Source organism: Nothobranchius furzeri, chromosome 8, assembly GCF_043380555.1.
Source record: "Nothobranchius furzeri strain GRZ-AD chromosome 8, NfurGRZ-RIMD1, whole genome shotgun sequence".
NCBI classification, from domain to species: domain Eukaryota; kingdom Metazoa; phylum Chordata; class Actinopteri; order Cyprinodontiformes; family Nothobranchiidae; genus Nothobranchius; species Nothobranchius furzeri.
This window is the reverse complement of record NC_091748.1, coordinates 46,605,943-46,738,406: the sequence shown is the minus strand read 5'-3', so window position 1 is coordinate 46,738,406 and position 132,464 is coordinate 46,605,943. Positions and strand designations below refer to the sequence as shown.

At 43.2% G+C, this 132,464-nt stretch overlaps 5 protein-coding genes and 1 long non-coding RNA gene across 9 annotated transcripts; 5 read left to right on the top strand and 1 right to left on the bottom strand.

Moving 5' to 3' along the window:
• Window positions 1-31,166: 31,166 nt before the first annotated feature.
• On the top strand, window positions 31,167-41,960 carry si:dkey-239i20.4. The gene is given in 12 exon segments (XM_015976995.3): window positions 31,167-31,312; window positions 31,502-31,638; window positions 36,788-36,976; window positions 37,066-37,231; window positions 37,321-37,463; window positions 37,582-37,781; window positions 39,066-39,299; window positions 39,895-40,016; window positions 40,100-40,172; window positions 40,243-40,312; window positions 40,388-40,642; window positions 40,644-41,960. Coding segments are annotated over 12 exon segments (1,758 nt in total). The 5' UTR covers window positions 31,167-31,248; the 3' UTR covers window positions 40,749-41,960.
• A 1,138-nt stretch (window positions 41,961-43,098) lies between these two features.
• LOC107397097 (flavin-containing monooxygenase 5) lies at window positions 43,099-92,568 on the top strand. Of its 4 annotated transcripts, XM_015976993.3 has the most exons (11): window positions 82,171-82,748; window positions 82,829-82,917; window positions 83,161-83,299; window positions 83,376-83,564; window positions 83,976-84,141; window positions 89,387-89,529; window positions 89,686-89,882; window positions 90,901-91,048; window positions 91,136-91,343; window positions 91,417-91,489; window positions 91,586-92,568. In XM_015976993.3, exons 3-11 carry the CDS (start codon window positions 83,168-83,170, stop codon window positions 92,010-92,012), a joined length of 1,683 nt encoding a protein of 560 aa, XP_015832479.3. In that variant the 5' UTR covers window positions 82,171-82,748; window positions 82,829-82,917; window positions 83,161-83,167; the 3' UTR covers window positions 92,013-92,568. The 4 variants fall into 4 exon arrangements, with proteins under 4 accessions (XP_070410165.1, XP_015832480.3, XP_015832479.3 ...); XM_070554064.1 differs by lacking the exons at window positions 82,171-82,748; window positions 82,829-82,917; window positions 83,161-83,299; ... (3 more) ...; window positions 89,686-89,882; window positions 90,901-91,048 and adding exons at window positions 43,099-43,389; window positions 43,768-43,908; window positions 43,985-44,173; ... (2 more) ...; window positions 45,096-45,292; window positions 48,013-48,160; XM_015976994.3 differs by lacking the exons at window positions 82,171-82,748; window positions 82,829-82,917; window positions 83,161-83,299; ... (6 more) ...; window positions 91,417-91,489; window positions 91,586-92,568 and adding exons at window positions 43,099-43,389; window positions 43,768-43,908; window positions 43,985-44,173; ... (5 more) ...; window positions 48,560-48,632; window positions 48,729-49,566.
• LOC107397091 (flavin-containing monooxygenase 5) lies at window positions 51,176-82,748 on the top strand. Its single transcript, XM_054736294.2, has 10 exons — window positions 51,176-51,787; window positions 52,110-52,248; window positions 52,325-52,513; window positions 57,830-57,995; window positions 58,239-58,381; window positions 60,927-61,117; window positions 62,388-62,535; window positions 75,875-76,082; window positions 76,156-76,228; window positions 76,325-82,748. The coding sequence occupies exons 2-10, from the start codon at window positions 52,117-52,119 to the stop codon at window positions 76,734-76,736; spliced, it is 1,662 nt and encodes a 553-aa protein (XP_054592269.2). The 5' UTR covers window positions 51,176-51,787; window positions 52,110-52,116; the 3' UTR covers window positions 76,737-82,748.
• LOC139071528 (uncharacterized) lies at window positions 66,786-72,362 on the top strand. The gene is made up of 2 exons (XR_011521385.1): window positions 66,786-66,915; window positions 67,033-72,362. It is a non-coding gene; the product is annotated as an uncharacterized lncRNA (long non-coding RNA).
• A 3,294-nt stretch (window positions 92,569-95,862) lies between the features above and the next one.
• On the top strand, window positions 95,863-131,612 carry prrc2c (proline-rich coiled-coil 2C). The gene is made up of 34 exons (XM_015976992.3): window positions 95,863-96,364; window positions 105,509-105,678; window positions 108,045-108,219; window positions 113,609-113,715; window positions 114,206-114,331; window positions 116,648-116,946; window positions 117,049-117,128; window positions 117,289-117,425; window positions 117,510-117,597; window positions 119,245-119,428; window positions 119,519-120,164; window positions 120,241-120,413; window positions 120,611-120,857; window positions 120,943-121,153; window positions 121,248-123,659; window positions 124,468-124,625; window positions 124,724-124,878; window positions 124,951-125,353; window positions 125,461-125,546; window positions 125,637-125,831; window positions 125,910-126,167; window positions 126,261-126,353; window positions 126,443-126,544; window positions 126,640-126,808; window positions 126,874-127,092; window positions 127,207-127,328; window positions 127,406-127,560; window positions 127,631-127,862; window positions 127,933-128,043; window positions 128,129-128,323; window positions 128,409-128,509; window positions 129,065-129,191; window positions 129,306-129,545; window positions 130,601-131,612. The coding sequence occupies exons 2-34, from the start codon at window positions 105,564-105,566 to the stop codon at window positions 130,859-130,861; spliced, it is 8,382 nt and encodes a 2,793-aa protein (XP_015832478.3). The 5' UTR covers window positions 95,863-96,364; window positions 105,509-105,563; the 3' UTR covers window positions 130,862-131,612.
• Window positions 98,198-104,726, bottom strand: LOC129157117 (E3 SUMO-protein ligase ZBED1-like). The gene is made up of 5 exons (XM_070553864.1): window positions 104,685-104,726; window positions 104,320-104,433; window positions 100,248-100,346; window positions 99,470-100,205; window positions 98,198-99,198 (listed from the first exon to the last, which is right to left on the bottom strand). Exons 1-5 carry the CDS (start codon window positions 104,724-104,726, stop codon window positions 98,198-98,200), a joined length of 1,992 nt encoding a protein of 663 aa, XP_070409965.1.
• Window positions 131,613-132,464: the final 852 nt, after the last annotated feature.

Here is a 132,464-nt window from a genome sequence, read left to right as displayed (position 1 = left end):
ACCTCCCTCTGTGTTTATAAGCCTTGTCTTGTCACTCTGTGGTTGTTGGTTCATTGTCTTGGTCAGCGTTGTTTTGTCTCCACTCTCCACTCTCCACTCTCCACTCTCCACTCTCCACTCTCCACTCTCAGTCTTTAGGTCTCTGCTCAGAAAGTGAGCTTTTGGATTTTGGTCTCAGTTTAGTTATTGGGTTTTTGCCTTCGCCCCTTGGATTTTAGGTTCTCCTCCTAAATAAAGGATTTTTACTTTTCAACCGCTCCTGCCTGTGTGTTCTGGATTTCCTGCACCTTGGGTCCAAGCCTCCTGCTCGCAGAATCCCCAGGTCAAACCCTGCAGTTCAGATCAGGTCAGCCAGGAACTGAAATATGAAAGCATCATAAAACATCTGAAAACTTTCAAAATAAAAGTCACATGTAGATTTCCAGGCTGCTTAAAAACGTAGAAAATGTACATCTTTTCCTGTGAAACTTCCAGAGCTGAGGTAAACAGAACTGAAAATAAAATAGAGGTCTTTTTTGATACCTGCAGCTGCCTTTCTTATTGATCTAGACTGGCTTTAAATGATAAATATGATAAATGACCTGCACTTGTATAGCACCTTTCAGAGTCAGAGGACACTAAGGCGCTTTACACTACAGTGTATTATTCATTCTTTCACACACCGATGGCGATGAGCTATGATGTAGCCACACTGATGGAGGTGAGGTTGCCGAGCGCAGGTGCTGCTGGTCCCTCTGACCACCTACAGCAGGCAAGGTGGGTGAAGTGTCTTGCCCAAGGACACAACAGCAGAATTTTTTGTCCAGAGCCAGGATTGAACCTGCAACCTCCCAATTGCTAGGCAAGCTGCTCAACCTCCTGAGCTACTGCTGCCCCTTTAAAGTCCATACTACTAGTTTGATTGACAGCCTTCAATCTGCTTTGAATACACAATTAGTGTATAAATGTCAGATTTACCACAAAGCAGGAGTCTGTCAATAATACAGGACCATTTCTCAATATGCAGAATGTGTGAATAATGGATGTGAAGGACTGTTGAAGACGGACATCTGGCCACACCAGGTGTGGATCCTCCAACTTGCTCTTGATTAACTCTGGCATGAAAGATGGTGGAAGATATGCATTCATTCAATGGGGTCCTTTCCTTACCTAAAAGCTGGACTCATTCTATTTGCCACATCATTTTGATGGCAAACATTATCTGTTATCATACTCCCCTTTGCGTCTGGTTAATAATTTCTTTCCAAGGAGAGTCAGCTGTTATGTTTAACTTATTAACCAACACCTGGGAGAGAGATATAAGGACCCTCCTTTCGTCAAACTTTTTGACAGGTCTATTGTTCTTTGACCTCATGACCTTGGCCCCCCTTCCCTAGCCTAAATCAAATTGACTCACGCTGTAAGTTACAAACTCTGCACAAAAGAAACTTCGTTCTCTTTGTGTCCAGCCCGTTGGAGAAACACTTGTGCGGAGAAACAACGGAGAAGCGTAAATCACATCTGACCAGCGAACACAAGAGAGGTTTTGCTCCTGCAAGTTTTATTTCATTTAAACTTTTATCTTTCCCGTTCTTCTAGACCAAAATAAGCGATCGCCGCGGCTCGTTTAAAAGTAGCTTCGTGTTTTTCTCTATCTCCGGACCAAAACGGCACCCGGATTACCGTGAAGTAAGGTCGTTTCTTTTATTAATGTCTATGTGTTGAAAGCTGTGGCCACAGCTTTTAACAGATCATTAGATATTGCCTAGGAGTGACCTTTTGTTGTTTGTTAACTTTTGAAGTGTTTAAGTTAAGTTTTACTGTGATTTTAAGCCACTAAGTGTTCGGGAAAGTTGAAAAACTTTACACATCCAGGTCTCCTGTAGAATGCGAGAGGGAGGGGGAGGTCCCCCTCTCACACTCTCAAGCCCTTTTCAGATAGACATTCTGGAACATTTGTGGACAATTCAATCCAGTTTTTAACCAGAACTGTGTTTTCAGAAACACCACTTTTGTACCGGAACTTGTCCTTTCGGCTGCGTTCACACAGCAGGGAAAAGTTCCAGATGTCTGACGGCGGCGGAGGGGTGGTGGGGGGAGAGAGAATCTGACTCATGTTAAGAAGAAGAAGAAGAAGAAAATATCATTTCTATAGCGCCTCTCAAGATAAAAATCACAAGGCGCTTAAGCATAATTCTGCGCACACGAAGACGCATAAGAGACCTGAATGATGAAGCTCAATGGTTAAAGGAATCACTGAAGCGGTGTGAAGCGCTCCGTCGCGCGTCTAGACGGTACCGTAGGAGGCGAGCTGCCGTGGTTTGCCGCATGCTACAGCAGCAGGCTATCTAGGTGCGCACAGCGTCCCCCGGTCCCCTCCTCCTCCCCCTCCCCCTTGTCCGGAACTTTACCTCACCAGTCTGCAGCAGCCACCCTGTCCGTAACAAGTCCGGACCTGTTACTAGGGGCTTCGTCCGGATAAATTCCGGAACACGTTATCCGGATGTTTGTATTCAGACACAAAGGTCTTACGGACAGAGTCCGGAACATTTCCGTTTTTCATGGCCTGTCTGAAGGGGGCTTCACACACACACCCGCGCGCACCTACCCATTCAACACACACACACACACACACACACACACACACACACACACACACACACACACACACACACACACACACACACACACACACACACACACACACACACACACACACATGTTTTTAGTGTTTGGGGGGGACTCAAGCTAAAGACACATATTGGGTCAAATTGTTTCACACGGTTATTATTCATTTATTTCATTGTTTATTCATTTGACAGATTGTTTAATTAAATGTTATAAAATTCAGAATTTTGATTCCAGTTGACTTTGTTTGTGTTGTTGTGAAGTCTCTGCTCCTAGAACTTTACGAATTTCAGACAGACTGATAAGATTTTGGATTAAATTAATTTCCCCTTTCTAATCAGAACGGGGTGGTGCCCCGAAGATATCTAAGAATATCTTAATTAATTAATAAATCAGTAAATATTCCCATATTTACAGAATTTATTGAAGAATCCAAAACGTAAGTAAAAGCTTACAAATTATTCGCTACCTAATAACCCCAACTACCTTTTTATTATTTTTGAGTGTTTTCGTGTGTAATGTGACTTTGTTGCTGACTTATGACCGAGAGGCTCTTCTAGAACTTCGATCGGCTGCTGGCCTGGTGAAACCGGGTGCTTGGATGGGCTGGAGGAGTTCTGGTTTTTCGTCCTCCTGCCAGTGCCGCTCGGCACCACCGCTTGTGCCTCGACGGCTCCTGGATCGGGCTAACTGGAGGAAGCGTCGTAGGGGTCGTGGAAGGCGTGGCGGACGGCGGGTGAGACTACGGTCCAAGCTGTCACGGTCCCGTAGGGAGCTTGCTGAGCTGACGGGTATCAACTGTCATCTTGTGGCGCCGTCACGCCTGTTGGAGCCGGCCCCGTCCTGCCTCGTGCCGTTGGTGGGATTTGAAGAGGAGACTGTGCACCCGCGCTTTCGTCCAGTGTCTCGGTGCTGATGGAGGGGAGTCAACCCAGCGAATCTCCACCCGGTGACCTGTACGGGGGTAGCATCCACGTCCCTGGGCTTAAATAGCGCTGAGCCGACTCCACATCTCACACGGCTAGGTCTGTCATGTCCCTGAGCAGAGGTGAGTTCCACCATCTCCTCTCATCAGAATCTGACTTCATTCTCCGCAGGTGGGGAGCAGAGGGAACTACAGCTGCAGACGATTCTCTAATCAGGAACGCGGGTTTAAAAGGAGGACGGAGACACTTCATTTCGCCGGATGATTGTACCAGTTCAGGTAGCACCAGCCACTCGCCTTGAAATTTGATAACTCGTGTTTTGACTCGCCTTCGACTTTGGATTATTGGCCTTGGATTGTATTTTCGGTTTTGGATTTGGATTATCCCTTACACCTGTTTGTCTCGCTCAGGATCACTTCGACATCTCCTCACCCTCACTGTCTTCACTTCTGGATCATTCAACACGTCTCGTCCTCCTCCGCCATTCCTGCTCGGATTTCCCTCTGCTGCCTCACTCCTACGAAATCTCTCACCCTCTGCTCAGCATCCTTCCCGGCTTCCCTTCCCCTCATCATTCTACCTGAACCCCTCAAAGACTCGAGCCGTCTTGGCTCCTCAGCACAGGACTTCCCTGTTGCAGTTTTCAGTTACCGTTTATAATAAAGACATTTTTACTTTACTACTTTGGACTTGTGTGATGATTCTGCATGTCTTGGGTTAGGCACTTACCTCGAGCCATGACAAGGTCTGGTCAACGCCAGGTCGGTAATGAATAAAACTTTCATTTTGAAAGACTTCTTTGTTGCACAGGGGTTGGAACTCCTATGCATATGTGAGAGCTGGCTGCCTATGGGAGATTCGAGTGCTTTACTGGAACTACTACCAGTGGGTTGTAGCTGTTTCAATGTCCCGAGGTCTTCTGGCAGAGGCGGTGGACTGGTTGTCGTGTATAAATCTCACTTCAACTGTAAACAGCTTATTCCATCAAATCCTCCTTCCAGCTTTGAAATGTGCCTGTTTGAACTTGGCCCACCTCCTCTGTTGCTCGTGCGTTGATATATTGTCCTCCTAAATTTGATGTGGACTTTTTAAAGGATTTTTCTGACCTCCTGTCTGTAAACATGCTAAAGTATGATCATGTTTTGATTCTTGGTGATTTTAATATTCATGTGTGTTGTCCTGATAAGCCATTGGCCAAAGACTTTTTACATCTGTTGGGCTCCCTTAATCTGTCACAGTGGGTCCTGGGACCTACTCATGCGCAGGGACACACCTTGGATTTAGTGATCTCTATTGGTCTCTCTGTTGCTGGTGTAGAGATACTGAGCCCGGTTTTTTCTGATCACTCGCCCATTTTATGTGATTTTAACTTACCCTGCGTGCCTGCTGTGGCTTCCTCTCAGGTGAGATTTCGTCGTGTTTTAAATGCAGCAAAGATTACTGAGTTTGGTGAGCTCCTATGTGCAGAAGGAAGTGAGCTACACACAATGTCACTTAATACAGAGGAGCTTACACTCCAATTTGACATTTTGGATAAAATTGCACCTCTTAGGATTAGAAAGATGAGGCCTAGGCATGAACCATGGCTCTCTGATGATGTTCGGGCCTGCAGGCAATCCTGTAGGAGGGCAGAAAGGAAATGGAAGAAAGACAGACTCCAAGTCTCTCGTGAGATATTCAGAGAATCTTTGTTTAACTATCAGCAAACTCTTAAGGAAGCAAGGGTGAAGTTCTTTGCTGATATCGTGGAAAAAAATTCTCACGATCCACGCACTCTTTTTTCTGTTGTAAATTCGCTACTTGAGTTCTCTGATTCTAGCTCTTTGCCTCCCACCGTTGAAACTTGTAATGACTTTCTTCATTTTTTTGTTAAGGTTACAGCTATTCGAGCTGCCATTACAAACTCACCACCGGACTCCCTACTCCCAGAGCTGCTCCAGGCTACACTGGAAACATTTGAGACTGTATCCTTATCCAGGGTATATACAGCAATCCTTAAGTAAAATTTACTACTTTTTAATACTTTTTTTTACTACCTTCAGAATTTTTTTAAAACCATCACAACACTAAATTGCAAGTGTTAATCAGCGACCTATTTACACATATTTTAACATATATAACATACAAAAAGAATAGACTTAGAGACTCACTGATGTTGACAACGTATTTCACATATTTATTTTACTTAGAAAATAAGCCAGGCACTTCTGTTCAGCGGTTCAGACAGTTGACCACGAGGCCTGAAATGATGTGGAACGACCACTGAATATGACGTCATCATTATGTGACCGGATATGCTAAAGTAGGGCTGCTCGATTATGGCAAAAACAATAATCACGATTATTATGACTGAAATTGAGATCGATTATTTAAGACGATTTTTCAATTTATGTAGATTTGTTTATTTAGTCACAAAATTGCTCAGGGCACAATCAGGACAAAAATAAATAGGAAACAAGATGATCACTAAAATAACTCCTGGTTCCAAGTATAAAAAGACTAATATACTTATAGCTCATAGTCTATGACCCATGGGCTATAGACCTTGGTTTAACTCATTTAAGTCTAACCAGTACAGACCCAAATACCAATATCTTGCAAATACTGACAGCAAGAATTATACAGTGGCATTTATAACAAATACATGCAAATAAATTGATGTTCACAAAATGTTGCATAGCATTTATTTAGTCGTGACAAGGTGCTGTAGGAGAGTGCACTAGCACCATGTCCTCAGAGAGATTATTTATCAACGTGAGGAACTTATTTCTACCTTATTTATAAACTATTTATTTACAAGTCGATCAGTTAATGTAATAATTGTCTCAACCACAGCTGCACCCCCCACCCCCCAAACCGGTCTCATAGCAATCAGGGGCAAACTGCACGTGTGTTTAGCGCGCCGCACGCGCACATTTAGCCGTTTTTATCAGCTCAGGTACGGTGTGTGTCACTCACTCTGGTTACTCCAACAGGGAGCCGGCTCCGAGAGCCGTTTCTTTAGCGACCGACACATCACTGCATCATTCCCTTTCCTAATGTCCTGAAGAACGGTCCGGAGTGCAGGCGGAGTGTTTAGCTAACCTGCAGGAAATGTCAACGACAGTTATCCAGAAAGTAGCTAAGGGTTACCAGAGATGTTTCTGAGGTGTTCGCTAGGTACTTTTAGATTTAAAAAGTCAAGAAGGGGGTCTGAGAAGCTGTTGGAAATAGCGTCAAAGTCGCCAAGTTGGCAACGCTGTGGGAGGAGCGCTTCATTTGCAACTCAGGGCAGCGCAAGCGGGAGGAGCAAATAATCGGCTTGTTTTGTTTTTATAATCGTTCAAAACATTTCATTCGGAATATATTTCTATGTCGATGTTCAGAATACGACACCTGATAGTCTGAAAAAAATAATACCTAATTTGGAAAAAATAATACCTCTGAGACCAAATTTAACACTTTTAATGGCCTTAAATTTGACTATTTGTATTTGTCACTTTTTAATACTTTTTAAAACCCCGCGGACACCCTGTTATCAGACTTGGAAAAACTGGTCGCTCAGCTTAAACCTTCTGGCTCTCCTTGTGATGTGCTGTCCCCTAGAATTTATAAAGAACTCTTTCCAGTGATAGGCCCTCTGCTGTTGGCAATCATAAATGGCAGGCTTACTTCTACTATGGTTCCGTCCTCGTTTAAGAAGGCTGTTATTCATCCTATGTTAAAAAAGCCGGAGCTGGATGTGACAACCTTAGCTAATTACAGGCCCATCTCAAAACTCCCTTTTCTTTCCAAACTGCTGGAGAAGGTCATGTATTCACAGTTGGTTGCCTTTATGGACACAAATGATTTATGGGAGACCTTTCAGTCAGGGTTCAGGGCAGGTCACAGCACTGAATCTGCTCTTTTAATGGTTTTTAATGACACGTTTTTAGCCTGTGACATGGACAACAATGTTGTCCTGCTATTGCTTGACTTATCTGCAGCTTTCGATACAGTCGACCACAAAGTCCTTTTGGACCGACTACAGCATTGGGTGGGGATAACTTGGCAGGCCCTCAAATGGCTTCGCTCTTATCTTCAAGACAGGACATTTTGTGTTCAGATGGGTGAGGTAACGTCACCCAGCGTGAAACTTCGTTGGGGTGTGCCACAGGGCTCTGTCCTTGGTCCTCTCCTATTTGCAGTGTATTTGCTTCCTCTTGGAGTCCTCCTTCGTCAGCATAATGTGAAATTTCATTTTTTTTTTTTGCTGTTGACAGCCAGATCTATCTCCCTCTTTGACGTGGGGAGGATAGATCTGTTTCTCCTTTACTGGATTGTTTGAAGGACATAAAATGTTGGATGGCTTCTAATTTTTTGCACCTAAATGAGAGCAAAACGGAAGTCATAATACTTAGTCCTGGCAGAAGAAATGGCTCTGGTGCTGACATTGACCTTGGCCCATTGACACCCTATGAAAAGAAAATGGTCAGTAATTTGGGGATTAAAATGGACTCCTCACTTAATCTTGACTCTCATGTAAATACGGTGGTGAGGTCCTGTTTCTTTAATCTGAAAAGACTATCCAGGATCAGGCCTCTGCTGTCCAGAGCTCATCTGGAGTCTGTGTTGCATGCCTTCGTCCTGTCCCGGCTGGACTACTGCAACGCTTTGTATGCTGGTCTGGCCCAGTGCACGGTTGCACAGCTCCAGTTAGTGCAGAACTCTGTGGCTAGGTTCCTGACAGGCACTAGATGTCGAGAGCACATTACCCCAGTGCTGCTGCTCTGCACTGGCTCCCGGTAAAATATCGAGCTAAGTTTAAAATCTTAACTCTCATTTATAAGGCCCTCCAGGGCAGTGCCCCCTCGTACATTACTGCGCTTTTGCACAGGTATGCTCCATCTCGGTCTCTTCGCTCAGCCGAGCAGGAACTTCTGGTGGTCCCCCGGTCGAAATATCGATCGAGGGGTTGTCGTGCTTTTTCTGTTTTGGCTCCAACTCTGTGGAATGAATTGCCACTGAGCATTAGGCAGGCACCATCCCTTCAAGTCTTTAAGTCTCGTTTAAATACTCATTTTTATTTGATTGCGTTTTAGCGCTAGGGTTCTTTGAATTGCCCTGACATTATGGTTTTAATTCTTCTTCTTTTTAACCCAGACGCTTGATTTTATTTTGTCCATCATTTGTTTTTTATCGATTAGTCTTATTCCGTTATCTCTTTATCTGTATATTGTTTGCTTGATATTTTATGATTTTATGTTTTTATCCTGCTTTTATGCCCATGTACTGGGAATGTTTTTCTTATAATGATGTTGTTCAGCACCTTGGGCTTCCGATAACGTTGTAGAAGGTGCTCTACAAATAAAATTTGATTGATTGATTGATTGATTGATTGATTGATTGATTGATTGATTGAATAATAAGCTGGCCGAAGGAAGGAATTCAGATCAGATGTTAAGACATGAAAGTTCCTAACCATGCATGGAGGGTTCCATCCCAAGTCCAGCACCCTGACACTGTACACTAGGAAGGAGGCCAAGAACTAGAAAGTGTGAGAGCCACTGTCCAGGATGAGAAATCTAAGATATAAGTACATCAAGTAGTCCATCAAGGATGGCCCCAACAGATGATGGTGTCAGTCAATGTGTCAGATAATGACGAACAGAGTAGGAGGCACTTGAAATACCGTCTTGTGAGGAAAAACCCTACACTGACAGATAACTGAAGTGGTTGATGAATAAATCATACTAATGGCTAGAAAGAGCTGGTCTGAATTACAGTACGAAGGCACTTATCATGGCTGCACAGCAGCAGGCCCTGAACACCAGAGATGCCAAGACCTACCACACCATACAAGACTCAAGGTGTAGGCTATGCAAAGAGGCCCATGAGACAATCCAGCAAATAACTGCAGGGTTTAGGATGCTGGCAGGGAAAGCATACATGGAACAACACAGCCAATTGTACAGGAACAAACTTTGGAAACTGAAATTCACTAAAATAGATTTCATCAGTTGGTCACTCAACGCGATTGATAAAATTTTTTGAACAATGGGAATGGGAGAAGGGGCTCCCGGACGTCCCTCCGGGATAGACCCAGTTGGACACATCATGGACTCCTGGAAACAGTGGAACTTGATTTGTTTATCTCAGCTGTCTGTGGAGGACTCTGAAGACGTGTGGATATTTGTGGTGTACACGTAGCGTTTCCATAGTTTTATTTTGCAGTTTGGGGGGGCGGTGGCTATGGCTTTTTGTTCCAGGTCTTCCATGAAAAACTCGCACAGGGTGGCTGATAACGGGTTACCCATGGCGAAGCGAGTTTTTCATGGAAGACCTGGAACAAAAAGCCATAGCCACCGCCCCCCCAAACTGCAAAATAAAACTATGGAAACGCTACGTGGATGACATACTAGAAATCATACCAAAAGGTCAAACAGAAACACTAACACAACACTTAAACAATATTGACGACACGGGCAACATAAAATTCACTTATGAGTTAGAAACAGAAGGCAGCATAGCATTTATGGACATGAAAATCACCAGACAGACCGACGGGACCCTAAACATAAACACATACAGGAAACCAACACACACAGACCAATATCTATTATGGACATCAGAACACCCCACCATACACAAAATGTCAGTAATCAGAACATTATATCACCGAGCAAACATAATAACACAAGAGAGAGACCGTAAACAAGAGGACAAACACATACAACACGCTTTAAAGACCTGCGCATACCCGACATGGGCAATAAACAAAGGAAAACAACAAACAAAAACAGAAAGCAAAGAACAACCCAAAAAAAGAACCAGAAACCCAGAAAGACAAGAACCAAAACCAGTGATAACCCTACCATACATCAGAGGCATAACGGAAAAAATAAGAGCAACAATGAAAAAACACAACATAAACACACCAACAAAACCATACACAACAGTTAGAAACAGACTAGTACACCCAAAAGACAAAATATCAGCTGGACAAAAATGTGGAGTCATCTACGAAATCCCATGCAAAATATGCAATAAAACATACATAGGAGAAACCGGACGCCAACTCAATACACGGACAATAGAACACAGAAAGGAGTGCGAGAAAGAGGCAAATCGTAAACACACAAGAGCAGCAAAAGAAGAAGCAGAAAGTACAATAAAAAAGTCAGCCGTAACAGATCATTGCTTAAGAGAAAACCATATAATGGACTGGGACAACACACGGATCATAACCACCGAACAACAAAAATACAAAAGATGGATCAAGGAAGCAATCGAGATAAGGAGACGTGGATGTGGGACCATGAACAGGGATGACGGAGTTTACACGCTGGACCACGCATGGGACTGCATCGTCGGAGAGGGGAGAGCGGGCAGTAGAGGGCGACAACGTCCTCTGCTGCCCGCAGATAAACGGAGAAGGAAGTGACGCGCCACCATCAGCGTCAGCCTGAAGAAGCCGGAAGCCGTCGGCGAAACTGTAGCAACAAACAGGTAAACAAAACTGTTTCTGTGTTTAAAAAAGAACGAAAGCATGCATATTCTAGCTACTCACACACACATCTATGGATGCACTAAGGTTTGTCTCATGGAACGTACATGGAGCTGGCTCCAGAGAGAAGAGAATGAAGGTTTTTGATCAGTTAAAAAGAGTGCAAGCAGATGTAATATTATTACAAGAGGCCCATAAATCTGCCACATCTGCAGATGAACTTAAACACCAGCATGTTCTCTGCCTGCTATAACTCTAGGCAAAGAGGTACAGCTATTTTAATACACAGAAACATCAATTTCAAAGTACTGGACACAGTTTCAGATCCAGAGGGTAGATTTATAATGCTGAAAATATCTATACAGAACCAAAGCTTATGTATCATCGGCATATACTGTCCAAATATTGATGACTCTTCATTCTTTCATAATATTTTCTATGTACTCTCCGAACACTTGGACTGTCCACTTATACTTGGAGGCGATTTTAATTTTAGGATGGATACTTTAACAGACAGGCTCAGTACAGCTGGGACTCCGTGCAATTGGCAATACACTAGCATAGTTTGTCATGCCACCACTCCAGCCAGGCCCGGTTTCCCCAGCAACCACAACCAGCTCATCATCTACCTGATTCAAACCACCTGTCTCACATTAACTCAGCAGCTCCACCTGCAACCACCTCTATATAACATCAGGAAAAACATCAAGCCAGTGCCAGATTTTTGAAAGCATTTTGCTAGTAGATTCTCCAGCATTCTAAAACCCTGCCTAAACCTCAAGTTCCTGACCTTGCTTCTGAACCTCGACCTTGCCACCTGCCTGCTCCCTGACTGGATTATCTCATAGTTTCTGATCTTCTGGACTCCTGACCTTGGATCTGTTACATGGACTCTGCCTCTGGATTTCCCCTCCTGACCAAGCCTTCTGCTTCTGCCCTTCCTACAGACTGGTAACACTCCCCTGTGTGTTCTCAAATAAAAACTTTAAAGTGTCTTACTGTGTCTGGTGCTTTCACGGGTCCTCCAGCCCTGGTTGTTACAGAAAAATCTGGCCACTATGGACCCAGCACCGACTCAGGAATGGCAGCTTGGTGTGGAACGCTCCATTTCTGGTCTGGAAGACAAAGTAAACAAACTCCCAGATCTGCTCCGAACCGGTGACTCATATCGTCATGTGACCGACATCCCGAGGGCTTCCGCATCCCCGGTCCAGTTCCGGGTCTCCCCTGTCCACGAACCTCGACTTGTTCCACCGGAAGTTTTTAAAGGTGAGCCCAAACAATGCCGCCCCTTCCTCACCCAATGCGAGATTCACTTTGAACTACAGCCTTCATCATTTCCAACCGAATGCTCCCGCGTGGCTTATGTGATCTCGTTATTGTCGGACCAAGCCAAGGTTTGCGGCAGCGCTGAATGGGCTAAGGACTCTCCCATCTGTTTTAATTACCGTGCTTTCTCAAATGAACTCATTCGGATTTTTAACCCTGTTTTACCAAGCAGGGAGGCTACCCGAGGATTATTGACTTTGGAACAAGGAACCCGGAGGGTTAACGACTATATCATCGACTTCCATGCTGTGAATGCAGGGAGCGACTGGAATGAGGCAGCCCTCATGGACATGTTCTATCAGGGTCTCTCGGACTGGATCAAGTATGAATTGGCAACTCGAGCCTGGAGGACCTAGAGAATCTTGCCACCCGCATCGATCTCCGACTGTTGGAGAGGCGGAGAGACAGGTCCAGGAGACCCATTCCACCTGTCAGCCCCCGCTCTGCACCCATAGGTCCGGCAACTTCACCTGGACACACAACTGTGAGTAACTACAACACACCACAATCCTCCCATGAGGAACCCATGCAAATCGGGAAGACCAAGCTCACAGAAAAAGAGAGATCTAGACGTCGGTTACTCAACCTATGTTTTTATATTGGGGGCTCAGATCACAGTGTACGTAACTGCACGTTAAAAGGGCATGCTCCATAGAGAAGGGGAGGGCTCTATTGGGTCGTTTGGTTCCAAAAACCCCCGTACGACCTTTTGCCTCTGCTACGTTTTTTTATGCCAAACAGGAGCACAGCTGTCCTGTGTTTATTGACTCTGGAGCTGACACAAACTTTATGGACATTTCTTTTGCTGAGTCTATTGGCCTGCCTCTGCACCCCATCGCCCGGACTCAAGAAGTGCAGGCTATTGATGGACACATCATTTACCAAGCCACCCATGAAACTGACCCAATCACCATGAGGCTCGGGGGGAACCATGTCGAAACCCTTAGTTTCCTGGCCATCCCCTCTCCTAACATCTCTGTCATCTTGGGGATCACATGGTTGCGCACTCACAATCCACAGCTGGATTGGCTGAAGGGGGAGATTTTGGGATGGTCTGACCAGTGTATGTCCCAATGTTTGACTAATGCCTCTCCTAGTCTCCTACGTACACCTGACTCATCAGAAACCTACCCGGACCTCTCAAAAGTCCCTATTGAGTACCATAACCTCAAGGAGGCTTTTAACAAGCATCGTGCTACCAGGTTACCTCCTCATCGCCTCTATGATTGTGCCATTGATTTATTGCCCGGGACTTCACCCCCTAGAGGGCGTCTGTTTTCCCTTTCTCTTACAGAGCAAGAAGCCATGAGGAAATACATCCACGAGTCCCTACAATCAGGAATCATCCGCCCCTCCTCTTCTCCGGCTGGTGCTGGATTTTTCTTCGTAGGAAAGAAGGATGGTTCTTTACGACCCTGTATCGACTACAGAGGACTTAACAACATTACGGTAAAGAACCGCTATCCTCTCCCTCTTATCAACTCTGCTTTCAACTCCCTTCGAGGTTCCCAGATTTTTACCAAGCTTGATTTGCGCAACGCTTACCATCTGGTGCGCATTCGAGAAGGGGATGAGTGGAAGACCGCTTTTAACACCCCAAATGGACATTATGAATACCTGGTCATGCCCTTTGGCCTCACCAACGCCCCTGCTGTTTTCCAGGCCCTCGTCAATGATGTTTTACGTGACATGGTGGGGAGATTTGTGTTCGTTTACCTAGATGATGTCCTTGTGTTCTCTCCCGATCTGAACACCCACAGAAGACACGTCAGAGCAGTCATTCTCAGGTTGCTGCAAAACAACCTCTTTATAAAAGCAGAAAAATGTGAGTTTCACAAGGCATCCATGTCCTTCCTCGGATTCATACTCTCCCCCAATCAGATCTCCATGGACCCCACCAAGGTGACCGCAGTGGTTGACTGGCCCCCTCCGACAGACAGAAAGCAGCTCCAACGCTTCCTGGGGTTTGCTAATTTCTACAGGCGATTCATCAAAGGTTACAGCAGGATCGCTGCACCTCTCCATGCCCTCACCTCTAACAAGGTCAGTTATGTGTGGACTGATTATGCTAACCAGGCATTTTTCAAACTCAAAGAACTGTTTACAACCGCTCCAGTTCTCCACTCCCCGGATCCTGCACGCCAGTTCATTGTAGAGGTGGATGCCTCAGCTGTTGGTGTAGGTGCCGTTTTGAGCCAGCGCAGCTCTGATAACAAGGTTCACCCATGTGCTTTCTTTTCTAAGACCCTATCTCCAGCTGAACGAAACTACGACGTGGGCGACCGGGAACTGTTGGCGGTTAAGCTTGCCCTGGAGGAGTGGAGGCATTGGCTTGAGGGGGCTATCACACCTTTTCTGGTCTGGACTGACCATAAAAACCTGGAGTATCTACAGACAGCCAAGCGTCTCAACCCCCGTCAAGCCAGGTGGGCCTTGTTCTTTAGCCGTTTCAACTTCCACTTGTCTTACAGACCTGGCACCAAGAATACCAAGCCCGATGCTCTATCCCGGATCATGGAACACCAGGTACCTGAACCCAACGCCTCCACGGACTCCACAGTCCTTCCCAAGGGGGTCCTGCTGGGCGTCTCCCGCCTAGCTCTGGAGAACAAACTCAAGGAGACAGAACATCTCTACCCAGCACCTCCTCAGTGCCCTCCTGGTCGGATCTACGTTCCTGACCACCTACGAACAGAGGTATTGTTATTCTGTCACAGTTCTCGCCTTTTTTGTCACCCAGGCATTACCAGGACTATCATCGTGGTCAGAAGCAGATTCTGGTGGCCGGCGTTGGCCAAGGACTCCCGGGAGTTTGTCAGGGCCTGCCCCGACTGCGCCAAAGCAAAGGCCTCTCGTAGACCCCTGCCGGGCTTCTACGACCTTTGCCCATCCCACACCGGCCCTGGTCTCATCAAAGCATGGATTTCGTCACAGGCTTACCTCCATCTAACTCCTTCAGAGCTATCCTCACAGTCGTGGACCGTTTTTCCAAGATGGTCCATCTGGTCCCCCTCAAGAAACTCCCCACCGCATCTGACATGGCCGATATCATGGCACGTGAGGTCTTCCGCCTCCATGGTCTTCCACAAGCCATCGTCTCGGACAGAGGACCCCAGTTCGTGTCCAAGTTCTGGAAAGCTTTTTGTGCCCGGTTGGGGATTCAGGTGAGCCTCTCCTCTGGGTTTCATCCACAGACCGATGGACAAACGGAGAGACACAACCAAGAAATGGAAACCAAGCTACGCCTCTTGTGCCAGGACGACGCCACAACCTGGTCCCAGAACCTGCCTTGGGTGGAACACGCTATGAACTCTCTACCCACGACTGCGACAGGTGTGTCTCCCTTTTTCACCGTTTTTGGTTATCAACCCCCTGTGTTTTCCATTCAGGAGTCCCTGGCCTACACTCCCTCTGCCTATGCTGCCGCCCTCAGATGTCGCCGTGCCTGGTGGTCCGCTAGGCGCCGTCTCCTCCAAGCCTCTGCGGTATATACCCGCTCGGCAAACAGGCGGCGCATTCCGGCTCCCACGTATAGGGCAGGTCAGAAGGTCTGGCTGTCGACGGCCGATATCCCGCTCAGGGTGGACTGCAGGAAGTTGGCTCCCCGTTTCATTGGTCCCTTCCCCATTTCCAAGGTCATCAACCCTGCTGCTGTTCGCCTCCGCCTTCCCAGGGCCCTTAGGGTCCACCCCTCTTTCCATGTGTCAAAGGTGAAACCTGTGGTGTCCTCGTCTCTCGTGCCCTCCTCCGGGCCCCCTCCGCCCGCCCGGCTCCTTCCTGGTGGTCCGGTCTGGGCTGTGCGGCAGGTCCTCCGTTCCCGGCGCCGGGGCCGTGGGCTTCAGTACCTGGTGGACTGGGATGGTTTTGGACCTGAGGAGCGGTCCTGGGTCCCCGCCAGCCGCTTCGTTGACCTCTCTCTCCTCCGGGACTTCCGCTGCTCCCGTCCTGGCCGGCCGGGTGGGCCGTCCGGTGCCGGCCCTTGTGGGGGGGATTCTGTCATGCCACCGCTCCAGCCAGGCCCGGTTTCCCCAGCAATCTCAACCAGCTCATCATCTACCTGATTCAAACCACCTGTCTCACATTAACTCATCAGCTCCACCTGCAACCACCTCTATATAACATCAGGAAAAACACCAAGCCAGTGCCAGATTTTTGACAGCATTTTGCTAGTAGATTCTCCAGCATTCTAAAACCCTGCCTAAACCTCAAGTTCCTGACCTTGCTTCTGAACCTCGACCTTGCCACCTGCCTGCTCCCTGACTGGATTATCTCATAGTTTCTGATCTTCTGGACTTCTGACCTTGGATCTGTTACATGGACTCAGCCTCTGGATTTCCCCTCCTGACCAAGCCTTCTGCTTCTGCCCTTCCTACAGACTGGAAACACTCCCCTGTGTGTTCTCAAATAAAAACTTTAAAGTGTCTTACTGTGTCTGGTGCTTTCACGGGTCTTCCAGCCCTGGTTGTTACATAGTTAAACAGTACATGCGTGATTATGGGCTTTGTGATGCATGGCGATCTGTTCATCCTAACCGTAGAGAGTATACTTTTTTTCTTTTCTCACTTGTCCATCGCTCTTATTCATGTTTGGATTATTTTCTAGTCAACAGCTCATTGTTGGCTGACATTTCAGACACTGAGATACACCCTATAGCTGTCAGTGACCATGATCCTGTTTCTTTAACTCTGGTAAATAAGAAGATGATCCCACTGAGCAAAAACTGGAAGTTTAAGACATCACTGCTTAAAGACAAAGGTTTTATAGATTTTTTTAAAAAGGAGTGGGCTTTATAACATAATGACCTGCCTGGAACATCAGCATCTGTTCTCTGGGAGGCATGAAAGGCAGTGATGAGAGGTAAAATAATCTCTTTCTCATCACATAAGAAAAAAACAAAAAACAAAAGTATTCAGGGGTTAGACAAAATTATTAAGTCTTTAGAGGCATCCACAGAAGAAGAGTTCCAGAGCAAACTGCGTAAATCTAAACTAGAACTTAATGGAAATATTGACAAAAAGACAATTTTTAGCACAAAGATTATGAAAAGAAAACTTTGAACATGGTAATAAATCAGGTAAATTTTAGCTAAGCAGTTAAAAATAAATAAATAAATAAATAAAGAGAAAACTACCATATCTGCTGTTAAAGACTCATCCGGGAATGTAGTATACGATCCTGAAAGAATAAACAACATTTTCAGAGACTTTTACCAAACTTTGTACTCACCACAGATAAACCCATCAGATAACAAAATCAATGAGTTCTCTGACAGGATAACACTCCCTAAATTATCAGATAGTCAAGCTATAGTCCTTGATTTGCCACTAACATCAGCTGAGCTCCAGAAAGCCCTTAAATCCATGCCAACCAGGAAGGCTCCAGGTCCAGATGGGTTCCCAGCAGAATTCTACAAAGAATTCTGGCTCCAATATTCTTCAGAATGGTGAGGGAAATCTAAGAGAATGGCAGATTCCAGCCAAACATGAATTCAGCCAACATTAGTCTCCTGTTAAAACCAGTCAAAAGCCCAATTTCTCTTATTAATGTTGATCTCAAAATAATTTGTAAAGCCCTGGCAAAAAGATTAAAGAATGTAACCCCTTTCATAATGCATCCTGACCAAACTAGTTTCATTAAGGGGAGACAGTTGTAACGTCACAAAATGGCCTGATTTTGACATGACCCACAGGTCATGTGCACAGCCAGGTCAACTTACCCTGGCTATCAAACACCCTACGTATATTTTCCCCTGACAGGAGTCTGGGAGTCTACACGTAGGCCCTTTAATCAAAGCCTGCTTCCTCACACCAGCTGGACTGCAGAGATAATAAAGAAATAAACGATAATAATTTTCTCCTCCAAGGTCCATCACAGGAACTCTCTCAAATACACTCCATTATTCCCAGATGAAGAAGAAAAGAAGATTTTTACAATTAAAAAAGAATCTTTGAATGAACTTTTGTTATCGCTATTTATAATTATAAATAATGAAATGTTTCATTAATCTGTGCTCAATGATTGCTTTAGTATGTTTACTTGATGAGGTCATAACATTTGCACTCAGAGTAAGGTTAAGTTAACGCATGACACATAAGGTAACCTTTTGCCCACATTCAGAGTCTCCATCACGAGGGTGTGTTTCTGAGATGCTTGGTAATACCCTCAAATGTGCCAACCTGTGGTTGGCTAGTCAATCGTAATATCCTCAGACTTGTCAACTCTTGGTTGGCTAACCAAGATAACATTAGTTGCTAAAAACCAGATCACTTTGGTTTTCCAGCAGTTCAAACAGTCAACAGTTTGTGGGTTCTAGAGCAAGCTTTAGACCGGCCATCTTTAGCAGACCTCTTTAACCAAGGATTTTGACACGTTGTCAAAACCTTAAACCTTTGTCGCACCTGCAAAGCAGAAACAACAACATAGTTTCCTGCAGAACAAAGCTGACTCAAAACTCCTTCAGTGTTATTTTTAAGATGCTCGGTTCCATCCAACTGTTGTTACCTGGAGCACGATCCTGGACTGACCTGGTCGTACTAGGAGTTAGTCTACGGACCCTGGTACCGGGGCCTCCGACCCCCTCCTGATATCTCGGATCTGAAGGGCGTTTCCACTTGGGTATGTAGAACACAGTGAGATAGCGTCTGTATGTGGTTTTGATAACAATAACTTTATAGCTTATTTACAAACCAAATCCTTTCCATCCAGAACTCAGCTTTCTCATGATTCTGACTCTGACACTATATTCACGCCTAGGTTCCAGACACCCATCTCTTAGTTCGCATCCACTCATAGTAAATAATAGTTTAAACAATCTGTCAAGGCTTAATTGTTTGTAAAATAAATTCTTATTTTGCTTATAAACCTGCCTGTTTCTTGAATCAAAGCGAAGTGTGTACAGTCCCTGAATAAACAAAGAATCCTAGAATCTTCTGCCTAATCATCTTAAGACCAAGCTGGGGATAATTTATATTTATATAGATTATCACAGCTATTGGTCCCAAGTAGTGTTAATAATAATAAATAGCTTTAAATCTATTTATTTAATCCAATTTCCCTCTATTATCATTACACAGTCATCCACAAACTCATGTAGATTACTTAATTTGATAGATTTCTCTTGCAGTAGAAATATAGAAACTAGTATATTATCTCTGGATGCAGAAAAGGCTTTTGATAGAGTTAACTGGAAGCTCTTATTTGCGACTTTACATTCAATTCAATTCAAGTTTATTTATATAGCGCCAAATCACGACAAGAGTCGTCTCAAGGCACTTCACATAATAAACATTCCAATTCACAGTTCATTAAGCCAATCAGAAATAATGTTTCCTATATAAGGAACCCAGCAAATTGCATCAAGTCACTGACTAGTGTCAGTGACTATACAGCAATCCTCATACTAAGCAAGCATGCAGCGACAGTGGAGAGGAAAACTCCCTTTTAACAGGAAGAAACCTCCAGAGAATCCTGGCTCAGTATAAGCAGCCATCCTCCACGACTCACTGGGGATCGAGAAGACAGAGCAGACACACACACACACACACACACACACACACACACACACACACACACACACACACACACACACACACACACACACACACTAAGACAAGTAATGTGTCTACAGTTATATTGTGATGTCTTAGTAAATATTGTATTTAGTGAAAGATAAACTTTATTGTATTTATCCTAGTGGATCTATAATTAAACGGATAAACTAGTATTAGCACATCAAAAGTCAATGAAAACAAAAAGCTATTATCAGGAGAGAGAGAATGTATTAGTGGTTAGCAGCAGTGTGCTAGTCGATTGCCCCCTACATGAGGCCACCACAGCTCAGCAGAACGTCATAGTAGCTTCTTATGGGGAGAAAAACACTTACAGAGAAAATAAAGTTAACAGCTGAAATTGCACAAAATAGTACAGTTAAAGAGCAGACTGTAGAAGAAAGCAGTAGAGTGTGAAAAGTGGTCAGTGTATCCTCCAGCAGTCTAAGCCTATAGCAGCATAACTACAGAGATAACTCTGGATAATCTATCCTATTTAGATGTAGGCATGTTGGAGGCAGGGCAAGGGAGAGCCGTCTTTACCGACTGTACACTCCACCTCCCTGTACTCCCCCACTTGTCCAGATTTAGGCTAACATCAGATTTTAACCATAGGCCCTATCAAATAAAAATGTTTTAAGCCTATTCTTAAAAGTAGACAAAGTGTCTGCCTCACGGACTAAAGCTGGGAGCTGGTTCCACAGGAGAGGAGCCTGATAGCTAAAAGATCTGCCTCCCATCCTAAGTTTAGATATTCTTGGAACCACCAGTAGACCTGCAGTCTGAGAGCGAAGTGCTCGGTTAGGAACATATGGAACAATCAGATTACTGATGTATGATGGAGCTTGATTATTAAGAGCTTTATATGTGAGAAGAAGGATCTTAAAATCTATTCTGAATTTAACAGGTAGCCAATGTAGGGAAGCTAAGACAGGAGAGATATGATCTCTCTTTTTAATTCTCATCAGAACTCTAGCTGCAGCATTTTGGACAAGCTGAAGACTTTTAACTACATTCTGTGGACTTCCTGAGAGTAATGAATTACAGTAATCCAGTCTTGATGTAATAAATGCATGAACTAGTTTTTCCAGCATCACTCCTGGAAAGGATGCTTCTAATCTTAGCAATATTCCGAAGGTGGAAAAAGGAAATCCGACAAACTTGTGAAACCTGGGATTTGAATGACATGTCCTGGTCAAAGATAACTCCAAGGTTCCTTACTTTGTTCTCGGAGATTAATGTAATGCCATTCAGGTCAGGCGATTGGCTAAGCAATTTCCTTTTCTGGATTTCTGGTCCAAAGATGAGAACTTCCGTCTTGTCTTGATTTAAAATCAAAAAGTTTAGAGTCATCCAATTTTTTATGTCCTCAAGACAAGCCTGTAATCTACCCAACCGATTAGGTTCATCAGGGTTAATGGATAAATATAACTGAGTATCGTCGGCATAACAGTGGAAGTTTATCCCATGCTGTCTAATGATTTTACCAATTGGGAGCATATATATAGTAAAAAGAATTGGTCCAAGCACTGAACCCTGTGGTACTCTGCAAGTAACCCTGGAGTATGAAGACGATTTGTCATGTACATTTGCAAAATGAAATCTGTCAGACAGGTAGGACCTAAACCAGCCTAACGCTGTTCCTTTGATCCCTACAACATGTTCAAGTCTTTCTAAAAGAACATTGTGATCAACCGTGTCAAAGGCAGCATTGAGATCTAACAAGACTAGAACAGACACAAGATTCTTATCTGAGGCCATGAGAATATCATTTGTAACTCTCACTAATGCAGTTTCAGTGCTGTGATACTCTCTAAAACCAGACTGAAATTCCTCAAACAGAGCATTAGTGTTTAAATGCTGACATACTTGGATGGCCACTATTTTCTCCAGGACTTTGGATAAAAATGGAAGGTTAGATATTGGTCTATAATTCATTGGGTCATCTGGATCCAGAGAAGGCTTCTTAAGTGAAGGTTTGATTACAGCAACCTTAAAATCTTGTGGTACATACCCATTTACTAAGGATAGATTGATTATATCTAGAATGGGGGCAGTAACCAAAGGAAATGCATCTTTAAATAATTTGGTTGGGATTGGATCCAAAATGCAAGTTGAAGGTGTAGATGAAGCTAATATTTTTGATAACTCTGAAAGCTCAACTGGATCAAAACGGTTGAAGCACAGATGAGGTTCTACTGTCACCTCTGAAGCTGCCTCACTTACTGAGGAAGAAGAAATCGCATTAGGGAGGATGTTAAAGATTTTGTTTCTAATAGAATTAATTTTACTTGTAAAAAATCCCATGAAGTCATTGCTGCTGAGGGCTAAGGGAATAGATGGCTCAGAGCTATGATTCTGTGTAAGTTTAGCAACTGTACTGAAAAGAAATTTAGGATTATGCTTATTCTCCTCAATTAATGCTGAAAAATAAGCAGTTCTAGTTTGTTGAAGCTTATTTTTATAAAGCACAAGACTATTTTTCCAGGATAGGTAGGCCTTCTCATGGTGCATAGAGTGCCATGTTCTCTCCAATTGCCTAGAGTTTTGTTTTAAGGCTCGTAGATGAGAGTTAAACCAGGGAGCCAACTTCCTGTCCCTAATTACCTTCTTTTTTAAAGGGGCAACATCATCTAATGCCACACGTAAAGAGGAATTAACATGATGAACTAAGGCATCAATTTGTGAGGGGCTAGAACTGAAAATATTGCCCTCTGCTACATGCCTCTGAGATGCTAAGGACAGTAAAGATGGAACAGTTGATTTAAAAGACGCAACTGCGTTGTCAGATAGAGACCGACTACATGAAATTTACTTTCATGTCTCAAGAACTCAGTTATAAAAAACTCAAAGGTTATCAGAAAGTGGTCCGAGAGGACTGGATTATGTGGAAAGATTGTTATTTCCTCACACTCAATGCCATAAGTCAGAACAAGGTCCAATGTATGATGGCAGGAGTGGGTGGAGCTATGTATTCTTTGAGTAAAATCAATTGAGTCTAAGATATTACTAAAGGCTACATTGAGGCAATCATTTTCGATGTCCACATGAATGTTGAAATCCCCCACTACAATGACCTTATCAGTATTTAGCAACAAATCAGATAAAAAATCAGAGATCTGATCCAAAAACTCAGAGTAAGGGCCTGGTGGACGATATAAAACTACAAACAAGAGTGGTTTTACAGTTTTGCAATCTGGATTAGGAAAACTAAGAATAAGATGTTCAAACGAACTGTAACTATTAATCTGTAAGGGACTGATTAATAAGTCAGAATGAAAAATGGTTGCCGCTCCTCCTCCTCGCTCTGTACTTCGAGCAATATGATGATTTAAATAATTTGAAGGAGTCGACTCGTTTAAGCTAACATAGTCCTCTTGCTGCAGCCAGGATTCTGTGAGAGAGAGCAAAGAGATCTGATTATCACAAATCAACTCATTAACTAACAAAGTTTTAGAAAAAATGGATCTAATGTTCAACAACCCACATTTAATTTTTCTAGTTTTCTGCTCAGTTGAATTTGTTCTAATATTTATGAGATTTCCATGATTTGCTTTATTAAGCCTGATATTTAATCTGTGTGATTTTGGCCGTGGGCAGGACACTGTCTCTATGGGGTAGTGGGTGGGTAACAGTACAGAAGCTGCAGAGGGGTGGGTTAAACTATGACTCTGCTTCCTGGTCTGGACCCTGGGTTGTCATGGAGGACTAATAAAACTGGCCATATTCCTAGAAAGAAGAGCTGCACCATCCAAAGAGGGATGGATGCCATCTCTCCGCATCAGACCAGGTTTTCCCCAAAAAGTTTTCCAATTATCAATGTAGCCCACGTTGTTTTCAGGACACCACCTAGACAACCAGCGGTTGAAGGACAGCATGCTGCTAAACATGTCGTCACTGGTCCGATCAGGCAGGGGGCCAGAGAAAATTACAGAGTCCGACATTGTTTTGGCAAACTTACACACCGAAGCAACATTAATTTTAGTGACCTCCGATTGGCGTAACCGGGTGTCGTTACCGCCAGCGTGAATAACAATCTTACTGTATTTACGCTTATCCTTAGCCAGCAGTTTCAGATAAGATTTAATGTCGCCCGCTCTGGCCCCAGGTAAACATTTAACTATGGTTGCTGGTGTCTCTAATGCCACGTTTCTGACTATGGAGCTGCCAATGATCAGAGTCGGCTTATCAGTGGGTGCGTCACTGAGCGGGGAAAATCTATTAGAAACGTGGACGGGTTGGTGGTGGCCCACAGGCTGGGTTCTATGCTTCCTGCGTACCGTCACCCAGCCGGCCTGAGGTCCCAGCTGCTCGGGTTCCACTGGAGGGTCGCTACGTGGTTGTTCTGAGCTAGTTAGCTCCGCGCTAGCTAAGTAACTACGGCTGTTTACAGGTTTTTCAACAGCGCGGAGCCGGGACTCCAATTCCGACACCCTCGCCTCCAAAGCTACAAAAATGCTACATTTATTACACGTACAATTATCACTAAAGGAGGCAGAGGAGTAACTAAACATCTGACACAGAGAGCAAGAGATAGGAGACGGAGAAGCAGAGACAGAAGTAGCCATAGCCGTGCTGAGGCTAAGCTAACTGGACGAGCAAACTGTTCAGTACCAAATAAACTGCGTGCAAACTCAAATGGTTCCCTAAAAGCTAGGTGGAACAACAGAAAATGTGTGTTTTAGCGTGCTTTTGTGCTACAATAACTCAGAGATATCCAAGTACAGAGAAATTAAATCAGCTTTAGCGAGCCACAAACACCAAACAGCTACACGGAGTGCAACACTGAAAACAGGAAACAGGAAACGCCTTACCGCCAGGTGCAGCATAAATTTGGTTTTTGGGAACTTCTTCATAAACTGGCTACAAACATTATACAGTTCACCAACAGCACGTGTCAGGACAAATGACCAAACATCAGCTAGCTTCTGTCTTCAGAGGGGGACCAGGCAGGGATGCCCACTCTCCCCCTCACTGTTTGCTATCTTTATCGAACCACTTGCAGCAGCATTCAGGCAAACAACAGGTATTAAAGGCATAAAGTGTAAGAACATTGTAGTGTCCAAAAGGGTCAATTTTCTCCTATATATTGATCAACATAATAACCTTTCATCTACAGAAATAAATCCACTTTCTATGAGACCTTCTAAATCCAGAAGGTTCTGCTCAGCGCGTGTTGACATTCCATGAAGACAAAACATTTAAACATTCATTCTCACCCAAGGTTCTTGCACTCACTGTGTGCACGCCAGATGTCAACATTCTGCACTCTAAGTGAAGACTCCACGATGTTATAGTTATAAGTTAAATAATCATATGCGATGAATGAACAAGATGTTTAAATAAATTGTCTGAATAACCTGTGCTTAAATTAATGAATTTGAAATGAATATTGTTCTTACAATGATCCATTTATATCACAAATCACTATGTGTTTGATTTAACAAGTTAATCATTGTTTTACGCTCATTACAATAGGATACATATTAAGGTTAAAAACATTTTTGTATCTGAAGGAAGGCGTGGCTTTCTGAGGGATGTTGGGAAATACTCAGAAACGTGTCAAATTCTGATTTGCCAAACTTGGCTAGAAATCATAACAAAGTAGTTTAATAAAACAAGAATTACTTCCCGAGTAATTCAGTTTCCAGCTGACCCTGATTCGGCCAAATAGAAACCTCTTTTGAAACAAACGTCTTTGACCTTAAGTCAAAACCTTTCTGTGACGCTGCAAGTGATTACAGACACAACAGCTCTTTTCAAAGCTACTTCAACTCAGACATCCACCTTGGACACCTAATCTGCAGACCCTGGGTTGCATCTTATGGCCAGGGAAGCTGAACTCAAAGGAAGCTACTAATCTCTGAGTATTGTGGGGTGGGGTCAGGTGGGGTCTTAGACTCCTCCCCTCTCCTGAGACTTCTTGTGCTGCTATCTTCGCATGCCCTCACCCTGCCACATTTGGTGCGGAGTGTGGTGCCTTGGTCTGCCTGAGTGTTCGCAGTTTCCGTGGCAGGGGTGTTAAGATTTTTGGTGTCTGTCTGATTCATCCTGGTGGCTGCCTGGAGGGATCTGAGTCCCTGGGCTCTGTTGGGTCCCCAGCGGGGCTGGTTTCCCCTGGGTGCTGGGTTGCTGGGTTTCAGTCTCGGCTGGCTTGGGGGTGGGAGGCTGCAGGCGGGCCTGTGGGCTTGCCACTGATATCTCCCGGGACTCTGCTGCTGGTTGTGGCCTCCCGGGGCAATCCTCTGCACCTCTCAAGAGGGGGCTGGGGCTTTTCTAGTTACAGTCACCCTGGGGTCCCAGCGACCTGGGGCAACTTCTGGATCTCTGGGGCAGGGGCGTCGGACTGGGGGGGGGGGGGGGGGTACCGTTTACCCAGGGCCCACTGCAGGGAGGAGCCCTGAGACAGCTTTGAATAAGAATGTTTTATTGTTGTTGTTTTTTCCCCCCAACTTACTTAATGTCTTAATAAACTTCCCTTTACCTGGATAAAGAGGTTACGAAACAGAATTTTGCCTTAAAAATAATAACTGAATAATCTCTGAGGCATCTATCACCCCTTAAAAATGTGCAAAGTGGTTTAGTCCACACCAGCGGCCAGGGGCTGCACGGCCGCATGTACAGCTATGAGACATCGCAGATGCCGACAGCCAGAGCTGGAGGCAGGAGAGTCAGTCATGTCTTTTCCCAAGAAAGGGAAATCTGGCTTCCAGAAAAGAAAAGAAAAGAAAAAAAGGAGAAGGAGAAAAAGTTAATTGAATAGAAGCAAGTATTGACTAGGTTATTCAAGAAGGAAGGTGAGCAGCAGAACACAGTTTTAGCTGATATTAGCTAGCTCTCAGAAGCTGCATTCATGTTGTTCAGTGTTAAACACCTTTAGCTTCACCATCAAGATCAAATATAAATTAATTAGTGTTATCAGTGAAAACACTAATTAATTTATATATATATTAATCAGAATTATTATCGCGGGCGGCCACCGCCAATTAATTCGCGGACCTCGCAGTAAAAACAGGTTCACTCTGTGTGGATATTTCAGCTCCTTCCCAGTCATGGACCAGGACAAACTTGGTATCGATGGATTCGTGGTAATCTCAGGAATGAGAAGCTGCCACTGTTTTTCGTATAGCATGATGACACTGGTGTTAGAGGATTGTTATTGACTTGGTTAGATATTTTAAGCCTATTTTAAATTTCTTTATATTTGATCTTGAAAACGGACAATCTTATAATTTGGCTGATAATGCAGGGATTATAAAATTTAGAGTACATTACATTCACAGAGAGAACCTGGTTTATTTCATGTCATATGTATTTAATATATCAATATATATCAGTATTAGCAAAGCTTAACATCATGAACCACATGGCCCTTTAGACGCAGTAGCAGCAGCAGCAGCAGGGCCCTCATTGTCTCCAGAAAGCACTGAGGAGATGAGACAAGGTGAGCTCACTATACAATTAAGTTATTCAATTTACAAGCAATCATTAGCAGCAGATTTATCTGAAAGGACATGTTAGGTTATATTTTGGTGACCTAATTCATGATCTATTGAAAGCCAATTAGTCAAAGGATTGGACTTTAAAGATCTCATAAATGATTTTGCTAACATGAAGACCCATCAGTGGGCCTTTACTGGAAAATAAATTCCAGGATTTTTGTTTGAACACATTGTTTGTAATTATATGTGAAGCCTGGGCATTTCACTTTTATTATGCTGGCATTTGTATTTGCTCAATATAGAGGTTAAACTAAGATCATATTTATTATCTTGTCTTATAGCATGACAAAAAATGTGTAAGAGAGATATTAAACAGTTGAGCATGGGGGCCCACCTAGAAGACTTGTACCTAGGGCCCAGAATTTGGTGCTACGCCCCTGCTCTGGGGCTTGGAGCTCCCTCCATCATCTACACATCTTTGGGGGCAGATATGTGGCCCCTCACACTCAACATTGGACGCTCCTATATAGAAACCTCACGTATACACGCGCGTGTACGCACACAGGTGCTCACATGGTGCTCTCATAAGTAAGGACTTGGGCATTTTCAACACGTCTTAAAGCTGTGGTTGGCACTAAATGCACTGTGAGTTACTATTGTGTGATTGCTCAGTAAACCAATGTTGATTTCATATTTTCTCATTAGGCTGCCGCAGTGATAGTTTGCTCTTGTATCGTTGTGTCCCCCCCCCCCCCCCTTTTTTTTTCTTTCTGCAGCTCTAGATGCAGACTCTTGTTCATCATTGATTGTTTATTTTCGTGGACTTTTCCACTAAAATCAACATCCCATTGGGGAAAAAAATCCAAACTTTTTTGATATTATTTCTTTCTTTCTTTCTTTTTGATTTTAAAAACTAACAAAAACAAAATGGTGGTTTAGCAAAAATGACAACCATTCTCTTACAGTAGATATTTAGGGGAGAGAAAAAAATCACTGACTTTGAACACTGACAAAAGAAAACATTTAAACTTAATGTTCTGACTTTTTTTCTCAGATGTCTCAGAATAAATAATCAAGGATTTAATTAAATTATTTCAACTCTTCTTTCATGTTGGTCAAAAAGGTTTGGCTGTGAAACAACACAAACACCTTGCCTGTGTTAGAATCTTCATTTTGGGCTTCTTTAGCACCAACGTGTCTGATTATGAGGAACCTGAGCAGCATGATGACAGAGAAATGACTGAACCATCACAGAGTAACTCGGAACAGCTTTAACCCTGGAGTAAAAGCCTTCACTCTTTATTTAAACTACGTTTCTCCACCGTGCGCATCTTCCATGAGTCCATGATCACTGTCGTTTCTTTTTGGTTTGAAGCATTGGCTGTTTTAAACAGGGGCCCACAGGGGCCTAGGCCCCTATAGAACCGGCCCTGGGCTCCTATAGAACCGGCCCTGGCCCCTGTAATGGCCCCTGTGCTGAAGAGATCGGATTTTTTTCCCCCCGCGCTGCCTCGGAGACGGGAACTAATGCGCTGCAGCGTTTCACAAGGAGCCTTTAGAGCGCAGCACAGTCTGTGGACAGTTTACCCGGTGGATTTTTGAATAAAAGATTAAAAATTGTTTAAATGGGACCCGAAGAAATTCTTGAGGACGACTAACGGAAAAGACGCTAAGAGACGAAGATAAGCAATACAGTTTATTTTCCTGACATCAATGTTCTGATCGCGCGTTTCTGTCATTTACTTTTAAGTTCCTAACTGAGTCTATCCACAGTTAACACTGATTTGTTGTTCCTTTGTAACATTAACTGTAAAATAAAAATGAAGTTGCTGCATTTTAAGCCTAGACACGTTGAGATTGGATCACAATATTCATTTATCTATGACTTTCTCGCAGCACTGACTGGAAGCATCAGCGGCCATGAAAAGAAAAAGCGACATTTTGTCCTTTTTTACCGCTGTTAATAAAGAACAGCATAAACAGAGAGAGGATGAAAGTCACGAGGGAGCTGAGAAGCAGGATGAAAGAGAGAAGGAGAAGTTGGTTGGAGAGGAACCAGAGAGGTCAGAGGCTGTCCACCCTGAGAGTGAGGAGGAAGATGTAGACTGTGAGGAAGAGAGTGAGGAGCAAAAAGAGGGACATCTTCTGTCATGTGCACCGTGTACACTACCGTCAGGTTTGTGGGTGTTGAACAACCCCTCTGTGATTGCAGCTCATACTGTGTGTAAAATGCATTTGAGGCATGCTGACTCTGGACCAAAATTTCTGTTGTTTATATTTAATAAATAGATAAAATAAGACTCTGAATGAACTAATTATGCCTTTTATCCTCATTCTAACATTTATTTTCCTTCAGATATCAGCAAGTGCAAGGATGACCCACCTACTCAGCCTCGTTTGAGGCATGGACGTAATTTTTGGGGGGGACAGGGGGGACATGTCCCCCCCACTTTTTCCAAAGTCAAGTTTTGACCCCTGCAATTTTTACCATCCAAAAACAATAGTATGCTATATTAAATTGACACTGGTTGAGCTCTAGGACCAAGCAGAAAACAACCGTTTGTGTTGAAGCCGGTTTCCCATCAGAGCATACTGTCAAGATCCCCCCCCCCCCCCCCCCCGTGTCCCCCCTACTTCTAAAGTGAAAATTACGTCCTTGGTTTGAGGACATTTCCAGTTACATTAATAGGAGACAGAAGACGCAGCTTTCAGCCAAGCTGGTATGAAAGTCATCCTTGGGTTGAATATTCTGTTACTATGGACTCTACTTATTGCAATGCATGCAGACATTTTAGCCCACCAAGTAGCGCAGGAAGTGTGTTTGACTCACCATGTGGATTTAGGAACTGGATAAAAGTAACTGAGAGAGGAGGGGTTTTTGGTACATGCAAAGTCTAAAAGGCAAAAATTGAAATTGTCTGAAAATTGTCTGAAATTGTATTGTGCACATATTTAATTTGTTTGAATGTTTATTTTTCATATGTACAGTACATGTAATCTTCAAATAAAGTCACAAACTATAATTTACAACTAGAATTATTTTTTACTCAAGTCTCATGTTATCCGAATACCATAAAAACATGCCAGTTTTACTTTCACAAGTAAACCATTACTGCATTCGCTGTAATAGTTTACTTGTTCATTGTGTTTACTTATGAATTTATTTGAATCTTATTTTAGTAAAATACAACTGTAAAAGATCATAGATGAAAAAAGTAAAGGAAATTTTTTGATAAATTTGATCCCCAAAATATAGTATAGATATGAAAACGAAGAGAACAAAAAAGTGAGTAGTTTCACAGTACTAGGAATTTCCATTGGCAAAATTGTGCACAAGCACAAAATTAGTCATAGGGCAGAGACAAAAAAGAATTTTGATATCGCCCTAATTTTCCCCTTTTTTTGTCTTGCGCCCCCATGAAAAAATACTGGCCCCACTGTGGCCCCCCTGAAAAATTTGGTCTAGAACCGCCCCTGGAGGTTCGTGAGCGGCGCGCGCTGCGTCGAATCCCGCCTTCTAGCTTGATTGACAGCTGCTTTTTCGTCTCACAGTCAGTTTATGCAAGCTTCAAAGACGAAATGGGTGACGGTCAAAAATGCCGGACGGCGTCTCAATTAGCAGGACCTGCGAAAAATAATGTAAATTCAAGACTGTCCCACAGAAAGCAGGATTGGTCACCCTAACAGCAGCCACTCAGGAAGTCTCAGATCCAAAAGGTGAGCAGGATCAAACCATTTTTGAGACAGGGGAGATTTGCTGTATTTTGTTTTTTAAAATACAATATTTTGACCTATTGTATGGTTTTAATATATTACTAATGTGTTTAAAAAATAACCACAAACGGTAAAAATAAATAGATAATTTAAAAAATGTCAAACTGGGGTTGAATTTAAACGGGCTAGAAACGCCTACACAACAGTTTAGTCTGTGCATGTTTACAGCCTGTTTGACAAGCGAGTCCTACTGCAGAATGTTTCATCAACTTAAAGAGGAAGGTGAGAACGACCGACAGCAGCTGGTGTTTCTCCTAAAGTCAGACATTTAAAATATTTTTGTAAAATTATGAATGGAAAAAGCACTATATTTGTTTCTGTAGTCCAGGGAATGAGAACATTATGTCTGTGGACAAGAGAGGTTATTACTTTTGCTGCCATGTGTGAACATTTCTGCTTTCATTTACTTAGCAACAATGGTTCAGCGTGTTGCTGTGGTTGGAGCAGGTGTTTCAGGTTTGGCCTGTATCAAAATCTGTGTGGATGAGGGTTTGGAGCCTGTCTGCTTTGAAAGCAGTGATGACATTGGTGGTCTGTGGAACTTTAAGGTAATTTCATATTTGTTAAATATTTTGTAAAAGGTGTATATTGCATGCGCAGATTTCATAAAGTGTCTTAATCATGGAAAATCCTCTTTTTGGAGCTTTTGACCATGTTATAGGCCCTATTGTTACTTCCTCATGCCCCCAATGCATATTCACATACATTTTCCTCTTTTAGCAGCTTTATCTTTTTAGCTCAAAAGCCTGATTTATAGTCACGCCAATCTGCTTCCGGACCAAAAAAATGAATGCTAAAAACGCTATTTCTAATACTGTATAATATGTGCCATGACTTTCACTTATGATGTCTGTGAATTTTAAAGGCAGTGTGATCTTTTTACCAGTTTACTATCAAATCCTGTGTTTCCAGTTCACAAACTTGTCCTTTTTCACTAATATTTCTCACCAACATCAATTCTAAATATTCCTCTCAACTTGAAATTATACATTTTTATATATATAAACTGTGGTCGAGGCTCCATGGTCATCCACCATCTAAAATACAGTAGCTGTTTAGGGACATACAGCTCCAGTTACCCGTTTGGACTATGACTGTAACCTGAAAGAACCAGCAGAGGGCAGCAGTGCGCCCTGAGTCTGCTAATTCATCTAAGAAATGGAAAAGAATAGCTACGCTGTTGCTTTACTTGTTAGTTTGAATAAAAAACTTTTCAATCAAAAGACACAACACAAGAAATCTGCATATGTTCAGACCCCCGCCCGCTATTATCTGGACACCAGCCTCTGATTTGTGTCTCTACTCCCAAACGGGCGGATGAAGAAGATCCGGGGCTTAACACACACACACACACACACACACACACACATGCGCACACACACGTGACACGCACTAGTCAACATCATATATATTTGTCTTGTACCACATAATTTTTAATCGGAAGCTACATATTAAGCATTTTCAGGGCAGAGTATTGTTCCTATTGTGTTTAGTGTGAGATGATAGTAAATATTCCCTTTCTTTCTCCAACAACTTTACCTGATAAGCTAACTTTAGGCAAACCAGCAGCACAACAAATATTTTCAAATAAGACTCACAAACCTGAGTCAACACCAGTATCATCAAAGCTGGGGTTCTGTCGCCGTACTTTTTGATTAAAAAACGTCCTTATGTCCATCTTCACTCGTGTTTCAGGCAGAGACTGTAGAAGAAGCCGGTGTCGGTACAAGATCTGCTCGGGTGCAAGATCGGCTCGGGTCCGTCGACTGCCGATGACGGCTAAGTAGTTGATTGGCTGAACATGAACCTTACGGAATTACGTAATCACGTAACGTTGTTATCACGTGACGTTGGTCCAGGCAAATTTTTTCTATTGGAAAGATGGACAACTTTTACAAAGAAATCCATCATTACCTCTTTGAAAATACACTTTTAGCATAGAGCTGCATGTATATTAGGGCTGAACGATTAACTGCATGTGCAATTAAATTGCGATGTGACAAAAGGAGATTTTCTAATGGCAAAGGCTGCAATTTGGCAGTGAGTGGTTAGCGCAATGCTAATATACATGGAAAAACCCATAGGAATGCTAATGCTAATATCGCCGATTACATTATTACAAATTATGAATTAGAAACGTGCCAAATGATTACATTTGGAGTCTAATAGAAAGTAAAACTACCATCAATCAAATAAGTACAGACAGATATTTTGGTAAAGCCAGAAAACCTTTAACTCCAGAGCTTTGGCTAGCAGCTATGAGCGTAACTGAACTACGCATGGACAAGACGTCAAAAACTCAACACAAATACTTCAATAAACGGGACACACTTCTTTCCTGCAAATACAATTTCACAGGTGTTGCTAATACCTATGATCCTTCAAGGGATGTGCTCAAAGAGGAGTTCAACATGAATCAAATATAGTGTTTTATTTTACAAATACTATTATAAACACAAACTTACGTCTTAAGAAACATTATTTTAATAACGAAACTGCTAAATTCTTTCCAACAGTATAGATGTGTAGTGTATTTTGTCCGAGTGGGTTTGCCGTAGTTTGACGTCATCGGCAGTCGAAGGACCCCGAGCCGATCTTGCACCCGAGCAGATACTGTACCGACACCGGCTGCTGAAGGGCTTCTTCTTCAGTGGTGGAGGCTCAGGCAGGCTGTATACAAACTACTGCCAGCTGCTCCCTCTCTGTTGGACTTTGGTACTGCATGTTACTTCCACGATTTAGTTCCGGGGCTTTTCATAAAACATCTGGGGCTTGAGCTCAAGTTGCCAGGCCTAACGCCGCCCCTGCTCCCAAACTCACCTCAAGTTGTTCATCCGTCTTTTCCTAGTACCAGAACTCTCGATCCGGTCCCAACGTGTCAGTACCAGAACTCCCGATCCGGTCCCAACGTGTCTGTTCCAAAGTACTTCTACTCAAGTCTCCTCTCTTCCCGCAACCTGCCGTCTTGCCCAACATGCTCATGTGCTAGCCAGTGGCTAAATCAGCATTGTTTAGTTTATCTCCACAACACTTTACTAACGGCGATGTAGTTCTCCACGCGTTACTGAGACGCACAGAGGGCTTCTTCTCATACGTTACCTTTAGACTTTGTTCTCCTTTTGCTGGTAATCCATGGGAGTTTATACACAGCGTTTCCTCTAGCCATGGCTAACTAGTAGCTCTGTAGCTCGTGACACTACCATGAGATTACATCTTTTTACATAACTTTCAAAAATGCTAAATAAGCTTGCTGCAAAAGAGTGAACAAAAATGCTTTTACTGTATCTTTTTTATTGTTTTTAGGAGGAATTACAGATAAAACAACCACAAGCATAACATTATTACATTTCATTACATCATTTTCCCATAAAAGTTTATCACAAATGTTGTGAAAATAGCCTGAAGTGCGATCTCCCGACACGGGGGGACAGAATATTTCAGAGGAACACAATTCCTCACAACACCTGACTTCCTGGCTGACGTCACCCCTCCTCCATGTGTGAATCGTGACAGCTTCAAGATCTAACACAACTAGCTTGCTTCCTTCTGACCTGGAAGGCTGATAAAACAGTCATAATTATAAATGCTTTCTTAAAGAGGTCAAGTAGCTTGTTTTAAGCTTTGTGTGGGTTAAGCTACACAGGTTAGAAATTGATTATACAGTCAAACTCATGAGAGAGCCACCATAGCTGCAATACTTTCTCTAAACTGCATGGTGCTAAAGAGTTGCATTTTTTCATCATGATTTCAATGGATTTCACACATGGGGCCTTTAAAGACAAATTCTGATGCCAAGAAAGTACTTATTTTCAAACGGGAGAAACTTTATTTTAGGTTTTGTGTGAAAATACATCCAGGAATACAAATGTGCATCACTAAAATCAGTTTTTTTATGTTTGATTATTTATGCTATGCCTTTTATGCATTTTAGATAATTCCGCAGTTTTCTGCTGTTTCCACTAATGTATCTGAGCCTCTTTTTGTACAGCAATTTGGTTATTTGCCATGCTATTTTTAAACTGATATGAAACCAGACACGGAGAAAAGCAGAGTAAAAATGTCTGTAAATTCAGCGAATTTCAAATCCTTCTTTCAGGAGGGAAGAACCACCATAAATCTGGCCATGTAGTAAGTAGCAGCTACACTAGGGGAGAAGAGATTCTGTGGTGATGTCATAAATGCGACGTACTAACGTCTGATTTGTAGTCGTGCTAATTACAAATCATTTACAAACTGATAAATCTCAAAGTACGTGACAGGCGTGGTCAAAACACAGTGACACATTATTACATTTCATTTAAATTGAAGTACAACATATGTGTGATTCAGGGCATAAGGCAAAGTGGATTAGAAAATAACGTTTTTAGCCCCGTTAGCTTGCTTTATTTTATCCCCCCCCCCCCCCCCCCTTTTCCAGGGACCCATGAGCCGAATGGAAAGAGAGGAGTCTTATGGGTTTTCACATCTGGATCAGTGCGGTCAGGTTCGGGACCGGATTATGGGTTCACACCTTGGGCAGATATGCGTTCCCATTCTGAGGTGTGTGTGTGTGGCTTGCAGAAGCGAAAGACAGTGTTATGAGGACATGCACAGCAGTATCGATGAGAAAACAGGGAGCAAATTAATAAACTAATGCGGTTCAGATTCACCAAAAGCTAGGCTCTCTATACTTCTCTGTCAGCTTGAAGGTGGAGTCGCACACATGCATTAATGATGTTTTCCCTTCATACTTATCACCCGTCACCTGGGGAGTGTCACAAAGCAATTCCCTGCCAGGACAACAGAGGCCGTAGCATTTTTCTGGAGGTATCATGCTACTATTGCAGATGTGTATCAGGTCCACAAAAGTGCATTCACTATTGTATTTATGTATTTCAGAGACTTTTTAGCATGAACAAATTTGTCCCTCATTCTCCTTCACCTCTTCACGTGGTCGCCACATCCAAACCCATATTTCCAGTTATTTCCTTTCACGAAGAAAATACTTTCTATGTATTTTTGTACTACCTCAGTCATGGGGGAATAAACATTTACATATTCTGACTTTTTCCACAAGGTGTCTGCTCTGTTTGCCATTATATATCTTCAGCAATCTTTATTTTTTTTAGGGAGGAATGGCGGTGCTGTCGGCGAATTTAAAGGAAGCAGCGTCCTGACCAATCACAAGCTTACAGTCTCCGTCACTTTCGATGGATAGTTAAAAATTTTGGCATGTCTCCATTATCCACTGCAGGCCTGTTGCATAGCCCTTGTGCCGATTCATAATGGCGTTGGGTGACTCAGTACCCACGCAGACAAAGAACTATTATTTAGGGTTAAACTGTTGGAAAAGCCTGGATGGGGCTGATTCCTGCTCCTCTGCACCCAAGTAGTCTCAAATCCAGATTTACTCAGCAATCACTGGGTGGAACACATTGACCTCCAGGAAATAAGGTTACAGTATGAAATGGGTAGAATTTATATGGATAGTGGCAGGATTTCATCGAATCCAAGAGTCTTATTTCTGGGTAAAAGTAATGGCTTACGAAAACTTACATTTCCAGAAAAAAACTGTGAAAATTTGTGCCAATGAAAATATTTTATCATATATTGTGCCTGTCGTTTCTCTGGAAGGCATGAAATGGTGTGATACAACCCCTTTCGCAAATCTTTAACATCATTTCTATTAACTAAAACTTAATTTTCCTTTGTATTCAGGATTCTCCTGAACCACAGCGATCCAGCATCTATCGCTCTCTGGTGGCTAATACCTCCAAAGAGATGATGTGCTTCAGTGATTTCCCTATGCCTGATGATTATCCAAACTATACACACAACTCCCTTCTGATGAAGTACTACAGACTCTATGCTGAGCATTTTCACCTTCTCAGATTCATCAACTTCCTGGTCATTCCTTTTTTATCATTATCTTTTCTGTAAAAGCCAAAATTCTGTGGATTAGTTTGTTTTTGTAATTTTTGGTGCAACTTCTTCAGATGAAAGTGACGAGTGTCACACAAAGCCCAGACTTCTCTCAGTCTGGTCAGTGGGAAGTGGTGACGATTAACAAGAATGGTGATGAGGAGAGGCACATCTTTGATGCAGTTCTAGTGTGTTCAGGTCACTTCACCCAACCAGTCTTACCTCTGTCTGACTTTAAAGGTAATCTAATTGATGCCTTATCACCATTTAGCCTTCAATTATGCCTGAAGTCTCTGTTTTTAACATTGGCACCATCTGTTTTCTTGCAGGACACGAGACATTTTGTGGAACATTTCTTCACAGTTGGGATTACAAAAATCCTGATGCCTACAGAGGAAAGAAAGTGGTGATTGTTGGAATTGGTAACTCTGGAGGAGATCTTGCTGTAGAGATCAGCAGATCAGCAGAGAAGGTAGGAATAGAACCAAAACAGGAAAGCTAAAATATTTGAAGAGAATATTTTTTTAACAGAATATCTTGTTTTTGTACTTTTGTAAAATTACAGCTTCTCTTCTTCTCATCCCTGCCAGACTTTTCTCAGTACACGTGAGGGGGCCTGGGTGATTGGTAGAAAGTCTCGTAATGGCCTTCCTTTGGACATGGTAGGGATCACCAGGTTCAACAACCTTCTGATAAAGCATTTTCCTGGGACTTTGGTCAACTGGGTGGTAGAGGGAGCACTGAACAACAAATGTGACCACAAACTGTATGGCTTGAAACCAAAACACAGGTAATGAGTTGATGATGACACATTTTCAAGTTCAAGTTTATTTTTAAAGCTCCTTCTTGCCCACAATCAAGGGGTCCAAGGTACTTAACATAGTATAAGGAACAACTAAAATACAATAAAACAGTTACATAGTGAAATACAGAAATACAACATTCAAAGGCAATAAAAGTTAAAAACAATAAAACAACAATGATGATCAAAACATTAAAACATGAGTAGAAAAAATAAGAAATCGATCTAAAATCAAACTTAAGCCTATAGCTTTAAAAGTGGGCAGCGATGTGGACTGTTTTATTTCTAGTGGCAGTTGGTTTCAAAGCCGAGGACCTGAAAAGGCACGATCAGCCCTGGACTTGCACTTCGCCCGCAGAACCACCAGGAGGTCACTCTGACCTAAACGTAACAATTTTGCAGGGACATAACAGGTCAGCAGTGAGGCTAAATACGGTGGGGCAGATCTTGACAGATACAAAAACTAAGATCAGGATCTTGAAAAGCATACAACATGAGTTTGTATGTGGGAGGTCCCACGTCGGGTGCCACTTTAGCAGCTACCAGTCTGTTCACACAAGGACACATGTTGCATCTCCGACTCCAACACATCTTTAATCACCCTGACACACATACAGGTGCAGTGTAACCGCCACGTTCACAGTAGACGGAAGCAAACCCAGCTCCCCACATCTGCACTCCCCTGTCTTTTGTGGCATCTTCCTTTATAATCATCCAGCGGCTAATTGCCGCCCATTGTGCACCAGCAGGCTACCAGCAGCCCCTCCCCTTGTGCACACTGCCACAGATTCAAATATAAAGACAGCGGCAGAGCTGATGGTGATTAGCGGAATCTGGAGGCAGTAGAGATGAGGCTGCCATTATAAACCCTGCCTAGCAGTGGGGGTAACCTGGGAACAGCAGCCGTTGCGTGTGAGATTTTCAACTGACACGTCAAGGAGATTTTTTTCACATGCTCTTGCCAACTTGGAAAAGGACATGTCAGAGTTTACATAGCAGATGAGGCATTAACTAAGAAATTGTCAAAAAAAATAAAAAATAAAACCGTACATTCAGTGGTTGCAGAAGCAAAACCTCAGGCATGAGGAGAAATTTAAAGACACCATGAAGGACTTTCTACAAACCTGAAAGAGACTAGTAAACTATTCAGTTTATGATGAGAAACAAAGCCCTTCCCAAGCTGTTGGTCAGATAAACAAATCCTAAAATGATGGCTATATCGATGTGAAATTTGAAAACATAATTTAATAAATGTACTTTTCTTTTTCACAGAGCTTTGGACAAAAGACTATTAATAAATGATGATCTTCCAGATCGAATACTTCAAGGGGGTTTAGTCATGAAGCCCAACATCAGAGAATTCAAAACATCAGGAGTTGTATTTGAAGATGGCACAACTGAGGAGGACATTGATGCTATAGTCTTCTGCACAGGTTATAGTGCAACGATCCCATTCCTGCCCTCGGCTCTGTCTGAGGGAGCCTACGGTGAACTGATTCTGTACAAGTAAGTTAATTAGTTTGATATTTAAATACTAATATGCAATTTAGTAACTTACTATTTTATGTAATCACTTACTTTTAAATAAATTAGGAATCAATAGTGTGCATTACTGATTGTTAAATCACCTTAACTTACATTTTAAAAGTCAAAGCTGTGATTTAAAAAAAGTTACATAACCAGCACCCATTGATAAATAAATAGGCCTATACGTCTAACATGTTCATCTGTCTAAATTAAAACAGTTGTTCCCAAACATTTTTACTCCCAACTCCTGCACCTACCTGAACCTTAACCAGACACACACACATAGTTATAACTCTATATGGAGTTTTGATTACACATGTGAGTAACTGTGACTTTATAAATCTTTTTTTTTAAATACAATCTTGGTAACCATACTACCTAAGCACAAACAAATTTGTGGGGATCCCCTGCAATCTTGTGGTGACACGCTTATGGGTGTCACAGACCCCAGGTTGGGAAACCACTGATCTAAAAAATGTAGTTTATTACATGTATTTACACTTAAAACATTATAAAATTAGAAATATTCACATTAGAAACAATAAAAATATTTATATTTTCTTCATAAATGTAGAAAACTGTTTCCTCCCACTCTGCAACACCCCACACTGGCCATTGTGGGTATTTTGCAAGCAAAAGGACCAATCATGCCCATCGTGGAGATGCAGGCGCGCTGGGCTGTTAAGGTGTTTTCAGGTGTGTTTGTGCGCCGTTGGGGGTGGAGTGAGCAGGGACACAGAGGAAAAAAACTGTTTGAGTTTGTGTATTTCATCTTTTAGGTTTAAGCCGACTTCCATCCAAGGAGAAAATGCTGGGAGTCATTGAGGCAGAGAGAAAGTCAAACATGCAGAGGTAGAATTAATCCTACAACTGAAAGCGGAGCTTTGAACCAAAATTATTACTTTTTTAAACATGATTTCAGCTATCCATGCCCAAGACAGGCTGCTGTACAGGTGGATTACGTCTCATACATGGATTTCATGGCTAAAGAGGTTAGTTCCTACCAATACTGTTAAATGTTGGACACATCTGTAGATCAAATTTTCTTGATGAACCTTTAATCACAGGTGGGGGCTAAACCCAGGCTCCTGAGACTTCTTCTGACGGATCCTGTACTCTGGACCAAGGTCGTTTTTGGGCCCTGCACACCGTACCAGTATCGTCTCACTGGGTCGGGACAGTGGGCAGGTGCTAGACGGGCCATCCTCACACAGTGGGGTCGAGTTTACAAGCCTTTCAGAACCAGAATGGTGGCAGAACCAGCTGCCACAAAGCCTATCTTGTTTTCACCCTGGTTCATTACATTTGGGGCAACTATGGTTTTTTATTTTGCTTTTGTCACAAAACAACACTGTCCCAATATGTCAACATTTCTCTCAGATTCTGGACATCAGTAAGGTTTTCCTCAGCAATCTTTGGTTTAAGTAAATGTGAAATAAAAATTTCCAAAATCAATCAAACCTAACATTTTTCTCAATGAGGTAGGGCTGGGCGATATGGCCTAAAATTAGTATCACGATATATTGAGGATTTCACCCCGATAAAGATAAATGGATGATAACTACAGGTATGTGCAGAAACAAAAGTTGTCCACTAGATGGCGCTATCACATGTATTACATTGAATCACATTTAGGTGGTACAGCTTCTTAAAGGGACACTAACACTGCCAACCTACACACATCTTTTCATTTTTTTTATCAAATGTATTGACAAGGGGGAAAATTACCACGACAAGAGTCCGAAATTTCGATAACGATACATTTTGGATTTATTGCCCAGCCCTACAATGAGGTTTAGACACAACAGCTTACTGGCTGCAAAATAGTTCAATGGTCTCCAGCTGAGCCTGTCATTGCTTTATTGTTCACATGTGACTTGAAGACTGTTGAATTATTCTAATATAAACCTTTTAGTCAAAATTTTAAATTTAAAAACAAAATTATCCACTTAATAAGTTAAGAGTGGAATTCTACAGCTATTACACAAAAGCTTTCAAATTGTTTAAACGAGAATCACCTGCTGATTGAAATCGAAGCAGGTTTAAAACTACATCCTGCTGGATACCAGCCCTCCAGGACCAGGATTGGGCACACCTGATCTATATGGTCTCTTAACATTCGGGTATTATTTTGAGGGGAGAATCCGAGAGTGCTGTTGATGCGCTCCAGGCAGCTGTGTCCTGCACACGGCCACTGTAATATTCTCAAAGTGGCGCAACCAAAAGAATATAATTGACACACGGTCATTCATATCCACTCATATTCTCTGGTACTTTATGTCTTTTACTTGTGCCTGACACTCTTTGCTGCTGCTGCTCCTCCGGAAGGTGTAACCATTTTGGTTACGTTAATGATGACAGCAGAAAAAAGCTAGCCTACGCTACCAATAAGGCTAGCCTAAGTATATTGTTACCCTATTTAGTCATTAATTTGTTAGGTTTTTTTTTTCTTTTGCTGAACCCTGAAACGTTTTTTTTACATTCGTGTTGAAACGTGTGGCCAGGTAATGGCAGCAGAGGACCAAGAATTAAAACCCCAGACTTTTGTTTGTTGGCAGATGAAACAACATTAACTACTTTTTTTTTAAAGAAAGCAAGAGACATTTCTTGAATAAAATAAATGTGCATAATGATCAAGAACTGTGTGTGTCTGTTTCTGAGGGCATTCATTTCTCTGCTGCTGTGAGTTGTGCTTAGGTTCAAATTTGAAAAATGTACAAAGGTTCTTAATTCAGGTCTGCTATAAAGGCAGTTTGATCATTATACAGCCATTAGTGAGGCCTTTACTGGTTAACTAAACACTTGGATGTGTGTGTGATCAAGCAGTGCCCTGCAGAGTGATTAGGCCTTATTGAAAGTCTTGATGTGACTGTTTCTAGCAGAGGTATCAGAAAAATACAAAGGGTGTGGGAGTTAATTGTCCAACAATAACAAATGAGTGAATCAGTCAAAAGTGAAAGATTCAGCTACTATTAAACTCCTACACTGCCAAAAGCTGTTCGGTCTACAAGATTAGATCAACCACCTCATTTGGGGTATTGTTTATGATGCAATTTCTTGCAAAAGAAATATTACCATAAAAATGTTACACTCAATTTCTGTTCAAAATAACTTAATTTATAGTTTAAAAACTACTTAACATGAGAATGTTTGGTTATTTATTAACAGGTGAACCAAGCCTTGACTCAGGCAAAATATAAAGTCCAAAATCCATAGTTCACCCTGCACACAAATGAAACAGCCAATCAGACAGCAAAATAAAATGGAAAAATACTGCAGATTAAGAGGCAAATAAAACACAAAACAAATACCTGGCACCAGAAACGCAGGAAAACAAGTGTGTGTGTGTGTGTGTGTGTGTGTGTGTGTGTGTGTGTGTGTGTGTGTGTGTGTGTGTGTGTGTGTTGGGGGGAGGGGATAAAGACAGGTTGTGAGTTGAGCACGCGTTTGCGGTGCTGCAGAGAAAATTAAGTATGACATTATTTGTTTTGAATTTGTCTAAAAAGTGTGACAATACTTTAAAATTAGATGATTTATGATCTTGGGAAGAGAACAGCTAACAACACTTTACTACCGATTGTAGGAAATTACAGGTTAAACTCTTATTTTAGACTATAGCGTAAAACCTGTTAATATTTAATAGTAAAATATTACAAATAGGGTTTATTCTAAAATGTTGCAGACTGCAAACGTAAGTTGACCCCAAAATAAATTAAATAACTAAAAACACGTTATGTATCAGAATTGTGTGTTTGCCCTCTGGGCGTGGTGATAATTGAGAAACAAAAGGCAATAAAACGTTTTTATCCTGTAAAAGTCATTTGGTCATCATCGTAGATAGCATGCTTTCTAAAAGTCGGTGATTCCCCCCCCCTGCTAGTTTCAAGCGATTATTTAATGAAGCGTGCGTTTTTGTTCCACAGCAGAAGTCTTGTTGTTTACGTTCCCTCTTCTGCGAAAAAAAGAAAAACTCTCCGCCCACCGCAGAGCTGATCCCACAACAGGAACTGTTTTCGTCTCCAGACCGAGGAGGAAGTAAACGCTAGAACTCTACGCATTTTTGTGACATGTGAGCGCACTTTTACATGAAAAGTTTAGTTCTCAGACTGATAAAAATGGTCTTTAACGCACCAGCTGTTATGAGCGTCGTGCTTTCGCCTCGCGTTGCGTTCAATGTTGCTCCGTTTTCCAGTTTAATTTGACCATTTAATGTTGCTAATGTTCTACATGTGTGTGACAAACCTAGGCTTTCTGGGCTCAGATCAAACGTTCTTTTATCGATGTCGCGGTCGAGAAGGCTTTAAAATAAAAAGACCTGGTTATTAACACAAAATCACCGAGAGTGAACTGCACAAAGTAATTTTTGTGGCGTGCTTGCAGTGTCTGTTGCATGTTTGCCTGATCGTTGCTGGCAGCTGAATCCCTTTTGAACTGACTTGTTCCCCAGAGCTGCAGCATGACTCGTCGTGTGGCCATAGTAGGAGGAGGGAGTTCAGGTCTGGCCTGTATTAAATGCTGCCTGGATGAAGGGCTGGAGCCCATCTGCTATGAAAGCAGCAATGACATTGGAGGTCTCTGGAGGTTTAAGGTGGGTGATGATGGTGCATGCTGGAGGAGGAGATGAAGTTCTGCTTCCTCTGAGCCTCTGGTTGTGTCATTTGCAGGAGAATCCAGAACCAGACCGGGCCAGCATCTACCACTCAGTCATCATCAACACCTCCAAGGAGATGATGTGTTTCAGTGACTTCCCCATTCCTGCAGAATTCCCAAACTTCATGCACAACTCCCTCATCATGGACTACTTTCGGATGTATGCTGACCACTTCCAGCTCACCAAGCACATACGCTTTAATGTGAGAAAGAACTTTGATTACGTTTCCTGAAAACAACCAACCATTCACTCAGTTGATTAAATAAACACTGTTCTGATACGAGCCAGTTGTTTCTGTTTTTGTGTGTCCAGACCAAAGTCTTGCAGATCAAACGGAGATCAGATTTCTCCCGATCAGGCCAGTGGGACGTTGAAACCGAGAACAGGGATGGGAAACGAGAAAAACACATTTTTGATGCAGTGATGATCTGTATTGGACATCACTGCCAGCCGAACCTCCCTCTCCATGACTTCCCAGGTAAGGTGCTGTATAGACCCTTATCTCCTCCATGTTCACAAAGCACAGTTTGAGGGGATTGTCATTTTCACACAGCATCACTGTATCAACAACTATCACCAACAACCACAGTGTTGATAGAATGTTGGAAACTTGAGGTTTGATTTGTGTGTTTTATATAAAAACGTCAATGTCTAGTTCAATTCCAGTTTGTTGCAATGAGTCCAGGTAAAAAAAAAATGTTTTCCCTCTATTTTCTCAGGTATTGAAACCTTCAAGGGGAAGTATTTTCACAGCAGAGACTACAAAACTCCTGAAGAGTGGAGGAATAAGAAGGTGGTGGTGATCGGAATAGGCAACTCAGGAGGAGACATCGCAGTTGAACTGAGCAGAGTCACCAAGCAGGTTAGACCAAGATCATTTATTACGTGTGTGAAATATTTGTGATCTAAATATATTTAATAAAACACTTTATTTTTATCAAATATTCCACATTACTGTTACAAATGATCAGATTCTGTAAAATGCTGCACATTCGAATGAAATAAATCAGCAACAATCAGAGCTTTGACCATATGAAAGAGTCTTTATTTGATATATTGACAGCCTCCGAATATTTAGTTTGTGTCTCTATGAACTTGCTGACAATTTTTCCTCTTTTCCAAAGCTTTACCTGAGCACTCGAAGGGGAGCCTGGATTTTGAACCGAGTCGGGGAAGGAGGGATTCCTCTAGATTTGCAATTCAACAGAGTGGTTGATTTTTTCCGTAGAATCCTCCCATTTGGTGTCTTCTGTTCCCTGGGAGAGAGCCAGCTCAACCGCAGATTCAACCATGCTCTCTACAGTCTAAAACCAAAGCACAGGTACTGCATTCTTGTAGTTTTTTTTTTTTACTGAAACCATTATATATTGATGTAATATCATCAGCAGGCTACCTTAAACATTTTAAATCGAAAGAAGTGTCACCTTCTTCAGTGTTCGAAATCTTCCCACGGCTGACTTTTTTTTCTTTAAATCTTGATAATATATCTATAAATCCCAGGCCTGTCTTTGTTAAGTAACTTACATTCACAAACTACAAACCAAATTCATATTTGGGGGTTGAAAATCTTGTAATTGGGATCCACCACACTTAAAAGACTCGCAAGGTTGCAGAGGCCTGTCAGCCAAGATGTCATCCAACACCATGAAGATCATGGGGTGTCCACTCCATGGACCTCATTCATTAGACTATAATAGAAACTGTCCTTTATTCCTTCCTATGAATTAAGTTTAGTATCTTTGTACGAACGGCCAAAATCCTGACTTGCCGTGGCCACTCGTATGCGTGTTCCTCTGTAGTCGACTGTTGATAAATCCCACCTGTGCTTCCCCAGGTGATCTTTCCGTTCACGGTCATTTACATACAGAAACGCTCTCAATTAACCATATTTGGTCACACCATGTCCTTTGCTCTTGAGGGGATTCCCTTGGATGTTTCTGGAAAGAAAATACAACTTTATTGACGGTGAGATGGAGGCACCGGTTGCCGAAGTAGACGAGACCCAAACAAGTTGCAGAGGCTGTAATTTTATTACTGTAAATGTGGTTGGGACAGAGGAGAGGTCCCTGTCAGAAATCAAGAAAAAAATGGTTAAAACATAAAATGGAATATGAAAAAATGTTGAGTAATGGACTGATTGTTCCATTCTATTGTCTATTTGAGGTTACATTTAATGACTTGAATGCGTGTTCTTTTTGAAATTTGTTTTCTTCTTGTTTGGAAATGTCTGAGTGCAGAGCTGTCAGTCGGTTTGGATATTTTCTGTTTGTATTTATTTTATTCAGTCAACAATGTAATTCATGTAGACTGAAGAAGATCATACATATAAGTACATATATTCCCTTACTTACACAAATATATATATATATATATATATATATATATATATATACACACACATAAGTACATACATCATCCACACACATACACATGAACACTTGAACTTTCCATGACTCAAAATAATTGAGGTGAAGCAAAAGCTTATATTATTGCCTAACCTACATACTAATCAAATATTTAATTTTCTCAATATGACTATAGACTAAATTTGTAAACACTAACACATCCATCAAAGTCAAATTCAAAAATATTTCTACGGAGAAGTTTTTTAAAACTGAAAGTGAAGTTGTTGTTTTGAATTCTAATTTAGCCTCATTACAAAATGTAACACTCGTTATGTAATAAAGCTAATTTTCCACTGATATAATTATTTATTGCATATAATAATTAGTGGATGAGGAACATGTGTGGACGACTGAGACCTTCAGTATTGCAGTTCCCCTGTCCTACCACTAGATGCTGTTTGTATGCAAGGTCAGAGCCTTTTTTTATGTTTGGGAACATTTCCACACTCAAGTACAAAATGATGAATACCACATGATGTGTAAAATTGTTTCTAACACACAAAATGCGCACAGGTCTGTGCACAAGTATGGTTGCTAAATGAGGGCCCTGATCTTCGAGGGCATCTATTTAGCATACATTAGCAGAACAACCTCTACATCGTGGATGTTTCTCTGCTCCAACAGATCTGATTTTAATCAGTGGGTGATTAATGGGATTCTGCAGAGCTTGAGCTTCTGGATAGGGGAATCAACCATTGAATCATGTGAATTGGAGCAGGAAATCATCTAAAACATGCTGAATGGTAGCTCTCTTAAGACCAGGATTGGACACCCCTGATGTAGCTGTTAAACACCTAGATTACTTCTACCCTAGAGATTGGTCCAGCTCTGATTCCTCACTTCAACACGTCTTAGTTGGTTTGAAGTATTCCATCCATTGCCCCCAACTATATCCCTAGTTGACATTAACTAACAACCAGGTGGGGATAATTTACCATCTTTCTGTCTTTCTTTATCTGATCCTTCAGAAATGCATAGCTGCCGTTCAAATGACAAGTCAAATACAAAGTCAATCATTGTTAGTGTTTGTGCATACTATGAGTTAAACATTAATTTATGAATATCTGAAGTACATTAACTTTTTAGTGACGTGAGCTTTTTGTAGATTTACGCCTGACCTATTGTGCTGCTGTGGTCTACCGCTAGGGGGCAGTAGATGATGAGAGAACATAGGTGAGAGAGGGAAGATGGATGCCTGACTGCTATATGTGACGCATGTTCGTAAAAAGTTTGGAAAAGGAATTCTGTCTATTTGTGTTATTTCCTGTTACCATGGCCAACCATAACAGCTACATGTACTAAAACTGAAGATTATTTAAATACTGTCTGAAAAATGTTTTTCCTGCATCCTTGCTAAAGAACACTATTTGTTCATTGAAACTGCTTTGTAAATTGAAGAGTTCATTTGCAAGATAAAACCTGCAAAAATGCAGACATGTTTTAAAGTATATAATGTTGTCATTTGCACCAGAGATCAGTCTAAATAAAGTTTGGACATTTTAATCAAAATGGTTTTTACCTGCTTTTGTATAATGAACTCTTCATTTTGTACTAAATTAATAAAACTGGTATCTCATAATTTTCTACAGTTGTACAACTCTTCTACTTTGTGTATTATGTCTTTTATGTTTCTCAGGTTATTCAGCCAACATCCCACCATAAATGATGAACTTCCAAACCGCATCCTATCTGGAACTGTTCAAGTGAAACCAAACATCCGCCAATTTCAGGGCTCCAGCGTGGAGTTTGAGGATGGAAGCATCGTAGAAGATATTGACCTGGTGGTACGTTTAATTTTCCTCTTTGATTCTTAATGATGTTCTGCGTGTCTTGTTCTTTTAGACATTGACACAGTAATTAGGTGGCTTGACAACTGACGTGAACTTATTTTTATCCTGTAGGTGTTTGCAACAGGCTACAAGTTCTCCTACCCATTCCTGGATTCTAGAGTGGTTTCAGTGACAGAGAACAAAGCATCTCTGTACAAGTACGTGTTTCCTCCTGAACTGGACCACCCCACGCTGGCTATCATTGGTCTGGTGCAGCCACTGGGCGCCATCATGCCCATTTCTGAGATGCAGGCTAGATGGGCCACTCGAGTCTTCAAAGGTAAGGCTTTCTTTTTCGTTCATAGACTAATTCATTGTTTACTAATTAAACAAATGCGGGTCTTTTTTCACCAGGCTGCATAAAGCTTCCTCCAGCAGCTGCTATGCTCAGAGATATCAAGTGTAAGCAGGAAGCCATGGCTAAAAGGTACACCATGAATCACCTTTATGGTTACCTGCTATACAAGTTTCATTTGTAACCAGATAATTGTCTACATGTTTTTAACTTTAATCCCACTATTAGATACGTCGCCAGTCCGAGACATACCATCCAAGTGGACTATGTTGACTACATGGACCAGATTGCAGAGTTAGTGGGAGTTCGTCCCAGAATCATGAGGATGCTGCTGACCGACCCTCAGCTGGGACTGAAAGTGCTGCTGGGTCCTAGCACCCCATACCAGTACCGCCTCAGAGGACCAGGAAAGTGGGTCGGAGCACGCCAGGCCATCTTCACCCAGTGGGAGAGAGTAGCTAAACCCTTGCAGACCAGGCTGTCTGATGAGCCCAAACCCAAGAAAGCTTCCAAGTGGCCTCTGATCATGTTCACCGCAGCTGTGGGCGTGTGGGCCTACCACCACAGGAACAACTTTCCGGCTTTCCTGCAGGATCCCACCGCTTTGCTGGACAACATTAGAGCATACCTCACTGCATAGTAATGCAAATTTCACTAGTGAATGATTCTGCTGTATTTACAGTATTAGCTAATGTTCATGAAGGGAAACTTTGTTCTTATCTACAGAAATATCCAAAATACTTCAATAACTTTGTTTACTAAACCCAATCTTATACTACACAAGAGTGTTATTCAGCTCAGTACTTCAGTTTAGCACTTCTGTGGTAATTCTCTATAGCTGTGAGATGGCTAAATTTAAGGGTTGGAAATAAACAACAGTTTTTGCTTAAATGCATTTCTTTTGCTTTGTAGGCTTCTTAAACACAGCATCAACATTGTCAACCATCACATACCAGTTTATAGGATAAAAATATATGAAGTGTATAGAAAACTAGCATTTTTTTTAGTAATTTGTCATTGAAATAGTCAAACCTTTTCAATAAACCCAATAAATACTGTATTTGTATGTCTTACTGTGTTTTTGCCTATGTAAATGAAGAGTAGCATGAAACTGCTTTCATTCTGAGCATTTTTATAATTGTTAAAAAAGTAATTTATGCAGAAAATCTTTTTTTTATTCTCCACAAACAATAAAAACCAGTATACATACGAGGATTTTTTATTGGTTTATTAGATTATATACAATGTCAACTGGGATTAAGTTAGAGAAATTCTGTAATTTATGTACTACAAACTAATGGTTTTCTGCAAAACACCTTAAGTAGTTTTAGAATCAGAACAAAGAAACTGGTTACTGGTAGTCCCACTCTCTGACCAAACAGCAGATTGAACATCCTTGTTTGTAATGATGCATTGTATTTAGTTTGCATTTTCTTCCTGCCTTTATGATCGTTCTGTGGCTACTAAAAGTTCGAGGAGATCCTCTGGCCATCATTGTGGTGGTGTGCCTCAGGGTTTAGTTTGGGGCCTTTATTATTTTGGGTTTACTTGCTTCCTTTTGAGCACTTCTATAGATGTCTCATATCACTGTTGCACAGATTATATTAACTTACACATTTTTCTTTCTAGCTTCATGAAGTATCAAAATGCATGTCTTAAGTGCTTAGTAATACCTAATATCAAGGATGTCCAAACCTGGTCCTTGAGGGCCTGTATCCAGAAAATCAAGTTTATTTATATGTAGAGCAATTTCCACACCCCTGGAAGGTGACAAAATGGTTTAACATAAAAGGTAAAAAGAAAAAAATACCATAAAATTTAAGATCACATTAAAAAATATATATATATATAGTAAGACCTTAAAATAACAAAAATAAAAGCCTTAAAGCCAAAATGTTACCCTTTTCTCTGTTTTGGCGCTCCTGATTTCAAAAACTGGGTGAATATCATGATTCTGCAGAGCTCGATCACTTGCTGAATGGATCATTTAATCATTGAAAAGGACATGGTGGAATGGAGTAAAAATAGGGCTCACAACAACCATGGTTTGGCAACCCTGACCTGGACGGTGCTGCTGGGCTTTTTAAACCAGAGAGGTTCCCTGAACTCCTCTAATGGGTGTGGTCTGCAATAGCAAATAATTGTTATATGTAATGTTTTGGATGTCAGAAGCCCTGTTGACTTTTCTGCCAGAACAAATTCAGGGTCAATGTTCAGTCACACTCAAACTGCTCATCAAAACCAGGCCTCGAAGAAGCTGTTCTTCTCTGGACCGATAAAGTAAGACCGTTCATTTTATTTTTATGTGCATTTTAAGATCAGGAATGATATTTTCAGATTTTGTATAGCAGTTTTGCATTCAAAAATGTTTATATTTTTTAAATCTGTCAAAAGAATTTTGCGGATTTTCAAATTAGGTTGTAAATTTTATTCTTTGTCATGGTCAGACCTAGCATCGACCAGCCGGATCCAACAACAGCCACACAGAGAACGTTTAAAATGTTTAAGGACTTGATATAGCGATTGGGACCCGCTGGAGTCGGTTCCGGCCTGGGAGACAGAAAACAGTCAGCGAGGGAGATGATCAGATAAATTACGGAGAGTGACTGACCTCCTGAAAACAGCAACAGCATTCTGCGGTGAGGGCTGCCAATAAAGATGATAACTCCGGTTCAGACAGGCACTAAGGAGATAGGCAGGTTCCGTGGTCAGTCAGGCAGGCAGGCAGGCACATATTATATTAAATTATAAATTTGTCTTTCGTGTTTCATGAAGAATCAGAATTGCATGTCTGTAAGTGCTTAGTCATTTTCAGTAATACCTAAAAGCAGTGGTGTCCAACCCTGGTACTTGACAGTCCCTATCCAGCTAATTTTACATGTTTCTCTCCTTAGGTGTACCTGATTCCAATAATTGGGAGGTTAACATGATTCTGCAGAACTTGATGACTTGCTAAATGGGTCATATAATCATTGAATAGGGCATGCTGGAACTGGGAAACAACTAAGACATGCTGGATAGGAGCTCTCAATGATCAGGGTTTGGCACCCCTGACCTGGAGAGTGCTGGACTTGTCCAGTGTAACCAGAAAGGTTCCTCAAAACTCCACTTCTAATAGGTGTGGTCTGCATTAGCAAATGATTGTTAAATGTAGCGTGTTGCATGCCAGAAGTCTTGTTGACTTTGCCCTCTCTGCAGAAATAAAATCCAGGGTCAGTGTTCAGTCACACTCCACCTGCTAAACAGAATCAGGCATCAGAAGAAGTGTTCTTCTCTAGACTGAAAAAGTAAGATACTTAAAAATGTTTTATTTTGTGTACATTTAAACATAAGGAACATTGTTTTCAGGTTGTTGAAAGTTGACTAAAAGCATTGTGTGCATTGCATTGTTTTTCCTAGATCTGTCGAAAATGTTACTCATGAACTTATGTTGTACATTTTAATTTGTGCAATTCAAATTAAACATTTGTTTTATTATTGAGTTTTTTATGTTTGTCAAGAAGGCCATCTGGTTATCTGATTTTTTTTAATGACGGTTTTCCCTTGTTACATGGATGCCTGATCTTTGCTGGCAGCTCAACCCCTTTTGAACTGACTTGTTCCCCATAGCTGCAGCATGACTCGTCGTGTGGCCATAGTAGGAGGAGGGAGTTCAGGTCTGGCCTGTATTAAATGCTGCCTGGATGAAGGGCTGGAGCCCATCTGCTATGAAAGCAGCAATGACATTGGAGGTCTCTGGAGGTTTAAGGTGGGTGATGATGGTGCATGCTGGAGGAGGAGATGAAGTTCTGCTTCCTCTGAGCCTCTGGTTGTGTCATTTGCAGGAGAATCCAGAACCAGACCGGGCCAGCATCTACCACTCAGTCATCATCAACACCTCCAAGGAGAGGATGTGTTTCAGTGACTTCCCCATTCCTGCAGAATTCCCAAACTTCATGCACAACTCCCTCATCATGGACTACTTTCGGATGTATGCTGACCACTTCCAGCTCACCAAGCACATACGCTTTAATGTGAGAAAGAACTTTATTTGCTGTTTTTGGACACAGAGAACCCTTCACTCTCAGTTTGCCAGTGAAGATTCTCAGTCATCCAGATCATGGTAATCCAAAGGGGTTCGAATGAAGGCAACTAGACTTCTGGAATGGGGAGGGTCAAGTTTATAAAATGTTGCTGTCTACTGTTATTTAGCAAGGAGAAACTACCTGTGCATACCCCTCTTCCCAACCTCCCGGTGAGTCGTTGGGGTCATTAGCCTGTATTGTGAGGGAATTGTTCCATTGATTAGATGCAAGAAAGTGTGACCTAGACTGAAACTGTATGGGAATTAGATTCAGAGATGCATAGGTGTTGGAAAGGTGAAACATGCAGTAGCTCAACAGGTTGAGTGGGTTGTCCAGTAATCAGAAGGTTGCAGGTTCAATCCCGGCTCCGGACAGAGAATTCTGCTGTTGTGTCCTTGGGCAAGACACTTAACCCACCTTGCCTGCTGGTGGTGGTCGGAGGGTCCGGTGACACCTGTGCTCGGCAGCCTCGCCTCTCATCCCCACCAGTGTATGAATGTGTGCGTGAATGGATGAATTATACACTGTAGTGTAAAGCGCTTTGGAGTCCTTACTCTGAGAGGCGCTATACAAGTGCGGGTCATCATCATCATAAGCCCCCCCCAAAAAAAAGATTCTTCTAAGTTTATCTGAGACTCCTGCCACGTATGCGCCTGTGCTCCTGTTGTCCTTTTCTTTGCTGGTTGCTGCTGTGGATGCTTTTCCAGACTTATTTGTAGATTTCACAAAGGCCCAGTTAGGGTATCTGCAGCTTTGGAGAGCTTTCTTGATGTGTTTTTCTTTCTTTTGCCTTCCTTCAGTCTTTGTGGGAATGTTCTCGGCCCGATGGTGTAAAGTCCTGATGACTGACATTTTGTGCTCCAGTGGGTGATGTGAGTCGAAATGTAAATACTGGTCTGTGTGAGTTGGTTACCCGTAGACTTCAATGCTGAGACTTCCATCTTGTTCAATTTGCACAGCAGTCCAAGAAGGGCATTTGTTGTTGTGTGCATCCTTCGTCTTCGTCTTCCTCCGCTTATCCGGGTCCGGGTCGCGGGGGCAGCATCCCAATTAGGGAGCTCCAGGCCGTCCTCTCCCCAGCCTTGTCCACCAGCTCCTCCGGCAGGACCCCAAGGCGTTCCTGGACCAGATTGGAGATGTAACCTCTCCAACGTGTCCTGGGTCGACCCGGGGGGCCTTCTGCTGGCAGGACATGCCCGAAACACCTCCCCGGGGAGGCGTCCAGGAGGCATCCTGACCAGATGCCCAAACCACCTCAACTGGCTCCTTTCGATCCGGAGGAGCAGCGGTTCTACTCCGAGTCCCTCCCGAATGTCCGAGCTCCTCACCCTATCTCTAAGGCTGAGCCCGGCCACCCTACGGAGGCAACTCATTTCGGCCGCTTGTATCCGCGATCTCGTTCTTTCGGTCATTACCCAAAGCTCATGACCATAGGTGAGGATTGGGACGTAGATCGACCGGTAAATCGAGAGCCTGGCTTTCTGGCTCAGCTCCCTCTTCCCCACGACAGATCGGCTCAGCGTCCGCATCACTGCAGACGCCGAACCAATCCGCCTGTCGATCTCCCGATCCCTCCTACCCTCACTCGTGAACAAGACCCCGAGATACTTAAACTCCTCCACTTGAGGTAGGACCTCTCCCCCGACCCGGAGGTGGCAAGCCACCCTTTTCCGGTCGAGAACCATGGTCTCAGATTTGGAGGTGCTGATCCTCATCCCAGCTGCTTCACATTCGGCCGCGAACCTACCCAGCAAGAACTGAAGGTCAGAGCTGGATGAAGCTAGGAGGACCACATCATCCGCAAAAAGCAGAGACGAGATTCTCCTGCCACCAAACTCGACACACTCCACACCACGGCTGCGTCTAGAAATTCTGTCCATAAAAGTGATGAACAGAACCGGTGACAAAGGGCAGCCCTGGCGGAGTCCAACCCTCACTGGGAACAGGTCCGACTTACTACCGGCTATGCGGACCAAACTCACGCTCCTCTGGTAAAGGGACTGAATGGCCCTTAACAGAAAGCCACCCACCCCATACTCCTGGAGCGTCCCCCACAGGGTGCCCCTGGGGACACGGTCATAAGCCTTCTCCAAATCCACAAAGCACATGTGGATTGGTTGGGCAAACTCCCATGCCCCCTCCATCACCCTTGCAAGGGTATAGAGCTGGTCCACAGTTCCACGGCCAGGACGAAAACCACATTGCTCCTCCTCTATCTGAGATTCAACTATCGATCGGACCCTCCTCTCCAGTACCTTGGCGTAGACCTTTCCAGGGAGGCTGAGGAGTGTGATCCCCCTATAGTTGGAACACACCCTCAGGTCACCCTTCTTAAGGATGGGGACCACCACCCCGGTCTGCCACTCCCTAGGAACTGCCCCCGATGACCACGCAATGTTGTAGAGACGTGTCAACCATGACAGCCCTACAACATCCATAGCCTTGAGATACCCAGGACGAACCTCATCCGCCCCCGGGGCTCCGCCGCTGTGTAGTTGTTTGACTACCTCAGCAACTTCTGCCCCCGAGATCGGACAGTCCATCCCCAGGCCTCCCAGCTCTGGTTCCTCCTCGGAATGCGCATTGGTGGGATTGAGGAGCTCCTCAAAGTATTCCTTCCACCGTCCGACTATAGCCTCAGTTGACGTCAGCAGCTCCCCCTCCCCACTGTAAACAGTGTGAGCGAGTTGCTGCCTTCCTCTCCTGAGGCGCCGGACAGTTTGCCAGAACCTCTTTGGAGCCGATCGATAGTCTTTCTCCATGGCCTCACCAAACTCCTCCCACGCCCGAGATTTTGCCTCGGCAACTGCCACTGCTGCACCCCGTTTGGCTATCCGGTACCTGTCTGCTGCCTCCGGAGACCCACAGACCAGCCACGCCCTGTAGGCCTCCTTCTTCAGCCTGACAGCTCCCCGAACCTCTGGTGTCCACCAGCGGGTACGGGAGTTGCCACCACGACTGGCACCGGCCACCTTACGACCACAGCTAGCAACAGCCGCCTCGACAATCGCAGAGTGGAACAAGGCCCACTCGGACTCAATGTCCCCCACTGCTCTCGGGACGTGGTCAAAGCTCTGCCGGAGGTGGGAGTTGAAGACCGTCTTGACAGGTTCTTCTGCCAGGCGTTCCCAGCAGACCCTCACTATGCGTTTGGGTCTGCCAGGTCTACGCGGCATGTTCCCTTGCCATCTGATCCAACTCACCACCAGGTGGTGATCAGTTGACAGCTCCGCCCCTCTCTTCACTCGGGTGTCCAAAACATACGGCCGCAGGTCAGATGATACGACTACAAAATCTATCATCGACCTGTGACCTAGGCTGCCCTGGTACCAAGTGTACCGGTGGGCATCCTTATGTTCGAACATGGTGTTCGTTATGGCCAAACTGCGGCTTGCACAGAAGTCCAATAACACAACACCGCTCGAGTTCAGATTAGGTGGGCCGTTCCTCCCAATCACACCCCTCCAGGTCAAGCTGTCATTGCCCACGTGAGTATTGAAGTCCCCCAGCAGGACAATGGAGTCCCCTGATGGAGCACTATCTAGCACTCGTCCCAGGGACTCCAAAAAGGGTGGGTACTCTGAACTGATATTTGGCCCATAAGCACAAACAACAGTCAGGACCTGTTCCCCGACCCGAAGGCGCAAGGAAGCTACCCTCTTGTCCCCCGGGGTAAACCCCAACACACAGGCAGAGAGTCTCGGGGCTAACAAAAAGCCAACCCCAGCCCTCCGCCTCTCACCCGGAGCAACTCCAGCAAAGTAGAGTGTCCAACCCCTCTCCAGGTCTCGGGTTCCAGAGCCAATGCAATGTGTCGAGGTGAGTCCGACTATATCTAGCCGGTACCGCTCAACCTCTGCCACAAGCTCCGGCTCCATCCCCGGTTGTGTGCATCCTCTCTGGTGAACTTGATGTTCTTGTCCACGGCATTAATGTGCTTGGTAAAGTCTTCTACTTCCTTCGTGAGAATACCTGAACCAGTGGCTTTGTGTGTTTCCAGTGTAGGAGTTCAATGCTCTGGTTTCCATTTCCTCCGTGTAAATGTTGGCGACAATAGGTGACACTGGGGAGCCCATGGATCATCCATGTTTCTGCCTGTAAAACTTGTTTGAAATAGGTGGTAGAAAGGCAGAGATCCAGCAAGGTACAGATCTGGTCTGGAGTCAGTTTTGTCCTCTTGTTTAACCCTCCCACTATCTTTGTGGGTGACCCCACAAGGAAAGTTGGCCATTGAGCAGGGCTGATGGTTTAACCCTTGAGGTCCACTTGGCAGGGGTGAGGTGGTGCTCACTCCTCACCCCAGCCACATGGACCTCAAGGGTTAAACCATCAGCCCTGCTCAATGGCCAACTTTTCACACAGGATCACACCCATTAGGACAGTGGGAGGGTTAAGGAATCATCTTTTTCCAGCCGTTTCCTAACTGCGACTGCTTCATGTGGGTATACATGTGAAGAGTGAAGTAACATTCAATGAGACAATGGTTTCCCCTGAGGCCAGTTCGAGATATTGAACTTTCTTGCAAAATCCATCAAATTCTGTAGGTGATGTTGGGTCTGTCTCACCAGTGGGGCCAGGATGGCGGAGAGATGTTTCACAGTGTTGTGGGTAAATGAGTTGATGCTGCTAATGAGGGGACTGAGTGGCGTTCCTTCCTTGTTAATCTTTGGAAGACCATATATACATCGGGTGGCTTCTCCTGGATAGATTCTGAAGGAATGAGCGGTCGGTTACTTTGTCCTTTAGTAGTTTCTGTATGGTCCGTGATTTTCCCCTTGCATCCACTTGTTGGGTCCCTCTTCAGTGCTTCATATGTGTCACTGTCATTCACAAGTGCAATGACTTTGTTGTGGTAATCTTTTGTATTCAGAATAACCATACCTTGTCTGCAGGTAAAAATGTGATGTTCTGGTCTTTGCTGATGGAGGAGACTGATTTTCTTTCTTGTGGAGACAGGTTAGCAGGAGTACTCTTTGCATTAGAAAGAGATGCTGTAACCTTGATTCTTCGTTCTTTAGCTTCTGTTTCCCTGAGATTGTTGTTTTTTATGGCAGATTATATGGCAGTGATGTAATGTACTGTTGGGATGTGTTGTGGGGAAATGGCAAAATTGAGTCCTTTTGGGTAGTCAGCCAGAAGACAGCCACATATGTGGACGACATATGGGTCAAAATTCTCATACATGAAGTAGAAAGACTAACTCTCAGTTGGTTAAATAAACACTTTTCTGATATAAGCCAGCTGTTTCTGTCTTTATGTGCTCAGACAAAAGTCTTGCAGATCAAACAGAGATCAGATTTCTCCCGATCAGGCCAGTGGGACGTTGAAACTGAGAACAAGGATGGGAAACAGGAGAAACACATTTTTGATGCAGTGATGATCTGTATTGGACATCACTGCCAGCCAAACCTCCCTCTCCATGACTTCCCAGGTAAGGTTCTGTATAGACCCTTATCTCCTCCATGTTCACAAAGCACTGTTTGAGGGGGATTGTCATTTTCACACAGCATCACTGTATCAACAATAATCCCCAACAACCACAGTGTTGATAGAATACTGGAAACCTGAGGTTTGATTTGTGTGTTTTATATAAAATCGTAAATATCTATTTCAGTTTCAGTCTGATGCAAGGAGTCCATGTGAAAACAAATCCCTTTTCTCTTCTTTTCCTCAGGTATTGAAACTTTCAAGGGGAAGTATTTTCACAGCAGAGACTACAAAACTCCTGAAGAGTGGAGGAATAAGAAGGCGGTGGTAATCGGAATAGGCAACTCAGGAGGAGACATCGCAGTTGAACTGAGCAGAGTCACCAAACAGGTTAGACTGAGATCATTTATTACTTCCCTTATGTTTCTGAATTATTTTTGTGTTGAATATGCTTAATATTTATCACATTACTTTAGGGCAAGGATTCCCGAAGTGTGGTGCGCGCACCCCTGGGGGTGCACTAGCTGCTGCTAGGGAATGCGCTAGGTGGAAAATGTAATGGTAAAAATTATACAATTACAAAATGCTTTAGAGCCATATTTGTCAGGTTTTTGGGCTTATTCTGCTTCAGGGTCAACCTTACCTTGTATGTAACAATTATTTCATCCAAGGAAAGTTCCTTATGTGGACCAGGTGGTTGGAATGCGTGGAATATTTATGTTGATTATGACGCACTTTTACTTTTTGTTTCGCATCTACCACGTCTGCCCCTATTTACTTTCTTTTTTACATTCCCACTAAGTCACCATTTGTAATATTTTTTACCATCGTTTCTACATCCACCATGTCCCGAACAATGTGAAAAAAGCTTCACATCATGCTTGTGCAGCGTGCTTACTCCCATGAAGCGCACAGACTCTGTTGCTGCACGCAGCTGCAGTGTCACTGTCTTTCTTGCAAGTGAATATCTTCATCAGATTCAGAGTCAGCCATTACCAGTCAAAGAATTTTGTCAACAACGAACAGACCTGTTGACATTTTAAGTATTTCCTCTAGTATTTGCATTCTGTGAGCATCACTCGTCTCCTTGCTTGTGGCATTTTTTTTAGAAGAAGAAGAAAATATCATTTCTATAGCGCCTCTCAAGATAGAAATCACGAGGCACATCACAAAAACGAAAAATGTAAACATATAACAAAGAATTTAGAAAATGGTTAAAATATATTTAAAATGAGCAAAAAATAGACAATTGTGATTTTAAAAAGTGTTAAGAAAGAGAGAGAGTAAACAGGAAAGAGGGAAATCAGTGGATCCTGAGGAAGGTGGAATAGGTGGGGAGAGGAGAATAAATAGAGAGTGGTGAAGAAGGTCATACAAAAGCCAGCTTGAACAAGTGAGACTTCAGCTGCTTTTTAAAGGAGACCACTGAGTCCACTGATGTCAGGCTCAGGGGGAGAGAGTTCCAGAGTCTGGGGGCCACAGCAGCAAATGATCTGTCACCTTTGGTCTTTAGCCTGGTGCGCTGCACAACCAGTAGGCTTTGGTCACTGGACCTCAGGGACCTGCTGGGGGTGTAGGGACTAAGAAGATCACCAATGTAAGATGGTGCTTGTCCATGTAAGGCCCTATAGACCAGAACCAGGATCTTGAAATGAACCCTGAAGTTGACTGGCAGCCAGTGAAGCTGGAGGAGAAGCGGGGTGATGTGGGTGTGTTTGGAGGACTTGGTCAGAAGCCGAGCACAGGCATTCTGAACCACCTGTAGACGGTTCAGGGAGGTTCTGCTCAGACACATGAAAAGAGAGTTACAGTAGTCTAATAAAGCTTGGTTTATGCTTGACGCATTCACTTTCCGCGCGGTGATGCGGCTCGCGGATGGAACGCGCTTCACAACTCGCAGTGTTTATGGTTCGTGCGGCTCATCTCTGCGGTGAGACAATATTCTCCCAAACTGTAGGGGGCAGCATGGAGCTTTACGGCAAGCATCCAACACTACACCATAGTAGAAGTAGAAATTACTGTTTACAACACGACATTTCAGCATTTTTAACAGCGTTCTCGTCTTTTCCGACAGTGCGAGCTATTTCTCTCCAAGAATTATTAACAACATGTTGATCACGGTGATCTTTGAGAGCCGAATCATACAAATGTCTGTATTTACGAACCTCTGCCGTACTAGTTCTTGCCGGTCCGCCATGTTTTTCCGCGTCCGTCCGTCCGCGTTGTTAGAAATTTTCCGAGGTGCGCGTTGCGGAAATTCTGGGCCGTGCGGAGGCGCGGTGGAGGGGCGTGGTTGTTAAAATGACGCAAAATGACGCAACTTTTCCGCGCGGAGCCGTGCGGACCTCGCGGACACGTCAAGCATAAACCAACCTTAAAAGCATGAGGAGATGAAGGTGTGGAGAACTGTCTCAAGCTCAGAGCGGGACAGAATGGGACTCAGCTTAGCAACGTTCCTGAGATGGAAGAAGGAAGAGCGAACAAGAGAACTGACATGAGAATCCAGGGTGAGAGCTGGGTCAAAGGTCACGCCAAGATTCCTGATGGAAGGTTTTGTGTGAGAAGCAAGTTGGCCAAGAGAGTCTCTGACTTTGGAAAGGTGTGGGGTGTGGGATGGTGCGTCAAAACGGTTGAAATATAGAAGGGGTTGTGTGACTAAATAAGTTTGGGAACAGCTGCTTTATGGGACACAAATGTTGTAGATGATTGATAAGTATTGAGTAAGTAGTGATTTGTTTCTCTCCAGTTCCTTCACAACCCATTAGTCCCTGTACAAGACTGGTGGATGTTTTTACCAGTATTAGTCCTTGGTTCATTATCCATTACCTGCTAAGTCATTCCCTGGTAACAAATCACAATTTTGTGTCCCTTATTGTAAAGTGTTACCATTACCTGTATCTATGAAATAGCTGACAGCTTTGTCTTTTTTCCAAAGCTTTACCTGAGCACTCGAAGGGGAGCCTGGATCGTGAACAGAGTCGGGGAAAGAGGGATTCCCCTAGATTTGTATTTAAACAGAGTTACTTATTTTTTCCGTAATATCCTACCATATGGTGTCGTCTGTTCCCTTGGAGAGAGCCAGCTCAACCGCAGATTCAACCATGCTCTGTACAGCCTAAAGCCAAAGTCCTCAGTTTTTATTGCTATCAGCACTTTATAATATAATATAATCTACAAACCTTGAAATGTTTTAATTGATAAATGTGTCATCTTCTTCAGAGGTTTAAATCTTGCCACAGTTGACTTTGGTTTATTTTTTAATAAATTCCAGGCTAGTCTATTCCAAGTGACATGCTTTTCCAAGCTGCAAGCCAAATTTATATTTGGGGGTTAGGGTTAGACTCTGGCCTGATGGCCATACAATGTTGCAGAGGCCTGTCAGCCGAAATTTCAGCTACCACCATGTAGATCGAGGTGTCCAATCCTGGTCCTCGAGAGCTCTATACTTTAGCAGAGCAACCTCAACGTTTTGGAGGTTTTCCTGCTCCAACAGGCCTGATTTATCCTGTATCCTATATTATCCTGTTTATATTCTGTTGTCTTATCTATAGCTCTTGCTTTTATTTGTTTTTATGTATATCTTTGTTGGCCTTTGCAGCGTTGTTTCTTGTTGAGCATACACTTTGGTTAATCTCCTATTTGACTGAAAGAGCTATAGAAATAAAGTTGATGATGATTTTAATCAGTGGGTGATTAAAAGGCTTCTGCGGAGCTTGATGACCTTCTAGATCGCTTATTTAACAGTTTCATCAGGTATGGTGGAGCAGGAAATCATCTAAGACATGCTGGATAGTAGCTCTCAAAGACCATTGGACACCCCTGGTGTAAATGTTTGAACACCTGGACAATTTCGTCAAATTCATCCATCCCTGGTTCCTCATGCCACTCACCCATTGCCCTCAACTATAGCCCTAGTTGACATCAAAATTCACAGTTTCCCATCCTCTCTGTTTATTAACAACCAGGTGGGGATCATTTACCATCTTTCTGTCTTTCTTTATCTGATCCTTCAGAGCAGTCCAAATAAGTCAACTACAAAGTAAATCATCAACCCAAGCTGTTGTTGGTGTTGTTGCATATGTTTTTGTGTGAAGAGTTAAACATTAATTTATGAATATCTGAGATACATTGTTAGCTTTTTAGTGGAGTGAATGTTTTTGTAGATTTACGTCTGACCTATCTGTGCTACATGAACTAAACCTGAAGCATCTCTATTTAAACATTGTCTAAAAAAGTTCTTTCTGCATCTTTACTAAAGAACATGTTAAAAATTGCCATTAGTATTGTAAATTTTGTCATTAAAAATAATAATTAGTTATCGTTTTACTAAAGTTGTATAACTCTCAGTTATACTCCGTATTTACAGTGTGTATTATGTATGTCTGTTTGGTCTCAGGTTATTCAGCCAACATCCCACTGTGAACGATGAACTTCCAAACCGCATCTTATCTGGAACTGTTCAAGTGAAACCAAATGTTCGTCAATTTCAAGGCTCCTGTGTGGAATTTGATGATGGAAGCCTCGTGGAAGATGTTGACCTGGTGGTACGTTTAATTTGCCTCTTTGATTCCTAGTGATTTTCTTTTTTTGAACAAGATATGTTTATTACATTTTTATAATGGTTTCAAACAGGACAAGTTACACAAAACAAAACCCCTCATCCCCACCCAGCCCACCATACTGGATCAACTAAAAGAAACAAACATAAAGCTGGTTTCAGCATTACTGTAAATGGCCCGTATATGTATAAGCACCTTCTTAGGTTTTATACAACCCCCCAAGGCACTTCACAACACAATTAGTCATTCACCCATTCACACACACACATTCACATGCGGGTGGGGATGAGCTATGATGTAGCCACAGCTGCCCTGGGGCGCACTGACAGAGGCAAGGCCTGCTGAACACTGGCGCAACTGGTCTCTCCGACCACCACCAGCACGAATGGTGGGTTACATGTCTTGCCCAAGGACACAACATCAACATTCTCTGGTTGGAGCTGGGATCGAACCTGCATTTGACCCACCACCGTGGGCATGGACGTAGTTTTGACTTTAGAAGCGGGGGGGGGGGGGCCTCAACCAGCATGAGGACCGGGGGGATGGGGGTCTTTACAGTATGTATACAAAGAATCTGAATAAGAACCTCTTTTATGCAAAGTCAAGAATGCAGAACTGTCAAGTACACAGGTGGCAGTAAAAAAATCTAATACTTTCAATTCATCTTTGTTTTTCACCTTGTTATTAATTTTAATTCCTACTCATTGTCACAATTGTACACTTATTTTTTAATATCTTTTCAACAGAGCTCATTTCGAGCCAATAAATGAGCTTATGGATGGTTCTAATGGGAAACAGGCTTCAACACAAGCGTTGTTTTCCACTTGGTCCTAGTGCTCAACCAGTGTCTATTTAATATAGCGTAATTTTGTTCTTGGATGGTAAAAGGTGCAGAGGACAAAAATTGACTTTGGAAAGCGCCCCCCCCCCCCAAAAAAAAAACTACATCCATACCCGTGGGGAGCAGTGAGCTGTAGCTGTAACCTCGCTCGGAAACTATTTGGTAGTCTAACCCCCCAATCCAACCCCTTAAAGCTGAGCGTCAAGAAGGAAGGCATTAGGTCCCATTGTTAAGGTCTTTGGTGTGACCCAACCAGGATTTGAACCCCGTACTCCCAGTCCTAGGGCGGACACTACCACTAGGCCACTGAGAAGGTTAATTTGGTTTGGGTGATTTTATTAGTTAGGCCCAGGCTTTTGACACATTTGAAAGCACCCACACACTTTACACTGAACCTGGAGACACAGTCAGCGTTCAGCCACAGCCATGAGTTCTACACGTCATTTCAATGCTTTTTAATGCTTGGAGGGAAAGAAAGAAACAATTCCAGTACAGCATTTTAGTATAGCATCATGCAGAGTCAATCAACGGATTAACATGCCTGTTTCATGTGGGTGAGCTTAGAGACAAAGTTTCCTCCACAGCCACTTAACTTGGCATAATGACATTTCCCCTCAGCCAAAAGAAAATACATTGATATTAGATAACCAGTAATGATGTATAAAATTCGGCTGTGCCATGCCCCCCAGATCACGGGGTTGATGTAACACATTTATATTGGCCCTTGGGTGCCTATTGTGAAAGATAAGATAAGGCTTTATTGATCCCACAGTGGGGAAATGTTTGTGTTACCACAGCTGAGACAGATAGCAAAGTAGTACAAAATTGGCCAAGAATGCAAAAATAAAACAGACAAGACACTATATACAACAGTAGTTCCTATATGGACACATACACAGTAAGCATTATGGATAGGGGTTTGTGAAACATTGTGGAAGTAATAATTTATTTAAAAAAACAGTATCAGTTGTTCTGCTACTTTTTACTGTCCAAGTGATAGATATCTTTTAAATACAGGCATGAACATGTGAGTCATGTATAGCATGAGAACAAACTATCCAGTTTTGAAAAAGACAATTTAGAGAAAAATTGAGAGACATTGGAACAGAACAAATTTAGCCAGAACAGTCATTATAACAGTACTACTTCTCTCTCCCAAGGACAGGGGTAAGGATTCCTATTGGGAAATATGTCTTTCAAGAGTAGTAAGTAGAAGGTCATAATAAGTCCCTTAGAGGTCCTTAAATGTTTTGCCCAGGGGCCAGGCCTGCCTATTGAGTGCCACTGGTTTAAAATGATCACGAGAGCCACTTCACTACTTTCTCATTACGCTCAAAAGGAACTAGTGCCAAATTAAAACAATGATCTTAATAAAGCAGCATTACTAAAATAAAAACTTTACTTTTGAAATCAGTATGAATGTACAATTTTTAAAGTCCCAAAGTCATCATCACACACTGGTGAAACTCATCTCCACATTTGACCCATCCCCGTGGGGAGCGGTGAGCTGCAGCTGTGGCTGTGCTTGGGAACTATTTGGTGGTTAACCTCCCAATCTAACCACTTAAAGCTGAGCATCAAGCAGGAAGGCACTGGGTCCCATTTTTAAGGTCTTTGGTATGACCCTCTTAGCCTCGATCTCCCAGTCCCAGGGCAGATTCTCTACCACTAGGCCAATGAAAAGGTGCCTTACTTTTCATGAAGAAAAGAGCAAGTAGCCTGTCAGGTCTGACTGGCTGAGCTGATGTTTGACGGAGGTTAATTGTAGCGTGGCTGTGTGACCCAGACGCTGAGTGGCTGGCGGTGGGTTAAACAGAACGCGGCTTTAATCTGGGAACGGCAACGCAGCGCTCGGCAGGAGCTGAGGCTGAGCGGCAGTTCCGACTGAACAAGGAAGCTGACTCACTGGTAGCAGGCAGCGAGGAAATGTCTCTTTCTTGGTTTGAGGGCTGGTGAGCTTGAGAACTCGGGTCAATGTCTGGCATGGACGATGACTGAGTGATAACTCAGCTGCGGCACTTCCGTAAATAGAGTCGGCGTGATGACGTCCTCCACCCACGCCGGTGATGGGAATGCTGGGTAATGTAGTGCTCCGCCAGTTAGGTCCGTAAGGGGTGGTTAGGAGGAGGAGGAGTTCGTGACATAGCCACAAGAGGTTGGAGTGAGATGAAACAAAAATAGGTTTCACCTGACAGTCTATTTAGGCTGTGTTTCTTTTTTTTCTTTTTTTTTTGTTTTTTAGGTCTTCTGGACGCAAACCGTAAATGCACTTTTGGATTAATTTACGACGAAGATTTTCAGTGGCCGATGTTCATTTTTTTGGTGCATCCTTAATCAATACAGTTGAAAAAGCCTTCAAATCATACCTAAATCACGAATACAACAAACAATAAAACCAACCACAACATGAATTCCCCAAACTCTTCATTCCTTGATTGTCATTTACCGGTGAAATGATCCTGCTCTCTCACCATGCTCATAGTTTCTAATGTTTTTCTGCATGTCTTTGTAGCGATAAATATAGATTTATATCTATATTTCAAATGTGGTGTAGATTTAGCTTGTTTAGTTGTTTATAATCTTATATTAAAGGAGCATGGGGCAGGATGAAGAAACGAAACTCATTAGCGACGCACTCGGCGCTGTGAGAAACTGCAGCCCGGCACGAGAGCGCGCACAAACTCTTCACTAGAAAAAAAAAAGTTACAGTGATGTACGGCCAGAGCGCGGCTCGAACAAGGCACCGTGTCGAGCGATGAAGTAAGTAACATTGTTACTTTAGTCTAATATTTGTAAAGTTCCATGACAACATTAGCATTTTAATTTAGCCATGACACTCGTGATGTAAAGCAAGTGCTCCTTCCTATGAAATATTCATAAGCCAGTTTTGTGACTGGCGAGCATGACAGTAACATGATGCTACTTTATTAGCATAAGGCTTTGTGGCTGCAGGTGATTTCTGATGTTTTTAGACCAATTACAGTTATTATTTTGCACTAAGCTTACTAACAAGCTAATGTTATTGTTTATACATCATGGAAGAACATCCAATTTCAAGTCACTGACATCATTTTTGAAACCAATTTCATTACAGGACAGGCATCACAACAATGTAAATAAGAACATAAATATCAATGTTTAGTTCAAAAATGTATCAAAATAAAATCATAATATCAACAAGACCTACAGGGTAATACAGTCATTTTTATCATTACTGTCATTGATTTTCAGGAATTCACATTGGAAGCAGTGATGGAAGACAGTTCAGATGGAGTGTGCCCGAGCCTGCCACAGACTTTGATGTGTCGTGGGAAAGTCTGAGACCAGGGGCTAAAGGAAAGGGGAGAGGAAAAGGTTGCTCCGAGGGTCGGGGAAGGACACGCTCAAGGGGTGAGGGCAGCAGGTTGAGGTCCAGAGCTCCTTCAAGAGGACCAGGGCGCCGGGGTAGGCAGCGAACAGCTTTCAAAGAAGAGGACCGAGACCGGCTTGCACAGCTGAGAGCTGCCAGTATAGCTGAGATGCAGGTTGGTTGTAGCCATTTGTGTAAAAAAATAAAATAAAATAATAGATGCCAAAAACGAAAACATCACTCACTGGAGATATGAATCTAGTCATGTAAACATATGCTCTTTAACTTCTAGACAGCTTTACAACACCTGAGCCAGGAGGAGAGAGATTATATTCTCGAGAGTGGTGACCCGTCTTCCAGGGGTGATGCTGGATAACCTGGAGTTTCGGCAAGAGACGCCAGGACACCGTCTTCCTGACTGAGGGCACCCTAACCCAAAAATCCAAACCGTTTATCTACAACTACAGTAGTTCCAAAACAGCACAATACCTCAAAATAACTTTAGCTGAAGACAGCATTTTCACCCAAAAATAAACAAACTGTTTGTGCAGTATATTTATTTTTATTTATGTATAAAAAAGTTCTGTTATTTGCATTTGTACATAGTATTTTTTCTTAATTTCTAATAAATCTGTGCGCATGAAAGAAGTCATTCCTGTCTTTTGATGCTTCACGTAGCTGGGGCCTTTATGGAGAGGAGAACAGCAGCATTAGATCATACATATGGGCCATTCCCATCTGTACCGGGTCGGCCCGGGCCGGGTAGCGTAGGTTGTTTACATATCTGGGTGGCCTGGTGTTTTTCCGGGCCAACCAAGGCTCATTCTCAGCCCTCTTCTCGAGGGGGTCTGCTTCAGGCCGACCAGGGCCAACACACCCACTGCTGACAGCAAATTCACACCTTCCATTAGAGCAAGCCTCTGATTGGTGGGTAGAATCAGCCCACATAGACTTAAGGCAAGGATGTGTGGAATCAACCGGGCCAGGCTGGGGCCGACTGGGGCTACCCGGCCCGGGCCGACCCGGTACAGATGGGAATGGCCCAATAGATTACATGAGAATGCAATTCTGGAAACACTCGAGTTCTGAAGTTGACCTGTAAAAAAACAAAAGCTACAACTTTATAGATTATTAGGAATCACACTTTTGATTGCCTTCTCACCCACAATCGTCATTTCTATATGTAAATTTTCAGCTTTGATATTGACACTTTAGCTTTTTTGCTTATGAAAATGTTATTAATATACCTAAAGGTCAGATTGGTGGCATCCTTCAACCAGCGTCTGTTGAACATGATTCGTTGAAGAGCCTCGTGTGGTGGAGATCCTGGCACCATGCCACGTTGCATCAAGTGGTCCATGGTCACATTTGCCACGGGTCCATTCATGCTTCCCTGTGACATGGTGAAGCACACCCACCCACATGTCCTAACAGAAAAAATAAGTTTTATTTGAAAACTTTACATGTGACAGAAGCGCTCACCAACAGAAACACGAGAGCTGGCACTATTATGAAAAGAAAGGTAATTATGTCAATGTGCATTGTTGTCTTGTTGTCCAAAAGATGTCACAATACTTACATTAAACATATCACGATGTTGTGCTTTCTGACAAATGTACCAAAATTGGTTGAAGATGTCCTTCAGCCACACAAGTAGGATGGAAATTGCCTTTAGGATCCCAGCCTGTGAACAAGGATAAAACAACAATTCCATCTTTTAGTTCTTTTTAAAACATAGAAGGGTTTTATTTACCTGCAACGTTTTGTTTGCGGCTGCAAACTTCGTCAGCATGACAAAGTTTTCATAACAGTTCTATTCTGTTATGAAAACAATAAATAAAAGTAGAATTAATATATTGTTTTAAGACTTTGGAGTTTAAAAAAAGAGTGTAGATAAGAATAGGGCTGGGAAATATGGCCTCAAATCTATATTGCGATATAATCTGAAGCATGTGCAGTAACGATATATATTGCGATATATTTTATCATCTGTTTATAGATGTCAAATTGACATGCTTTTAGATATCCTCATGTGGCAAATATATGCCACTTGAGGCATATAGGCCTCCTCCTCCGCCCACTCCATGCTTGCAGTCACCGCCATTCTGTTGTCCCATTGTCAGCAGGGTGCACATCTTAGTGACGTCATGTGTTATCACAATATCGCCGTATTGCGATATAGCCAAAAACTATCATTACCTGTTACAGACGTTGTCTGTTTTGTGGCCACAAGGTGGCCTCAGAGCTCCTACCTGTTCACCTGGCTCTAGCTGAGCCAGGTGTCGCTAATCTTCTCAGTCAGGGAGCTTCCTATAAAAGGCAGCTCCCTCTGTCATTCGAGGAGGGAAGCTTAGCAGAGGCCTGGTGTTAAAGCGAGTGTTCCTCTTTTTCCCTCCTAGCAAACCAGACGTTAAAGTCTTCGTTTTGATTACCTGTGTGGTACACTTCCTAGTAGCCAGAGCTCGTTTTTGTCTCCATTAGAATACTCGTTAAAGAGTTCAGCTCACCCTTTTGGTGTAGCCTTTTGTGTTTGTCTCATTCCTTTACTTTCCCGGATTAGTACCGGCGTTTTGTGTTTATTAATAGTATTGTTATTTACCCTGTATTGGATGATCCTTCTGTTTAGTATTGTTAATTCCCCAGTGGGACGTCCTTTTGGTTTTGTATTCATTTTGTCTTAGCCTGCATAAAGCAGTGTTTTTTAGTTAATAAACTCCTCTAAGAGAGTAAATCTTGGTTTTGTCCGGTAATTCACATATCTTTCTTTACGCCCCCTTTAACATCATCTCCTAGACGAGCTGGGGGCCGTAAAATTACCCAATTTTATATAATTTCTACCTTATATCGTTTATATTGCCCACCACTAGATAAGAAGACATTGCAACTCACACACTGTTGAGTAAGTTGTTTGCTTGGTCCTCATCAATTTGGACTGCATCCGTAGCTAGATCCATGGATTTGAAACTACAGACAACACAATAATATTTGTTGTAGGTAAAGATAAATACTGGAACTTACCTGAAATGGTACTGATTCTAAAGAGATAAATGTGGAGCCTAATACATCTGTCATTAATTATTTCTGCAAATAACAACAATCTGCTGTGAATTGACACTTCACAACATAAATATATATAATGACATATATTTGCTGAACTATTGTGTTTTTATCTTTTTTACACACAGTACAGCAGTAATTTCCTGCGTATATGGCAAGACTTCTCATGAACAAATTTACCTTTCTTCAAAAGGATCCAAATCTAGGTCATCAGCTAAGGCCTCAACACCAGCCATTAGAAAATCTTCCCTGTAAAGATAATGTCAGAAGTGTTTGGTGGTGTGATGTTAGTTCTGAACCAAGTGTGGATATGCAAGGTGTAATTTAATGTATGAAATATCATAGCACAAAAACGTGAATATTTGTTTTAAAGAAAAGATACTAACCCCTCAGACACAGGTTCAGTTGGAGATAATCGATGCAACATTTTAGCTGCTGTTCGCTTACTGGGTGTTGAGGTTGACTGCACATTACCTCCCTGAATTGCAGTTTCAGGAGCCTGCTTCTCCTGGTAGCTGGAAAACACATTTTTAAACAAAAATGTCAACAAGTTGGTTGAGACTCTACACCTTCTGTTTACATAGATCAATAATGGCTAAGCTTCTTTACCTGTGGCACAACTAGTAATATGAAAATGCATGTCAGTCATAAAAAAATTATTTATCATTTTCACAAACATATTTTATTCTGACCTACATTCAACTGGACAAATTTAGAAAAATAAATACAAACTTCTGCACAACTTTACTTTTAGTAAAACATGTTGTTATGGCTGACTTATTATTTATTCTTATGTAGCACAGCAATAGCGCTAGGAAAATATATTCTTATGGGGTTCTGTTACACAAACCCCACGAATAACATTATCTACTGAAGTAACAGTCCTGCTTAGAGGTTGGACTGTAGATCAAATATGACATAATTCTAAAGACTCATCTTTGGTTTGGAAAATGTCCGTTCTCTTCTGTGGTACATACAAACCGTTAGCCTGATCACAGCTAACATGCTAACGCACGCTAGCTCCCTCCGGCTGAGTGGTATAATCAAATCAAGCTCTGTTTACTTTTCTCGTCAGAATAAACGGAGCATCCATTTATCTCCAAACACATGCGGCGTGTCGTCCACAAAACGTAGTGATCTGATTACACCTTAGTTGCTTTTAGCTTTTTTAAACTGATCAGGAAGCCATATGCTAAACACCGTTAGCTTAGATAAGTTTCTTGTTCATCTGCACAAAGATTTGTTAGATTACCTAAATTAGCATTATCTAAATCCATAAGTTTAATTTTATTTTCTCAAATTGTGCAGATACAGCTCTGATATGTTTACCTACTCGTTACTGAGACCTACAGCAGAAATAAGGAGACCAACACTTACCTGGTCACTAGAAAATGAGCCATGTCCGCATCCTTTTTCAGGCACCAAATCCAGTTGAAGCAGCCTCCATTCTTCCAGAGCGTAACCAATAGATATTCGGGTCCCTGACCGACTTTTATCATATTTTCTTTTTGACTCTCGAGATGCCGCTGATAAAACCTTTTTCTTTGTTCCACTCTTTAGCGGGCTTTGAGTTGCGCTTGGTCGTTTGCTAGTTGTAGAATCCATTTCCAGGGTTCTTCCTCTTCTGTTTGAGGTTTTAACGTGGCTAGTAGTGAAAGACGCATTACCGCCACCTGGCAAGCTTCCAAATGTTTTTCCGGGTTTGAACCTTGTCGAGAACGCGCTTGAAGCGTCAAATAACGTCACATCCTTAAAACAGCGCGGGAAATTCGGACGCGACATGTTTTGCATTTTGAAGCACACAGCCTGTTTAACAAAATGGAATGATAAACTGGTTTCATCATTCTTTTTAGTTTAAAATGCTTCATCACCCATAAGCTTCACAAGAATGAACATTTACTTTTTGTTTTTGGACATTTCTGCCCCATGCTCCTTTAATTAATTGGGGTACCACCAGTTTTGTGGAACTGGACTACTGGATTTAATATCTATGTCTGCTCAAAGTTATCAGTCTCAAAGTTAACACCACAAACCTGAAAGCTGAATTCTTTTCAGAATGTGTTGCCTATTCTCGAGATCGCTAGACAATAGCTGTGTCTCAATTCAGGGTCTGCATCCTATGTCGGCCGGATTCGTCGGCCGATTACTAGTGATGTGTCGGTCGCGAACGAACCGGCTCTAAGAGCCGGCTCTTTGAAGTGAACGACGGGAGCCGGCTCATCATTGGGAGCCGTCCCCTCCCCTCCCCCCTCCCCTTTTGCTTTGGTGAAAGCCACAGGCGATTGGTAAACATGTGTAACTGCGTGTCCAGACTGTCCACACACAGAGCAGTAGGGGTGGGGAAGAGGGAGGATAAGACTCAGACACACAGCAGAGCACATGCGGGCGGAGGGAGACGAGAGGGAATGAGGAGGAGGAAAAAGGCGAGAGAGAGAGAGAGAGAGAGAGAGAGAGAGAGAGAGAGAGAGAGAGAGAGAGAGAGAGAGAGAGAGAGAGAGAGAGAGAGAGAGAGAGAGAGAGAGAGAGAGAGAGAGAGAGAGAGAGAGAGAGAGAGAGAGAGAGAGAGAGAGAGAGAGAGAGAGGAGTGTGACGAAGACGGTGAGAAAATGAGCGCCAGCAGTCGGAAAGTGGAGATTTCTGAAAGTGTTCAGTTATTAAATGCATAGAAATGATAAATATTTGATATATAGCATTTTTTTACATTAGTAAATCATTTTACACATAGTTTTGCATTATTTTGGTTATAAATGTACTCTACGCAACAGAAAATCTGAGGAGCCACTTGGGAGCCGAAAGAGCCGGCTCTTTTTGGTGAGCTGAGCCAAAAGAACCGACTCTCTAAAAAGAGCCAGAATTCCCATCACTACCGGTTACGTCACAGCGCCGCGACTAGGCCTGTCCCAATTCGAAGACTCCTTCACATGCGGTCGACGAATCCGGCCTTCTTTTCGCCTGAATGAAGGATGGGTCCGGTGTATCCTTCAATAGGTAGCATTGCCCAAGATGCCTTGCGGGCCGGCCGGCAGAAAAACTTAAAAACAATGGCGGACAGTGAAGCGGGAGCTGTCGGAGAGGATTGCGCATATAAATGTAAGTATAAACTTGAAAACTGTTAGGTTAAGGACTTTTGGTGATACATGAACGTTATTTTAGTTAGAAATGTTACAGTAAAAGTGCTTGTATTGCGGTCTCGGCTCGTATGTTCGGCCTCGCTCGGTGTCGTACTTCTCCCGCTACGTTTCCCCCTGATTTTAATAGAAGTTTGTATTTTAGGAACAAAAGAGAAAACCAGGGAATTTATTAAGCTCAGGGCGAAGATGGACCACATGATCACTGGAGCTAAGTATTCGGCGGCTGTGGCATCTCATATTTTAAAAACTCGTTTGAGTTTATTTTTCTGCGAAAACATGAAAGGAATAACTCGTTGTCCTCTTTTCTCTTCCTGTTTCTTTTCTTACATGTTTGTTAAGACTATTCTGGAGAAAATGGGCATCCAGGGGAAGGTGCCAGCGATGACCAGCTTCTGGAGCTGATTTGGGAGAACATAAGGCTGCAGAGGGAGGCAGAGCAGCAGAGGGCACAGGAGAGAAGGAAGAACTTTGACAGCTTTTTACTTTGCTAGAAAAAAATGGTTAAGGAATATTAAACATGTACATATAAAAGAAATATCTAAATAAAATCAGTTCTGCATTAAACTCTTGAATTTTATTTTTGTTTACAAATGAGAATTGTTTACTAGAGGGTATCCGCTGGGTCTTGAAAAGTCTTAAAAGGTGATAAATCGGTTTTGGTCAAATTAAGACCCTTAGAAAGTATTAAAAACTATTATCACATCTTTGCTCAGGCTCAGCTTGTCTAAAGTATTTTCTCTGAATTAGCTCTCCAACAGTCAAGGAAATGACTAACCCCCAGAAACCCACGGTTGTAATATTACAACATCAGATTTAAGTCTACAAGAATAAACCTTCCCCATTTTTTTTCTTTTTAAAACCACATTTACATTGCTATTGTTCAGTTCTGCAACACTATTGGCTGTTAAAATGTGTAAATAGGCCCGTTTATCTGGCCTCCTAGAACAACATGTGAAAGGTTAAAAAAAGATTTTGCAGTTGTTTTCTAAATTTGGGTTTCTGGGGGTTAAAAAGCTAAATAAAACGTTGAGCTCCATCGTTTGAAGTTCCTTCTCCTTTCTGCCCAGCGGTTCCACGGTTACTAGGCGACGGAACGTTCGCCGAGGGAGTTCATGAAGGCTAGGCCTGTCCAAATTCACAGCCGTTAACATCCGGTCTACCCGGCCGACGGAGGACGCAGCCCACGTCGGCCGGGTGGGCTGGGTCCTTCGAAGGATGCAGACCCTGAATTGAGACACAGCCAATGATCAGGCATAATTTTTTGTGAATTTATTACAAACATCAGTTGAGACATGACAAAAGTACCAAACACAGCTTATCCTTTCATGCATGGAAATAAGACAATTGTTAACCCAAAGCTTTATGGCAGTGATATGAAATAAAGGTGGAAACTTGGTGAAACACAAGATTATAGTAAATCGAGGAGTGATTTCTACAGGGGAAACACGTGAATTTTCATGTGTATTTGTGGGAAGTGGTGAAGTGTGGCTTGTGTGTGTGTGTGTGTGTGTGTATGTGTGTGTGTGTGTGTGTGTGTGTGTGTGTGTGTGTGTGTGTGTGTGTGTGTTTGTAAGCAAACTAGGAGTCGTTGTGGCAGAAGAAGAAAGGGAAATCTTGAGGCTAAACGTGAATCTGGATTGAAATAAAACACGCCATAAAAGAATTGGACTAATCTGAATTCAAGAATTGTGGTTTAGCAGAAAAATCAGCCAGATGGAAATGTTCACAGACCTGTTTCTGTTGCCAGAGGGTCACCAGCGGTTAGTAGCTTTTGGTCCCGGCTGAGCCAAGGTCCCTGGTACTGAGTGATTCTTGTTCCCTGTGTTGGTCAACGTCAGTTGTGGTAGGGAGGATGCGGGGTTCTTCTATCATGGCTCGACTTTAGATTCTGCCAGCTGCACAAAACGTGGAATTAACATTGTGGGTCCGAGTTATCCAAACGAAGTCGAATCAGAAAACTGTTCCAAATTGGTTTAACTCTTAATATGAAAACTCGACCGGACCACGCAGATTTCCGATTTCACGTAGAAAGTCAAAACAAAACAAACGGAGTTACAACTGAGTTTTACCGTAATGTTTGAGAGCTAATGGCTTAACAACTTTTATGAGCGTTGGGTTATCCTTGCTAGGCCTCTTTGTTCTTTGTACTGCCCCCACGAGGTCTGAATTCCGGTTTTATAAACTTTCTTTTGTCACACCCAGATGTATTTCACTCATTAACCACTGGATGGCACTGTGGCTCTTTCAAATATTTCAGTCTTTCCAACAGTGAACAGTTCATATCACAATTTCCAACTTATTTCAGATAAGGCAATAAAAGTATTACTTTAAACAGGAAAGAACTAACTTCAGTTATTAAAACTAGACAGGTTACCGTTAGCATGAATTTTAACTGGAGAAACAAACTGCAGATGTTTAACATGAAGGAAGAACATAAACAGGCATTTAGGTTTGTAACTGATAAGAATTTAACATTTACTTTGATTGTAGATAAACAGAAAATACGAGGGTGTTGATAAAAACTAAATTCTGGAACCTTCTAGAACACACCCTGAGGAGTTTTATGAGCATTCAAACCTTGGTAAAGAGTCAAGTTTTGGCAGGTTGAGATAGAACAGACCCCGTCCTGGTATCGTCCTGCGTCTCCTGATTGGCGCAGAACGGAGACCAGTCAAATTGGTGCAATTTACGACCCTGGGCGAGAGTCGTAGGAATTAACCAGAATGCTGAGGCTGCAGGCCAGTTTCAAGTTTCCCTTTTGTTTTTCTTCTGCTAAATGTGAGAGGAAAAACTTTGTGAAAATAGTTATGTTCTTTTTCGTGTGAATCCAACGAAAATTAGTCTGAGAATATAAAATGTGGATTTCCGCTACATCTTGTTATTTAAGACATTAATAGCAGAGTGAGCAGATGGTCTGATGCAGACAAACTTATTTTTATCCTGTAGGTGTTTGCAACAGGCTACAAGTTCTCCTATCCTTTCCTGGATTCTAGTGTGGTTTCAGTGACAGAGAACAAAGCACCTCTGTACAAGTACGTGTTTTCTCCTGAACTGGACCACCCCACACTGGCTATCATTGGTCTGGTGCAGCCATTGGGCGCCATCATGCCCATTTCTGAGATGCAGGCTAGATGGGCCACTCGAGTCTTCAAAGGCAAGGCTTTCTTTTTTTTAATAGACTAGTTCATTGTTTACTAATTAAACAAAAGTGGGTCTTTTTTCTGCAGGCTGCATAAAGCTTCCTCCAGCAGCTGCTATGCTCAGAGATATCAAGTGTAAGCAGGAAGCCATGGCTAAAAGGTACACCATGTTTCACCTTTATGGTTACCTGCTATATACACTTCATTCGTAACCAGATAATTGTCTACATGTTTTTAACTTTAATCCCACTATTAGATACGTCGCCAGTCCGAGACATACCATCCAAGTGGACTATGTTGACTACATGGACCAAATAGCAGAGTTAGTGGGAGTTCGTCCCAGAATCAAGAGGATGCTGCTGACCGATCCTCAGCTGGGACTGAAAGTGCTGCTGGGTCCTAGCACCCCATACCAGTACCGCCTCAGAGGACCAGGAAAGTGGGCCGGAGCACGCCAGGCCATCTTCACCCAGTGGGAGAGAGTAGCTAAACCCTTACAGACCAGGCTGTCTGATGAGCCCAAACCCAAGAAAGCTTCCAAGTGGCCTCTGATCATGTTCACCGCAGCTGTGGGCGTGTGGGCCTACCACCACAGGAACAACTTTCCAGCTTTCCTGCAGGATCCCACCGCTTTGCTGGACAACATTAGAGCATACCTCACTGCATAGTAATGCAAATTTCACTAGTGAATAATTCTACTGTATTTACAGTATTAGCTAATGTCCATGAGGGCAAACTTTGTTCTTATCTACAGAAATATCCAAAAATACATCAATAACCTAATTTCCTGAACCTAATCTAATACTATACAAGAGTGTTATTCAGCTCAATACTTCATTTTAGCACTTATGTGGTACTTGTTATCTGCCTTGGGATGTGAAAATTTAAACATGTGGTACAATTGTTTAACCAATAAATTTGCAGTGGTCTCTAGTAAGAATGAATGCCTTGTAAGTCATACTTGGGGGTGGGTACTCAGATACGTCTGTTTTAGGACGTACAAGCCAGCTGGAGAAGAAAGTAACTTCAGACAGCATTTGGAGTCTTATTTCCTGGCATTTGGACATCTCGCCTCAGCTTGGATAGCAGTAATGTGACTCTACCACTGACTTGGTTTGCTCTCCAACGTTGATGTTTTATCTCCACAAATCACTCTTACCTGATGAGTTTTGCTGTGTTGTGGAGTGCTGGTTGTCATGTTCTACTAACCAAGATGTTCTCTGCTGTTTCATGATTCAAAATTGGTGAGAGTATGAACGTTAAATAACAGTGTGACAAAGATCTGTCAGGCTTATCAAATCCTCGAGTTTCACCATTTTTTATCAGAAACTAAAGCAGGAAATGGGGTTAGAAGACTATTTTCATGTTCAGCCTGCATGAAAACACAGAGAGGCTGAATAGAATCAGAAATAACATTTTTAAAATTGTTTTTCGGTGATCCACACTTTTAAGGGTTAGAAATAAAGCATCAGTTTTACATAAATACTTTCTTCTTATTTGTAGGTCCCTTAATCAGAATATCAGCAATGTTAACTATCACAAACCCATTTATAGCTGTAACGTCCAAAAGGGTCAATTTTCACCTACATATTGACCAACATAATAACCTTTTGTCTACAGAAATAAATCCACTTTCTGTTTGGCCTTCCAAACCCAGAAGGTTCTGCAGTGCTTGTTTACATACAGAAGACAAAACATCCACACAAACATTCTCTCCCAGGGTCCTACACTCTCTGCATGAATGCCAGACGTCAACATTCTTCACACTGAACAAGTGGTTTCCATGACTTTGACAACTCATAAGCTTACAATAATCATATGTGATGAATGAACAAGATGTTTAAATGAAATGTTTGAATAACCTGTGCTTAAACCAATGATGGCTTTAACCCTCTTAGGCTCATACCAAGTTTTGATAAAAGGACAAACAACTAAGTCCTTCAGGGGTACTTCTGAGTTAAAAAGTGCTCATGAAATACATATGTGGAGTAACCAGATAGGTAGGATTTAACGTTGCAAATCTGCAATGCCTGCCTCCAGAGGGTTAAAATGAATATTGCTCTTACAATGATCCATTTATATCACAATTCACTATGTGTTTGATTTAACAAGTTAATCATTGTTTACACTCATACACATTACAATAAGATACTCATTAAAGTTGAAATGCACCTCACATAAAGTTTTGATCATTCTCATTCGCAGTGTTAAAAACATCTTTGTATCTGAAAGGAAGGCGTGAGTTTTTGAGGGATGTTGGTAAATACTCCGAAACGTGTCAAATTCTGATTTGCCAAACTTGGCCAGAAATCATAACAAAGTAGTTTAATAAAACAAGAACTTCTTCCTGATTAATTCAGTTTCCAGCTGACCCTCGAACCGGCCAATTCGGGAAAGAAGCATTTTTGAAACCATCTTCTCCTTTGACCTCCTGTCAAAGTCTCTGCAACACTGCAGCTGATACCAGACAACCAGCTCTCTAAGAGCCAAGCAAATATCAACCTTAGACGCAAACAAGCATTCCAGCTTTCGGCCTTCACCTCGAGGGATCTCAGACTGGAGGGTCTTATCGGAGCTATCTACGGGTTCCTGACATCAGAGTTCACTCCACCGGCAGTGACCATCGACCCCCGGATTGAACGAGAACCTCCACACCAAGGGTGCGTAGACATGGCACGACAGATTGCGTCTGATGTTGTTTTTAATAAACAACTCTAGTTTAGAACCAAAAAAACAAATTCTTTTACACCCAGAGTTCACAATTTGTCTCAGATACAAAGAACGGTTGCTACAACATCTAGCTTCCATCACAACACCTCACATCCACGACATCACATCTCATTATTCATATCTTGTCATGTATAAATTATTAGTTTAGGAAAAAGAATTAAATTAATTTGATAAACTATATACCTGACTCTGTCTGAGTTAATACGAAGTGTGTTTATGGTCCCTAAAGAAGCAAAGAACCCTAGAATCTCCTGTTAAAACTTTCAAAGATCAATCAGATTGATATTTCATATTTATATGGAATCATCACATCTTATTGGTCATAATTAATATGTTTTAATTGCTACATATCTGTGGAATTAAAAAAATATATTACAGTTTTTCTCAATCGCTTTGGTGCGTTTCTCAGAACACTATTAACATTTGCACAGCAGTTAGTGCATTTCTCAAAACAAGTAGTGCAAACTGCAAAAGCTAGTGGATAGCCTGCAAAAGCACGTCACATGCTCAAAATTGATAATCCATTCCTCAAAAGCAAGTATTCATGTCAATGACAATGTCAGTGCCCTCAAAATGAAAAGTCTTGACACCATCTTTATGAACAAGATAGTCAAATGGCTTTGTCATGATTTCACTATGACAGTTTATAATTTCAGTGTTTTCCATTGCAAGAATATTTGGTGACACCTGAAAATGCTCAAGACAGCACTATGCCCTACTTGTACAGCCATTTGAAATGTGCAGTAAAGTTACTGTAGATGTTATGGAAGTTTTGGGAGTAACTGAGACACTGAATATGTACGTTTTACATTTTTACTGTATAGAAGTGTTTGTAATTCTACAGCATTGTGCAAAAGAAAAATATGCTAGTCACCTGTTTACTGTAGAATACATGTAAACATAAAATCACCCTTTTGGTAGAGCTGTGCACAAATGTGAACAATATACAGTACATGTAACAGTACATACAGTATTGCACAGTACTGTAACATACAGGTACAGTAAATCATTCTGGCACATCCAGACGTTTCTGTCTGTCTGGCCACATATTTTCATCTACATCACAGCGGATGTCATCCCTCGCAATGCAGCGAGGAAAGTATCTTCTGGAGTGGTGAATCCATCCTCTGCAGGACTCTGCTGTGATGTTGTCACATGCTGCATCCATGGCTGCTAGCAGGGCCATTTGGGTATGTGGATGCCTGTCATATACCTTCCACCTCCAGGAAGAGAAAATCTCCTCAATTGGATTCAGGAATGGAGTGTAAGGAGGAAGAAACTCCATAAGCATCCTGTTGTGTGCTGCAAACCACTGCCTGACTACAGCAGAGTGATGGAAGCTAACATTATCCCAAACCACTACATACATTGTCCGATTGTCACCAGGACACACACCAGTTTTCATGTGTGAGATAAGGTTCACCTGAGAAAAGTAATTTATGGAGATTTCCATGGAAACTCCTTAAAAATAGGGTTTTCAAAATGGGTGTACAAATTGTTTGACAAGATGTTCAACAATTTTGAGTGCAATGACACAAGCAACGAAATGAAGACTATTAGTTGTAAGGACAATGACTATTCAGCCGGTACAAGTATAAATAATTGTGACATTCATGATAAAAGCAAGGAGATAGTGATGAATAGCAAGTCAAAAATGATCATTCTTTAGATATTTGTACTTACTCAACTGCTTCATGTCCAAAGGCATTTGCCTTTGGATGAAATGAACATGAAACCGCCACTAGGTTGTGCCAAAATGACCACATGTTGTGGAGGTTGAACTAACTGTTGTGCAAAGTTTAATTCTGTTGTGAGAAATGCACCAAAGCAACTGAGAAAAACTGTAAGAGAGACATAGTCCCTCCAGCATATCCTGGGTCTTCCTTCAGGTCTTCTCCTGGTTGGACGTGCCCAGAAAACCTCACTAGGGAGGCATCAAGAGGCATCCTGACCAAATGCCCGAGCCGCCTCAACTGGTTCCTCTCTACGTGGAGGAGCAGCGGGTCTACTCCGAGCCTCTCCAGGATGACTGAGCTTATCACTCTATGTCTTAGGGAGAGCCCAGACACCCTGTGGAGAAAACTCATTTCGGCTGCTCGCATCTATGATCTCGCTCTTTTGGTCACTACCCAAAGCTCGTGAACATAGGTGAGGGTAGGAACGTAGATCGACCGGTAAATCAAGAGCGTCCCCTTCTGGTTCAACTCTCTCTTCACCACGACAAATCAGTACAACGCCCGCATCACTGCAGACGCAGCACCAATCCGCCTATTGATCTTACACTCCAGTTTTCCCTCACTCGTAAACAAGACTCCGAGATACTTACACTCCTCCACTTGGGGCAGGACCTCATCCCTGACCTGGAGAAGGCATCCTTTCCTTTTCTGACTCAAGACCATGGTCTCAGATTTAGAGGATCTGATTCTCATTCCAACTGATTCACACTTGGCTGCAAACAGCTCCAGCAAAAGTCAGAGATCACGTTCCGATGAAGCCAACAGGACTACATCATCTGCAAAAAGCAGAGACCGAATCCTTAGGCCACCAAAACAGATCTCCTCAACACCTTGGCTGTGCCTAGAAATCCTATCCATAAAAGTTATGAACAGAATCGGTGACAAAGGGCAGCCTTGGTCAAACTCTCACTGGGAACGAGCCCGACTTACTGCCGGCAATGCGGACCAAGCTCTGACATCGGTCATACAGGGACCTAACAGCCCATATCAGAGGGCCTGGTACTCCATACTCCTGAAGTACCCCCCACAGGACCCCCCGAGGGATGCAGTCAAACGCCTTCTCCAAATCCACAAAACACAAGTAGATTGGTTGGGTGAACTCCCATGCACCATCCAGGAGCCCCTAAGGGTATAGAGCTAGCTGGTCCAATGTTCCACGGCCAGGATGAAAACCACATTGCTCCTTCTGAATTCGAGGCTCAACAATCCGACGAACCCTCCTCTCCAGAACCCCTGAATAGATTTTACCAGAAAGGCTTCTTCTGATAGTTATTTAATAAATCATTTTTACTACAGACTTTTTTAAGTTTGAAGAAACACTGAATTGAATAAGTGGGTCTTGTGCAGACACTATCACAGCTTTTTATTCACACAAAAAATTAAAACTAGTATTCTTACGATGTTGAACCAATTTTTTTTTGTTATTCTTGGAGAACATACAATGTGAGTTTGGATTAAATAGGAGAATTTCTATAATTTAGGCATTGAGGACTAAAGATTCTCTGCAAAACACCAAATATTTTTTATTTAAAGTTCAGAACATAAAAACAGTTTTATGTTTACTTCTTGTAGTCCCACCTCAGAGGATCTGACCAATCAGCAGATTGAACCCCCCTCACGTGGTTTGTAATGTTACATTGCCTTTTGTTTGCAATTTCTTCCTGTTTGTTTTATCGTTCATTTTGTGTGGCTACTTCAAATTATAGGAGGTCCTTTAGCCATCCTAGTGTTGGTGTACCTCAAGGTTTAGTTTTGGAGCATTTATTATTTCAGGTTTAAGTGCTCCCATTTGAGCCCTTTCAATGGACATCTCACATCACTATTGCACATATTATGTTAAATTATAAATTTTTATTTCGTGTTTCATGAAGAATCAGAATTGCATGTCTGTAAGTGCTTAGTCATTTTCAGTAATACCTAAAAGCAGTGGTGTCCAACCCTGGTACTTGACAGTCCCTATCCAGCTAATTTTACATGTTTCTCTCCTTAGGTGTACCTGATTCCAATAATTGGGAGGTTAACATGATTCTGCAGAACTTGATGACTTGCTAAATGGGTCATATAATCATTGAATAGGGCATGCTGGAACTGGGAAACAACTAAGACATGCTGGATAGGAGCTCTCAATGATCAGGGTTTGGCACCCCTGACCTGGAGAGTGCTGGACTTGTCCAGTGTAACCAGAAAGGTTCCTCAAAACTCCACTTCTAATAGGTGTGGTCTGCATTAGCAAATGATTGTTAAATGTAGCGTGTTGCATGCCAGAAGTCTTGTTGACTTTGCCCTCTCTGCAGAAATAAAATCCAGGGTCAGTGTTCAGTCACACTCCACCTGCTAAACAGAATCAGGCATCAGAAGAAGTGTTCTTCTCTAGACTGAAAAAGTAAGATACTTAAAAATGTTTTATTTTGTGTACATTTAAACATAAGGAACATTGTTTTCAGGTTGTTGAAAGTTGACTAAAAGCATTGTGTGCATTGCATTGTTTTATTATTGAGTTTTTTATGTTTGTCAAGAAGGCCATCTGGTTATCTGAATTTTTTTAAATGACGGTTTTCCCTTGTTACATGGATGCCTGATCTTTGCTGGCAGCTCAACCCCTTTTGTACTGACTTGTTCCCCATAGCTGCAGCATGACTCGTCGTGTGGCCATAGTAGGAGGAGGGAGTTCAGGTCTGGCCTGTATTAAATGCTGCCTGGATGAAGGGCTGGAGCCCATCTGCTATGAAAGCAGCAATGACATTGGAGGTCTCTGGAGGTTTAAGGTGGGTGATGATGGTGCATGCTGGAGGAGGAGATGAAGTTCTGCTTCCTCTGAGCCTCTGGTTGTGTCATTTGCAGGAGAATCCAGAACCAGACCGGGCCAGCATCTACCACTCAGTCATCATCAACACCTCCAAGGAGATGATGTGTTTCAGTGACTTCCCCATTCCTGCAGAATTCCCAAACTTCATGCACAACTCCCTCATCATGGACTACTTTCGGATGTATGCTGACCACTTCCAGCTCACTAAGCACATACGCTTTAATGTGAGAATATGCTGGTGAAGGTTATCAGTCATCCAGGTCATGGGAATCCAAAGGGGTTTGAATAAAGGCAACTGGAATTTTTTGGTTTCTTGAAGGTGTTTAGCTTCTCATCGAGGAGCTTTGTCAATTTTGACTGGAATATGGGACAGTCAAGCTTATAAACTGTTGCTGGACAGCAACGGTTTATAAGCTTGACTGTCCCATATTGTCAGAAATGACAAAGTTTCTCAATGAGAAGCACAATGTCTTCAAGAAACCAAAAAAGTCCAGTTGCCTTTGTTCAAACCCCTTTGGATTTTATGTGAGAAAAAAACTTTTTTTACTTTTCCTGAAAACAACCAACCATTCACTCTCAGTTTATATAAACACTGTTCTGATACGAGCCAGTTGTTTCTGTTTTTGTGTGTCCAGACCAAAGTCTTGCAGATCAAACAGAGATCAGATTTCTCCCGATCAGGCCAGTGGGACGTTGAAACCGAGAACAAGGATGGGAAACGAGAAAAACACATTTTTGATGCAGTGATGATCTCTATTGGACATCACTGCCAGCCGAACCTCCCTCTCCACGACTTCCCAGGTAAGGTGCTGTATAGACCCTTATCTCCTCCATGTACACAGAGCACAGTTTGAGGGGATTGTCATTTTCACACAGCATCACTGTAGCAACAATTATCACCAGCAACCACAGTGTTGATAGCATGTTGGAAACCTGAGGTTTGATTTGTGTGTTTTATATAAAAACGTCAATGTCTAGTGCCAAATCACAACAAGAGTCGTCTCAAGGCACTTCACAAAGTAAACATTCCAGTATAGTTCAGTTCATTAAGCCAATCAGTAAAAAGTTTCCTATATAAGAAACCCAGCAAATTGCCCTGACTGGCTTCAGTGTCTTTACAACAATTTCCATAAGCAAGCATGTAGCGAAAGTAGAGATGAAAACTCCCTTTAAACAGGAAGAAACCTCCAGAGGATCCTGGCTCAGTATAAGCAGTATGTACGTAGTTTTGACTTTAGAAGTGGGGTGGGTGTGTGTGTGTGTGTGGGGGGGGGGGGGGGGGGGGCACAACTGGCATGAGAACCAGGGTATACAATAAATATGTATAAAGCTACAGCCTAGAGGCTGTTTTATGTAATATCAGGAATGCAGAACTGTCAAGTACACAGGTGGCAGGAATGGCCAGTTACACATTAGCGAGCGTCAACAGAGCCTATAGGGAGACTAAGTCACTTCCACATCATGGGTACCCAGAAGAACGAAAAAAATGAATGCAAGTCAACGGTGCTAAAAATGCTATTTTCTAATCCGCTTTGCCTTATGCCCTGGATCACACAAATGTTGTACTGCAATTTAAATGAAAAGTAATGATGGGTGTTTTGACCAGTGTTCATTTTGTTGACAAAATATTTTCGTCTTTTTTTTCATCACGAAAATATATTTACAGATGAAAAATAAAACAAAATTTCAAAATAAAAGCTTGGAAAAAGACGAAGACGATAATTAAATTGATTGAAACTTTTAGTCAACGAATGAAAGACGAGACGAAAATCCACGATGACGCTCTTCTACATGGCACTCTATGGTGCGGTGCGCCTATTGTGTTGTTGTGAGACGCGAACGTAGTAGAAGACAAGGGGCGTGGCGTGCCGTGAACGTGCGGGACGTGAGCGAAGACAGACCCCGAATAGTATAAAGGGGCAGGTATGCGCGGTATGCTAAACATAGCTCACTGAATATATCGACGGCATAAGAAGAAGGAGTAGAGGAATGTTAACTGCTGGGCGAAAAAGAAGAGATGTGTGGAGTCATTTTTCTTATGATAACATTGCTACCAAAACTACATGCCGAGAGTGTGGACTGTCGTTCCGAGGAAAGAACACAACGAATCTGAAGAGGCATCTACAGAATGGCCACTTCGCCATTTTCTCCGAGGTAAATCCATTTAAATGTACACGTGACGACCCGAAAAGTAATATACAGGCAAATAAAACTGTATCAACTCTGTCATGTTGGGATAAAAATTCAGAAGTACCGTATTTTCACAACTATAACGTGTGTTATTAGGGAAATAGCGGGCGAGCAGTGTTGATGCATGATTGCGCATGCGCCATGAGCGGTTCTGGTACTTTTTGGGTCGCAGCCAGGGGCGGATTTAGGACTGAAGAAGATCCGGGGCTTAACACACGTACGCGCGCGCACACACACAGGTGACACACACTAATCATGTATGTCTTGTACCACATAATTTTTAATCTGAAGCTACATATTCAGCATATTCAGGGCAGAGTACTGTTCCTGTTAGTGTTTAGTGTGAGATGATAGTAAATATTCCCTTTCTTTCTCCAACAACTTTACCTGATAAGCTAACTTTAGGCAAACCAGCAGCACAACAAATATTTTCAAATAAGACTCACAAACCTGAGTCAACACCAGTCTCATCAAAGCTGGGGTTCTGTCGTTGTACTTTTTGTCTACAAAACATCCTTATGTCCATCCTCATGCGTTTCAGGCAGAGTGTGTAGAAGAAGCCGGCTGCTGAAGGGCTTCTTCTTCAGTGGTGGAGGCTCAGGCAGGCTGTATACAAACTTCTGCCAGCTGCTCCCTCTCTGTTGGACTTTGGTACTGCATGTTACTTCCGCAATTTAGATCCGGGTCTTTTCATGAAACATCCGGGGCTTCAGCCCAAGTAGCCGGGCCTATCGCCGCCCCTGGTCGCAGCCGCTCGCTGCACGTGCGCTCTAAACCAGGACTAGACCAGTAAAGTGAAGCATGCTGTTGGCTGTTTATAATTATCACAATGTCTGGTTTGCATTGATATGATCCGAGTCCCGCGCTCGCACAGATGTTTTACCGGTACCTTTTATAACCCGGTGCGCCTTTTGCATGTGTTAAAGATCCCTCAGATGACAAGTTTTCCCCGCTTGTAGCAGCTGCTTGCTTTCTCAATCCTACTGTGTGTCAGACTCGCCTCAATGTGGCTGATGATAACATTCAGGAGCTGCTCAAGCAGGCAGAAGGGTATGTTGTTCGGTGCTCTCAGACACAGGAGAACCACTCTGATCTGGAGGAACTGAATGGACCTGAACCGGCACCACCCGCCGCTGCCTCCTTTTCATCATCTGCCTCCTCCTCCTCCAGACAACCAGTCTTTAGGTTTCTCTCCAAATTCGGAGCAAAGCCTAAACCAAAGTCTTCCAAGTGTAGTGTTAGACTGCAGATAAGCCAGTATAAGGAAGAGCTCTCACAGTCCATCACTTGTGAAACGGGAACGGAGTTTTGGCTTGGAAAATGTGACACATTTTATCACAGCCTGAAACCATTAGCATTAGATATATTGGCAATGCCAGCTTCTCAGTCCTTTGCAGAAAGAGTGTTCAGTATCACAGGTGACCTCACTAGAGGGAACCGCAACCGAGCAAAGGTCACACTAGCACGAAGTGCTTTTCTCAAAATGAATCGCAGCAAATAAATATTCACACTGTTTGGTTGAGTCTGTGTTGTAACAAGTGAATATCTACAGACTCAGGGTTAACATGTTTAAATTTGCTATTCTTGTAAATTCTTATTGTGCAATTGCTAAAAAGAGCACCTTTGTAATTTCCAGTGTGCTTTTTGTTTTTTATTAAACATGTAAGTGTTAAACATGTCAAGTGTTTTTTTTAATTCAAATATTCTATGTTCTTAGCTGTGTGTGCTATATCTGATCAGTGGTGGTTAAGAGTTTGGACCCTGTGTATTAAATTACACTAGTTTTTTCGTGCTCTATACAAAAGTAGGAAATTACTTCATTAGAAAAAACATATGCATTTTGTTGACTAAAATTGCTTATTTTCATCGACTAAAATGGGACTAAAACTAAAATAAATCTAATGACTAAAATTGGACTAAGACTAAAATTAATTTTTAGCCAAAAGACTAAGACTAAAATAAAATTAAAATTTCCTGTCAAAATTAACACTGGTTTTGACCTTGCCAGTCACACTTTGAGATTTATTAGCTTGTAAAAGTTCGTAATTAGCATGACAACAAACTAGAATTTGGCACGTCGTTGTGTGACGTCACCTCATAATCTCCTCTCTTCTAACGTAGCTGTTACTTACCAAATAACCAGATTTATGGTGGTTCTTTCCTCCTGTGGGAAGTTTGCTGAACTTACAGCCCTTTTCCCTCAGTTTTCTCCATGTCTGGTTCGATGACATCACTTTCGTGAAGCGCATTTGTAGTCCTGGACTTATTTTCACACAAAACCTAAAATAGCATTTTCTCCATTCGAAAATAAGCATGTTCTTGGTATCAAAATGTGTCTTTAAAATTCACAGATATCATATGTGAAATCCATGGCACAAAACAAGCGGAATTAGAAAATAGCGTTTTTAGCCCCATTGACTTGCATTCTTTTTTCGTTCTTCTGGGGACCCATGGTGCGTAAGTGACTTAGGCTCCCTATAAATAAGCTTATGGACTGTTCTAATGGGAAACAGGCTTCAACATAAGCAGTTGTTTTCTGCTTGGTCCTAGTGCTCAACCAGCCAACCAGTGTCTATTTAATATAGCGTAATATTGTTTTTGGATGGTAAAAAGTGCAGGGGACAAAAACTGACTTTGGAAAAAGTCCATGATACGTCCATGACAAGCAACCATCCGACACGACTCACTGGGGGGTGAGAAGACAAAGCAGGACCCCCCCCCCCCCCCACACACACACACACATAGCTACATTTTGTTTCTACAGCTACATTGTGATTTCTTAGTAAATATTCTATTTAGTAAGAGTGAAACTTTGTCTTTATCTAAATGAATCTACATATAATGAATTCAAAAGGTAAACTAGTAGTAGCACATTCCATGTCAAAGAAAGTAAAATGTTATTATCAGGAGAAGTAGAATGTTAAGTGGTTAGCAGCAGTGTGCTAGCTGATGTCCCCCTCCATGAGGCTACCACAGCTCAGCAGAACACAATTGTAGCTTCTTCTGGGGAGAAAAACACTTAGAGATCAAATTAAATTAACAGCAGAAATAACAGGAAATAGTGCAATTAGAGAGTAGTGGTAGAAGAAAGTAGTAGTGTGTGGCAAGTGGTCAGCATGTCCTCCACCAGTCTAAGCCTATAGCAGCATAGCTAAAGAGATAACTCTGGATAACCTAGCCTTTTAGATGGAGGCATGTAAGAGGCAAGGCAAGGGACAACCATCTTTACCGACTGTATTTCCCGCTGTCCACACCACTTCCCTCTACTCCCCCACTTGTCCAAACCTGAGCTAACATCAGAATTTAACCATATCAAATAAAAATGTTTTAGCCTAGTATTATAAGTAAACAAGGTGTCTGTATAGCTGGTGTCAGGTTCCACAAGAGAAGAGCTGATAACTAAAAGATCTACCTCCCATCCTATTTTGTTGTGTAAACCTGGTAGGCAGCAGTGGCTCAAGTGGTTGAGCAGGTTGTCCAGTAATTGGAAGGTTGGAGGTTCGATCCCAGCTGCGGACAAAGATCTCTGCTGTTGTGTCCTTGGGCAAGACATGTCTTAACCCTTGCCAGCTGGTGGTGATCAGAGGGACTGGTGGCGCCTGTGCTCAGCAGCCTCGCCTCTGTCAGTGCGCCCCAGGACAGCTGTGGCTACAATGTAGCTCATCACCATCAGTGTGTGAATGTGTGTGCGAATGGATGAATGATACACTGTAGTGTAAAGAAAGCACTTAGGAGTCTCTGACTGTGAAAGGCACTATACAGGTGCGGGTCGTTTTTCATTTATCATTTAATTCCGTTTCAGTCTGATGCAAGGAGTCCATGTGAAAACAAATCCCTTTTCTCTTCTTTTCCTCAGGTATTGAAACTTTCAAGGGGAAGTATTTTCACAGCAGAGACTACAAAACTCCTGAAGAGTGGAGGAATAAGAAGGTGGTGGTGATCGGAATAGGCAACTCAGGAGGAGACATCGCAGTTGAACTGAGCAGAGTCACCAAGCAGGTTAGACCAAGATCATTTATTACCACCCTTATGTGTCTGAATTGATTGTGTATTAAATATATTAAATAAAACATTTCATTTTTCAAATATCATACATTACTGTGATTTGTTTTACAGCAGAATCTGTGAAATGCTGCATTTGTGTTTCTTTTGAAGCTTTACCTGAGCACTCGGAGGGGAGCCTGGATTGTGAACAGAGTTGGAATAAATGGGATTCCCATTGATATGCTGTTTAACAGAGCAACAAGGTTGATTAAGAGCATCCTCCCATTTGGTGTCCTATGTGCCCTGGCAGAGAGACAGCTCGATCACAGATTTAACCATGCTCTGTACAATCTAAAGCCAAAGCACAGGTACTGTGTTCTTGTAGTTTTTATTGAAACACACAGTTTATTGTGTGGTAAAGTAGGTCTCCTCTGAAAAAAGTCGGTTTCCCACTCCTTTACAGTCTGACTTAAAGGGGCAGTATAATTTAAAACCACATTTTCGTTGTTGATTACAAGCAGCCTGGGGTATTTAATGTAGCATACCAAAAGCCTGTCCTGTCTCTGACCTGACCTTCCCATGTAAATTATTAATGTTGTAAATGCAAGGAGAAAATGGTTCCTTCTGAAAAAAGTTGCTTTAACACATCATAAGCAAGACACACCTCTTTAATTTGCTTGTCCCAATCAACCAAAATTTCGGCAATATATAAACGTTGGTAATGCTAACCGCTGAACGTTACAGCCTTGTGCTGTTGTTAACACAAGGCTGAGCTACTGCCAACACTGGCACTTGTTAATGCTAATGCTAGCCCAAGCTACTGCCTTTGAAGGCTGAGGTGGAATCAAAGAATATTAAGCAAATGTCTGCTTCAAAAGCCACAAAATAGTCAGCTTGTTCCTTCTCTCTCTCTCTCTCTCTCTCACACACACACACACACACACACACACACACACACACACACACACACACACACACACACACACACACACACACACACACACAGAGAGAGAGAGAGGGGGGGGGGGGGAGTTTATACCTTCAAGCAGTGTCGTAGAGCCCCTGTGATGTCAAACAGCATGCAGCTTATTCGATACTCATGCCCTGGCCAAGTGCCAGGCCTGATTTTTGGGGTTGAGTTTGGCCCTTTATCAGGGCTCCTGGATCCTTGTGAGCCACAACAAAGTTTCATATGCTATATAAAAGCTCAAAGAACTGAATTAATCAATTCCGATTAATTAAAAATAAACTGTTCTGTTGATCCTTTAATCACAGATCAAGGAAAGCATAAAGAAAATATGTGCTAATTGAAACAGAATTTCAATGTTAACTATAAGATTCAGTCTTGCAATGCTCGAGCACATACCTTATCCATTTGAAACTCAGGTTTTTCAGCCAACATCCTACTGTGAACGACGAACTTCCCAACCGCATCCTATCTGGAACTGTTCAAGTGAAACCAAACATTCGCCGATTTCTAGGCTCCAGCGTGGAATTTGAGGACGGAAGCATCGTGGAAGATGTTGACCTGGTGGTACGTTTAATTTGCCTTTTTGATTGTTGATGATTTTCTGCAGATCTTGTTCTTTTAGACGATAACAGCTTTATTTTTATCCTGTAGGTGTTTGCAACTGGCTACAAGTTCTCCTACCCATTCCTGGATTCTAGAGTGGTTTCAGTGACAGAGAACAAAGCATCTCTGTACAAGTACGTGTTTCCTCCTGAACTGGACCACCCCACGCTGGCTATCATTGGTCTGGTGCAGCCACTGGGCGCCATCATGCCCATTTCTGAGATTCAGGCTAGATGGGCCACACAGGTCTTCAAAGGCAAGGCTTTCTTTTTTTTAATAGACTAGTTCATTGTTTACTAATTAAACAAAAGTGGGTCTTTTTTCACCAGGCTGCATAAAGCTTCCTCCAGCAGCTGCTATGCTCAGAGATATCAAGTGTAAGCAGGAAGCCATGGCTAAAAGGTACACCATGAATCACCTTTATGGTTACCTGCTATACAAGTTTCATTTGTAACCAGATAATTGTCTACATGTTTTTAACTTTAATCCCACTATTAGATACGTCGCCAGTCCGAGACATACCATCCAAGTGGACTATGTTGACTACATGGACCAGATTGCAGAGTTAGTGGGAGTTCGTCCCAGAATCATGAGGATGCTGCTGACCGACCCTCAGCTGGGACTGAAAGTGCTGCTGGGTCCTAGCACCCCATACCAGTACCGCCTCAGAGGACCAGGAAAGTGGGCCGGAGCACGCCAGGCCATCTTCACCCAGTGGGAGAGAGTAGCTAAACCCTTACAGACCAGGCTGTCTGATGAGCCCAAACCCAAGAAAGCTTCCAAGTGGCCTCTGATCATGTTCACCGCAGCTGTGGGCTTGTGGGCCTACCACCACAGGAACAACTTTCCAGCTTTCCTGCAGGATCCCACCGCTTTGCTGGACAACATTAGAGCATTTCTGCCTTCAGGGTGCAAATTTCCCTAGTGATGAATTCTGTCTGTATGCACAGATTAACTGATACATATGAAAACCAAACTGCTCTTTATCACAGAATATTTCAAAATGAATGCAACAAATTACTTTAGAGTTATCTTTATGAGACATCTTGCAGCAGAATGGAGCATGTTTATAGGGTGTACTCTGTCTTTTAGACCCTGAAATGTTTGATTTTACACAATTTCAATCAAAGTCTTGGTCTCTGCACACATTAGCATTTCTTTTGATTTGTATGTTTATAATCAGATGTCAGTGATAAACTCAAATGCATCTATTTCTAGTAGGCATGATCAAATTCTGTGTATATCACTATCTGTGGAACACATATGAGGTGCTCAGGGGCCTTCCAGTGCTTAAATCACTAAAAACCTCTCTAACTGGTAAACTGCAATAGTGTTACATTCTTTATGCTAAAAAAAATGGATGGCTAAGTTGAAATTTATCAAAAACAGGCCCAACAGCACCTCCTGGTGGCAGATATTTTCTAGTGTGAGGTGCATAAAGCATATGTGTGTACTGCAGTATTAAACAATAATCAATCCCACCTTCTAGTGGCAATTTTAAATAAGTTTTTCTGGATAAAGTCATTTACTGGACACTGGCTCAGTGTATCATACCAGAAGCATGTGATTTGAGATTCCAATCTGATATGTCATGAGACTCTTACGCCTTTGGGATGTTTGTGATCCAGTTTCACTGTTTGGTAGCTTTTAAATGAAGCAGTGAGTTAACAATGAAATATTGCAGGGGCAAACTCTCAGACATACAAAAAAGTAGAAAGGAATAGTACTGATATAGTATTGTTTCGTACAGTTTTATCACATAAAATTATATTTCCTGCAGTTAGTTTTAACCAAATCTGAGCCAAAAAGATTTTGGAAGAATCATGCTATAAACTTCGCATTTACTAGCCTGACAGGCCATCCTATATAAGTGAACTTTTAGTCTGGCCACGACCCATAGACAGAGCTCAGTCGTGGGGCAGAACCTACGGTTGTCTTTCAAACTATCTCCACATGCTATTGTTCAACAAACAAACGTGACATACTCACTGCTACGGATGTCAGTCAATGAAGCAGGCCACCATACACCGTCAAAAAATACACAAATATTTATTTTTTAAAATAAAGAACTTAAGCACTTCTAGCAAAGAAAAGCCCAAGTCTAAATCATCCAAAGTTGATGCTGAAGCTGTTTCAAATGAGCCGTTGCCATCTTAGTTGTTCCGCTCCGTTGCATCACCCTGCCAGGAGCTTTACAGTTGCCTAAGGTGTGTAAAAGGTAGCTATCCTCTGTAGGTGTGGACTGAATTGACACGGGTGGGGAAATGGTTGGGCTTGCTAAGTCGAGGCTTGGCCGAATCTTCCCGTAGCTTTGTCGACCCAAAGCCACTACCTGGCACCAGCAATGCATCCTGCCCACCAAACCGAAAGAGAGCTGTGATTGGCATAATACGAAACTATTTGGGGCAATGGTAGACCAGCTGAGGCTACAACGGACTGTGGCTAGACCAAATGGCACAGCAAAATCATTATGCTTTTGTAGCGATTTTGTAACAGCCCTCTTATGAGAGGCAGCCATTAGGCCAGTAGTCCTCAAAAGGCAGCTCGCGGGCCCCCTCTTTGTGGCCCTCAAACTCTGTGCGCAAACCCCCCACCCAGCAGCTGTGTGAGAGCAGCGAAATAAATTGAAAATAAATTCTTCAAAATTGCTGCTCCTGGTCAAAAGGTTGTGCGCCCATATTTTGGAAACTTTTAGTTTGTTACGAAGGGAAAATTCCTGTTACGGGTTCGACAATGGTCTCTGGTCTGGAATGTCCCCTTCCTAACCCTAACCCTCTGACAATTTGTCTCTGGTGAGGTTGGGAGGTTACCAAGTTTAAATTTGTAAAAGAGATTTATAAAGTCTCAATAACGCACCCAGTTATAACCCTGTGAGACTGTTTAAAATTTGTAATTAATTATTTTAATGTGTGATTGTGGGTAAAAGTTGGTGTTGGGCGTCCTGGCTTGTCTTGAATACAAAAAATGAGGTCCTCAAGGAAAAGATCGGGACCCACGTATGTGCATATGCTACAGTGTAGCTTCTGCATTTGACCTCACAAACAGTATACCTTTTGGAGGTAGACTTGGATAACAAAAGGGCAGAAACAATAAGCCTCTGCAAAAGTAAAACAGACCATAAACTGAACCGAAACAGTAATGTGAACAGTTTGAGCTGTTTCTTCTCTGCCGAGGAGGTCTGTGTTTTACCTGTTAAGTGTAGTAAGTTCAGACCAGAAAGACTCCAAAGCTCATAGACAAGAGACTTCCAGAAGAAAATGAAAGGATTTCCTCTAAACTTCAAACTCAGCGCCGCTTGTGAACTCCCGGTAGACCCCGGAACAACATCTCGTCCACGCGTGACTTCTCAGCTTCGGGTTGCCAGGTTTAGAAAAAAACTGTAAAAACAGTACTACAGGCGTGTTAAGAAATGCACATGATTGTTGAAGAATGTTTAACTTAACATTTGGTTGGCCTTTCAATTTAAATATTTCTAGCAATGAAATTAAAGAACAACACCGACAAAACTGACCCTACTTTTAGTGAGAGTGAGTTTACTGACCTTATGTCTTGATTATAAATTAGTGCAGTCATGCTAGTAAGCAGAGGTTTGGACTCGAGTCACATGACTTGGACTCGAGTCAGAGTCACTATTTTAATGACTTCTGACTTGAGTTGATAAAATCTGTAAAGACTTACGACTTGACTCGGACTTGAATGCCAATGACTTGTAACTTGAATCGACTTGTATCTGTTGACTTGATGATGACTTGAACACATTTGATATTTTAGCATAAAGTGGCATGACATGGACAAAAATCATAAATCATTTTTCGTTCTGGGTTTGATATTGTACTGCTAAATGCGGCAGCACTTTGTTTATAATCAGTTTCAGTTGCACTTCCTGCTCGTTTGAGCAAATAAATGACGCTTTAAGCTTTATTTCTGGGATTTATTTATTATCATTGTCATTAAATTGAAGTTGGACAGATGACTTGATTATGACTTGAAAATTAAAAGTTAAGGGCTTGGACTCGACTTGGACTTGGTTGTCTTTGACTTGGACTTGAGTTGAGACTTGACTGGAAAGACTTGTGACTCACTTGTGACTTGCGAAGCAGTGACATGGTCACACCTCTGCTAGTAAGTGGTTTAGAATGAAAACATCACATCAATAAATCATTGATCAATGGATTTGGGGTACAGATTATCTCAGAGCAATACTGGATGTAACACACAAGAACCATTCATCTGTATCCCAAAGTCCTCTTGATATCTGAAGAAAAAATATCATTATTGTGTGTGTGTGTGCGGGGGTGGGGGGGTGGGGGGGGGCAGAATAATTAATTATTTGCCCTGAGAAAATCACATCAAAATTAATAATGGGAGTAATGCAATGTAATAAATGTTTTCATGTTTCATAACCAAGTAAAAACAACAATAGATTAAAACTATTTTGCGCACAAACAGACATTATTTATATAGTTGTCACAGCTTTGATGTCCATTTGAAATGCCACAATTGTTTTAAAATAATCTTCAAATTTAAACATATAAAACTACTGTGGAAAAAATGTATGTCTTTGATTGAAAGCATCAACCAACCTCCTGCCTACATAGTCTTTATAAGATCTTACCTCACTTTACTGTTGGATTAAATCGGAATTTCAAAAAAATAACTTTTTAGATCATAATTATTTTTGTTTTAGATTATTTTTAGTTATTTTCCCCCTTTTTTGTAGCTCTGTTTCAAATTCAGCTGAAAAGTTCTGTAAGACATGGAAACACAGTAAAAAAATGTTCTCACAATTGAACTTATTTAATGATTCTTAAATATCACAAAATAAGTATTTCTTGCTGGTCAAGAGAAAATACTCGACAAATAATGACGCTTTCAAGGGGGATGATAGACGTTAAATCTGGCAACCAGCGGCAGCCATCTTTGATTGTGCGACAGGCCGTGGCGCAAGCGGGGCCTCACTCAACTAAAAACGGTCTGGCACGAGATTACGGAGCCACGGGACAACCGGCTCCTCTAGCGAGGACCGAAAGGACGAGGACAAACTTCCGGCTTAAAACGTTGGAAGAGACGCAAAATATACCGACAGGGTTCACGTGGACAACTGTTTGTTGGCAGCCAGCGAGAAAAGCTACCCAACGTTAGCCGAAGTGGGTTAGCAGGTTAGCCAGCTTTTGTAATCCGCCGGCCAGACAAACACACGTCCACTTCAGTCCAGACACAAACCGGACTTCAAGCGAGGTTACACACCACCGCGAAGAAGGGCACCGGCGCTGGCAGGTGAGTCTGTTGTGTGTGTTTTTGTCCGGTTACTGGCACTTTGTTGCTGTTACACACACACACACACACACACACGACGTTAGCTGGTGAAGGGCTGGAAGTGAACGTGATGGCGACTCGTGAGAAACGAAACTACTTTAAACGAATGCAAACGGACGGCCTGCTCCTCCTGCAGCACAACCATTAACATAGCACGACTGAAGCCGTGTAGCTGGGGATGTTCAAGCGGTGGCGTTTTGCCGTGTGGTCTTTGTTCAAACTAACGTGGTATTTGAGTCCGGTTTAGTTGAGTTCCGGGCGAAGAGGGCCTCTACTCTCCTGCCGGCGTGAGCCACCGACCCATCAGTACCCTGATTCATATAGAGGATTGGCCTGTAGACTCATCAGTTGCTGTGATTTATGAGTATCGCTTTGATTTTTCAGAAAATGATGCAAAATGACCACAGTCTGTGTGGATGTGCACACGAACGAGTTTGGTGATTAGACTGTTGAATAAGACTGTGTTTTATGAACATCTTAATTTAGGAGATTAATTGCCTCCGTGTGTTCTGCTCAAACATCATGGGACTGGTATCCAGAAGGCTGTGTATAAATTGATCGGGGCAGGATTTATTGACTGACCAGTCATCGCTGGTCCCATATGGTTGACTGGAAAGGGAAGTGTCTTTGATGGACATTGATTTACAAAGCACATGCTATTGGGTTTTAATTTAAACTTCCCTTGCAAATAATCAAGACCGCTTTTGTTTAATTTTCAACACCTAAACACGTTCACATACTTTTTGTCTTTGCTTATGAAACTGCGTTCTATTATTAGTAGCCTGGCATTAGTACACCACTTCAATTAATACGAATGGATAAATGCAATAAAATGTCTGACAAAGTCTATTGCAAATATTCTATTCAAAATTTATTCTAATTTGTCATTAAACACTGATTCAAACCAGTCATTCAGTGAATTTACTGTAATCTGTTGGGTCATTTTCATGTATTGCGCTAAACAAAGATGTAGGGTACATAATTGTGTTCATCCCCTGAGTCAGCCTGAGTCTGAAGGGCTAGAAGTGGACTTGTGTTCCAAAAGTGAATCATAATTGCATATTGAGGGTTTCCACTTCTTCTTCCCTCCTTAACATTTGTAAAAGAAGTAAGTGCATCTCTTAGGCCCTGTCCACACGTAGCCGGGGATCTGCCCGTTTTGGCCTGTCATCCACACGAAAACTGAGTTTTTTTCCACACGAAAACGGATCTTTTTGAAAACTCCGGCCAAAGTGAATTTCTGCGTTTTCTCCGTTTTGGGTGTCTGCGTGTGGACAGACAAAACCGAAGTTTTAAGGTCCGCAACGTCACTTTCCGCGACAAAAAATGCGATTTTGCCCCCCAAAAAAATCTTCGATTTTTTAAGAAAAATTCGAGTTTCGGTTCGATTTTTTTCCCCAATGCACTTAAAAAATGGCTGCAGACATCAGATATAGTGTCAAAAGTGCAACTTTATTGCTATGATTGTCCTCAAGAGTTAAAATGTGTAGAATCCCAAAACAAAAAGTAAATGAGGCTCTGTCATTCAACAATTTCAAGCTTTAACCCAGGTTTAAACAAAAGTGCAACAGCTTCACAGTAGCTTAAATTTTCTGTTCAAGAAAACACATTAATAAAAATTTTGTAACATATAAAATTACCAAAAAAATAAAAAATCTCTGTATAGTGTGAATACAAAAATGAAACAAGCCTGTGGCAGACATATAGCCTGCTCAAAGAATGAACAAATCTGTAAACGTTTATAACAACAAAATATGTGCTTGTTAGATCTCTGAAAAACTGTGCATGCTCATTCTAAACATTTTTTGCAAGAAAGATGAGCCTGTCCACAACATCTGGCTTAAGGCAGGCCCGGTTGCAGGTAACTATTCCTCCACCCACACTAAATACCCTCTCTGAGGGGGCACTAGTAGCTGGAACAGAAATATATTTTTTAGCCAGTAAGCTTAGCCTTGGAAAGTTGGGCTGATGAAGCTTCCACCATTCAAGAGGATCTGTGTCTGGCTCAATGTCTGGAATAAGTAAATACGTCGCAAGCTCAGTCTCAATTTTTGTTTTCTCAGATGGTGGGTGTAGCGTGGTGGATGGTGCAGATTTTTTAAAGAAGGCACCAAGAGTCATTTTCTTTTTTGGCGGGGTGTTCTCTTGAACAGCTGAGGGACCAGCTTCCTCTGTGGTAGAGTTGCAGAGGGCAGAGATCTCAGACACCGCTCTTTTTTTGACAACTTCCAGTTTGCTTGCATCAATGTAGGTTGTACGGAACCTCGGGTCTAAAAGTGAGGCCATGTCCAAAAGTTCCTCTTTCTCCAAATCACAGTATTTACTTTCAAGGTAACGCATGATGTTAGCTTTGATTGTTTTTGTTAGCTCCAAATCTTCCTCCTCTGGCAGGAGGAGACTTGTTTTAAACAAATGCAGCACCGGTTTGATGCATGACACACTGACATATGACTCCCCTGACAGCGCATCAGTGAAGTCCTGGAGAGGTTTCACTGCTTTGTTGGTAGCTTCCAATACTTCCAAATCTTGCCACGTGGGAACAAGATGACGCGTTTTCTTGTCTGCACCCAGGACACGAGTTATTGCCTTCTCTTGCTCAAGAAAGCGCTCAATCATCTTTTGACGAGACCCCCAACGAGTTGGGGATTCTGAGATCAAAAGATGCTGGGGAAGTCCAAGCTCAGCCTGCACCTCTGTCATGTCTCGCCTTATTTTCCAGCTGTAGGAGAAGGCAGATACAGCTTTTTTGCAGACCCCTATGGCCCGATCGATCCTTGGATCCTTCACACCATTCTCTGAAATAAATGTGAAGACATTAAGTGTATTTTTTGTCACGCCAAGCTTAAACTGCATTACAATTGTTTTGTACTTTTATCACAATTTTAATAGCTGTAACACAGTTTAATGCATAATGCAGATTAAGGAAAAGTCAGGTTTATTTATGTAACCCAGTCTGTGTGTAAACCAGTTGAAATATATACCATATTCTGGCTATTAAATTACAAGCAAACAGTGCTTTACAATGTACAAGTATGTGCACCTATTTATTTTTACACCAACTCTTACCTATAGCGTTGTGGAGTCTGTGGCCAAAACACTGCAGGCTGGGCCAGTTGTTGTCCTTAAGAGCTTTTATGATGTTGGTGCCACTATCAGTTGTCATGCAGACGAGTCGTTCCTCCGAAAGTCCCCAGGAGCTGAGAGCGTCTTTTAAGCCATGGGCAATTATTTCACCAGTGTGGTTGTCGGGGAAGTACGCTGTCTGAAGGCAGATGCTGCGCAGAGTCCAACTAGTGTTGATGTAGTGAGCCGTCAGACTCAGATATGGCTGCATCGTCCGGCTGGACCACAGGTCTGTTGTGGCTGAGTAGAACTGCATCTCCTCCAGCTCACTGCGGATCTTTTCCCGGGTTGTATTGTACAGGTGAGGCAGCGCTACATCGGCGAAATACTTGCGACTGGGGACAACGTACCTCGCATCCAATACTTTCAGCAAGTGATTAAAGCCTCGCTTTTCGACAGAGTAAATCGGCAGCATGTCTGTGGCAATATAAAAAGTGACCGCCTCTGTAATCGCTTTCCATCGCGCTCCGTTCTTTTCATAAGGTACACAGTTTGTAAAGCTCTCAGGAAGTGTAGTCTGCTTTTTAGCAGGTGTGCTAGAGGAGCCGCTGTCGCTGCGGAGCCGGCTGCACTTCTCCCATTCTTCGGGATGTTTATTCCTCAGGTGCTGAAAAAGATTTGTTGTACTGCTGCTTCCAGTAGCAACAGTTTTGAAGCATATTTTGCAGCAAGGCTTCGTCTGCTGGATGAAAACCAAACCAGTTCCAAATTACGGAATTACGTGTGCCTTTCTTTGGAAGTAGTTCTCTGCTACACGCTGCCGCTGCCATGTTGTTTTGACTGTGTAGGCAGAGGCGGGCGGCGGCTGGCTCATATCGCGCTACGGCAACAAAACGCGGAAAAGTCCGAAAAAAACTTTAGTGTCAAAAAATTCGAGTTTGCAAAATAAAAATCGTTTTAAACTACAAAATCGATAAATAGATTAAATCGATTTTTTTGCCCAGCCCTAATCACGTGTACGACCTGTGTTTACACTAGCCGACAGCATGGATGCCCTCAGAGCTGCGCTCGCTTTATCAATTGTCCAAGCGGTTTTTGCTTGTTTGTTTTTGCAAGCGGAATTACTGCTCCTTGCGGAAGACCACAGACGAAGGACGAGGTTAAGAACGGGGGAAGTACTGCCGCCTACAGGTCTGGCATGTCCTTAACAACGTATTTATCTGGGTACGAGTGGAAAGTTTCTTTTTAAAACGAGGTGGTGTGGATGCAAGTTTTTGGAGGGGCGCATATTCGTTTTTTAAAAAACCCGGCTACGTGTGGACTAGGCCTTAATTGTATTTTTGCTGTAATTGGCAAAAGGAATGCAGGATTCAATATTTCATATTGCATCAGTAAAATATGAAATAAACTTTAATGGCCAGATAGTTAAGGCGTTATTTGATGAAAACAGGAAATTTATTTTGTTTTTCCATTTATAAATTTACGTCAACAAAAAGTGAGTAGGTCCTTACCAGATGTTAGTGAAGACCCATTGAAATTAAAGTGCTGAGATTAGGGCTGGGCGATATGACGATTTTAGACCGTTTTACGATCTACACATCTGACAGTCTGTCATTTTTGAGAGACCTTTTTTATCACGATTCACAGCTCTGCTGTTGAATTTCTGCCTCTGAATGAAAATGGAACTTACCCCAGGTGAATGACACGCCTTTGTTTGACCCTTAACCAATCAGAGTGAGTCATAGTAATGCATTAGTGCCCCGCTTGTTTTCACCTGTGTGTGAACAAACATGGCTTCGGCCGCGGCTGAGCGACAACGAGGTTTTCGTTCCGAAGAGGAACGCAGGGTTTCCTTAGCGCGCGGCGCTAACAACTTAGTGACGTGACATGTCTCGGAGAAAGCGTAAAAACACGTTGGACGCTTCTTCTGAAGCAGGAAAATAACACCGCTTCTTAAGCAGAGCACAACGTCGCCTTGGCTCGTCCACCCTCTGCCGAGCCGGTGTCGGTACCGGACTGAGCTCGGTCACTGGGTCGTTGGAGCTGCCCCGTGACTGCCTGATGGAAAACCAGCGGGTTTCATCAGTCTCGTAGTTTCTTGTTTTTGCTGGGACCCCCTGTATTTTACAGCTCCCTCCTGCAGTCTTCCCCGATTAACATTTAAAATGATTCTGTTAACTCCGTGTATCAATAGAAACAATCTCTGCCTCTGCCAGCTGCAGTAAATGTAGTTTCCAAATAATAAGAGGTGCATTTATCTGTTTATCTCCTTTCATCCACATTAGTGATATTTTCAGCACCAGAACAGTGAAGCAAAGAAGGAATCCTGAGTTTGTTAGTAATTTTATTTATTAGGTGCATCTAACCTGTTCTATTTTTCTCTGAAATGAGATCAAATCAGTGCTTCTATGGGTTGTCTCCAATCTGCACTGGAATATTTTTACTTTATTTAGAGACTTGTTGCAGAAAATATTCAGAATGCGCAGTTTTTTGCTACCACAAGCGATCTCTGGTCCAGCCGCACATCAGAGCCTTATTTGAGCTTAACTATCCACTACATGAGCAACTGGGAGCTACATAGTATTTTGAACAAGTTAATGTTTGCACAATACGTTTGCAATTGACATGTTTGCGCTTTAAATATGTTTACGATTTTAATTTATGTTAAGTTACTTGAAAAACGAGAAAAACTGATTTTTGTAATTGTTTCTCTCAGGGCTTTTATCATCTCTGGTGTGAGTTTAAAATATAAGTGTGTTAGCACTGTGTTGATTATCCCTATTATGAATAAATGTTTATTTATTCAATGTTTCTCTTCTTTAATACGCAATTGAAGTTATGCTATTCATGGATAAAAAATCGTGATAAAATCGAAATCGTGATAAAATATTGGAAAAATCATGATATTCTATTTTTGCCATATCGCCCAGCCCTAGCTGAGATGCCATTGTGCACTGTGATGAAGTAGTCCAAAAGTGCTCAGACTTGATTGACCCCCTCTGAGTGAAGGGCACATCCGTGCTAGTTAATTTTGATCAGGATTTTATTGGCTCTGAACAAGCTATGTAGTTGTTGGTTATAAAACAAAGAACAAGGATTCCTCTTTTGGGTTGGAATATGCATCTTAACTGTTATTTACCTGTTTTCTTTCAGCAGTTTTTTTGTTTTTTGTTTGTTTTTGCATCCTAAATGCATAAGTTTTAGGATCTCTGATCAAATATTGCAGTGTTAAGCCCCAGTTATTTTTCTGCTGACCTTACAAAAAAGTAAAATACAGTTAGAGAGGATGTATTTAATACATGCTTTTCTAATATACTGTTCCCCTTCCAAGTGCTGCTGTCGTTAGGTTTGTTTGTGCTTTAATGTTCCTGCCTCTAACATGTAAATTGGATGTGGACATCCACGATTGATCATCAAACAACTTTTAATTAACTTTGTAACCTGTTAATACAAATGCAACAGTCAAATGTAAGCACCTAAAACAAATTGTACACAAAAATGACTTGTGTTTACGAGAGGCATGATGGCAAGGTTGAAGCGGTTCATCTTCCAACCTTAACTCAGGAAATGGAAAACACACCAAGGTACTCCTCTGTAGCATGGCTGGTCCACACGTCAGCAGTCAGAGACCATTGACAGCTCTGAGGGTCTGCTTTATTGTAAAGATAAATATATATTAATGTTTGTTTATTTACCAAATTAATAATTCTGTTATATCAAATAAAGTAGGTTATGATTGAACACTGTGACAGGGTGTGCGTCCTGTTACCCCCAAATTCCACTACCTCCGCTCCGCCCCCGCCTTCCGCAGCCGCTCGCTTCCGAACTCAATTTTTACCGGTACCCGCTCTACAACGGCTCCGCTCTGGTGCGGAGACCTGAGGTGGGCAAACAAGCATGCGCGGGATTTTCGAGATCTTGCGATACAGTCCGAGCAATAAACGCGGAAGTTGGATCCAAACACCGGTTGTGTGGGAGAAGCATCGAAATGAACTGTTTAATCTGCCCATCATTTGTGTAGAGAGATCAGCAGTGTTTGGATCAACAAAGTGTGACTACTTTGATGGTGGAAACTGTATTTATGGCTTACTTTTGTGCATTTAAACTTCAGCCGCCATTGATAGTTGTTAAAAGTTAAACCTGTGCATATGAAACAAAAAACGCCTTTTTTTTTTATCAATTTCTGAAAAACGGAAGTTGTGCTTGCTCCTTTTCCTGTTGGGCGGTTGTGATTTCTGTCCATTTACTGCGGAGGTGCTCCGGCGTCCGGCAAAAATAGAATCAATCCTATTTTTGCCGGAACAGAGGGCGGTGCACTGCGCCGCACGGCCGCAATAGTGGAATTGCTCTGATTGACTACAACGGGACAGATTTTGCTCCGGCGTTCGTGTCGGAGCGGAGCGGAGGTAGTGGAATTTGGGGGTTACTGTATCCCAATTGATCTATGCCCTGGCTACTTGGCTACGGGGATATCCCTTTGGCTGATTGGTTAGCGCACACGGCCCTCACCCAGGAGTCTGAGGATCGAATCTTTCCCGGGCCCTCGTTTCGCCACCTTGCCACAACACAAAGAAAATTTATTATGCTCTAAAAAATGTTATTTTCTTAACTCATTCACTGCCAGCGTTTCTCACCGTTTTTACTGTGTTTTTTTTTAAGTCACACAACATTGCACGCTAGGATGATGTCAACGCCAAAACAAAGCGGAAACTCACCTCTTACATCAGGAAGAATCCGTGCGTTTCGAGCGTTATCCATTCTTTCATAATCTGTTGTTCAATTGTGATCGGCAGAAGCTTTTCCGGTTCGCTCCTCACTTTTTTTACAGCAGCGGCCCGAAACGATCTCCTAACACATGGATTTTCTGCTTCCTGATCACGTGATGTGTGACACATGCGGATGAAGATCGGCTTTAGAGCTGAGAAGTTTGTTCTCAGGGTGCGGAGGCTCGTTCTGACGCCCACACACTTAAAAAATGCAAATGACGACTTTATTGGCAGTGAACGAGTTAATTGTTCAGTCAGCAGCCTTTTTATTTTATCATAAAATGCATTATATTCTGTTGATTTTATTTGTGTCCATATCGTTGCTCGCACACACACACCTTAAAGGTTGTTTCATATTTATTTTCGTCGCCGATGGGCTCCTATGAAAAGAGTTTCACTTTGCAGAGTTTGCAATCTACGTGCCCTTTCTTTTGTCTTTAATGCTCCGAAACCTTTGAGCTAAGTTTCCGACGCCCAGGGATGTGTCGAGGCATTTTTAGGGCTGAGGCAAAATAGACCCCTGCCAGATGTTTTAAGTTGAGGTGCTATTTTTTTTTCATATTAGACTTTTTTATATTTGCAATAAAGTGTAAAAGTGAAGAATTTATGGTATTTATTACTTGATTGTTCAAGCTATCTCACATAAGTGCTCTGTTTGTTAACAGAATTGTTAAATGTTAATTTAAAGGTTATTAAATGAGGAACATTCTGTATCTGTTTCTTGGTTTTCTTCTTTTTTTATGTATCAAATATCGGATCGGGACTCTATCGGCAGATTCTCAAATTCAAATGACTCTGACTCAAGGGCAACAAACCTGATCAGGACATCCTATTCTTCTAAGTCTGTGTATTTTCTGCTTTAGTGTTCAGACGTTCACAGGTTTAGTCACACTGCTCCTAAGAGCTGTCAGCTCCCTGCACTCATCAGTATACACACCAACAACAACTTCACAGGCGCTGTTACACCACTGTTAATAGTTGACCTTTTTTGTCATTAGACATCCGTATGTCCATCTCTCTGTCCTTAATAGTGTTCATTTTGTTTTCCCTACAAATTGTTGCCTCCAGAACATCTAAAGCACCATCTGACTTCATTCATCTCACTTGTTAGCAGTTTGTTTTCATGATGCCTCAAATAGAAATGCACATTCTCTTACTGTGAAATTATTTAAAGTGTTATCGAGACATGACACACTTTTCAGACTGCAGTGGTTTCTTTTACTATTTACTAGTATTGAATAACCCCAGATCTTGTTTTTCTCCCCTCTTTTTCCAGGAGGCTGGTTCTTGGGGCGAGGCCAAAGGACCAGACTCGATGAGTTTCCAGCGAAATGTCAGAGAAGTCAGGGCAGAGCACCAAGGCAAAGGATGGCAAAACAAAATATGCAACCCTTAGCCTTTTCAACACCTACAAGGGCAAATCTCTGGAAACCCAGAAAACTGCTGGTAAGACTCAAATGTTAATACAAGGGATGTTCTATATTATTGACTGATATTAGCATTGAAATGTAATATCGGAAATTATTGGTATCGGTTTTTACGTCTTTAACTACTCTACTTTTATATACCAGATACATATCAAACTCTTCGTCTTTAGCTCCTCTCTCAAATTGTCAAAATAAAACCGATCTGAAGTTTTGTTTTTGAGATGTTTTCCTTTTATTTGGCATAACCTGTGAATAATAAAAATTTTGGCCTGTGTAGTGAGAATCCACTGTCCTAACAGCATGTAGCTATGTGTTGCTAGCAGCTAGCAAACCACTAAAACAAACACAAGAATCTTCACCCAGGGCTTGCTTTTCCTAATAGAAGATCTTTATAAATGGTTGGTCACCATAGCTACAATATACAGAAACTGAAAAAAATACATGCCTATTACACACATCTTAGCATCGCACTTAGCAATTAGCCTAGCTTAGCATATGTATGCTCACGCTAACTTTAACATGCGCCCAAACAATCCCTCAATGCATTGATGGTTACAAAGACAAATGTTCTCCAAGGCACGAACATACAGGGAGTGCAGAATTATTAGGCAAATTAGTAATTTGTCCACATCATCCTCTTCATGCATGTTGTCTTACTCCAAGCTGTATAGGCTCGAAAGCCTACTACCAATTAAGCATATTAGGTGATGTACATCTCTGTAATGAGAAGGGGTGTGGTCTAATGACATCAACACCCTATATCAGGTGTGCATAATTATTAGGCAACTTCCTTTACTTTGGCAAAATGGGTCAAAAGAAGGACTTGACAGGCTCAGAAAAGTCAAAAATAGTGAGATATCTTGCAGAGGGATGCAGCAGTCTTAAAATTGTAAAGCTTCTGAAGCGTGATCATCGAACAATCAAGCGTTTCATTCAAAATAGTCAACAGGGTCGCAAGAAGTGTGTGGACAAACCAAGGCGCAAAATAACTGCCCATGAACTGAGAAAAGTCAAGCGTGCAGCTGCCAAGATGCCACTTGCCACCAGTTTGGCCATATTTCAGAGCTGCAACATCACTGGAGTGCCCAAAAGCACAAGGTGTGCAATACTCAGAGACATGGCCAAGGTAAGAAAGGCTGAAAGACGACCACCACTGAACAAGACACACACGCTGAAACATCAAGACTGGGCCAAGAAATATCTCCAGACTGATTTTTCTAAGGTTTTATGGACTGATGAAATGAGAGTGAGTCTTGATGGGCCAGATGGATGGGCCCGTGGCTGGATTGGTAAAGGGCAGAGAGCTCCAGTCCGACTCAGACGCCAGCAAGGTGGAGGTGGAGTACTGGTTTGGGCTGCTATCATCAAAGATGAGCTTGTGGGGCCTTTTCGGGTTGAGGATGGAGTCAAGCTCAACTCCCAGTCCTACTGCCAGTTTCTGGAAGACACCTTCTTCAAGCAGTGGTACAGGAAGAAGTCTGCATCCTTCAAGAAAAACATGATTTTCATGCAGGACAATACTCCATCACACGCGTCCAAGTACCCCACAGCGTGGCTGGCAAGAGAGGGTATAAAAGAAGAAAAACTAATGACATGGCCTCCTTGTTCACCTGATCTGAACCCCATTGAGAACCTGTGGTCCATCATCACGTGTGAGATTTACAAGGAGGGAAAACAGTGCACCTCTCTGAACAATGTCTGGGAGGCTGTGGTTGCTGCTGCACACAATGTTGATGGTGAACAGATCAAAACACTGACAGAATCCATGGATGACAGGCTTTTGAGTGTCCTTGCAAAGAAAGGTGGCTATATTAGTCGCTGATTTGTTGTATTGTTTTTGAATGTCAGACATGTATATTTGGGAATGTGGAGATGCTATATTGGTTTCACTGGTAAAAATAAATAATTGAAATGGGTATATTTGTTTTTTGTTAAGTTGCCTAATAATTATGCACAGTAATAGTCACCTGCACACACAGATATCCCCCTAAAATGGCTAAAACTAAAAACTACTTCCAAAAACATTCAGAAACTACGTCAGTGATAGGTCTGAGTTGAGAGCACTCAGTGTCTGTGTTTTAAGTCCACAAATATCACTTAATTCTCTGGACAGTTTGGTCATTATTTCTCAGATCTAGCTTCCATTGGCAGTAGTTGTTTTATTTTTACCGTATGTTTTATTTTAAAAAAACTAAAGTAATGATGGAGAACCAAAAATATTTTTTGTTTAGTTTGATATAAGCCAAATCCATCAGTGTTCCATTAACGTTAATGCTAAGGAGTTTTACTGCAGTTTTGTTTAATTTGATAAACATTTTGACAAATGACCAAAAATGGAGCCTGAGTGATTGAACTCTGCTTTACGTGTGTAAATGTTGTCTCCAGTGGCTGCCAGACATGGACTCCAGAGTTTGGGCAAAGTTGCCGTTAGCCGGCGTATGCCCCCTCCAGCCAACCTGCCCAGCTTAAAGGCAGAAAACAAAGGAAACGATCCCAACGTCAACATCGTCCCCAAAGATGGTAGTGGCTGGGCATCTCGAACTGATGCAGGGGATGAGAGGTAAATAATGACAGTAAATGCTTCCATGTTTGTTTATCCTACAGTCTTTCATTCTGTTTTTAGTTTTGTCTTTAAATGAATGAGCTGCTTAACCCTGTAGTTGCAGTGTTTCCCCTAGGAATTTTTCCAGCTGTGTGTGTGTGTGTGTGTGGAGGGAAAGGAGGGGGGCTTGTGGAGAAATTATGACGTCTCTAAAGTATAATTTTCTAGTGCAGAGAGGAGACAACCCATAGAAGCACTGATTTGATCTCATCTCAGAGAAAAATAGAACAGGTCAGATGCACCTAATAAATAAAACTACTAACAAACTCAGGAATCTGTTTCTTTGCTTCACTGTTCTGGTGCTGAGAATATCACTAATGTGGATCAAAGGAGATACACGGACGAATGCACCTCTTATTTATTATTTGGAAACTACATTTACTGCAGCTGGCAGAGGCAGAGATTTTTTCTATTGATACAGGGAATTTACAGAATCATTTTAAATGTTAATAGGGGAAGACTGCAGGAGGGAGCGGTAAAATACAGGGGGTCCCCAGCAAAAACAAGAAACTACGATTCTGATGAAACCCACTGGTTTTCCATCAGGCAGTCACGGGGCAGCTCCAACGACCCAGTGGCTGTGCTGGGTCAGTGTTTTCGAGCTCAGTCCGGCTCGGCCGTGGACGACCCAAGGCGAAGTCGTGCTCTGCTTAAGAAGTGTTATTTTCCCGCTTCAGAAGTAGCGTCCAACGTGTTTTTACGCTTTCTCCGAGACATGTCACGTCGCTAACCCCGGGTTTCCACGGGAGCCGTCAGCAGCACGTTACTGCAGCGGCACGTCTTGATCGCGTAAGCTGCTGCTTGGCCCTTCCCACGAGACGCGAAGCAGCAGGGGAGCAGCTGTCACCGACAGAGCAGGAAGTCACACGAGTGACTTCGTCAGTAAACACAACAAGCAGGAGAAAACTACAACATGGCTCCAAAATGTTTGTGTTTTATGTTCTGTCCGTTTTATAATCGCTACCTGAAAAACAAAGGAGACCGCTAGCTAGGTGATAACTTTTCACGGGGACGCACAGTTAGTAACCTTTTTTAAAAGTAAAGCAACCGGAAGGCAGTATGTTCTTTATTCTGAAAATCTCGATAGATTCTCTCCATTTCCGCGTCCGATTTCCTGTCTTTCCTTCCCCAAAAATGTCGAACTTGACCCGTTTCAGAGGCGTCGTGCGTAGAAAATAGAACCGGCGCGTAAAGGCCGCGACATGCTGCTCCTGAGACGTAACCGACTCGCGCTGCTGACTGCTCCGGTGGAAAAGGTTCTGTTGACCACAGCGGTTCCTATCAGCAGCTATGACGTGCTGCTGCAGTAACGTGCTGCTGACGGCTCCCGTGGAAAGCCGGGGTTAGATGTTAGTGCCGCGCGCTAACGTCAATAGTGCAACGTAGCCTGCTGGAGGTTTTAAGGGTTCAGATGAAAACACCCGACCTCTCAGGCTGCTCACACATCGATCTTAAGTTGTCGCTGTTGCGCTCACATCGTAATACAGTATTAGATGCGGTTAAAGTCAGTCTTCGTCTTCCTCCGCTTATCCGGGTCCGGGTCGCGGGGGCAGCATCCCAACTAGGGAGCTCCAGGCCGTCCTCTCCCTGGCCTTGTCCACCAGCTCCTCCGGCAGGACCCCAAGGCGTTCCTGGACCAGATTGGAGATGTAACCTCTCCAACGTGTCCTGGGTCGACCCGGGGGCCTTCTGCCGGCAGGACATGCCCGAAACACCTCCCCGGGGAGGCGTCCTGGAGGCATCCTGACCAGATGCCCAAACCACCTCAACTGGCTCCTTTCGATCCGGAGGAGCAGCGGTTCTACTCCGAGTCCCTCCCGAATGTCCGAGCTCCTCACCCTATCTCTAAGGCTGAGCCCGGCCACCCTACGGAGGAAACTCATTTCGGCCGCTTGTATCCGCGATCTCGTTCTTTCGGTCATTACCCAAAGCTCATGACCATAGGTGAGGATTGGGACGTAGATCGACCGGTAAATCGAGAGCCTGGCTTTCTGGCTCAGCTCCCTCTTCCCCACGACAGATCGGCTCAGCGTCCGCATCACTGCAGACGCCGAACCAATCCGCCTGTCGATCTCCCGATCCCTCCTACCCTCACTCGTGAACAAGACCCCGAGATACTTGAACTCCTCCACTTGAGGTAGGACCTCTCCCCCGACCCGGAGGTGGCAAGCCACCCTTTTCCGGTCGAGAACCATGGTCTCCGATTTGGAGGTGCTGATCCTCATCCCAGCCGCTTCACATTCGGCCGCGAACCTACCCAGCAAGAGCTGAAGGTCAGAGCTGGATGAAGCTAGGAGGACCACATCATCCGCAAAAAGCAGAGATGAGATTCTCCTGCCACCAAACTCGACACACTCCACACCACGGCTGCGTCTAGAAATTCTGTCCATAAAAGTGATGAACAGAACCGGTGACAAAGGGCAGCCCTGGCGGAGTCCAACCCTCAATGGGAACAGGTCCGACTTACTACCGGCTATGCGGACCAAACTCGCGCTCCTCTGGTAAAGGGACTGAATGGCCCTTAACAGAAAGCCACCCACCCCATACTCCTGGAGCGTCCCCCACAGGGTGCCCCTGGGGACACGGTCATAAGCCTTCTCCAAATCCACAAAGCACATGTGGATTGGTTGGGCAAACTCCCATGCCCCCTCCATCACCCTTGCAAGGGTATAGAGCTGGTCCACAGTTCCACGGCCAGGACGAAAACCACATTGCTCCTCCTCTATCTGAGATTCAACTATCAATCGGACCCTCCTCTCCAGTACCTTGGAGTAGACCTTTCCAGGGAGGCTGAGGAGTGTGATCCCCCTATAGTTAGAACACACCCTCAGGTCACCCTTCTTAAAGATGGGGACCACCACCCCGGTCTGCCACTCCCTAGGAACTGCCCCCGATGACCACGCAATGTTGTAGAGACGTGTCAACCATGACAGCCCTACAACATCCATAGCCTTGAGATACCCAGGACGAACCTCATCCGCCCCCGGGGCTCCGCCGCTGTGTAGTTGTTTGACTACCTCAGCAACTTCTGCCCCCGAGATCGGACAGTCCATCCCCAGGCCTCCCAGCTCTGGTTCCTCCTCGGAATGCGCATTGGTGGGATTGAGGAGCTCCTCAAAGTATTCCTTCCACCGTCCGTCTATAGCCTCAGTTGACGTCAGCAGCTCCCCATCCCCACTGTAAACAGTGTGAGCGAGTTGCTTCCTTCCTCTCCTGAGGCGCCGGACAGTTTGCCAGAACCTCTTTGGAGCCGATCGATAGTCTTTCTCCATGACCTCACCAAACTCCTCCCACGCCAGAGATTTTGCCTCGGCAACTGCCACTGCTGCACCCCGCTTGGCTATCCGGCACCTGTCTGCTGCCTCCGGAGACCCACAGACCAGCCACGCCCTGTAGGCCTCCTTCTTCAGCCTGACGGCTCCCTGAACCTCTGGTGTCCACCAGCGGGTACGGGGGTTGCCACCACGACTGGCACCGGCCACCTTACGACCACAGCTAGCAACAGCCGCCTCGACAATCGCAGAGTGGAACAAGGCCCACTCGGACTCAATGTCCCCCACTGCTCTCGGGACGTGGTCAAAGCTCTGCCGGAGGTGGGAGTTGAAGACCGTCTTGACAGGTTCTTCTGCCAGGCGTTCCCAGCAGACCCTCACTATGCGTTTGGGTCTGCCAGGTCTACGCGGCATGTTCCCTTGCCATCTGATCCAACTCACCACCAGGTGGTGATCAGTTGACAGCTCCGCCCCTCTCTTCACTCGGGTGTCCAAAACATACGGCCGCAGGTCAGATGATACGACTACAAAATCTATCATCGACCTGTGACCTAGGCTGCCCTGGTACCAAATGTACCGGTGGGCATCCTTATGTTCGAACATGGTGTTCGTTATGGCCAAACTGCGGCTTGCACAGAAGTCCAATAACAAAACACCGCTCGAGTTCTGATTAGGTGGGCCGTTCCTCCCAATCACACCCCTCCAGGTCAAGCTGTCATTGCCCACGTGAGCATTGAAGTCCCCCAGCAGGACAATGGAGTCCCCTGATGGAGCACTATCTAGCACTCGTCCCAGGGACTCCAAAAAGGGTGGGTACTCTGAACTGATATTTGGCCCATAAGCACAAACAACAGTCAGGACCCGTTCCCCGACCCGAAGGCGCAAGGAAGCTACCCTCTTGTCCCCCGGGGTAAACCCCAACACACAGGCAGAGAGTCTCGGGGCTAACAAAAAGCCAACCCCAGCCCTCCGCCTCTCACCCGGAGCAACTCCAGCAAAGTAGAGTGTCCAACCCCTCTCCAGGTCTCGGGTTCCAGAGCCAATGCAATGTGTCGAGGTGAGTCCGACTATATCTAGCCGGTACCGCTCAACCTCTGCCACAAGCTCCGGCTCCTTCCCCGCCAGCGAGGTGACGTTCCATGTCCCAAAAACTAGTTTTCTTGTCCGGGGATTGGACCGCCAAGGCTCCCGCCTTGGTCTGCCACCCGATTCGCATTGCACCGGACCCTTCATGTTCCTCCTGCGGGTGGTGGGTCCACAGTTGGACGAGCCCATATATCCGGTTCGGGCCGGGCCGGGCCCCATGGGCGAAAGCCCGGCCACCAGGCGCTCGCTCACGGGCCCCAACCCCAGGCCTGGCTCCAGGGTGGGACCCCGGTAACCCTCCGGGCCGGGTACTCCGACTCTTCGTTTTAACCGCCATGAAAGATCCTTCGAACCGTTCTTTGTCTCACCCTTCACCTAAGACCAGTTTGTCATGGGAGACCCTACCAGGGGCACTAAGTGCCCCAGACAACATAGCTCCTAGGATCATTAGGGCACTCAAACTCCTCCACCACGATAAGGTGACGGTTCAAGGAGGAGTTATCTGAGTCAGACATGAAAAAGAAAATAAATTTTACATGAATAAGTGATGCTTAGCCTGGTGGGGGGAGGAAACCCTGTCAAAATCGTCAACACTCATTTATCTTAACGCTATTGAAACATGTAAACCAAAAGGCATTATATCCACTGCTACCTTTCTAATTTTAAACTCAGTAACGTATGCTGTAACTTCACCTTGCCCTGCCTGCTCCTCCTTGCTGCTCGCCGGCTGTGATCACAAGCGACAACATAGTAGTTCCCGCTGCTTCTTCGGGAAACGGCGCAAAAAAAAAAACTTGGGATCTTGTAGGCGTGGCGGTGGGATTTCAGCCTGCCACAGCTACGCCTATGTAAGGGAAACCCTGAGATAAACTGACAATCTATAAGAAGTTTTTGTTTTGTTTTGTTAACATACGTTTGTAGAAGCCTAAGAAGGCACTATACAAATACAGGCCATTTGTTTGATTAACACTACAATGTTTGTGTCACAGGCAACAAGAAACCCCACCACCCCAAAACAAACCAGCAGCACAGTCACAAGAGCTTTCTACTGGAGGCAGCCGCTCATGGGCTAACAGCAAGCAAACACAGCTAGATGGTAAGTATGATTACTAATTGCACAAAAAGTCTTGTTGTTTTTTCTTAATCCAAGCATGGGGAAACAAAGTCTACTTCTCAGGCCAAAATGAGAGCACACATTTACAACTGAACTAGTTTAGTTTGTTCACAATAGTTGAGGAATATTGGTTGACTTTTTGTTGTCCTCCCACCCTTTCACTATTGTAAATATTTTACACCTTTTTGATACACCTTTTAAATACAATTGAGATATCTAATTACACTGGGGGGAGAAAGTGGAAACAAACTACTTTATTGACCCTTCATGGAGCCAGTGATTGTGTTATTCTTTTCTCTAAGTCGTTGTGTTCTGCTTTGGCTCCAGAACATTTGAGTTCAGCTGATGTTGGAGTGGTGGTGCTAACATATATTCATTGAGGATTACTCTTTTAATGCTACTTTGTTAGAGGCAGTAGTACAGTCAACCTTTTGATCTAAATGATTTAAAACGATGTATTTGGATTGTCCAGGAGCTCCACGAGTGAGCAGCCAGTTCCACCAGGAGTTTCCTAGCCTGCAAGCAGCTGGTGAGGTAGAGAAAGGTGATGTCCAAGATGAAGAGCCCTATGGACCAGGCCCTAGTCTTAGACCTCAAAGTAAGTCTGCATTCCTAAACAGAAAATTAAAATGCTATTAGAAAATAAAGGTTTTGGGACTAGCTGAGGAAAATAGGACTTGGACAGTGTCCTGGAATCTCTTAATTACTGCACTTTCCATGAGTTCTTTACCACAGCAGAAAAGTGGCTTAAATGTCCGGTTTTTCATCCAGGAGCAGGGATCAAATTATCCAAAGAAAGATTCAGTTTCTTCCTATATCACAATATTTATGGACTCTCAGCGTAGCGGGATTATGTTGAGCGGAGAGGACGCAGAGCTCTGATCGTTGGTGCGCCCGCTGCGTCCGGCGCATGATACATTCTCAAGGTGGCGCGACAAAAACCTTATTATTAATACATGATCGTTCATATCTGTTTAAATCCTCTGGTACTCTGTCTTTTAATCAATCCTGACGTGCTCCGCTCATCGTGTGCTGTGGTGATTTTGCCTCACTGATGCAGCATCGAAACGCGCACTCCACTTTGCAGTGAGGAGATCCCTTTGTTCTGCGTAATTCAAAATTATCTGAGGTGAAAAAGTAAGAATCCAGGCAGGAGTTTTTCTAGAGTTTGGAGGAGATGCACGAAGATGAGAGACAGACTGTACAGGAAAATAGTTAAATAAAAACAAGAAAACAAAGCTTGAAAGTAAAATGTAGGTAGAGTATCTCCACTACACGTTTTTACCTGTATAAAACAATAAGTTATGCACATGTAATATTTATACAGCTGATACAATTCAGATCACCTTGAAAACTCAGTCGCACACCCAGGGCCATTTCAAGGCATTTTGGGGGGCAAGGCATAACGGAACACCGCAATACAAACCTAAAATGTTACTGAAATGTAGGTCAAATATTTTTTACTATAAATATCAGATGGGAAAAAGCGGAACTAAACACCAATCTAATGCATATTATTGAGCCTTTTATAATATTTTGCCTTTAAAAGGGTGAGGCAGTTGAATTCACAGATTATACATGTGCTGGCGCATGGTCAGGATGGTACCACCTCTGCCTCAATTTGAGTCAGGAAAAACCCTGTTACTGATGATTAGGGGTGTTCCAAAAAGGGTTCTTCACGATTCGATTTCAATTATGGGAGCTTCGATTCTTCGATTATAATGATTTTTGGTTCGATTCGATTACTGGTGCGTCGATTCTTCGATTATTGACATTTTTGATGCTTTTTTCATACAAGATTGTCTTCTTAATCTACATTTGTAAATTAATAACTTATCAATTAATTCAGTTCCTCTAAAACTACGCTCTGTAAGTAAATACATTTTTTTTAACATAAAACAAAATAAAATAATTCAGCTTATTCAGTCTGGAATATAGGCAACAGAAAAAACTGCTATATTTGAAGGTAATATGTTGTATTTTTTCAGAACAAAAGTGCATAATTCAACGGAATATATATTCAGCCTGGAGCTTCAGTACAGTGAGGTGAACACAACAAAATAGAGCAGAGTGACACTCATACTCATCTTAAACTTAACTGTCCTCCCATACTCCCTCCCCTCCCTCTTGATCCCCTACATCCTCCTTTTGTGTGAGATGGGCAAATGTCAACATTGTGCTACCTTGACTCTCACTCATCTCTCGAGTTTGAAGAACATGACTCCCTGTTGTTTACTACTGAATACTGGCGTAGATCCGCCGCGATAAAAGTAGCTATTGCTTTTGTAATGCTCCTCGCCTCTGAGTTCTTCGGTAGTTTGGAGACAGTCTCCAGGATGGAGAAAGAGGTCAAAGAAGTAGTGCCACTCACTAAACAGTCCGGGCGGCGCGCGTGTTAAGGCTCCGGTTACGTGTTTTTTTGTTTGTTTTTTTTAGTACCGGCTTCGCAACAAAACTTTGATGTTATGTTTTTTTAAGTATCGACGTTCATTAATCGATGCCGAAACAACATGTTAAGCTTTTAGATGCATCGTCACATCGATTAATTGCACTCACCCCTACTGATGATGTCTGGTTAACATCTGAGTCCTTACACTCATACACACCTGCTTTCAGTGCACACACTTTTCTTCACAGAGTTAACAGGAGAAACAAACTACACTGATGTGAGCCATGTTAATCCACGCTGTATCCGTTTTGATTGAGTAGTGCTCTTTGGAATTACTCAACACTTCTTTTTCCTTATCTATTTTAAACCTTTGCTATGAACCTATTGTGTCTTCAATAAAGTGAACTACTACAACTATCCAGTGGCATCTAAAATTCACAATTTGCTAATTGGCAGCTTCTTGCCATGTTGGAGTTGATTGTTTTTCCTAGGCAGTCAATGCCTCCTTTCTGTCTGCCTTATTAGATGTTGGTAGTTGGCGTGAAGGTGGAGGCAGAAACTTGAACACTGCAGCCAGCCCACCTGAGATGGACACCAAGTCTCAGGAAGAGGTTACCTCTGGTCTTGGTACCTCCACCCCACCGGTGGAAGCTGATGAACCAGTCCGAAATGTAACGACTGAAGTTCAAAGGGAGAAAAGAGATAGCAGGGAGAGGTTTCCCCCATCTGGACATCCTCAGCCTAAACTCAACGGTGGGCAGCAACCTCCATCGGGGGTACCGACTCACTTTGATCCTGCTTTTAGAAGCATGATGCCACCCTACGTAAGTAGCACATTGTTGTTGTTCAAGACTGAAAACGAAAAGGCTGCATTTAGTTGTCCTTTGTCTTTTATGTGTTCTTCACGATTTCTGTTTTTGATCTAGATGTTTCACGCCTATCCTCAAATGTCATTGGGCCCGGGACAGGGTAACTTCAGATACCCAGTACCACAAGATGGCGGAAAGTAAGTTTTTGCCTTTAAGGCTTGCTTTTAAGTTATTTAAATGATGCAGGTGTGTAATCCTCTTGTTTTTGATGCTTGGCACAAATGTGAGATGCACAAAACTGCCTTCATGGGTTTCTTTGTTCTACCCACAACCATTTGTTCTCTCTTGGGTGCTCAGGGGTCCTCGTTCAACACGACCCCAACAGCCACCCCCTCAGTCCTGGCTCCAAGACCCCGACAGACCTTCTATCATCAGTGCAACAGAGCTAAAGGAGCTGGACAACTTGGACACTGATGTTGATGAGGGCTGGGCAGGTCAGTTGAATCATTGCTGGTTACCTGTTGACGAGGTTTATGTAGATTTACATTGAGTTGAGGTTTATTTATTTATTAATTCAGGAGCTCAGATGGAAGTGGATTACACTGAAAAACTAAACTTCAGTGATGATGAAGAGAATCAAGCGGCTAAAGGCAAAGGAGATAACTGGTAAGCCGATGAATTTTTTACTAGTTTCATCAGCATAATTTATTGTCAGCTTTTCTCTGTTTGGACCACTAAGAGAGATTTTATTTTATTACTTATCGAATTCCATTTATCTTAATTTGCAAGCGCCACATCATTTTTAGCATGCTCCTACAGTCTGCTTATGGAGACATTAGTACTCCCTCAGATTAGAATCATGAAAACCATGAGTTTAAGCCTTTGGTGTTGTGACCTTGTCAAAATTGAACGATCTGATGCCTTGGAGTTTTGTCAAGTGTTGGTCTACAATGTAATTATAACAGTACCTGGATATACAACACGCATTGTATTATCAGTCAAATAAACCTCTGTAGGGCTCAAAGTTAAAATAAATGATGCACTTTAAAACTTTCATGTGTCTATGTCAGCTGCCAAACAAGCACCCAGAGGCCTTTTCCATAGTAGCTGGTAAGGATGTAAGAAAATATCGATATGGCAATATATCATATTTTTTCCAGCGATATATCGATATTCAAAAGCTGTATCTAATGTTTGAAAGAATTTGTGTAATTTCTTTTTTGGTGCAATTCAAACGTCGGCCGCTAGTTGGCAGCATAGTGCAACAGGTTTTGTTTCCACCATTGAACTGTAAATCCCTCTGTTATGGTTTAGATACCTCATGTTAAGTATCAGTTTGGACTGTTTATTGAATATTCCTACAATAAATTCAGTCAAAAAATTCTTTAATATCGTCTGGCAGAATATATCGCAATATATCGTGATATATTGTATCGTCTCCCTAGTTTCGTGATATGTATCGTATCGCCGTAATTTCACCAATACACATCCCTAGTAGCTGGGTACTTGAACCATTTACAGGTGCCTGGTTTACATCGTTTCGCTACAGATACATTGTCGCAATCTCACACTCAATTTTGTTTACACAAACGTACAAGGTGAATACGGAGCTGCCCCACTGCTCTGCAGCTGATTAAAAAGCTCTGCAGAAGTTTGTGAATGCCTCACAGGTGGCTGTACCATCACGGACATCTACAGTGAAAGATGCCTCCAGCATCAAAAAAGACCCCACCCACCTGGCAAAAACATTGTTAGTCCCCCTCCCTGGCAGGAGGCTGTAAATTGTCAGGTGACGAATCACCAGGCTTAAAAACAGCTATTACCTTCAGGCAGTGGGACTCAGATGGAGCACTGCAGCTCAAATGCCTCCAAAATGAAACAACTCTTTGATCTTGTACAATAACTGTGTATTTTAAAAAATCATCTGTGATTTTGAAATGGAATTTTACAGATCATGTAGAAACATATGACATTAAAGACCCTTTAACTATGAAGACATTCCAGTATTGTCTTCATAAAATAGTCAAATGTGACCAATTGACTATACTGAAATATATATATATATATATATATATATATATATATATACATTATATACATATATGTGTGTGTGTATATATGTATATAATGTATATGTGTATATAGATCTTTTTTAATTTTATTTTTTTATCCTTTCTGTAAATTGCTGCAAAATGTTTCTTGCAAAATGTTAAATGAGAAATTATTCCAGATATTTATATTTTGCAACTGCATATATTACTTTTCAAGTTGAACATTTTTTACTTTTCTTTGTTTTAACTAATGTTCTTGTAGGGAGTGGATGGGTAAAGTGGAGTGCATGAGATCTCGGACATCAGATAACCAAGAGGGCTGGAAAGATGGATCTGAGGAGCCTGTGGGCAGTAAATCCTCTTGGGCTGATGGCGTTGATCCCAGAGCACCATCACCTGGCAGTTTGGGGCAGTACAGTAAAACTGCTGCAACACAGGACTACCAGGTGAAGCATGTTTATAATACACAAGCTAGCCATTAGCTCTTCAATGTTTTAGTATCATGTAACCTAATCTGTTGTTATTCCTGTTTGCAGAGTGTCAGCCGTGCTGCTGGGAGTACTGCTCCACGTGGAGACAAACCACAGGCTACTGTGGCACCTGCTGCTGATGAAGACTCGGAAGCCTGGCGACAGAAGCGGAAAAAGACATCTGAAGTTTCTGAAGCTGTAGAGCGAGCAAGACGAAGGAGGGAAGAGGAGGAACGGCGAATGGAGGAGCAGAGGCTCGCTGCTTGTGCAGAAAAACTTAAACGTCTAAATGAAAAACACAAACAAGCAAATGAGAGTAAAACCGCCAATGCTCAAACCACTAATGACGACGCAGGAGCTGCAGGGGAGGACGCCCCATCTGCACCAGTTCCTGCATCCAGTCCTGTCCCTTCAGTACCAGTTCCACAATCACAGGTCCCAGTCATCCAAGACCCTGTATCAGAGAGGGGGGGTCCAGACAAAGAAAGGGCAGAGCAAGAACATGAGGGAGTAGAACCAAGTGCTGAGAATGAGGCTCAGTTACTTCATCAGCCCAGCTCCCCAACCCAAAGACCCGTAGCAACAGCTCCAGAACCACAAAGCCAAGGAGAACTCACCTTAGTGGAGGTCGGTGCTCTTGTGGAGGAGAACCAGGTGGATAGGACAGCATCTGTACCTATCCATGACTATTTTAACTTGGAGGACAACAGAGGTGAGCCAACGCTTGATGGAGTTTTACTCTGGATCAAATTGACCAACTTTGTCTTAACGGTACTGTTTTTCTACAGTGGATGAGCCCCATCTGTCTCTGTCACACATGGACACTCCAGGAGGAGAAGAAGTCCCTATTGCGCCCCCACAACTAGAAGGAGAGGCCACTGCTGCCATTCGTCCCTCTCTTATGTCAGGCTATTCCAAACAGTTTCAAAAGTCGTTGCCACCACGTTTCCTCAGACAACAGGTACGTTGGTCCAAATATGGCCTTGTGGCTTTGATAAGACCTAAACATGACTGGTTTGATTATAACGTGAATTATCCAGGATATGGTTACTGACGGAGCTGAGATATGCCTGTAACTGTCAGAGAAGAGGAACATTTTAATCAGTTATATAAATGGTGAAGACGCCAGTTAAGTTAAATGTTACTTTGATTCCACAGGAGCAGATGAAGCAGCAGCAATGGCAACAACAGCAAAGCGGGGGATCTGTGTCCCCATCAGGTGCTGGCAGTGTTCCAGCTTCCCAACAGCAGCAGCACCGCTCCATGTACCAACCAATGGGCCCCCACCACCAGCACTTGGCCTCCATGGGGTTTGACCCTCGCTGGCTCATGATGCAGTCCTACATGGATCCTCGCATGATGTCGGGCCGACCTCCTATGGACATGCCAGCTAGCATGCACCCCGGTGAGGATATGGATGAGTTGGGCTGTGGTTTATGTAATAAAGGCTCCCTGACATGTTTACATCTTCTGTGGTTTCACCTTATCAGGGAGAATGCCTCCAAAGCAGATTGTACGCAGAGAGGCAGGTGACAACTCCAGCTCCAGCTCTGACTCGTTCGATCACTTGTCCCGACCGGTTCGAGACCACGGCCTGCCCTCAGACTCACGAATGGTTTGGGGATCAGATCCATACCCACAGTCTGAACCGTTACGCACTGTAACTCCTCCAAAAGGGCGAGATGACCACCAGGAACAAAGGTAAAGTATTGCAAATAAATAAATAAATTAAAAATCAAGTATTCTTCATTCGTTTTATTTATATAATTGTTTATTTATTCTCTTGCTTTCTTAGGATCGACTCTGGGTTGGATCTGGACAGGGGTCTTCCAGCTATTTATGCTCAGGATCCCAGTACAGCTGACTCTCGTAAAAGTAACTTTTTCCGGGATCCAGAATCCCTGTCGGTGTTTACTCAGGGCCCTGAGGATGTTTCAGAAAGGGTCCCTGTAAGTTCTACCTTTGACACAGTTGAGAGAGGTTTACCAGGTGGGGAGGAGGTAGAGGCAATTGGTCAAGCCATTCTTCAAAGAAGTGTCTCGCAGGGTTCCAGCCACTCTCTTAAGCTAGATGAGCTAAGGTTTGATGGGATACCCCCGGCAACAAAATCACTAGATCAACACGACACAGGAGAACGGGTTTCAGACAAGCACCAGAATGAAGTCTACTCCCAAGCTGCTGTAGCCCTTAACAGGGCTACACCACCTGCAGATGGATTACACAAGCCAGAGAAACTGCCTCTGCCAGGCCCCAGCAAGCAGAAAGCTGAACTTCGCTGGGGTGGAAGATCTGGGGCTGGACGCAGAGAAGGGCTAGGGGGAGAAAGACCAGTTCGCAGATCAGGACCAATAAAGAAGCCTGTTCTAAGGGACATGAAAGAGGAGAGGGAGCAACGAGAGGAGAGAGAAAAACGTCATGAGAGAGGAGAAAAGGGGGACCGGTCCAAAAGGGATCAGTCGTCTAAAGCTCCCTCTGCAGCTGCAGTGGTGTCTGAAAGCACCAGACCTCAGGGTGAGGGCAAGAGGGAAAATGCTGAGACGGAGGAATCCTCCATTTCCCACCCCAGAGCGAGAGACTCTCAGCCTTCTTCAGGAGTGCCCACCTCTTCCTCTCAGGAGGAGAAAGTAGACAAGCTGCCCTGTAACGACAAACATCCAGAAACAAAACTGCCGTCTCGAAAAGACTCCAATTTTCCTCCTCCACGTGTCAGACGAGAAGATCGAGAGAGGGAACGTGACAAGGAAACAGACAAGGACAGGGAGAGAGAATGGCCTCCTGATTCAAATTTCAAAGGACGCGGTCGAGGGGAGTACTACTCACGAGGGCGTAGCTACAGAGGAACCTATAGTGGGCGCAGCAGGGGATGTCGTGGTCGTAGCAGAGCAGAGTACCCTTATCGGGAGCCTCGATTACGCTCTGACTTACCCTCTGCTGGAGGAGCTGCTGCCTTTCGCAACCGAGAAGAAAGTGAGACACGCAGCGAGAGCTCAGACTTTGAAGTCATTCCTAAACGCAGGCGGCGCCGTGGTTCCGACACAGACTCTGAAAGTGAAGGTGGGAGAGAGTCTGCCAGTGATACTGGACCCTCTGATCGTGAGCCTAGCACCAAACCTAGCCGTCCACTAAGAAGAGATCTCCCCGGTGAGGGCCGTTCCCACCATAAGCTGGGCTGTGAGCCGCCTCACGGGGTAGAAAAGTTGGGGTCAAGAGTGGATGAAGAAGGCCGGCCCAAGCCAGGATTTCTTCCTAAAGGAGAGCCTTCTCGCCGAGGACGAGGAGGATTGTACAGTAGAAGAGGTGGACCAAGAGACCGTGGAGGACCTCGCTCGGCTCCTCATAGAAGGCCAGCGGCCAGAGATTCCTCCTCGCAGTGGCCCTCTAAACCCATGGAGACATTCAGGCCTGAGGATGCAGATATTTCAGCGAGATACGACAATCCTTCCACCGACCGACGACCTCCAAAATTAGAGGGTAAAAAGTTTGGAGATGGCGGGCCTCAGAGTAGCAGAGAACGGCCTCGTCGATCCCGACCAACACGGCCCCCAAGGCAAGATAAACCCCCCCGCTTTAGACGTTTGAAAGAACGTGAGGCTGGGGGGTTTGGTGGTGACACAGCTTCAAGTCCCCCAGTTTCTTTAGCTTCTGTGCCTGCTGCAGCTGGCCCTAGTTTAGCTCCTGCCCAATCCGCCCTTTCTCCACCCACGTCTAGAGCTCCAGGAACTCCCTTAACTGTGCCTGCAGAAGTGACAGCTGCTGTACCTGCACCTGGCCAATCTTCTCCCTTAGAAGTGTCCTTGCCAGAGGCCAGTAGTCCCTCCATTACTGCAGTGGGTACCAAATCCCCTGACTTGTCCAACCAGAACTCTTCAGATCAGGCCAATGAGGAATGGGAAACTGCTTCGGAAAGCAGTGATTTCAATGAAAGGAGAGAACGAGAGGAGAGAAAAGGAGCGCTGGAGGCTGCAACTGAGGTCACCCCAGCGTCGGTGCCTGCACCTCCACACGGTTCTTCATCTCCCAATAAAAGTCCACCTGATGGAGGAGTGACTCCAAAACGAGAGGCTTCTCAAGCAGCCAAGAGGAGTTTTTCAAGTCAGAGGCCCATAGAAAGACCCAATCGTAGAGGCAACAGCGGAGCCAAACCCGGCCGCAGCTACATAGGAGGCAAGGGTGAGAGGAGAGGAGGAGGAAAGGCTGGCCGCAAAGGGTGAGTTAAAAATAAGATTATTATTATTTTTTTTTTATCTGGGTAGGTATTCATCAACACTTCTATTGGGCCATTCCCATCTGTACCGGGTCGGCCCAGGCTGGGTAGCCCCAGTCGGCCCCAGCCTGGCCCGGTTGATTCCACACATCCTTGCCTTAAGCCCATGTGGGCTGATTCTACCCACCAATCAGAGGCTTGCTCTAATGGAAGGTGTGAATTTGCTGTCAGCAGTGGGTGTGTTGGCCCTGGTCGGCCTGAAGCAGACCCCCTCGAGAAGAGGGCTGAGAATGAGCCTTGGTTGGCCCGGAAAAATACCAGGCCACCCAGATATGTAAACAACCTACGCTACCCGGCCCGGGCCGACCCGGTACAGATGGGAATGGCCCATAAGACATATACTCAATGACAAATAAACAATAGGTTTATTTTAGGGATTAAACCTGAAGTGTTACTGTTCAAAGTGAGTTATTATTTCTGTCGGGTTTGTTTGGCCTTCTACACTTCATAGGTCTTTTAAATGCTTCCTAGCCTGGTCTAGTTTAGCATCAATTATTTTAGGTTACATAAACAAATCCACAATCAGACCTCTCTTAGTTGTTACACATTCTTTACATCTGTCTACATTTTTCATTAGTCTCATATAAATGCTGTAGATCTCCGTCTTCTGTTGGATTACAGCTGCCTACATTTTATATCATCAGAATATAAAAGCTCAAATGTTTACTTTTATTTAAAGCTACCATCTGTTTCATCAGCTTTGACATTTGTTGGTCCTAAACTGATTTTTTTTTCTTGCTCGGGTTAACAGTCCTGCAGCCCAGCAGAGCACTGAGGCATCAGCAGCTGGAGGGCCAGCTCAGAGGCCTGCTAAAGAGCAGTCTGCCCGTCGTAAAGATGAAGCCAAACAGGCCGTTAAGAAGCCCAAGGAGAATGCTCTCTCTCAGTTTGATCTCAACAATTACGCCAGTCAGTCGTGTCACTTGTCATCTAATGAATAGAAAGTAAATACCATCTTTGGGTCATAGTAATTTTTAACATGGGATATACATTTGTGGCTCCTGTAGGTGTCGTGATCATTGATGACCACCCAGAGGTGACCACCACAGAAGATCCTCAGTCCAGTGCCAACGATGATGGTTTCACTGAGGTGGTTTCACGCAAACAACAGAAGCGCCTACAGGATGAAGAGAAACGAAAAAAGGAAGAGCAGACTTCTCAGGTAGAATGAGGGAATGTTTTAAAAATTATGTGATACAGAGATCTCTGAGCCAGAAAATTCTCGTTTTTACAGAACTGGGGTAAAAAAGGTTCTGGCGAGAAGAGTAGAGGAAGTGGAGGCAAGCTGCCCCCAAGATTTGCCAAAAAACAGTCAACACAACCGCAGCAGCAGCAGCAACATGAAAAGCAGCAACAGCAGTCAGCCTCACAGTCTCAGCCTCCTGTAGCCTCCGCTGCCCAGCAGCAGCCCTCCATCTCTGCTCCGCAACACTCTCACCACGCCCCCTCACAACCTGCTGCTTCTCCTCAAACTTTGGAAGGAGCCGTGGCTCCTCTAGCTCCTGTTCCTCCTCCTAGTGTGGATTTCACCTCCAAGAGCCTACCACCTGCACCTACACAAACACACAGCACACTTGGTACAGAACTGTGGGAGAACAAGGTTGCAGGGTCCACTGTGCTACCTGATGTAAAGAAGCGTAAGTGGGGAAAAGTTTTTTTTTTTCCTCAAATTTACTTGATTCCCACCTGGCAGAAGTAAAGTTGTCAGTTTTTTGTAAAATTTGTATTTTTTGTCATGTGCCAGTTGGACCCATCAGCCCTCCACAGCCTCCTTCCGTTAGTGCGTGGAACAAACCTCTAACTTCGTTCACTGGCACGGTCTCCTCTGAGGTAGGTTCAACACGTTTGTTGCAAATTTGACTGTTTCTTTTCCACTTGATAAATGATAAAAACAACAGTTTTTCTCTTTTATTCTTTTAGGGTGTGAAGCCTGGGAGTGATGGCAGTGTGGAGTTGGGGATAGACAGTATTCAGTTTGGTGCACCATCATCTGCTGGGAGCACCGATAGCGATGGAGGTCCTGCATTGTTAGAAACGGGCTCTGAGAACAAGCTACCTGCTCCCAAAGAACAAAGGCAAAAACAACCTCGTACTGGTCCCGTCAAGACACAGAAGGTAGCTGTGCTGTTATGAAATTAGAAATAACTTTTTAGACATTTTCATTATAGTCATTTTTTCCTTTTTCCTCCTCAGATCCCAGAAATGGAACCAGTTGAAACCAAGGAGTACAAGCCAGGTCCTATTGGTAAAGAGCGCTCTCTGAAGAACCGTAAGGCCAAAGACGCACGTGGAACAGAGACGGAGGGCCTGGAGGGAGGAGTTTCTGGGGGGAATGTCAGCAGAGCCAATGACTCCAGTCCTCCCACTAGTGACACCACAGTACCAGAGCTGGGAGGGGACATAGAGGGCATGATCACTGCCCCATCAGCAGAGTACAACAGTAGCTCCAAGGTGACTTTTGTATAATATTAATAAATGTTTAAAATATTTCAGGATTATGACAGTTGTGTAACATTTGGCTCCTCCGCTGCCTCTTCCTGTCAGGAGTCCGTCACTGACTACACCACTCCTTCCTCCTCTCTGGCTGACAGCGTTCCTACGGGAGGGAACAAAATGGAAGAGAGTTTAGTAGCTAACGTGAGTATGGATCTTTGCATTGACACACAGTATCATACATTTAGTAAACAGAAATCACATTTTTTATGTTGATCTGTTGTTTTTCCTAGGTGGCCCTGCCCCACTCACTCCCCCTTCCTCACAGAGAGACCCTGCAGCAGAGCTCCAGTCTCAGCACAGTCTCTCCTGCTACAGTCGACTTAACACTAAAGGTACGTGGATATTGAAGAGGCTGTGGCCATATTACTTTCTACAGAAAGGTTACAAAGTAATTAAGTACTCATTTCTCTCTTTTTAATCTTCTCAGATGGAGTCTGCTCGTAAAGCTTGGGAAAACTCTCCAAGTCTGGAAAAGAACTCACCAGTCACCTCCTCTTCTTCCCCCATCACCTCCTGTGCTTCTTCGTATTCTTTCTCCTCAGCCTCCATGCCTCAGATTCCTGTGGCATCTGTCACCCCCAGCACTTCACTGTCAGGTAGCTCCCATTTTTATTTCAAATGACAGATGCTTAGAGTTGAACTAACTATTTCTCCCTTCCAGGTTCTGGTACCTATACAACATCGTCCCTCAGCACAAAAACCACCTCAGCTTCTGATCCTCCAAACATCTGCAAAGTGAAGCCACAGCAGCTCCAGGGTGGAAGCCTGTCCTCCTCCAGCAGTAGCAGCAGCAACAGTTTCTCCCAGCTAGGCTGTGTGCCTCCTCTCTTGCCCCAGCAGCAACAGACCCCACAGGTGTACGTCTCCCAGTCTGCAGCAGGTAAGACAACATGGAATGTGTGTGCAATTAAAGCATGTTGTTTCTGTGAGAACTTTTATCAGTGTTAAGGCAAGAAAATCTTCACTGTATTAAGTACCCATACAATTGTTTTAGGTTCTGCAGCTCAGATTCCAGCTTTCTACATGGACACCAGCCACCTCTTCAGCAACCCCCACCCTCGTTTGGCTCCGCCCTCTCTGGCACAGCAGCAGGGTTTCCAGCCTGGACTCTCTCAGGTGGGATATTATTGGCTAGGATACTTGATACGTTTTCAGTGTTGGAAGCCTAACCAATGTCTACCTTTATCTTCCAGCCAACAGCAGTGCAGCAGATTCCCATCCCCATCTATGCTCCTCTTCAAGGCCAGCCTCAGCACCAACACACCCATCAGGCTCAGCTGGGGCTTGGCACTGGTCCACCAGTGTCACAGCCACAGGATCTGTTCAGCTCTTCACTTCAGCCATACAGGTAACGAGCTTACAAATATCCAGTTTTCTACTTCAGAACGGCTGGAACAGTTTTGTCGTCTGATCCTCAGGTCCCAGCAAGCGTTCATGCAGAGCAGCCTGTCCCAGCAGTCCATGATGCTATCGGGGCCTTCCCTGCACAGCTATCCTGGTGTACAAGCCCCTGAGCTGGGAAAACCACAGTCCAGTCTGGCCTATCAGCAGCCCTCCTCTACCCAACACATTCCCATTCTGTTTGAGCCACAACTCAATCAGCCTTCAGGCATGGGGGGGTCTCAGCTCATCGATACGCACCTGCTACAGGTAACCAGGTCTCACACGTCAATATGTTACTTTTGTTTATAGATCTGACTTGCTTTTGTCTTTTTCACAGGCTCGACAGGGGATGAATCAACATTCAAACATTTACTCAGGACAGGTACAGCAGCATGGCCAGAGTAGCTACTACAGCAACACCCAGTCTCCCAGTTCTGCTATGCAGCAGGTAATGTGTACCTGTAAAAGTTTTCATGTTTCTAAATAAGCACAACAGTTCTTTCAATTAAAGAATTGTTTGATTTTGTCCTCAGGTAACTGTCCCTCTGCCGGGTTCCCAGCTGTCCCTACCAAACTTTGGTTCAGGTGGAGGCCAGCCGCTCCTGGCTCTGCCACCAACTCCTCCCCAGGCCCAGCCTCCTAACATCAACAGACAACCCCCGGTTTCTCAGTCCTACAGAGGCATCATGGGCCCCAATCACAACATGATGCAGCCTCCAACCAACAAGGTAACATTTTTTTATTTGTTTTTATGTCAAGATTTTTGTTTAACAGCAGGTTTAATAGCTCTTTATCCCCTTCAACCTGTTGCAGATGGACATGGACCTTAAACTCTTTGGCAGTGGGATGGATGTGAAGCCTGGAACACCTCCTGTCAATGCCAGGAGCACAACACCCACCTCCAGCCCTTACAGGTATGAGATGCTCAGTACCTCAGTAATGTACTGGTGCATCTGTTTTGCTTCTAATTCTATCAGTGTATGGAACCATTTCATTCATTTAAGTTTATTTATAAAGCGCCAAATCACGACAAGAGTCATCTCAAGGCACTTCACATAATAAACATTCCAATACAGGACAGTTCATTAAGCCAATCAGTAAAAAGTGTCTTGCCCAATGACACAACAGCAGCATTCTCTAACAGGGTCAAACCTGCAACCTTCCGATTACTGGACAACCCGCTCTACCTCCTGAGCTACTGGTGCCCATATTTATGACCAAATTTTTCACTGTGACAGTTTTAAATTAATATTTTCTGATTATTTAAAATTATTTTCCTAAAACTAAACAGCCATAAATTCTATGGTTCTAATTATTGACAAAACGGTTTATTTCAGTCTTTCGGTTTTTGACCTTGGTTTTCTCATTTTCGATTTCAGCCAAGAATTTTCATGTCCGTGCATCTCTAATATACGTGGGTATTTAATTCAAGCATTAACTCTAGTAATTGTTTGTGTGTCTCCACACAGGGCCAGCTCAACGTCTCCCAGCAGCCAGTCCAGTAAAATGAACAGCATGATCTACCAGAAGCAATTTCAGCCCAGTTCTGCTGGCATGAGAATGACTCAGCATTTTCCTGGCCAGTTCAATCCACAGGTTAAACATGACATAATATTCTCTCATTATACTCCCATTATTTTTATTAAGTACTGATTATTAATATCTCAAACTTAACCCTGTTCTCCTTCCTCCCCTTTGTTCCTTATTTAGATTCTGTCTCAGCCCAGCATCGTCTCTCCCCTAGTTCGCTCTCCTCATGCTAATTCATTTGGTGGTGTTCAGCGTTCCTCTATGGGTCCTCCCATTTCACCCAATGTGGGTGGTGGTCTCATGTCTCACCCCCGACCACAGCATCCACAGCACAGTCAGCACCCTCCCAGGGGGCCTTCTGGGCCTTCCCTTGCCCCCAGAGGCTCACAAGCAGCTCTGAAGGCTGAGCAGGATCTGAAGGCAAATTCTTTTTAACTTTTAAAGACCAAGTTCACTGAGAAACCGTTTTTGTTCTTGTTAATTTTGAAATATGATCGATCACTCTGAGTTTAACTGCAGGCTAAATGTGAAAATATTCTTCTACCCCTATTTCCTCCATTAGCTGCCAATAGAAGAGAGATTGGGAAATACTCTGATTAACAAAGCCACTCAGGTCTACGTCGCGCAAAAAATTAACAAACATGGACTCACATGTATCGGCTCACAATAAGGCAGGCTGTTGTCCAGGAAACAGCAGAGTACATATCAGCCAGTAGAAGCTAACCGTTTGCATTAGCAACTCCACCACCACATGGCAGAACTTCCTTCTTCAATTCAGTTTATTTATATATCACCAATTCACAATAAGTCTTCTCAAGGCCTTTCACAAAGTAAACATTCCAATTGAACCTACTTATCAGTGCATTAAGTTCAGTTGTCCAGTTGGTTAAGGTTGCTATATAAGAAAACCAAGCAGATTGCATTGTGTAGTGTGAGACTTTACAGCAATCTTCATACTAAGCAAGCATGTAGTGACTGTGGAGAGGAAAACTCCTTTTTAACTGGAAGAAACCTCCATTAGATGCTGGCTCAGTATAAGCAGCCATCTCTCACAACTGACTGGGGGCTTGAAGACAGAGCAGATGCAGTTTCACTGTTGAAGAAAGTAAAAAGTGAAATCCTTCAGATTTGAGTTATTTGTGGAGATAAAACATTAACGTTGCAAAGCCAGCAGAGTTGGTGGTAGAGTCACGTTGCTGTTCAGTCAGATGCTCATATCAGGGAAAAAGACTCTAAATCCTGCTTTTTTCTGCTCCCCACTCCTCTGGCTCAATTCTAGTTCCTGAAACGGGAACGCCAGAGCTGTTTTCCCCCACAGAGATCCACTCACAAGGCATTAATTCATACCAGAGACCCCTGCAAATGTGTTTTAAAAAAACAAGTGAACTTTGGCTTTAAATGGTTTGCATTAAGCTGGTCGGTTCAGTCATCATAATTCATTGACGGTTTGGTTGGGTTTCTCTCTCCCCCTCTAGGCTAAGCAGCGGGCTGAGGTGCTCCAGTCCACCCACAAGTTCTTCTCAGACCAACAGCAGCAGCAACAACAACTGAAGGCTCCTCAAGTCAGTAAAGCTCCCCGGCTTGATCAGGGAGGAAAACCACTCGACACTTCAGCTTCAAATCACCAGGCTGGAAGTGAGCGCCCAGATACTGACAAACCTCCTGTATCGACAGCCAAACCCATTCGAACTGGCCCTATTAAACCCCAGGCCATTAAACCAGAAGAAGGAAAGTGAACGGCTTGCAGCCCTGTTGAGCTGAGAAAACGTTTGGATGGAAGAGAATCATTCACTCAGCCAGAGCCTCATGTCATCCCTGGAGGACCGTGTGAGGGAGGAGGATGAATTGGGCAGAGATTTAGATGGTAGTGTTACAAACTGTAGACACTGTCATGTACAAGTGTATTCTTCCTCCCTTTTCCCGTCTTGTCCCACTACAAATGGGAGTGTTCTAGTTGGACTCTTTCATCATATTTAGATGCTGATAAAATCGCTGCTCTATTTGTTTTCATAGAAGTCGACTCTGATGGTGGAAACACAGAAGATTGGAGAGAAAATTAAAAATGTGCTGCTGAGTTAGCCATTTTTTAAAAAAGGTTTTTGGGTTTTTAACCCCCCCTAGCATCAGAAATGTAAAAAAAAGAAACATGTTTTTATTTTTATTTTTTTTTTTGTTAAAGAAATTTAATCAATTTGTGTTTTCTTAATGAAAAATCCTTTCTGAAAGCAAACATTTTGTTACCTAATCTCCCATCAGAGCTACTTCAGAGATTTGTGCACTTGGTGACGGTTTGAGCCGCAGAGACAGAAAATCACAAATAGTCCTTTTTTGTTTTATCAGAATGAAAATGTGAAAACTACAGGATTAGATTGATTTCTGGATTTGTCTGCCTGAGCCTTTGCTCCTGCCTTCTTCTTTCATCTCCTTGCCTGAAAATATCTCGTTCTGAGGTGTGTGTGCGCGCTCGTTCGTTCATTGGCAAGGGGTGGGGGGGGGGGGGGGGGGGTGGAGGCTTGTGGCTGGACTCCTGTATTTTTAGCCAAAGGGTAAAACGGCACAGAAGATGACATCAAAACCCTCTCGGATTGCTGTTTCCACAGCAGCAGAGTTTGGAGCGGACTTTCAGGATTGCATGGATGTAGGATGGCTACTCACGGTCATTGTTTTCACACCCTTTTTTGTTTGTCACACACGTCACTGTATAAAAGCATCAGATCTGCTGCCATCAACTGACTCAGTGCCCTTAGCTAGTGTACAGCATGACTGGGCTGAGAGGTGAGCTGATTAGAACGTTGACCTTTATGGCAAGGAGGACCAGGAACAGCACGAAGAATAAAGGCGAAGCCTTGAATACTGAAGCGTTTGGGCGAAAGGACACATGCTGTTTTGTCTTTGAGAGCAATCAGTGCTGTTATCCGTCTCTGCCTCACCTCTGCTGGCAGTCCGACCCACAATGCTCTTATCTAGGGGTTACAGTGATGTTGGTTCTTCAGAAATGTATGGTAGTGAGCACCCTAAGGTGGCGAGAACCTCACATCTGCCCAAGCTGGGGAGAGGGGGGTCTCCTTTATCTGGAGGATGGAAGAGGGAGGGAGGGTAATGACTTGTTTATTGTTGTACTTGTACAGGGGTTTCATCACTGTATTAAGATATGTACGGTCTTATTTACATTCTCTTGGTTTGGTTACCGAAACTAATAAAATAATATACTGTTCATTTGATTTGGACTTTTCATTCAGTTCTTGCTGCTTATGACCACTAGATGTCACTAGAACATCTTGTTTCCTCCTAACTGCTGTTGTAATAAATGGAGACTAGGTGCAAAATAAAATTAAGCAG

Coding starts and splice junctions, on each gene's coding strand:
- LOC107397097 (XM_070554064.1), top strand. CDS start 43,777: ATGACTCGTCGTGTGGCCATAGTAGGAGGAGGGAGTTCAGGTCTGGCC. Junction 44,174..44,283: donor CCAAGCACATACGCTTTAAT/GTGAGAAAGAAC, acceptor TTGTGTGTCCAG/ACCAAAGTCTTGCAGATCAA. Junction 91,344..91,416: donor GGCCACACAGGTCTTCAAAG/GCAAGGCTTTCT, acceptor TTTTTTCACCAG/GCTGCATAAAGCTTCCTCCA.
- LOC107397091 (XM_054736294.2), top strand. CDS start 52,117: ATGACTCGTCGTGTGGCCATAGTAGGAGGAGGGAGTTCAGGTCTGGCC. Junction 61,118..62,387: donor CTGTACAGCCTAAAGCCAAA/GTCCTCAGTTTT, acceptor GTTTGGTCTCAG/GTTATTCAGCCAACATCCCA. Junction 62,536..75,874: donor TGGAAGATGTTGACCTGGTG/GTACGTTTAATT, acceptor TTTATCCTGTAG/GTGTTTGCAACAGGCTACAA.
- LOC129157117 (XM_070553864.1), bottom strand. CDS start 104,726: ATGCCTCGACACATCCCTGGGCGTCGGAAACTTAGCTCAAAG. Junction 100,347..104,319: donor AGGAAGCAGAAAATCCATGT/GTTAGGAGATCG, acceptor TTGTTGCCGTAG/CGCGATATGAGCCAGCCGCC. Junction 100,206..100,247: donor ACTTCCAAAGAAAGGCACAC/GTAATTCCGTAA, acceptor TTCATCCAGCAG/ACGAAGCCTTGCTGCAAAAT.
- prrc2c (XM_015976992.3), top strand. CDS start 105,564: ATGTCAGAGAAGTCAGGGCAGAGCACCAAGGCAAAGGATGGCAAAACA. Junction 113,716..114,205: donor CAAGCAAACACAGCTAGATG/GTAAGTATGATT, acceptor TGGATTGTCCAG/GAGCTCCACGAGTGAGCAGC. Junction 119,429..119,518: donor CTGCAACACAGGACTACCAG/GTGAAGCATGTT, acceptor TCCTGTTTGCAG/AGTGTCAGCCGTGCTGCTGG.